The sequence below is a fragment of the Sinohyriopsis cumingii genome, chromosome 8, assembly GCF_028554795.1.
Source record: "Sinohyriopsis cumingii isolate HCF-2022 chromosome 8, ASM2855479v2, whole genome shotgun sequence".
Taxonomy (NCBI): domain Eukaryota; kingdom Metazoa; phylum Mollusca; class Bivalvia; order Unionida; family Unionidae; genus Sinohyriopsis; species Sinohyriopsis cumingii.
In genome coordinates, this window is record NC_142968.1 from 76,257,416 (window position 1) to 76,363,333 (window position 105,918).

At 35.5% G+C, this 105,918-nt stretch overlaps 2 protein-coding genes across 2 annotated transcripts; one reads left to right on the forward strand and one right to left on the reverse strand.

Annotated features, from left to right (window-relative positions):
* Positions 1–15,399: 15,399 nt before the first annotated feature.
* LOC149793898 (testis-expressed protein 9-like) lies at positions 15,400–56,419 on the reverse strand. The gene is made up of 12 exons (XM_089967844.1): positions 56,350–56,419; positions 53,867–54,011; positions 49,431–49,494; positions 44,543–44,610; positions 42,091–42,145; positions 39,846–39,928; positions 34,409–34,602; positions 31,514–31,596; positions 29,463–29,636; positions 28,883–29,017; positions 21,919–22,053; positions 15,400–18,428 (listed from the first exon to the last, which is right to left on the reverse strand). The coding sequence occupies exons 2-12, from the start codon at positions 53,980–53,982 to the stop codon at positions 18,354–18,356; spliced, it is 1,182 nt and encodes a 393-aa protein (XP_089823970.1). The 5' UTR covers positions 53,983–54,011; positions 56,350–56,419; the 3' UTR covers positions 15,400–18,353.
* An 8,824-nt stretch (positions 56,420–65,243) lies between these two features.
* LOC149793899 (uncharacterized) lies at positions 65,244–85,439 on the forward strand. The gene is made up of 9 exons (XM_089969058.1): positions 65,244–65,630; positions 68,664–68,697; positions 70,924–71,012; positions 74,015–74,143; positions 75,501–75,617; positions 76,709–76,793; positions 78,081–78,083; positions 78,185–78,389; positions 80,098–85,439. The coding sequence occupies exons 1-9, from the start codon at positions 65,458–65,460 to the stop codon at positions 85,437–85,439; spliced, it is 6,177 nt and encodes a 2,058-aa protein (XP_089825184.1). The 5' UTR covers positions 65,244–65,457.
* Positions 85,440–105,918: the final 20,479 nt, after the last annotated feature.

Here is a 105,918-nt window from a genome sequence, read left to right on the forward strand (position 1 = left end):
GAAGATATTTAATTCGTTCATGAAATGTTTTTGAGTTTTATTTTCCTTACCAACGATATTATCACTGTTCTTCGAACATCTGGCTTGATGTTGGTCTGCCCAAAACGTACCAATTTGGGAAGTATTACTACGAGTGCTATCTAGCCTCACACAGTGTGGTAATATAAGGGCCTAACATTATGTTGCTTTTAATATGTGACAGTTAAGGTCACCTAAGGTCAGCTCCAGGTTCCACACTCAGTTGCAGCCCTATGTTACTTCTGATAACGTTAGCATGAGAAACTAGCGTTTTCTCCGTTTTAGTCATTTGTAAGCTAGGCATTGAAGTAGTTAGACCAGACGTTTGTTTTGTGTTATTAAGCGAACTATACCATGGTGTCTGAAGTGAAACTTTTCGAATAACTTGGATTTTTACCATTAAGAAGTATATCTCCAAAACAATACTGAAATTTGGAACCACAAGTTTATGTGATAATTGTGACATGGAGAAACCAAATAGTAGTTATAGGAGATACTATAGGGTCAATGGAAATCAGTCAAAAAGGTCGTGGGAACTTTTAGGATCAATGCGGATTTAACATGCAGAATTTTAACATGGGTGGGGCTATATAGCGGAAAAAGGGAAAGTTTAACATATGTTGGGGCTGTATAGGGACAAGGGGAACTGAACATAGGAAATGTATAGCGACAATGGATTAGGACTATCTATAGACAAGGGGAATTCAACATGAGACTAAATAATGATGATAATAATAATAATAATAATAATAATAATAATGTGGACTTTGTATAGCGCCTAATCTTTAGAAGCTATAAGCGCTTTACAACATTAGACAACACCTATAACATAAAAAACATATATAATGATATGATTACAAAAAACAAACACCATGAAATTAGAAAACATAAAAAAACATGCTGAAATATTTAAGGTAGGAAACATTATTAGGTCTTTAAGTTTGTTCTTGCAGTCGAAATAAGTGAGTTTTAAGAGCACTCTTGAATGGGATCACCGTGTCTTTGTGTCTAAGTTCAATGGGCAATTCATTCCACGTTGTTGGGCCCTGGTATGCAAACGAACGTTGTCCATATGACTTCGTTTTCATAGTGGGAATAATGAGTATACGATTGTCAGAAGAGGAACATAAGTATCTTGCTGGTGTGTACACGTGGGTGAGGTCGGATAGGTATGTTTGACGGGAGTCCGTCAATGAAACGTAGCATAGAGAAAAAAATTTGTGTTTGATTCTGGATTGAATGGATAGCCAGTGTAGGGTAAAGAGCAGCGGACAGGTGTGCTCTGATCGTGCTACTCTAATTATGATCCGAGCAGCTGTGTTTTGAACTTTTTGAAGTTCCGGAGTAGATACTGAGATGAAGCAGACATAATTGAGTTATAATAGTCCAGTCTTGAAAGTACTAATGAATACACAAGTGTTTTAGTGGCATCAACTGAAATATATTTGCGACCGGAGCAGATGCGTCTCAGCTCAAGATATGTAGCCTCGCATATGTTCATGACATGTTGGTGCAATGTGAGAATACTGTCCAGAGTAACACATAGGTTTTGTGCTGACTGTGTGCATTTAATGTTGGTGTTGCTGATATTTATTGTTTGAGGTAAAGGATGTGAATGAGAGAGTCTTTGTGTTGTGACCAGAATGGCCTCAGTTTTATCATCATTCGTCTGCAGCTTGTTACATGTCATCCATGATTACACATCAGAAATGCACTTCTCTACACCTTGAATGGTAGCATCATTTTCAGTTGGGTGGCTAGATTTGTATATCTGGGTGTCATCAGCGTACAATTGGTGAGACACTGGATCATGATCTATGACACTTGAGAGAGGATGAGTGTATAGAATGAAGAGAACAGGTCCAGGAACAGACCCCTGTGGAACACCACAACATAGCTTAACTGGGATTGAGTGTATTCCATTTGCAGATACAATTTGTGTCCTGTTGACCAAGTAGGACTTGAACCACAGTAAGGTTGTATCATGAATGCCAAATACATGCTGGAGACGTTGAAGTAATATATCATGGTCTATTGGGTCAAATGCTGTAGACAAATCAAGGAGGATGAGTAATCTTTCCGCTATCCAAAGCAGAAAGAATGTCAATAACTACTTTTAGAAGGGTAGTTTCAGTACGGTGGCAAGGGCGATATGCAGAGTGTACATTGCTAAAAAGACTGTTTAAATTCAGATGAGACACAAGTTGGGATAGAACAACCTTTTCTAAGATTTTGATATGACTGGGAGATTAGAAACTGGACGGTAGTTCTTTAAATCGTTATGGTCTAGTGTTAGTTTCTTCAGCAGAGGCTTTACAATGGCAGTTTTGAAAAATGATGGAAATTCCCCAGATGAGAGAGCGGTATTAATAACATCAGTTAGTGAAGGCAATACTGGATCTAAGCACTCAAGCAGCAGTGATATTGGAATTGGATCAAGTTCACATGACTTTGGTGCACTCTTCATCAGGATTGTACGTACGAAATCCATAGAGACAAGTTCAAATGCTGCTAATGGTTGCCGCTGAAATTCTGTATTCCAATTGTATGGTGACGACGAGTCAACTGAAATTGTGTTGTCAAACTTATCTCTGATGGTTTGTACTTTGTCACGGAAGAAATTTGTAAACAGGCCCGGAAGATCGACTGGAGAGAAAGTAGTTGGAAGTCGTGTACATTTGTTCCTTGACATTAGCTTGTTAGTAATCTCGAAGAGCTCTTTGCAGCTGAAATTTTCCATGATTTTAGTAGTGTAGTGGGCTGATTTCGCTGCATGGACTATATCTGTGCCATTCTTCTTAGCGGCTTCGTAGATTTGCTTATGAATCGTGAGTCTGGTGGAAAGCCAAAGCCTCTCAGCTTTACAGCGGTCTCTTTTAGCAGTGCGAAGCTGGTCACTACCACTGCTATACCATGGAGAACACCTTGAATTGATACTCTGCACTTGGTAGCTGGGGCATGTTTGTCGAGCAATGAATGCAGGCAGTTATCGAGTTGTTCTGCTGTATGAGGTAAGCATGTTGTTAGGTTTGCTTGGATGTCATGCATTAGTTTGTTTCTATTTATCATATGGAGGTTTCTCTTAGTAGCAGATAAAGATGGAGGGTTAGGGACTGATACGTTAAGATGGCATATAATGTAGAGGTGACCTGATGCAAGTTCGTGGGATACCAGTGAGGACCGTAGAATGTTATGATCAGGTCTATGAAGAATCCAGTCTAAAATGTGACCATGTTTATGGGTGGGTTGGTTAACTGACTGTTTGAGGTTGAAACCATTAATGGAATCTAGGAGTTTTGATGCGTTTCGGTTTCCGGGACAGTCAAAGTGAAAGCTGAAATCTCCAAGAATAATCCGGTTGCCACCTATCTAACTTCCATACTCCAGGAGATTTGGAAACTGCTCCAAAAAGAGAGATTCAGTCAGCTTGTTTTTTTCTACTAGGAGGAGGGCGGTATAGGGAGAAAAAATGGACTGACCTTTGCTCCAGTGTGAGCGTGGTTTGGACTAGTTGAAACGATGTATGGTAGAAATTTAAAGTTGTGGTGCGGTTAAGAAGTTTGATCATGGAGTTCTTTGTGATGACAGCAATTCCACTCCGCGAGAGTGGCGGGGAAACGACTTGATTGAGTAACCAGTGGGTGTTAGATCCGGGCACTTGGGATTATCGCCTGATGTTTTTAGCCATGTTTCTGTCAGGAAAAAGACGTCGATATTCTGATCGTTGATAAAATTAACTGTTTCTGTGCGCTTTTCCGGTGGTCCTACTGATTGGGCATTGAATAATGCAATACGCAGAGGTATCTCTTGAATAGTTGACACAAAGGTTGACGATTTAATAGGGTTTTGAATTAGGTTATCTAAATTAACGGTCGAATTTTTAAATTGTTGAGCTGGAAAGGGCACAAGGGAGATAACTGGAATTATTCCTGTTCTACACCGGCCAGCTTTGAAACAACGTTTCTGTTTTTTGCTTATTTTTACATTTAAGTAATGATGTAGTCCCAGTTCGTTTAGTCTAGAGCACACTGTAGTGTGGAGAGCCAAGGAATGGTCATTTAAAGCAATTAATGAGGGTCCATCATAGCATAAACGGGTTGACTGGCGAGTAACACGTGATGGCGGTTTGTTCAACAACAAAGGAAGTTGTAGCAGTGGAGCAAGACAGCTGAGAAAAAGTCTAATTGTTCTCGTGTCCAAAACAAGGAGATGAAGAAGCATATACGAACTGAACTGCCAATGCATGATGAACATAACGTAGACGAAGACAGACAACAAGCACATATATCATGAAAACGGCATAAAATACGAAACAGCTGCTTCAAGCCATTTAAGCGATAACGGCCATCTTGTCTCCAGGGACAAGGGAAACATGGACATGGATGGACCTGTCTAGGAACAATGGAAAAGTTGTATAGGGGCTGTCTAGGGACATGAATTGTACAGGGTCATGCACAACAGAGACAGACATATACATGTACTTACGCAAGCCAGGGATTTATATATAAAGCATTGCCTAGACCTGAAATTAGGTTGGCGGTGTTCATAAATTTGCATAATTGCAATGATGATATAAATAGCTCTAATCAAGTAAAAGAACAACACCAGCAATGGATGTGACTAAAAGTAACGCTAAAATTGCGAAATTGTCCCAGAATTTAAAGAAGACTAAATGTATCCCCGAACATTAGGTTACATTGGGTTAGACTAACATGGATAAACCTAGCAAATATTTATAGTCTCAACTTGTGTGACGGTCGTGGATAAACACCCATGTATCTATTTATAGCTATAAACTGCTGAAATTGCTATGAAAAACTCACTATCTATGTATTGCTACAACTTGTGGTAAATTCCTTTGGAAAAACCCGCTATATATTTATAGAATCAACTTGCTGATATAAACTTGCCTTGAAAGCAACCAAACCTCATATAATTTCCATAATGCTGATAGTAATGGATGAATGTGTATTTCGACTTCTGTTAGATACTGTGTTCTTATCTAAGGGACAAAATGCCAATAACACACCGTTTAATATTTAAACAAATGAAATAAGATGTTCAGCAAGACAGAGAATAACCTGTACAGCTGTGTTTACAATAAATATACTTGTTATGTATATTTAATTTAATTATTTGTCTATTGGTTTTAAATTATTTTTAATTCCATTACATGCAACTGTAGTGTTTACTGGATCTGATATTGTCCAGAATAGAGATCAGTTCTAACTTTTTTTTATATTTTTGATGTGCACAACTAATAATTTAAGCATTGTATATAGTTGCTAACCTCGTTTTACAATCAGTGACAGTTTGGGTAAACAATATTTTATTATATTTTTTATTCTCCTTCTGTAAGTAAAACATTAATTTGAGTGTAGGTCATTTATGGACTTCCTGACATCAAACATGTGCTAATTGATAAACAAGCTTCTATTTTTCACAGAAGTATGAACTTTTAACCCCCATCAGGGAATCTGTTTTGCGTTGTAGTTAGTCTTATAACTGATGTTATGATAAGAAGTATCAGTCGTTCATTGACACATAAGACGTCCACTTGTTTTATTTTGTGTCCAGTTTGAGCCGAGTTTTTATTTTCATCAAATTATTAAAATTCAAGTAATTCTTTTCCCTGGAAATGCAAAAGTGCTCTGATAATTCTTGGACAAAGATATTTCCTGGAAAGTATACAAAATTCAAAAACTAGAATACTTTTTTCTGTGATTCAACAAGAGACTGTTGACACATCAGTACAACGTTGTCTATTACAGACCTCAGCGCCTTCCATTTAGGATTTTCAGATTGATTTGAACTGTGATTCACTAGGATCTTTCCGTTGATAGGACTAGTATTTTTAATTTTTTTTATTATTTTTGGATCTAATTCGCAATGCCATAAGTTACTTTTTCTTATTTTTGACTTAGTGTTTTAAGTAAGTACATTATTTGTAAAATTTTACAAAGCTTGTTGTCTTCACTCTTTTTTCTGTTACCTTTTTATAAAAGAACAGACTTGTAAAAAACTGAAAACCAGTAATAATCTTTGAGATATATAAAAAGCTGTAAAACATAAACAATTACTGTTCTAATGTCTGGTGGATAATACAACCTTGAGATGAATAGGAATAAAGTTAAACAGGGAATTTATGCAAATGTTGACGACATACAAAGTTGTATGCTGTATGTTTCAAACACAGCTCAAACGCTAACGTACCTACTAGTAAAATCATGCATGCGTATGTCGCCAATAAAAGTGTATTAGCCCTTGAATTATACTGTCGTCTAACATATCTAATGCTATTTGTAGATCTTTGAAACCCACAATTTATATAATTATTGTAATCAAATCAGCAAAACAAAAATATATCAATAGTAACTGTTATAGTTTGGTGAATATAAGGCAGTTCAAAATGTGCTAACATCGACTGTGACGCGGACAGTGTTAATTGCCATTTTCAGCATTTATAAATGGGTAAAAAACAAATTGAGCATCATCATAAACAATGAGGATAGGAATGTGAATACGTTTTTCTCGTTATGTCCATATATATTATTTACTTTTATACGACAAATAATGTATATTTGAGAAGACCTAGTAACCTGTTTAAATATTGATCAAGAGAAAATGCCAACGAAAACATGTAAAGCTGTTAAAAGCGTCTTTCGAAATTATGACCGTTTCGCCGATTTTAAATACTATGTTCGATATATAGGTTTTCGCTCTTTAAATATTTCTCTTAAAGTATGTCATATATCATCTCCACATTTTAGTTTTACGTTTTCATCCCCAAATGATTTCCATGAAATATATATCGCTGTGATGTTTATATCCGTAACTGTCTTTTATTATGATCGCATGTGTATAATATGCCAGCCATTGACCTTCGATTTAAGAAACAAGTATCTTCCGTATTAGAATGGATTCTAGCTGTATAAACTATAAATATATTGTTCGGTTAAGCATTCTTTTAATAAGTGGCGTGTTTTGTTATGTATGCATTCATTTAATTGTTACTGTAAGGAACGGAACTTTCATAATTGTAGTAAAGATATTTAGCAACTGTTTTATATTGGTTATTGAAATAAATTAAACATCCAGGGACTTCTTATGTCTTAAAAATTCAAAATTACAAACGGATGACAATCTTAAATAGGTACTTTAATTTTTGAGCAATTTACAAAGCTTCTTCGATGCAAATCAAATATGCGTATTTTACTGATACGTTTGGGGTAGACCTCATCAAAAGTTGGAAGTAGAAAACGTTTAATTTAATTGTCTTCGATGCCATTCGTCTGAAATTCCGCACAAACTTGCTAGACAATACGTACGTCATACAAAATTAGATAGACAGAACAATATGATACATTATCTCTGGATACAATACTACTAGCAATATTGTTCAGTCTTGGTCAAATTTAATTTCAATGACAATATAAGTAAGCCCTTCTTGATCAAAATGTAATACCGTTTAGTGGTCGTGATGAAAGCAGCAAATTGAGGTGTTTATATATATATTCATTAAACGGTTGTGAATTTACACTCAAGTGTTGATAGTCTTTTTGTGTGGATGAAATGGTGTAAAGTCTGCACTCAGGTGTTATAATAGTGTTTTGGTAGAGATTCATTAAATGGTTGGAATTTACACTCGAGTGTTAAAAACAATGTTCCGTAGGTATTCGTTAAATGGTGGTAATTAAAATGGGAAATTTATATTTACGTGTTAAAGCAATATTCTTTCTGTATTTATGAAAAGTTGGGAATTTACTCAAGTGTCAAAGCAATATTTGGTAGGCATTTATTAAATAGTGGGAATTGTTAGAGAAAACGAGTTCAAATGTTGATAAAGCTGCCACTTTCGCAAGTTCTGTAGTCATAGTATATCTTACGGTGCTGTCTGATAAGGATTTGTATGAGACTTGTTATACATAAAGCGCATATGAGCCAAAGGAAATCAATGTATAATGGATATGAAGTAATTAAGAAAACTTCAGTATTATTACTGCATAACATGTTTCATACTTTGGTGAGCTGTATTTTAAAACTTTTTTCTAAATATAGAAAATGGATCCAAGGAAATTCAATGCTTGCTCGTAAAAAAATTACGTATTTTATGAACCTGTGATGCATCGTTTCTCTGACACATTTTAATAACGACACCAGATGTTAATGTGTTCTTTTAATACGACAACATCAGACGTCCATGTGCCCTTTAAATAGATCAGCACTAGATTTTCTTCTTCTTCAGATCTGATATATCCTCGCGGTGTCGGTTTTGAGCCCTTAAGAAGAAATCGTAGAATAATTCGTAAGCAAAGTAAATTTTAATAACAGTTAATTTACACTTTGAATCATCATTATACCTGTACTAAAATTCAAAACTTAAAACTATTTATGGCTCTTGACATTTCTTTCTTGACAGTTTAGATCTCTCTGGATAGTTTCGTATTTTGACACCTCCCTAACTTTTAAGGTAGAAGGCACGAGCCAAATTATGATGAGTCTAGCATTTATAAATTCACACGGAAGCTAAATCTGTAATGTGGTTGACATTTACTTTGAGTTAGTCTTGAAAATGGATTGGCTTGTTTGGTGACTGCCTGTCACACTTAAACTAGCACTGCAGATCAAATGCATAACCTCGGGTGCAAATGAACAGCCGAGTTGGCTTACGTATTTACGTATGTCTGCTACAGAGGTAAGTATCTAAAAATTGAGACCGTTGAGTGGTGATGAAAATTATACTAATTTGTTATAGTACTAGTGAACTTTAAGCATGCATAAGGCTTGTACTGATTCTTTTAGCCGCCTTGTCACAGAATAATAATCAAAATAACTCTTTGCTGTCAAAAATGAAATGTTAAAAAGAGGGTTTGGTGGCAGTGTCGGTTCAGCATAAAAGCCACCACCATGACTGCCTCAGTCAAAATCTCACAAGCATGCTCTCTACAAAAATGATTACTTAGCTTTTATTTGCATCTTTAATGTAAAATTATTCTCATTTTTTCTGCAATAGGTCATTGTAGGACGAAAATTCAACAAAATAACGGTTTAGTGAGACCTTATTTACGAGTGCCACGTTCTGTTTTCCTGGTTTATAACATCATCTATTTCAGAGCGCTTGATCACAGCACCAGTTGCTGTTGTTGTGGGGTTAAACGCCATTTTTCAGCACGCGATAGGCTATGCATGGCGGCCAGTATTAATGGTGGAGGAAGAACCCAGGAAAACCAAGGGAAGAACCACCGACCCACGAGAAGCAACTGACAAGCTTTATCACATACCCACATTAGCCGAATCCTAGACTCGAAGCCACGCAGACAGAGGTGAGATGGCAGTGATCCGAAACGGAGAGCGCTTTAGACCACTAGGCCACTCGGGGCCCCCACAGCAGCAGTCGCTGCTATCGTAAATATGAGGAACAATTTTACGATCACAGGAAATAGCAACAATGGCGAATATAACAATAAATAATCTTAACATGAATCAGTATTTTCTTCTCCTTTACATCTGTGTATGTTTTTGTTAAAGCTTCCTTGTCATAACAACGATGCAGGTTTCCACCATTCTGAAAATCGTGCAAAACTGCGTGAAATGCATTTGTGACAGGGTTGAAAAGTTTAACAATTGGAACCCCAAAGTACATAATGGAAACTTCACATTGGAACATTTTTGACTGTCAAAGCGGATTTTATGGTACTTACATTTCATGCCTAACTCGTAATGTGGTGTACGTGCATTTCTTTCGAAAGTCAAATTCATAAATTAGTAATGACTACCGGTTCATCTCCCAACCTATATTTTCTCAAATACATAAATAATGACATTGATGATAATTCCCAATCCATATTATCAAGCAATATCTAAATAATGACATTGAAGATCGTTCCACAGCCTCCCTCAGCTGTATTGCATTAATTTGTGTTGAACGTCTTTTCCATCTAAAATATAAAATTGAATAGACACTCAATGTGCAGAATGTAGCTATTAAGGAAAGGAAGATATCTGAGGGACTTTTACTAGTAGATTGCCATTTATTTCCTGAGTGGAATTTGTGAGAGTGAATTTATATTATTTCTTGATTTGTATTGTTAGTGTATTTCATCACTGTTAGATAGATTCCCCAGGACAGGATGGTGATGAAGACTTTAATATTGTCCAGAAATGAATTTGGCATACGAGAATACATGGAATGTGTATCGTATATACACGTGGTAAAAACTATTTAAACTTTAAATAATGATATTAAAGTTGTTTATAAGCCATACGAACTCAAGAGTAATCACATTTGAAGACATCCATGAAAGATATTTATTGATTCTATGGTTAAAAATCATCTAAAACATTCAGAAATTCGTGATCTGTAATTCGATTGTATTTTTTTAAAAAAATTGTTGTAATTTAAGGAAGACATAAACTCTGTACGTCGATTTTACTAAATCGTGCATACTTTGGGCTGGTGAATGCCAGTGACATATATCTCACCCAGCTACTTTTTTGACGGTCTGGACACTCTGAAGGCCAATGCTCTTTCATCTTACAGATATAGCAAGTAACTTGGCTTTTATCTTGAAAGGAGAGTGAGTAGTCCGTCGGCTTGTCTGAAGAAACGTTCTGATGACCCCTCGCAAAGCTCTGATCAAACGTTCAATCTGTGTAGAGTCTTCCATCGTTCTGCTCGGTTTGAGAGTGAAATGAATAGTGGAAGGCAAGACACACACCCTTTATACAAGCTGGTCTGTCATGGATATAAAGTGACCCATGGTGTTTAACATGTGGTCATTTGACATTTTGAAGTCAAGATGAAACGATCGCATCAATTCGTGAAGAAAGAAGAACGTAAGAGGCAGAAACGTGATTTATCGCCTCGTACAATACCTGAAGTCTTGGCTCATATTCATGTCGGTGGTTTTGAAGATGATATGAGTGAACCAGATTCCAGACCCAGGAATTATACACCTAGTCAAAGTCCACCAGTATCACCCGCAAATTATTACCACATTCGAGAGACGGACAAGCTCTCCTCTAGAAGATTTAGAACTACGGCTTACACTTACAGGGTGAAGTTTAAGGATTTCAAGTCAGACGTACCACTGAATAAAGCAGAGGGCTTCATCACCGGGATGTGGGATTCTTTGTCAATCACACTGAAACAGCATTGTCAAGCCAAATAAGACGATCGCTTGAGACTTTCCACTCATCACGACAGCTTGAAATCCCCTGTTTTGATTGAGTTTAGCAACCCAGCAGAGCTGACACCTTCCAAAGTCATGTACAAGATACAACACGTGTAACAATCCAATGACCAATTTCCCATCACCGAAACAATCCAAAAAGGTGTAATTGGTGGACGACCTTCGTAGCATTAAGCGTAACCTCGTCCAAATTAAGAACCCTCAAGACCAGATGTGTTTAGCCCTGCCATCGTGGTGGGACGAACGTATGCCGACAAGAACGACACGTTAGAATGGAAAACTGTTCAAAAATCGGACCGAGCCAAACAACGAAGTGAAGCAGAACTCCTGTTACAACAAGCCGCCTGTCCAAAGACCCCCCCCCCCCCGTAGCAATCACGAAATGCAAAAATTGCAAGATGTCCTAGCTCCACGCTACACCTTAAAAGTGCACCCTTAAGAATTGAGCCGGCCTCTGTTGTTTCGAGGCAAAGATTATAAGGATGGAAAATACATTCACGTCTATTATCAGAATGAACATTTCGATGCCGTTACCAGTATCACTGCGTTCTTGGGATACATATATTACTTTGAGAAATGTGACTATGGCTCTAACAATCGAGAGCAACACAAACATTGTGGATCGAAATGCTCAGGATGTTTGGCCTCAACCCTGTCTGGACGAAGGACAAGAACGAGTGCATTGCTCTACTTGTGAGCGTACTTTTGTCAGCCCTGCCTCTTATCAACAACATTTGAAGACACAAGGTTCAAAGCAGAAATGTGATTGTCAACTGCTGGGATTGTGTTCTACGTGTGGACAAGGCATACCTACCAATAATGCCAAGGCACACGTATGTTCAGCAAAGAAACGATGTCACATTTGTCACAAATCGTGGAGTTGAAACAACAATGCTACATTAAAAAATACCAACACCAACAGGAAGATGATGACCACAAGAAGAAAGGGAATTTCATCTTTTTCGATTTCAGATGCATGCAAGAGACCAGCATTCACATTTATAATTTCTGAGGGGCTCAATGAGCTTGCGAGAAGTGCATCCAAGAACCTATCTTTAGTCATATCCTCACTGCAGCAAGATTCTCAGAGGACGTGAAAAAATCTTTCAAGGGCCTAACACGCTAGCCGAATTCGCTTAATGGATCTTAGACCCCATCGACGAGACGTGGAGCCAAGAGGATATCGAACGTTACGGAGATTGTCATCGCCATAACACGGTGATGGCTCACAATTTCTCCGGATACGATGGACAGTTTCTTCTCAGATACTATACGGAGCAAGGCACCGAACGTCCTAAAGTGACTTTGAATGGAGCCAAAATCATTTCCATGCAAGTGGGACAAGTACAGTTTAATGATTCGACGAGTTAATTGGCCATGCCTTTGAGCCGAATGCCTAAAACGTTTGGAATGACAGAAATAGCCAAAGGCTACTTTCCACACTTTTTCAATACCCAAGCCAATCAACATGCCGTTCTACCCCATTTGCCCGAGGCTCAAGATTACGATCCTAACAGCATGCGTACCGAACAACAAGAAACTTTCTACACTTGGTACCAGACCCACGCATCTGACTCCTTCAACTTTCAGGAAGAAATGTTAAAGTATTGTCGTTCAGACGTGGACATTTTCCGGCGTTGCTGTGGAAAATTTCAAGAACTGTTCATAAAACACGGAGGGGTCGATCCTTTGAAAGAAACTGATACCATTGCCAAAGCGTGTTCTTTAGTCTACAGCCAACGATTCATGCCTGAAAACACCCTGGCTGTCATCAGCCCTCAAACGACCAACTTTGTCAAACGTCAATGCTCGGTAAAAGCCCTACGCTGGTTGCATTACTTGTGCGACAAGGAAGATAAATGGATTCAACACGCTCGCAACGGAGGAGGCGAAAAGACCATCGGAACGTATTCGGTAGATGGTTGGGACTTAGAAAACCCCAAGATCGTGTACGAATTTAATGGTTGCTTATTTCACGGATGTTCCGTCTGTTACCCTCAGCGTGGCACTAAAAATGACTTTTTGCGATGAACCATGGAAGACTTGTACTAGGCCACTTGTCAGCGACGCTTGAAGTTAGAACAGCAAGGATACCAAGTAGTGGAAATGTGGGAAAACGCATCGTGGAAAGTTACAAATTGATGGACCCCCTGAACTCGAGGGATAGAGGACGGACAAATGCCACCTGTTTGCTGTACCACGCTGATGAAGAGAAAGGATAAGAAATAAAATACTTGGACGTGTATTCGCTGTATCCCTACGTGTGCAAATATTGTCACTTTCCTGCAGGGCACCCGCAATTGTTGACGGAACACATCGACCTGGACCACATTCAACAATACGAAGGCTTGATCAAGTGCAAAGTTTTGCCTCCCACGGACTTGTATCATCCCGTGTTACCTCACCATTGCCAATGCAAACTGATATTTCCCCTGTGCCGTACTTGTGCCGAAACGTGCAACCAAGACCAACCTTGTGGCCACACTCAGGAAGAACGCGCCTTGATGCGAAAGTGGGTCAGCGTGAAATTATTCAAAGCTCTGGACATGGGATACCAACTGTTAGAAGTGTACAAAATTTACCACTTTCCCAAGACGCAGAAATACCACAAGGGTGACCCAACTCAGAAAGGCATTTTCGCAGACTACGTGGATGCCTTTTTGAAACTGAAACAAGAAGCCAGTGCCTATTCTTCCTGGTGTCACCCTCCCCAAGGCCAAAATACATTCAAAGAGAAATACTGGTAACAAGAAGGCATCACTTTAGACTACATCGAGAAAAACGAAGGTAGGCGATCGTTTGCCAAAGTTATGCTAAATTGCTTGTAGGGCAAATTGGCACAACGGCCGTGTTTACCCAAGACGGAATATTTGACATAACCTTCCCGCTACTTCCAGATGATTCATGACACAACGATATACATAAAACACGTGGACGTCGTTCGTGAGGATTTGATTTTAGTCAATTACGAAGAAGATCTGGACTTTGTACAAGCCGACGAATTTGGAAATGTCATCATTGCGGCTTACGTGACAGCCCATGCTCGCTTAAAATTGTACGAAGCTTTAGAACTGTTAAGGGATCGCGTCGTGTACCTTTACACAGACAGTTGCATTTACATCGATCGCCCAGGTCAACATCACCCTAACATCGCAGGTGACCGTTTAGGAGCCTGGACAGACGAGCACCCCGACGAGAAGATTTTAAGTTTCGCTAGTGGTGGTTCTAAAAATTACGGCTACGAATACCGGGACAAACAAGGAGAAGTGCACGCCGAATGTAAAGTGAAAGGATTGATTCTGAATTATCGCACCAGTCGAGTGGTGAACATTTTCATGCGAGTGCGATTTCTAAACCACTTCACTTTGCCGTACGGTCACATTGATATTGGTCAGCATATAAAAAGGGACAAGTTCCAAGATCGATAGTTCATTGTGACTACCAAGACCAAGCGAACACAAAACAATTTCAGACAGGTACAATTCAAGTTTGGGGCATCTGAAGTGGAGTGTGATGCTGAGCCTTGCGATGTGAGCTATGCAGTAAAGCATCATGGGAACTTTGTTCCCACTACTACTACTTCCACTACACCTATCATGGAAAGTGATGATGTACGTGTTAAATCTGAGGGATGCGAAAGAGATGCCGCACTTTATCGTGGACACTTGACTGGTTTTCATTGTATATATCAACCTTCACGTCTCCCACCCTATGTTTTTTTATGTTTTCTAATTTCATGGTGTTTGTTTTTTGTAATCATATCATTATATATGTTTTTTATGTTATAGGTGTTGTCTAATGTTGTAAAGCGCTTATAGCTTCTAAAGATCAGGTGCTATGTAAAGTCATCATTATTATTATTTTTATTATTATTATTCCTGGAGATTAACACAGCTACTAGTATTTGATAAATCAAGGTTAATACTGTACTCTGGTAATTAAATATTAGCTTTTACATGTGTTTGTTTTATTTTTTTATTTTAACCTTTTGAAACAAGAATTATATATCATTTTATATTGTTTCAATGCACACATTCGATAAGGTATTCAGTAGCTGTAATTTTACACTCGCTGCCTTAAATTGATATGTGAGGTATGCAAGGATATAGAGAAAATAGAGAAAAAGCATAAGGTATTCAAACAATAGTAATACTGAAATTGAAACAAAAATTAATACAAAATAACAGTATATGGAAATTAAATTTAATACTTATTTAAATTGATGCTTCATTCAAGTACAACTGTTTTGAAACATTTAAATCCTTCTGAAAGCACATTTCATTTTATCCATGTATTTCTACTCCAGAAGAAAAACAATCCTGTAAAATATTATAAATAGTTCATGAAACACTATTATTAATGAAACACTATATATGTACACTAATTACAGCAGAGTATTAAAGATCACACTTCAAAGATTTTTGGACAAAGCCACTGTAACAACATTGTGTCAATCAAGTCTGGTGTTACTAAAAACTATTTTTAGGTAAAAAATCCCCAAATTGCTGAATTAAACAAGTCCAGCTGTCTCAAACCACTGATAATTAGGTCGATATTTCACTCACTGTTGTGTGAGCTGCAATTATCCATTCAGCATGAACTGGCTTGATTAATGAGGTTTGAAGTTTTACTAATACTGTGCACTGATTGTCACCAGTAACATCTTCTTTTTCCATAATGATGTCCATGACCTGTTTAGCATACCACTGGTGGAAGTTTGACTTTAATTCTTCTTTGTACTCTTTATCTACTGTCAAGCCTAGTGGTTGAAATCGGTCTGTACAAGAGACAGGCACAAACATTAACTGCTTAGTAAGCAAGCGCCTGTGCCATATTCGCAGCTTCTGACGGGTTAAGAAGTCCAAGAACTGGGGGGGGGGTCGAGGTTGAATTTTACCACTATTAAGCCACTGCATTAATACTGTGATAGTCAGAAAGTACTGATGGTACAACTTGATGGACAGTGGTTTAAGTAAGACATCATCCATATGTACTTTGATAACCTATTGGCCTAGTGTTGTTGGCTGCCTTGGCTTCCTTTGATGTTGAGCACTCAAATCAAAACATGGTGAAAGTGATTAATCTTGACAGGTGTTTTATTTGTGCTCATAGAGATGGAAGTATTGTTTTAGTATTGTTGGCTGCATCAGTTTCGACTAATGTTATTCACTTGGTTGAAAACAAAGTGCAAGTATGGAACTTGCCAGGTCTTTGATTTGTGCATGTACAGGTGTTAGTATTGTTTTAAATATTAAAGCAACCACCATTTGCATCTGCATAGTTTTATTCTTTCGTATTCTTTATTTTGGGCATTTGTAGAGGTTAAACCATGAAATTAAATACATACCAATATGCAAACTTTGACGGGCAAAACTGCAAATTTAAGTACCCACAAAAATTTCTTTTTATATACAAAACCATAAACATTTAGCCCAGCGAAAATAAATGTTACTACAGTATATATATATATATATATATATATATATATATATATATATATATATATATATATATATATTCATGGTATATTGAAGTACAACCATCATCATACCCATCCTTGTAGAATCCAAAAGAATGCAAGTTAAATGTGTCCTTATATATAATATATACCAGGAGTCAGTCATGGGTACATTTTCAAATTACAGAGCACTGGTTCTTAACCCATGGATCTCATCCAAAACTTGGTTGCCATGCTGTTTTGAGTGGATTGCCAAAATCAACCTTAATAATTTGAAATTCCCCACCCAAGGGGTTTTTGAACATTTGACAGTGGCAAAGCTAACACCAGAAACCTAATCTGGGTTGCTGCCCAAAATAGTTAAGAACTGCTGCTTTAGAGCTTGTAAGCTGTGGGAATGACTGCCAGTTGCCTGCTTAAATGTTTCTATCACGAAATGTTTTTGTAACAATGGATTGTTTTAAAATTGTCAAAAAACACTTTAAAATGATTTAACTTCATATAAAACAAGGACTAAATCTTTCATGAAAAAATCTGCATATATTTGGTTAGTGCCTGCACATCTACTTTCAGTGTTATATGACTATGGGCTGTAAATTTAATGCAGTTATTGCCAAGTACCCCAAAATAGTGGGATTCAGCAGGAAAAATTGCCCAGCAGTTGGTAGATTTCTAATTAATTATTAGGCTCTGATAGTAAACTTCACACAAAGTGAGGTGGGGGTTGGAGTGGAGACAAAAATTACTAATGATGTTAATGTTTAATGCAGGGCCCTGAGTGGCCGAGTGGTCTAAAGTGCTCACCGTTATGGATCACTGCCATCTCATCTCTGTCCATGTGAGTTCGAGTCTCGGATTCGGCTAATGTGGTTATATGAGAAAGCTTGCCAGTAGCTTCTCACTGGTCGGTGGTTCTTTCCGGGGTTGTCCCGGGATTTTCCTCCACCATTTATACTGGCCGCCATGTATAGCCTATTTTGTGCTAAAAAATGGCATTAAACCCTGCAACAAAAACAACAACAACAATGTTTAATGCAGTGTTCCCAGTGTAAACTATCAAATAACAAGAAAACATCTATCCCAGTGCATGGTCATTAACTTTACATCACATTAAAATGGGAACTGGAGAAGAAAATCTTTATTTATTTTCTCTTACATTTATGAAAATTACATGTTGCAGACAACCTTCTGGCTTGGTGCAATACTAGACTGTTCTTCATACAAGGACAAGATACTTACATGGAGCTGACTGTGGCATAACCAATCCTGAGCATTTGTACTGACTATACAAATATTTTATGGGGAAACACCCAAATAACACATACAGAAATTGTACCTCAAATGACTGCGGAGTTCTACAACTTCCAAATATTACAGTTAGAACTCAGTAAATTTAACTCATTATATCAGTTCAAATGACTCAATTATAATTTTTTTTGCCCTGACATTTTTAATCAATATTTTCCACATTAAAGATTATTCTGGTTTGAACAAATGTTTTCTTTTTGAAAACTGTCCCACATTTTCTGGTAGCATGGAGTTAACAGGGTAGCTGGCACTAATGTAAGGGCACATTATTTAATGGTTTTCCCTCTAGGGTATTCATTGTATCAAAAATAACATGATATTCTCCAATGTGGGAATTTTTTTTCTGGCCAAGTCCTAATGTAAACTCGGCAACATCATTAACTTCCCCATTCAAGTGCTTTTACAAATTCTTCTTCGGAAAATGAGAGCATCTTGGCAGCCTCTACATGCATCTGAAAAAATAAATAAAATACATAAAATTTTGAATATTTTTAGTGCTTTGGAAAACAACTGTTGAAAAAGTATTCACATGCAGTGAAACAACTCCACCTGCTGATAAAGCATAATGTTTCTGGGTCATTCCTTTTATATGTATAATTATTTTAAATATGCATGCATTATAATATATGTATAAACACGCATCTGTCCATAAGGTAGGTATAATTATGGATCCCATAACTTTATGTGGAACCTGTCTTGAAAGACCACCACTTCTGCAAAACATAATGGTCTCTAATGACAGGTGGTCTCTCATGACAGGTCATAACACTATATAATCAATAAATTGGTACATGGAGAACCTGGTCTCTTAAGACAGGTGGTCACTTGCTGCAGTGGTCTCTCAAGACAGGTTTTGCTGTACTTATATTAAAATAGGCAGTTAACTGAATTATCTAACAATGTATGAAAGACGGGTCATAGGAAGTTGAGAATGGTTTTTATATTATCTGTATGGTCTAAAGCTTGCACAAAATATATAAGATCTTAACTGATTGATTTCAGTGGTTCTTTCCGGGGTTTTCCCAGGTTCTTCCTCCACCACTAATACTGGCCACCATGTATAGCCTAACGTGTGCTAAAAAATGGCGTTAAGCTCTACTACAACAACAACAACAACCACTGATTGATTACAAACTTCTCTTTATTTCATTTATTTTGTTTCAAACTGTACACCAATTTCAATACATATGCACTTGAACACAAATTTCTGAGTATCGCCCTGGTGTCTGGATAATGTGATTGGGTAGGACATGATGCTACATGTCTGCGCAATGATGCCCCATAGCTTAGACATCACTACAAACTGCCACACTGCAGATATCGTAGCAATATGACTAGAGAATGTGAAAATTGTTAAAGCTGCATCAAAAATACAAGTCACTCACACACAATTATTGTTGGTTAATTTTTAACAAGGATTTTAATAATGACTTTCCATGAAAATTGATCAAAATCTGCCAAATAGGGGAAACAACTCTAGACATCAGCTACATGAACATCCTAACAGCAACATAAAACCCTGGTTGGCATTATGAAGAATCAAATAATTAAACAGATCTAAACATACAAATTTGTACAGTACTCTGTCTGCTTTTTATATCCCTGTCTCTGATACATTGGAACCTCAAGCCCATCCATCCATCCAACACACAATCTTGTGAACACAACTAACCCTGCACTTTTTGATGGCATGCCATGAACATTTGTAACGATTATCGTCATCACCTGAATATGTGCATATCCATAAATTACAGTGCAAAAAATTTGTAAAAGTTATTGCCCCTATTGACATGCAGGTGAATGTAAAGTATCTTATGAACTTGTTTATAAGTTGGATCCAAATGCAAACTGTATTCTGTGATGGCAGATCAGGATCAATTCTGTTTGCAGTTGGACTTGACTTACAGATAGTGTAGCCAAATGGTGTGATTGTAACTAATCTCCAAGTGTGTGAAAAAATGCAGTGATTACTTAGTAATATTATAGCCATGATCTAAAGATGTGTATATTGACAATTAACTGTGATTCTGCAATGTGTGTTAGAGTTACTGTCCTATTGTCTTGCAGCTGACTATGGTGGCACTCTACAGTTTTGTATTTTGCATAGGGTTAGGATTTTAAAGAAAAAGAATTTCCCTGGCTTTCCTCACTGGTTATAATGGCTATTTAAAAAAGACCTTGTATATTTTAGGTAAAATTCAAAGAACCTTTAATTCCCTTTATTTTGGTATATGATTGATGGGTGTAATATGGGTTATAGAGTATACAGCTTGGCCTTACTCCAGATGTGCACCTTTCAAAAAAGTGCTAGCTCCACTTGGTCACTTTCACTTCCTGAACTTCAGAGGTAAATTGTATAAAAAAAAAGAACCGGTAACTTGTTTTACATTTTATATATTTGGTAATTAATTTATTGGCCTTTCAGAAATTGGTATTGTCTAGTCTGGCAAAATTCATTTTCCCTATTTTAATAGCTGCTATGGATAGTGTACTTTAGACTATTTCAGGCTGATTTTTTAGCACAAGGGAGCATTCATTTTAGTTAGCAGTGTGTTTAAATCATGTACAATTTCCGAAAGTACAATATCCAAAGAAATATCATCCACATTACATTAATGTAGCATAGAGGTATGCCACCATTATCTCCATTGTGCATGTTTTCAATGCAAACAACTTCACCTTACATACATCACTCTCTCAAAAGTACATAATAACTGGTGAGCGCCCCCTACAGTATATGAGAGAACCAAGTGAATGCAACTAGTACTGCTGTTTTTGATGTACTGCTGTGAACTTTAATGCCTATTATAATAGTAATCATGTGAAGATGGACAAGTAAACAAATCAATGTCTTCCTATGATGTTCGATGGATGCTCAGTTGGCATAACATCAGACTTTTTAATCCAAGGAATTTATATTTGCCCATGTCTGCCCAAGTCAGCTGCCAGTGTGTCTTGGGAACGGAACATATCTTTTGTTTCCTTGGCAATGTACCCATTTAATATAAATGTCGGCATTTTGTTACTAAAAATATTCCCATTTAGATTCATAAGACACATGGTCATCAAAAGAGTATTTAATAAAGTGAACTTAAAAACTACAAAGACTCAAACATCTCAGTCTCTAATGATTTCATGAGACCCCGAGTGGCCAAGTGGTCTAAAGCGCTGTTCTTTAGGATCATTGCCATCTCACCTTTGTCTGCATGGGTTTGAGTCTCGGATTCAGCCAATGTGGGTATGTTAGAAAGCTTGCCAGTAGCTTCTTGTGGGTCAGTGGTTATTTCCGGGGTTTTCCCGGGTTCTTTCTCCACCATAAATACTGGCCGCCATGTATAGCCTATCGTGTGCTGAAAAATGGCGTTAAACCCTACAACAACAACAACAACAATGAATTCATGTATGTCATTAATTTAAAAGGGCCTGACAGATTTTGTTACCATGATATCAGATGATTTGCATACTGGCAAATTATATCAGATTATAAAACACAGGCCCTTAATATGAGACTGAATTTCCAGTGTAGGCCAATTCGAAACTACCGGTATCTTTTAAAGTAACACCATATGTGATTGGCTGAAACAAAATCTGTAAGTCAAGCTCAAGAGCTGTATACACCTTCCAGGCCTGGATCTGTGAATCTTGCTGCTGGGAGAATTTAAAATAAAACTGTTGTTATCTCCTCTGGTAATATGATACAACAGAAGGGCAATGCTTTTATTTATACAAGGGCCATGACTTTGTTAAGTTCTCTCTGAAAATAGTGGAAATCAAGTTTAACTTAGGTCTTCTTAAGTAAGATATTATACCAGCACTGGTTTCAAAATTATTAAGGAGAACCAGAACTGACATGATTTCATGTTATATGATGAGATGGAGACCGATTTTAACTCAGAAATGTAGTGGCAGTATACAAGACCAAAACAACACTAAGATGCTTACCTTTTGCCTTTTCAAAATGTCAATCAGTTTCAGCTGTTTCTTAAATCCAGCCATTAGTTCATTCTTCTGTTTCTCCAATCTTTTGTTTTCTGTTAACAACTGTTCCACTCTTTTCTTTTCCTGATCTGTAGTTTCCTGGAGAAACAAAATACCTCACTTGAGTGCTCATTTCAAACTAAATGTTTATGACTTAATTTGAATGATTTGCAAACATTGCCTAGCAAAACATTTTAATATTTCAAAGAAACTCATTAGTTTCATGACATAAAGGGCAATAACTCTGTCTAGAACTCTCCCAACTGAACAACGACATTGCCTGCCTCCAGGAGACCCGACTGACTGACAGCGGCACCATCTGGGAAGCCAATTACACATTCTTTTGGAGGGGAAGCCCTCGGATGAACCTAGGCAGCATGGTGTAGGCTTTGCCGTAAAGAACACGCTAATCGCCTTCATTGAACCTCCATCATCAGGTACTGAGAGAATCCTTGCCCTCCGGCTGTCAACATCCTTAGGCCTGGTCGACATCTTCAGCGTGTACACCCCAACCCTCTGCTCCACCCACAAGGAGAAAGACAAGTTTTATGAGGCTCTGGATCAGGCAATATCCAGTATCCCCAACAATGAAAGCCTTTATTTACTAGGAGACTTCAATGTTAGAGTGGGAGCTGACCATGAGGCCTGGTCCACCTGTCTCAGCTTTTACGGAAGGGGCAAGATCAATGAGAATGGTCAGCAACTGCTGGAGATGTGCTGCTCCCACAGCTTATGTGTGACCAACACTTTCTTCAAATGCAAGGAGATCCACCAGGTGTCATGGAGACACCCACGTTCATGCCACTGGCACCAGCTAGACCTCATCATCACCATGCGTGCAGTGTCCTCCTCACCCGGAGCTACCACAGTGCCGATTGCGACACAGACCATTCCCTCATGGCCAGCAAGGTGCGAATATTACCCAAGAAGCTGCACCACGCCAAGAAAAAAAGGTCACCCACGCATCAACACCTGCTGTGCAAGCAACCCAGAGAAAACACAGTAGTTCATCAGCAAACTGAACGAAGCCCTCACCAAAGTGATACATGATGACACCATTGACTCCAAGTGGTCCCATATCCGTGACTCTGTGTACAATTCAGCCATCACAGCTTACGGGAAGAGGGAGTGAAAGAATGTTGACTGGTATAAGGCAAACTGGGAGGAGATGGAGCCCATGACTGAGGCAAAGAGGAAAGCCCTCCTGGCATACAAGGCTGCACCTAGCCCCAGAACACTACAAGCCCTCAGGATTGCAAGGAACAATGCCCAGAAGACCGCCCGCTGCTGTGCCAACACCTACTGGCTGAACCTTTGCAACAGTATACAGACAGCTGCCGACACCGGGGATGCGAGAGGAATGTACGAGGGTATCAAAAAGGTGACAGGCCCCCCCCAGCTACAAGACTGCCCCCCTCCCTCAAGTTCAAGACAAGTGAAGTCAACACAGACCAGGGGAAACAACTGCAGCGATGGGTTGAGCACTATCTTGAGCTATATGCAACCCAAAACAATGTCACTGGAACTGCCCTGGACGCCATTCCAGACCTGCCTGTCATGGAGGAGCTAGACACACAGCCTACCCTGGAAGAGCTCGGAAAAGCCATTGATTGCCTTGCCTGTGGGAAGGCTCCTGGAAGCGACGGCATTCCGCCTGAAGTCCTCAAGAGTGGAAAACCAGCACTTTTCCAGCCCCTACACATACTCCTCTGCCTTTGCTGGGAACAGGGATACATCCCACAGGACATGTGTGACGCCAACATTGTCACTTTGTACAAAAACAAAAGAGACCGTAGTGACTGCAACAACTACCGGGGCATCTCCCTCCTCAGCATCATTGGAAAGGCTTTTGCCTGTGTTGCCTCGGCATGCTTGCAGATCCTAGCCTCCCATGTCTACCCAGAGTCCAGTGTGGATTTTGAGCCGGCAGGTCAACTGTAGACATGATCTTCTCACTACGTCAGGTGCAGGAGAAGTGTCGCGAGCAGCAGATGCCCTTCTACATTGCCTTCATAGACCTGATGAAGGTGTTTGACCTGGTTAGTAGGAGTGGACTCTTCAGACTCATGCAGAAGATTGGCTGCCCCCTTACGTCTGCTTGCTGTCATCATGGCGTTCTACGAGAACATGCACAGCACAGTGTGCTTCAATGGCGCAACATCTGAAGCATTCCCAGTCATCAGCGGAGTCAAACATGGCTGTGTCCTTGCGCCGACACTCTTTGCCATCTTCTTCTCCATGCTTCTCCAGTACGCATTCAAGGACTGCAGTGAGGGAGTGTACATCCATACCAGGGCTGACGGCAAGCTGTTCAACATTGCCCGTCTCCGTGCTAAGACTAAAGTCGCAAAGGTACTCATCCGTGAATTGCTCTTCGCTGACGATGCAGCCTTTACATCACACATGGAAGATGGACTTCAGCAGCTGGTATGCCGCCTCTCCCACGCTTGTAAGGAATTTGGACTGACCATCAGTTTGAAGAAAACGAACGTCATGGCGAAGGATGCAGATTCCCATCCCTCTGCCACCATCGATGGGTACAACTTGGAAGTTGTCAAGAACTTCACATACCTCGGGTCTAACATCTCCAGCTCACTCTCCACTGATTCTGAGGTGAACGGCAGCATTGCCAAGGCAGCAGCAGTGATGGCCAGACTTAACCAGAGAGTCTGGAACAACCCCAACCTCACTGAGAAGACCAAACTTCGTGTCTACCATGCTTGCATGCTCACCTCACTTCTCTACAGCAGCGAAACATGGACCACCTATGGAAGACATGAGAGGAAACTCAACAGCTTCCACCTGAGATGTCTGTGGCGCATTCTGCACATCCAGTGGCAGGACAAAGTACTCAACACAGAGGTTCTAGAACGCACCAACATGAACAGCATGTTTTCCATTCTCAGCAAGAGGCGCCTTCGCTGGCTTGGCCATGTCAAGAGAATGGACACAGGGTGCATTCCCAAGGACCTGTTATATGGGGAGTTAGCAGAAGGTGCACGACCAACTGGACAACCACATCTGCGCTACAAAGATGTTTGCAAGAAGGATATGAAGATGGCAAACATCAATGTCAACGACCCAGAGAGCTGTGCAAACAACCGTTCCAGCTGTCAGGCAGGGAGTTCAAAACGCGGAGGAAGAGAGAAAAATAAAACAAGCTGAAAAGAGAGCTAGAAAGAAGGATAAACAAAAGCTTACTCTGGAGCTACGCCATCGTCTCCCATAGAAGGACGGATGCCAAGAACTCTGTCTAAAATGAACAAAAAGGGTTAAATGCCTTATTCAGCATATTTGTGTCAAAGTAATTGGAATATCAAACAAGATCAATCCCAAGCAATTATTTGGCTCTAAAAGGCAGCCTATAATGAGAATATCTAAAGTCAATTAACAAATCCAATAACTCAAAAATGAAGTAAAGGAGCAAAAGAAACCCCACAACAGTCCATTAAAGGCATGTTCATGTGTATTAGTCAATGTTTATGCCAAACTGCATCAAGATATATTGAATGGATGACATGTATTAAGTACATTGCATGCAACACAGAATAGCGAAGATATGAAATTGATCTATAAGACCCATGAATCTGCTTAGTCAGCAGTGGTAATCCCCTGGAAAATCACATGTATGTGTATTTGGATATGTTGAATGGTTATTTAGCTACATTGGCAACAAGAAATAGTTAAAGACAAGATTCCAGATAGAGAAATAAACATGTCTGGTAACATTGCCAAAAATACAACTGAAAGATTAAACGCTTAAAAGACACATTATGCATAAAGCAGTGCATCTATTACAGGCAGGGATCATCATGGGCTTTGCCAGTGTTGCAAATTGCTATTTTTTTCTCCCTTATTGGCGACAAAACATACCATCTGGTGATTTTCTTTTGCTAACAACCTTTTCTGGCTATTTAATTTGTATGTACAATCACGGATTTGGAGTGGAGACATTCAAAGGGACCACGAAAGGAAGCCACAGACTTGGATGCATAATGCACTGGAATCTGTAACATAAACGAATTCTTTGTTCATATTGACAAACCCAGTTGTAGTCGGCTTTCTTTGATGAAGGGTGCATGCACTTTTGAAGTCGCCGCTAAAGAACAGCTTTGGAGAACCATTTCTTATTGTGGCGGCAACATCAAATAACTGTATTGCATGACTGAGACTGGTATTTTTTCCATTTGCTGAGTACATTTTCATAACAGTCGGTGCTTCAAAGGTAATCTGTTTCCTTTGAAATTTCAGCAATCTATTTTATCTGGGTACATTTTTAAAAGGAATTGGCCATCGTTTAGACTATATAGTTACTGTCCCTCCATGCCTACTGAATAAACCAATAAGAATTTTTTTTTTTACATTTGTGGTAGCAGCGTGATGCTGCCTTCTATGCATGCATCTGAAAATTAACAAAGGGTCAACGGATGATAGAGATGTAGGTGTTCTGATGACATGGATTATTACAGAAAATGTGAGTGTTCTGAACGATTTAATTCTGAGTGAAAAGAAGAGGAATTTTACTTACCATCCACACAAATGCCAGTCTTTGTAAATATATTAATTACTAGTGAGCGGCCGAAAATCCGATGAAAGACAGATTACGAGAGAATGCCTCGTCCAGTTGATCTCCGTTACCAGAAATGTCAACAACAAAAAAGCGGATATTTCACAACATACAGAACTCATGCTAGATGTCAGGATAAGCGGATTATGATATAACAATGCACTGTTTAGATGGTTTGTCAGTATAGACAAAGAATTTGTTTATGTAACAATAGATAAATTTCAGTGCATTTTATATCTAGTTTGCTGCTTCCTTTCATGGGGCCTCTGAATTTCTGCACTCCAAACCAATGGTTGTATATAAAAGTTAAAACAGCCAACAATGTCGCCAACAAATAAAAAAAGCCACATGGTATGTTTTGCAGCCAATAAGGAAAAACAACCCAAATTTGTGACATTGGCGAAGACCTACGCGATCCCAGAATAAACTTTTTATGCGTTTTTTTTCTTCTTCTTACTTTTTCGTGTACGAGAAAAATACTTTTTTTGTGTACGAGAAAAATACATATAAAATTTCAGGAGCCAAGCCACGATTGTCTTGCATTTTTTATACATACGGAATCTCTATCCCAAAATGATAAGCAACTTTTTACGTTTGTTTTCGTAGTTTTTAAGAAATTTTTTTGTGCACAAGAAAAATACATGTATATGAAATTTCGGGAGCCATGCCACGACCGCGTTATATACGAATTCGCATTATAACAGAGCGCGTTATAGCGGGGTCACACTGTATATGCATTTAACACTGCTTACTAAAAAACATATTTATTCCGAATTAGGTTTTTTTTGGGCTGATATGCTCTGTTTTTAATTTAATGATGGTAATAAATGCTGATATATACGGTACATTAATGCCAGGTGTTGACTCGTGTAAGTTTCATTGGTGGGAATGGATTTCCTAGTTTGCTTGTGGAGAAAAAATCTACAGCATTCAGTGATCATTAATGGGAATTAGGAAGCAATTCACTACAAGCAAAGCATGTAAAGCATGGCAAAAATAAATTTCTGAACTCCTAGTTGACGGCGATGTACTTTGTGAAGCTAGCCATAAAGGGGGATGCATTTAATTCCTGAATGCCATGAAACTGACAGTCGCATTATATGTCAGTTATCTAACATTTGCAAAGTACGATTATAGGGTTTTAGTATTAAAATGTTATTAACTAAAGTTCCTTACAAAACTATTACTTGGAAAATAATCTTAATATAGATTTGCTTAATACCTGATGTTTCTATTTAAAAAATGAGAGAGAGAGTGAGAGAGAGAGAGACTGTATATGTCAGGAAAGTAGAAATTTTACATTTGATAATGTATTTATTTCAGGTGACAATAGTCATACCTATGCACTAATGGTGGTGCGAGATGCAAAGCCCATGGAAGTAGTGAAAAAGAGTCATGTAATGATTTATTTTGTAATATTATGGCTGTATTGCTTGTTGTCAATAAAGTAATAACTATCCCATCTTTTTCAACTTTCATTGCCTATTACATTAAAACACTTGGAAAAATATTCGCTACTTGTTCTGGTAAGATTTTGTTAAAAATTGGCAACAAAATATTTAGGTTGGCAATCTTTTTGGCAACAACTTTTAAAAGCCAGGATCATCCCTGACAGGCATTAAATTTAAAAGTCATAAAGTTACAGTGGTCCCCTCTTGAACAGTGCCCTCCCTTCAACCAATGGCTGTCTGCTTTATATGGCCAAAATCCCTTGGAACAAAAGAATTTATATTAAAAAGACTGCTCAAGGATGGCCACCCATCTATACTACAGTGTATGTCAACATGGTAATTAGGCACATTTACTCTTCTTAATTTTAATATAAACTGGTGTTTTAAGTTGAAACAAAGTCTATTCAGTCCTGATTATTGAATGTTATGCACCTTTTATGTCATCAAGAAACTCCTAGATGAAAATTACTGAGTGCTATGGGCTTTTACAGTGGTGGCAAGGTACAAAATTGGGTCAAGAAATGAACACATCTGGTCTAATTGTCATGATATAGGGTAGTACAAATTTCTGCAATCAACACGCATAGTCTTCATTGCTAAAATCACAGTGTACAATATTCAATCAAGTACTCTATTGGATCAGACCTTTAGGTTGATAAAAAATGACCATGTACTATATCAAGCTTTGACATGTTTCTCAGGGCAAGTAAATAGTGACCTTCCAAAGGAATATGGATGTATGAGGATCTAAACAGAGTGAATAATCATCATTTGTAATGTCTTGCTGAGGTAAAAGCATTTAATGCATCTGGCATTTGAAAGTAAAATCATGAATTTAATACATGTAACATAATAATCTGTAACTTTTAATTACCATAACTTCTGATTAAATATCTCGTTTAAAGCTCACCTTTGATGTTGATTTGGCTTTCTGAACCTGATCCTTATATCGCTCTATTTCTTCCAGCGCCCGATTTAGCCGCACTTCAGTTGCATTCTGGCTGGTAAGCTGCTGCTTTTGGCTTCGGTTTATTTGGTCTAATTCCTATAAAAAGAGTTAAAAAAAGCAATACAGTACAAATTATGATTATTTAACTATTTAAGTATAGCAGCTCTCCCTTGATATAATGCTCTTCATGATAGATGAACTACCACGTTATAACAATGGAAAAAGTGTAATAATAATCAGGTCATACAAATTTTAATCTACAAGAGAACCTATCATTTAGACAAAATTCTTTTACTCTCATGTATATATCAGTTTTATTAATTTCTGAATTTCTGCGTGAAGTGTTTTATAGTATCAAACCAGCTTTAACTGCTACGTGTTTTTAGAACTGATGAAGACTACTAACCATATGAATAATATTGTTACAGTTTACAAATCTCAACAAATGCCTCCCTGAATAATTACATAAAAAGTTTTTAAAAATTTAGTTCAGTATGTACCCAACTGCAATTCTTCAAGGAATTCAGGTTTATTTCATTACCTTTCTGAGACCTGAAAGTTGATTTTCCAAACTGTCAGACTTTCCTTGAGCATCCTCTGCTATCTTCTTGAATTTCTCTATTTGATTTTGCTGAGTTGCATTTGTCCTGTAAAGTCTTCCTCTCTCATCCTCCATTTCCTTCAGCTTAGCTGTCAGTGTGGAGTTTTCTTCATCCTAGTTTGAATAAAAGATCGCACAGAAATGAGATTAAAATCTAATAAAAAATGGGAAATTTTCCATTAGTATTTCTCATGCATCCTTTGTAGAGTCTAATCTAATGCTGCTGCAAATATCAAGACAACCAAAAGATTTCATACATTGGCAGTACTTGATAATCATCATTTATTCAAAATTAACCAACTCCATCTGAGCTGGTGGATGTAGACAAGAACTGGTACACCTTTCCGCAGGTCAAGAGAGGTGGCAAATTAAGGCAGATCAGAGATTGATGAATTCTGAAGCTCCATCTACCTGCTAACAGCTGTCAGGCAATCACTATTTATAGCCTTCTGTAAATAATTCAGATGCATTTTCTAAGACATGTCTAATGGAGGTGAAAGTCATGGTGGCCAGTACTTAGTTTGCCAGACAGAATGGGTTTGGGTTTAAATCATACCCCTGGATATGCCAGGTCACTACTGTCAAGCACCCTTGAGCAAAGCACTTTACTCCAGTTGCCATGGCATTCAATAACCTACTTGTATTGCTATGCTATCAAAATCACCAAAGTGAAACAACTCTTTTCCAAAATTTGAAAAGATATCTGCACATTTTTGTGCTATATGTGATTTTTATTTGTTGTGTTAAGCTTGCCTGGCTTTAAAGTGTTATGGTTCAGCAACAATCATTCACCTTTGCCAGTTTTTAAAAAAAATAAAATAAGCAAATTGAAATTGTTACAAATCCATTATCTATTTCACTACATTTTGTGAAATTTTCATTTTAAAGAAAAAAATAACTCAAATAAGGTGGTAAAATGAAAATTTTGATTTGAAAATGCTATGCGAGTTAATGGTCAATGTTATCTCCATTGTCAACATTTCATGGTCAGTCTTGTTCATCTATTTCTTTTTATTACATTTCGTGGTCAGTCTTGTTCATCTATTTCTTTTTATTACATTTCATGGTCAGTCTTGTTCATCTATTTCTTTTTATTACATTTCATGGTCAGTCTTGTTCATCTATTTCTTTTTATTACATTTCGTGGTCAGTCTTGTTCATCTATTTCTTTTCATTACATTTTGTGGTCAGTCTTGTTCATCTTTTTCTTTTTATTACATTTCATGGTCAGTATTGTTCATCTATTTCTTTTTATTCCATTTCGTGGTCAGTATTGTTCATCTATTTCTTTTTATTACATTTCGTGGTCAGTATTGTTCATCTATTTCTTTTTATTACATTTCATGGTCAGTATTGTTCATCTATTTCTTTTTATTACATTTCATGGTCAGTATTTTCATCTATTTCTTTTTATTACATTTTGTGGTCAGTATTGTTCATCTATTTCTTTTTATTACATTTCGTGGTCAGTATTTTTCATCTATTTCTTTTTATTACAACGTCATTGATACATACTGGTTGGTCTACAGCATACATTTTATTCAATAAGACTTGAAATGTGAACTGGCTAATTAACAATGATTTCAAAACATTATGAGCCATTGAAAAAACCCAAAATATACATACCCTGGTCCCAAATGAAAAACATCTCCCTGTATTGTAATTAGTAATGCTTCTATCAGTTAACACACAAAACATCTGGACCTAGTTCAACGATCCACAGCACCAGCAAAGCTGTTGTTACCTTCTTTTAAATAATAATAATAATAATGAGGACTTTGTATAGCGCCCAATCTTTAGAAGCTCTAAGCGTTTTACAACATTAGACAACACTGAAAGATAAAAAACATATAATGATATGATTACAAAAACAAACACCATGAAATTAGAAAACATTAAAAAACATGCTGAGAATATTTAAGGTAGGAAACAAAGCAATTTGATCTAACTTTATTTCCTCATACAGTCCATATTGGAAGAAATATCCTCACCTTTCTGGCACATTCTTGTGCAAGTCTGTCTAACTCTTCCTGCATTACCCTCAACTTTGCCTTCAAAAACCTGATTGTTGCCTCTGTAAAAATGTTTTTCAAAATGATTAGATCAAAATTTTATCAAAAGACTATCTGAAAAGTTACTAATAGTTCCATAAACTTAAGACAGGTTTCAGATGATAAGTCAAAAGTGTCATTTCCAAGGCTGAAGCAATAACACCATGTACATAAAGCTCTAACTTTGAACATCTCTTTGCACCGGCTTAATTGTTATTTGTTTCTGCAATTCATACACATTTTTATTTCTAAATTTATGTCAAAGAAACAAATTTGCCCATTTTAATTCCAATAATTATAGTTATAGTGTGATTTGAGCCTGCAAAACATATATAATTTAATAATTAATATTATAGTAAATTTACTTGTCTTGAATTAAATATTTCAATTTGGGTTATACCCTCCAAATGCACTAAACTTTTTAAAAATGTTTACATCAAAGACCAGAGGATATTCTACAAAGTTCTTTGTTTAAAGATAACACTGGTCAACAGTGAAATCATTACTGACTTGAAAAGGCCCTAATCTGTAGTATTTTGGTGTGCCGAACACGAATATAACCGTGAAAAATTTGTATTGGCTCTCGTTTTGAAGATATTCATATACCTCATTTTCTATGTTTCACTGTGTAAATTTCTCCAGTAGGACTGCAGCAACATCCGGAATAATGATGTAACATTGCATAATACCATCATGCTCACATCATCCACAGTTGATTGCATCATTTTCTGATGCAATGCAATACTAATGCCATGCGGCTGCTGAAGTAAGTTGACGTCAGCAGTGTACTATACATGTGTAGGCCTATTATACTAATGCCAGGTGGCTGCTGAAGCTGACGTAAGCAGTGTACTATATAAAGCCCAATCAGATAGGTTCAGCATTTAAAATATTTTAGACGTTGTGCGAGACAGTTCAAGCTACTGTTACATAAAACTTATTATTTTATCCATTTACGTACAATAAAGAACAGTAATGCCTCGAAAGTGTGTTAATACCGCGGACAATTTTTGCTATATTTGTGGGGAAGTGACATTTGCCAACCAGAAGAAAAGTATCAATTCTCAAGTGAAGAAGGCATATCATCTTTACTTCGGATGCAAGGTTGGTGACCAAGACAAGCCTTGGGCTCCGCATATATGCTGTGCTACATGTACAACACAGCTTTCACAGTGGTTGAATTGCAAAAGGTCATCAATGCCGTTTGCAGTCCCAATGGTGTGGAGAGAGCCAAGCAACCACCTAAATGACTGTTACTTCTGCTTGGTTCCTCCTCTTTCCGGCGGAATAACGAAGCGAAAGAAGTCGAGAATAGTCTACCCAAACATTCTGTCTGCATTGAGACCAGTTCCACATGGTGAGGGACTTCCTATTCCAGAACCTCCAGCAGAATATTCTCTTGATTCATCTGACGAAGACAAAGGTGAGTCGACCTGTTCTTCTCCTGGTCCATCAGCATGCAGTGATCCAGATTTTCACTGTGGTGCATCATCAACCCCACACAGAATAACACAGGAAGAACTAAATGACCTGATTCGTGATTTGGACTTATCAAAGAACAAGGCAGAATTGCTAGGATCAAGACTCCAACAATTCTGTTCCGATATTGAGGGCCTCATGAATGCTTTAAAAATCACTCATGACCCACAAGAATGGAGACTATTTGTGGACTCTTCGAAACTGAGTCTCAAGGCTGTGCTTTTGCACAATGGAAACATTCTTCCATCTATTCCAGTAGCGTATGCTGTCCACATGAAAGAGACATACGATAACTTAAGGCAGCTACTGAATTCCATTGAGTATAACAAGTACAGCTGGCACCTCTGTGGTGATTTGAAGGTAGTTGCCCTTTTAATGGGACTGCAGCAAGGATATACAAAATACATGTGTTTCTTATGCGAGTGGGATAGCCGAGCAAGGGAAATGCACTACATGAGGAAGGAATGGACTCACAGGCAGAATGTAGCCATTGGAGAGAAGAATATCCAACACCCAGCTCTGGTTGAGGCTCAGAAAATCTTGCTACCACCCCTTCACATCAAACTAGGTTTGATGAAGAACTTCGTGAAAGCCATTGACCGGACTTTGCCAGCATTCCGATACCTGCATGAAAAATTCCCTCGACTCAGCGAAGCAAAGATTAAAGAGGGAGTTTTTGTGGGTCCTCAGATTCGAGAGCTTTTCAAAGATGACCGGTTCAACAACTTGCTGGAAGGTGACGCGAAACAAGCATGGAATGCTTTTCGCCTAGTTTCTACAAACTTCCTCGGAAATGTTAGGGCAGAAAACTATAAGGAACTAGTAGAAGACATGTTGATGAAGTATAAGAAACTTGGCTGCAATATGTCTCTAAAGATTCACTTCCTTCATTCCCATTTGGATTTCTTTCCTAGCAACTGTGGTATTGTTAGTGATGAACACGGCGAACGTTTTCATCAAGATATTGCAACAATGGAACAAAGATACCAGGGAAAATGGTCCACTACAATGCTGGCTGACTACTGCTGGACACTCCTCAGAGATGCTCCGGAACAGCTGTACAAGAGACAGGCGAAGAAATCTAAGATGTAGTCAATGACTTGATTTTTTATAGGTAGGCTATTACAGTTGACCTTTTACTATTGGAATGCATTTCGTTATGTAAACATTAATTTCTTGCAGATTACAAAAAAACTAGAGCCAATTTTGCAATTTGACTGTCATATTCGTTTTCAGCACATAAAAATTGATAAGAATTGACTAATTTTATTTCAGTAACATGACTTTTGTAAAAATTTGTTGTCCAGTGTATAATACAGAGAATGACAAGATTACATTTTCTAACACTCAACATACCGGCTCCCATATCTGTGGCTCCTTGAGGAAGCACATCATCATCTTGATCATCAGGGATATTTCCTTGTTCCAGCTGTCCCTCTATGTTGGTAATTGCATGCTGCAGGGAGAAATCTCTGAGTTCAGTAAGGAAGGCTTCATCAGGTACAGCAACGTCATCAGCAGCATTCAACTTTCCACTTTTTAATCTGGGTCTGTTGGAATAAAGGATCTTGCATGAGAACCTATTTCATGTGATCTCTATGAATGAATCTAACACGAGTTTGAAATCTATGAATGGAAAATAAATGTGTGCCTATTTCATGTGATTTCTATCAATGGATCTAACATAAGTTTGAAATCTATGAAGGGAAAATACATGTGTGCCTATTTCATGTGATTTCTATCAATGGATCTAACATAAGTTTGAAATGTATGAAGGGAAAATACATGTGTGCCTATTTCATGTGAAGCATATGAATGGATCTTTTACGAATGCCTATTTCATGTGAAATCTTTGAATATATGTTACATGAGTGCATACTTCATGTAAAACCTACGAATGAATCTTAAAAAAGTGCCTTTTTCATGTTAAAATCTATGTAAAACAATTTAAATGATTTTAATCTTTGGTAAGCTATGGCAACAAAAAAAATGAAACCATGAAGCTGGTTTCATACCAAATAAACTTAAAGCCATTTTCAATCCATATTTTTGTATCTATGATACAGAAGAGTAATAGGTGTTATCATGAGTGTCTACATGTCAAATTCAATAAGTTTATATATCGTTACATTTAGGCTCTTACAAAACGTAACAAGAAAAGAGTGAAGACAACAAGCTTTGTAAAATTTAACAAATAATTTATTTCCCTAGAAAAACTAGGTAGAAAGGAGAAAAAGAACTTACAGTTCTACAAAATCAAATCCAAAAATAATCCAAGAATTAAAAAATAGAAGTCCTAGTAATACAAAGTCCTAATCAGAGTTTAAATCACGATTAAATCCAAAATGGAAGGTGATGACATATGCCATGGCCAGCGTCACACTGATGTGTCAACAGTTATTTGTTGAATCACAGAAAATAATATTCCAGTGTTTGAATTCTGTGTAAATTTGATAACTGTCCTTGTCCAAGAATTAATTTAGAGCAAAATTATTTCCAGGGAAAAATAATCTCTTGGAATCCAAATAATTGGAAGAAAAATTAAAAATTCAACTAAAACTGGTTACAACAAAACACCTTTAAGTGTCAATGGTTTAAAGCCCAACTGCCCAAATTATCTATAGAAAACAGTTATACACTAATTTAAGATGCAAAACAAATTCCCAGATATGGGTCACATGGTCATATTTCTATAAAAAGACGGAAGCTTTTTTACATGCCTAACATTATGTACTCCCAGTACGGCCTTGATTTCACTTTATGAATCTTACACTGAGAAGGAATAAAAACAAAACAGTTTTAAAAATAGAACCTAACTGATTATCTGGAAAATGTCAAATCCAGTAAATAAGCTATTTTCTGACTTGACAAGTATTTGCGAAAATATGGGGAAAAAACAGCAAATCAGATACTATTTAACCATTGCCTAAAATTACCACATGTACAAGGATGTAGACAAATAAATAAACCACAAATTTGCAATCCTGTCAATGGACTGTTGTAATGAAGCTATATTAAAGTGAGTGATTACATTACGAAAACCTCTCCATCTAAACAGAGATGCACTCATATCTGTGTTGATTCTGTAGGAAAGAAGGGACTGCAACTTTTGATGGTGGGACTCCAATTTTTACCAAAATGGGAGTCCTGGATTCCTAGTTTTAAAATCCTAGCGAGACCTCTGGATAAATAAATCGCTTAATTGATAATAAAAAGAAAGAAACTAACCTTGTGTTGTTATCATTTATTCCTTTTTTCAACATGAGCATTAAATAATAAATTATTTCCACAAAATCTGAATAAGTAGCATAGGCTTCCATACTGTAGCGTGTATCAATTATGTCTGATAACAAAGACCACATTGTTCATTGACATGAACATTGAGAAACAATTGTCTCTGGTTTGAACATGTTATCCAACTGAAAACTGGAGCTAACAAAATCGCAAACAAGAGGGAAATAGTCAACCTATATCTTGAAGATGCCATTCACGCATGACACGGTGTTGGGTGCAAAATAACCAAGATTGAATTATATCGAGGTCTACTGTATGACAGTATCTCACAAATAAAAATCATTATTTGAAAATACATTCACTTGAATGCAAGTGACAATCTTTTCACCAGCATGGGTTATAAAAGTATCATTACTATTTACCTGCAGACATCAGTGCACCTTTGTATTAATTATTACTACAGATGCCAAGCACATAGAAGCCCTGGTGGTGAATAAACACAACTGGCAGCCAGCAGTAAACATCTTCTTTGAACTTACCAACAGGACATCAAAGACAAAGGTTATTTTTATTACAAAGCAAGCTGACCTTGAAAGCCAACTTTGGAATCATAAGCTGGAATTTGTTTAAAGGATATCAATAAAAAGGTTATTTTATTGCAAAGCAAGCTGACCTCAGAAGCCAACTATGGATTCTTTTAAGTGTGTCAATTTTTTATTTTTGAATATACAAAAACGGCCAAGATATGGAAGCTAACTTTGGTTCCTTTTCACCGTTATTCACAAAAATTTGAAAAAATGAAACAATGGAACAGTTTTTACAGTGACACAATATAGTGCTTCGTGCGCAAACATCAATGACCCAGCATCACCCAACAGATTTAGAGAAAATAAAATCATGTGATGAATTCGTGAAGGCCTGAAGAGAAACAGATCATTTTGCAGACACTCTATGATCATTAACATGGATGAAACTCAAGTGTACTTTGATCGCATTCCTGGACAGACTGACGATAAGATCAGGGTCAAAACTGTGAGAATTAGCAAGACTAGTGTAGATTTGAAAAAATCTGACTTTTGTCCTTGCAGTTTCCACTTCAGGTGATGTGTTGCCTCTAACAATTTTTCCCGGCATGAGAAAGCTAAAAGAATATTCATGTAACAAAAGAATGGATCATATGTGTGCAGGAGAAGGGTTGTGTTGATGAGACACTGCTGCAGTGGATTTAAGAGTTTTATCTCAAGTACACAGTTTGATATTTTTAAAATAAAATTTCAGTTGGAGTGCATTTTTTGACATGTAATTTTCAAATGATTTAAAAGGTATTCCACAATTTATGACTCGAAAAAAAACATGTGTCCTAGAACATAAAGTAAACAAAATATTACTTTTAAAATTAATTTATGGTGTCCCAACAAATATGGTGTTCCAACATATACGGTAAATACGGTATATTACCTTTCAGGTAAGAATTTGAAGTATCTATAGAACAAACACAAAAACAGACACACAGTCTATATCTTAAGCTGAATGATCTATGAAAGTTATTACCATATATATTCACTTATAAGTTTAGTCAAACTGTACAAACCAAGATCTGCCTTAGCATAACACAACAGGCAATCTGGGTCTATGCATCATCAGTTTGTTAGGAGTAATCAGCACAAAAAAACAAAACAGACCTTGATCTGTTGGCAAATTATGTGATGGTACATATGGGTTTGTACGGTCTGCAGTTGGATTCGACTTATAAGGAGTAAAGACAGCAATTTTAAGTTAACAGGACATGTTGAGGCTAATGATCAGGTAAACACTTCACTACTGCAGCTGCTGTTAGACATATATGCACCTTATTTCCCAAACATCACATACCATAACATTCATTACAGTGAATTATTGACTGACCTGATTTATTTGATCAAAACATTTCCATGTTTCTTTATTCAAGAGAACTTCTTCTACTACACTTATACAAATAATTCCAGTTATCATTTTTGATATGTTCTATTTTGTCTAACACCAGCTTAGAGTGTACTATATATGCTTACTTATAAGTCAAGTCAAACTACAAAGATCCTGATCTGTCATAACATAAGGCACCTGCAGATCAGGGTATATGGTCTATGTTGTTTGTTCTAGTGATTACCCTTAACAAACTGTATAGACCAAGATCCGTCACACATTATGCAACGGCAATTCTGGGTCAGAGCAGTTTTGCAGTTTACCTTCTTAAATTACTGTATTTTTGCTTCAACAATGTTTCAATCAATGTTTCAATCAGATGCCATTCAAGGTTATGGTCATTATACAATTGGCTGAAATTCTTGTTTCAAAGGATGGAAATGAGTAGAAAGTAAGCAACGCAAATGCTCAACATCCAAAGTATATTTCTTCAATAAAGAATCAATGTGACCTCCATCAACTGTTGTGCTAGGATTCTGCAGGGCTCAAAATTAGCAGTAGCCCACTAGCCTAAAGATAGTAAATTTCCAGTTGGAATAATAATTTTAATAGTATGATGGCTGAATGATGTTAAAGTTTTCTTGAAGCTAACAGTGCAAATCTCTGAGATTCAATTGCCTTTCTTGAGTTATAACACCAGTGATTTGAAATCTCATATTTTAAAATGAGACTCTTGAGCTTTTCTTTAATGAAAATTAGAACAACAGTGTGATCCTGCTCTAGCATGCTCCGCTATAACATGAATTTGGATATAACACGGTTACAGCATGGCTCCTGAAATTTCATATACTTGCTCTTTTCTCACACATGCAATTGTTTTCTTTTTGAAAGTATGAAAAGTCAAATGTAAAAATTTATTATCGTTTTTAGAGAAAAGATCACATATGAATGGCATGGCTCCTGCAGTTTCATATATTTCATTTCGTATATTTTTCTTGTACTCAAGAAAGTTTTTTCTTCTTAAAAGCATGAAAAATAACATGTAAAAAGTTTATTTAGGGATCACACTGGCTTCATCAAAGTTGCAAATTGCAAGTTATACTCCTTACTGAAAACAAAATATACCATCTGGTGATTTTATTTTTGTTTCCCAACATTATTGACTGTTTAAACTTGTATATACAATCTTGGGTTTACAGTGAAGAAATTCAAGGCATCACGAAAGCAAGCCACAAACTTGATAAAAAATGCACTGGAATTTATTGTTAGATAAGCAAAACCATCTCAACAGTGCATTGTTATCTCACATTCCGCTTATCCTGACATCTAGCCCGAGTACTGTATGCTGTGAGATCTCTGCATTCTTTTTTATTAACATTTCTGGTAGCAGAGATCAACCAGACAAGGCATGCATGAAGTTTATAACTTGTGTTCTATACTCAGATTCATGGATTTATTATCTACAAGTATAGTACTTAATGGATTATGGATTTTACTACATAAATGTAAGTTGTCAATATACAAGTGTTTTTCAGACTCGTTTGACTTCATTTAATCAAAGACTTTATGTTAATGTTGCAAGCGAGAAAGTAAAATGAATACTTATAAAAACAAGATTGATTATTTAATCCAGTAATGTAATTAGTTTAATCCTTACTTTGCTGATGCAGGTTTCTTTGTCTTGGACTGAGGTCTGCTCTGATTGGTTGTCTTGGTAGATGAAAGAGGTCTTGCTGACTTCTGTATAATATATATATATATATATATATATGCACACACACACAAATTATTGAAAATCAATTTTGGGAGTAAAATATGTTTTCTCTGGTAACACTTACCAAACCATAATACCAGAACATATTCCATGCTTAAAAAAAATAATGTTAACCACATCTTTAGACTTGTTTGAGCAGCAAAGTGCCAGAACATCCCCTTTTTAAAATGGATTCAAGAACATTTTACACTAGAAATGTGTTTCTTCTTGGAATACATCACTCAATCATCATATGTCAGGTCAGTAGGTAAGAGGTATGGCTGGCAAGATCTCTCCAACCGAAAACAGACTCATAAAGGCTAGGGACAGTACAGGTCAAATAATGGATGCAGATACTATGAAGCTGCTGAGTGACCCGAGTAATAATGTAGCAATAACGTAGTATGTAGTAATAATGTAGACTGTTGCACTGCTGATACAGGCCCTATCAGGCTGATTTAAGTCCAATGGCATAAAAGGTATTTAAGTTAAAAGCTAATGTTGTCTTGGACATGTCCATCCCATAGTTTTAATGATGTCACTGAGGGAAACATTGTGTTCAAATGCTGCACTAGTGTGCCAACTGTTCTGACTGCATGAGCTGATACGCACTGAAAATTGGAAAGACGATTAGACCCAGACAAATATTATTCATGACCAAAGTGACTTGCTAACAGAATTTCTATCTGCACTTAGCAGAGGCGTAGCTATGATATTTTGTGCCGGGGACGAACTATAAAATTGGCGCCCCAGCCCCCTCCCTGTTTAATCACATTTTTGAATATTACCCTTGTTTACTTATTATAATGTACCGTTGTAAGCCTCATTTTGGCGCCCCTGTACCTTGGCGCCCGGGGACATATGTACCCCCCTGCCCCCCCCCCCCAGCTACGCCTCTGGCACTTAGTGAATTGTGAAATTCCTATACTGCTGACATAAAAGATTCACTGACTTTGTAAAGATTTAAAGAATGATACACTATTATGATTTACAGCCTCTAAGTGTAAGAGTGTGTGGGATAAAAAAAACTTTTCCTTTTGTGAAACAGACATAAATGGTTTAAGTATTTCAAACACACTGATTCACATCAATGATGTAAAGTATGTACTGTTTTCCCCATGTATATCATGAACTTTGAAATGAATACCATGATCTGCTGTTGCAAAATACTAGCTGATATAAAAAATGTGTCAATGTTTTGGGTGGGTGGGTGTAATTATAAGTTTTAATGTAGCTTTATAATTTTTCATCATATCGCTACAATGTCTGCATCGTGGCAGTTTATAGTGATGTCTTACACTGGGGCATCATGCTGCTCACATGAACCATCATGTCCCACCAGTCACATTATCCTGACACCTGGCTGACTAGTCCCAACACTGACCTCATAATGTTGAGCACCAAGTGAGGTAGTTGCTAGCACCATTTTTTAAAGTCTTTAGTATGACTTGGCCAGGGTTTGAATCCGAGACCTCCTACATCCGAGGTATACAGGTATGACGAGACAAAGTGCAAAAAAGGACAAACATGAACAATGATACTGTTCATATTCACTTAAAAGTCCTGTCAAACTACAGACAACAAAGACCCTTGTCTGTCATAGCATAATGTATTGACAGATAAGATTCTATGTTGTTCATTTTACTTATTAGTTCTATAAAAAATGCATCGACTTACATCTGCTGGCTAGGTGCATTTTGTGATGGCAGGTATGGGTCTTTGTATTTTGCAGCAGAACCCGATTTATAAACAAGTATATATAGATATGGCATTTCATTTTTAAATCACTCGATAAAGACATTTGATAACCCATAGATCCCCATGTCATATGTACAATATGTGTAACAAAACCTGAGGTGGTTCTGAATAATAAACTGTAACATTCAGTGTAAACTCCATCATCAGTAGGCTAAAATACAGATAATGTTGTTGCCATGGATTCTCACTATAACACAATCCCTTATATAACATGGGTAACGTAACTCATCCTATTTATAAATGAAAGTTTTTTTTTTATAACATTTTATAACTTAAATGTTATTCACCTTTATGCATATCACGGACAGCATCATAGTGAAAGCACTGTTCCTTTGGACTGCTAAATACAATTTCCACTGTACATAAAATATTCAGATGCCATTTATGTTACCTTTGCAGTAGAGCCATTGTCTTCATTGGGTCCTGCAAGATCATCATCAAACTCTCTGAAAGTACATATGGCATGTTTACAAGGTGTTTTTACTTATTTAAAATGATGGACACATGATGCTGAGTATTTATATTAAGTGCTTTGGATAAATATTTATACTGTGGGCAATTTTCCCTCCCAAACTCACCCCAGTTTATAAGGCAACCTATCTGCTGTGAAAAGGTGAGTGGGTGCTTAAAAGGGGTATAAAATTATATTGTTTCCTGTGTTTGGCAAGGCAGCCTTTGATCAGGGTGTTGTTACCTTGGGAGGATACCTACTGCATATACTTGCAATACTGATTAACACTAATAAGAAAGTTAATCAAAATTGTAGTGCTGAATATTGTACATGTAACAATAATCACAATATTAATACAGTTCTCCCTTACTACAGAGCCATTCATTATAATACATATTTTTCTATAAGGTAGGTATGGTCATAAATCATAAATTATTATAAAATAGTTAAAATCAAATGCATAATTTATTTAATTGAAAGGCAGTCTCAAGATAAGGTAGTATAATCAATGACTATCATGGAGTGTTACTATGAGTACTGTATATTTCATTACAAGAGAGTATACTTCATGTCTATCATGTATACTGTTATAATGAGGGAGTACTGTGTCATGCATTTAATTGTATGGCAGTCTCACTATAAGGCAGTATATTCAATGACTACCATGGATAATGCTACAATGAGAACTGTATATTTCATTATAAGGCAGTATACTCAATATCTATCATGTATAGTGTTATAATGAGGGAGTAATGTATCATGTATTTCATTTTAAGGTAGTCTCACAACAATGCAGTATACTCAATGACTAAAATGGATAGCATTATAATGAGTACTGTATCAAGTTTTTCATAATAATGCAGCCTCACTCTAAGGCAGTATACCTTATGACTATCACGGATTGTGTTAAAATGAGCACTTTTTCGTATTTCATTGTAAGATGGCATCACTAAAAGACAGTATACTCCATGGCTACCATGGACAATGCTATGAGTACTGTATTGTGTATTTCATTTATAAGATGGTCTCACCATAAGGCAGTAGGCCCTATGACTTCCATGGAATGTGTTTATAATGAGGGAGTCCTTATAATTTACTTCATTATAAGGTGGTTATCACTATAAGGCAGTCTGGGTCTATGCAGGTTTTTTTTAGGAGCAAACAGTAGAACAAACAACATTATAAAACAGCAGATCAGGGTCTATGCTTCTTGCAGTTGAAGTATACATGTATATGGCAACAAAATGCATGTATGTGTGTGTGTGTGATTTGGATTTTTAACATAGCTTTAACATTTTTCAGTCATATCGCTACGATGTTTGCAGTGTGGCAGTTGATAGTGATGTCTAGCAATGGGGCATCATGCTGCAGATATGTAGCATGATGTCCCACCCAGTCACATTATCATGACATCAGGCCGACCAGTCCTAACACTGTTAGTACCATTTTTATAAGTCTTTGGTATGTCTAGGCCAGTGATCGAATCCACGACCTCCAGCATCCAAAACGGATGCTCTAACCACTAGACCACCAGAGCGGTGGCAACAAAATGCTACTTTAAATTGGCAAAGTTACATGAGCATGAACGGTAGGTCAATGTGATCTATGTTTGCCCATTATGAGTAGTAGCCTCCAAGTTGAACAGATCCATTGAGCTTTCATAACTGCACATACATCTGTGAGAGAAACTGAGCTAAATGAAAAACTTAATGAAATCACTGGAGTACAAGATGTAAGTTACCATCACTTACTTTTACCTGTGGTGAAATGTAACTTCCAAAATAAACACACCTGTAAAGTTTTATCATTTTACCTCAAAGAAAAGGAGGTAAGTTAATAGACTTAACATTTATTATCTATGCCAGAAACAATACACACAATAAACAATGTTCCTGGAGAATTTTTTTTATACCAGTTCACCTATGCTATGGAAATATTATTGAAAACTAACTAAAACATGGGCTAGTCAGTCATGGCTGGCCTTAAAGTAGAGCATAGAAGTATATAAATCTGTTAAAGGGCTACAACTCTTGTTAGATGTAGATAACTTCATGAAAGTCACAAAAGATGCAATCATCTGCATCTTCTGCAGGATTTCAAATGGTAAACCAACCCATGTCTGAAATACACTGAGCTACACGAGTACATATAAGGGAAATCAAGGACATCAAATTAATGGTCACTATCAAAAAAGAGTTAGTTGTCAGCACATGAAATCCTTATTTATGGCATTAAATAAAAATCAAGAAGCTTTGATAAGAAAATATTAAATGCTATTAAAATATATCAGCTTGGCAAATAGGAGACACTCTTATGAGAAAATTAATATCAGAGAGACAATGTGGCTTAACAGACTGACAGACCCATATAAAGAGGAAGTAACTCTGCTCACTTCAGGAATTCATCTGTATTGATGTTATCAAGTAGACGTGACTTCGACAAGATATTTTCCTGGTCCCTCTGCAATTATAACAATTTATTTTCAATAGTTACAAGTTTCCGGTACAACAGTCAGTATCTATGATAATTAAAAAATGAATAAATTAAAGTAACTTTTTACTGATGCCTATCATTAAAACATTTAGATAACCCATGTATAATCAAAGTTCTTTCTTGACCAGATGAATAATTCAATTACCAGTTTTTGAGTATAGGTAAAACATTCCTTTGTTTATGTTTCATCTTAAATTTTGCATTGTTTGGACAGGCTTTAAATAGAGACTGGTGTCAGGAAATTTTTCAAACTATAAAATTATAACAAATGTTTAAATTAAGGTGTCTGGAAAATTGGAGGGTCTGACTATTTGTGTTAATACAAAACACACACAAACACACACACACACAGACACACACAAGGTCTGAAATGGGAATTGGTCAGATTTCAAATGATTAAAAACTTTGCTGTTTCAACAAAATATATACTACAGAACAAAGGACCACAAGACTGCTCTGAACATATCATACCATCCATAATCATTTCACAGGAAGAGATCAGATGCATCAGTTTGGATGAGTCAGGTGGTTTGGGTACCCATCTAAATTGTGAGAGGTCCCTAGTTTTAGCCCAAGTCTTGCTGTGAATTTTCCTTTATGAAACAGGTCCCCAGTTGTCTACCCTGTTTACTGATGCATAACATCAATCAGAATATCCTTTGCCTTTTTGGGACACGAATAAAATAACTTTATTTGAAATGGAGACTTGGTGGTCTAATTATAAATTACAAATTAGTGAAGTTTTTGCAGGTAAACACCTAGTTAAATCTGCAAAGTTAATAAAACAATGGTGTGTGATGTGTTGACTATAACAATCAATAACATTTGAATTAATAATCTTTAAAATACCCACAATGTTAATTTTAAATGTTATACCTGCATTTTTTTCATGAAAAATAAATTAAACAAATATTTTGGTTTCAACAGAGTCAAATGGTGTTGATCTTACCTTTTAGTGACAACAAAGATATTGTGATGTTTAACAGGTTAATACATGTATGACCTAATAAAGACAACCACGAACTTGGGAATAGCTCAAAAGGCCACTATTTACATCTGGTATATTTTACTGGCAAGCAACAGAAAAGGCAGAGGATGCATTCTGATTTGCATAGCATGCACCAACCACAAACAGCACACAGACAGGATCTACCACTTTATAATGTGTCTGCAGACGAGGCTCTGTCCTGGGTATTACATTTAGGAGGGTTCTCTGATATTCTGCTGATGCATGCCCAATGGAGATCAAACTTTCCTAACCCTACCAAATATACCCCAAAATGAGCAATTTACATAAAACAAAGTACAAAAAACTTATTTTTAGCTTAATTACTCTAAATTGAAAACCTGTCTTGACAGACCACCTCCTATGGCCCAAAATAACAGTCTATCAAGAGAGCTGGTCTCTAATTGGGGTTATAAATTATATAACTAGATTCATGAAATACATATTGGGTCGAAGATAATGAGTGCTGTCACTAAGCTGTGACCTATCAAGTGATCAAGGCAAGTATTACTGAAGTACAAAATTTGTAAGACCCATGGAAGTAAAAACAATTATTGGCCATACTTCTAGAAAATGACTTAACATTCTGTTAATACAACTCCCTCAAATGTTTATAATTTTGAGCTGCACAGAAAATTAGTTTGAGATCTTGTAGACTGTGCAAAACCCAAAATTGAAAACAAAATGGGCAATCACTCCACTAATAATACTATAACCTTTTAAAATCTCATGTGAAGCAGACATCTGAAATTTAAACTCATATATGATTTTATCAATACAAAACTGCATACCAAACCTGGTTTATATATCACTATCCTTGATTAAGTTATACCATGGAAACCAAATATGTAATTGGACAATCAGTCAGGGGCCATAGCTCATGCAAACTGATATATTATAAATTATAAATTCATAACCTCGAGCCTGGACACAAACCAAGAAATAGGACAGGGGTCTATAAATTTTAACTGCTCTTGCTCAACATTTTTTCCCCTAAATTAATGTGGTGGCCATGTATTTGTGAAATTTAATATAGAAAGATTAAGAGGATGTAACAAAAACAAAGAAAAAATCAAATAATATACTTATTTATTAAATGTACAAAAAATGTGTCATTTTGATTCCAGATTTACATGTGCATTTGCTTCAGGTTATGCATTATCCTTCCATTCCCATTAGTTTCTTCTCAAATTATTTATCTACAAATATGATTTTTTTCTTCAGAAAACTATACACAAGAATTTCACCCAACAACTGTATTTTTATTCCACTCAATTGCTTTAAAAACATTCTTTTTTTAATGCACAACACTTGCATTTAATTGATGGGGATGTCCATTATGGTAATTTTTATTTGATCAGATACTCAAAAACATCCTGAAGGATGATAATAAATGTCACCTTTTGTTGCTAGTATATTTTTCTTTTGGTAATAGTTAGGGTCAAGACTACAGCTACACACATTTAGTTCTAATGGTGGACATATGCTGCCACACTACCACACAATATAGTGATAAAGCAGATAGTGTGTGGGCTAAGTCCTTTACAGACCTGGAATAGACCCTGAGGCTACCAATTCAATAACAGCAGGGTTTTGATAAGTCCAGTAGATAAACCACCCCTACAGGCTTGTGCTTTGTGACCTACACTGCAGTGAAACATAATTACCAAACAACTGTATATGATACTTCTGGACAATGAGAAATCAGGGATTATAGATACTCTACCTATGACACCTTACCTACATTACCCAAAACACCCTGTTAGCAAATGGTCATTTGACCTCATTTTGTTCACCATGCAAGGCAAATGCAAACTTAAGACATGTGAGAAATCCTGTTTGCTGATACTTTTCACAGTATAAAGATGAAGAATCTGGCACTTACAACTGGACTATAAAGAACTTGACCACTGTAAGTATTTATGACCACCCATAATTTCAATTTTAATAATGTTCAGTCCTTTATAAACAGCATTTTAAGCTGAACTACATCCCAAATAATTAGTTAAATTTAAAAAACAAGCCGTGTGCATAAAAATAAAACTAAAAAAAACACAAAAGTTTAGGAAATGAAAACTTTTCCTAATGTCATTCAATAATATATATTCTTATTCCATAATACAGATTTACATTCTGAAATGACATTGAAAGAACCTTCAGATGATTAGTGTACTACTGGAAATAAATGCTTCTCTACAAGACTAAAAGACAACAATGTTAAAAGAAATATATTAGTCTGATTGTTTGAGATACCAGTGTGCCACAAGTTTTTGATGCACATACAGTGATTCTGGAGAAAGTTTTTAAATTATATATTGTGAGATTAAGAAAACAGCATAAGAAAATTAATAAAGTTTAGTAAATGTTATTCACTGTAGTTAATTTCCTTTATTTCAGTACAATGTGCACTTTAAAGTTTAAATTTATGACAAAATTGATCATTACACTAATCTCCCTGATTTGGACTTGATCTCCCTGATTATGAACACTGATCTCCCTGATTTTGCCCCAGTAAACTTGGCATCTATGAAGGATGGCTACAAAGAGCTAATACTTGTAAATTATGTTATGGGATTCCAAAAAATGACATATTTTGAGTTTTGTCAATATAAATTATATTAAAGGATTGAAATCCAACCAATTCTCAGTTGGGTTATCTTGTGAAAGGTGTCCTAAATCTTATAAATTGTATCATGAACTGAAATCAAGGTTAGAAGGTGTCACAAATCCTGAAAATTATGTCATGAAATGAAATAAAAGTTAGTAGACATCACAAGTCCTGTAAATGGGTAAATTATGTCATGAAATGAAATAAAAGTTAGTAGATATCACAAGTCCTGTATATGTGTAAATTATGTCATCAAATGAAATCAATGTTAGAATGTGTCACAAGTCCAGTAAATTATGTCATCAAATGAAATCAATGTTAGAAGGTGTCACAAGCAATGTTCCCTCTAAGCAAATGGTAGATGTGCATGCTATGCATGCTGCACTGTGCAAGCATTATGGTGACTTGAGCAAAATTTATAGATCTTCATCGACTTCAACGCATGGGGATGTCTGAGCAGCTGTGTGGCTATGCACACGTGCAACTTAGAGGGAATGTTGGTCACAAGTCCTGTAAATTATGTCATGAAATGAAATCAAGGTTAGAAGGTGTCACATGTTCTGTAAATTTTGGCATGAAATGAATTCGAGGTTAGGTGTCACAATTTGGACCACTAAATTGTGTCATGAAAAGAAATCAAGGTGGCAGATGTCACAAGTCCTGTAAATTATGTCATGAAATGAAATTAAGGTTAGGTGTCAAACATCTTGTAAATTGTTATAAAATAAAATCAAGGTTAGGTGGTGTCACAAGTCCTGTAAATTACATCATGAAATGAAATCAAGGTTAGAAGATAACACAAATCCTGTAACTTATGTCATGAAATGAAATCAAGGTTAGAAGATAACACAAATCCTGTAACTTATGTCATGAAATGAAATCAAGGTTTGAAGATATCACAAGCCCTGTAAATTATGTCATGAAATGAAATCAAACTTGTTCAAGATCTCATCAATAAAAGTGCAAATTGTTTAAAATCCAACAATTCCCAGTTACCTTGCATAAATTTGATATGTGTACAGTTGTTGATTACTATAGGACTATGCCAACATCATAAAGCAGAGCCCTAATAGGTTTGCTACATGTTTCTAAAGGTCCTCCTGTTGCATCATGTTGCATGGCAACAGTAAAAATATCACATTTTCTACTCAATATTTCCAACATTAATCTTACCAAGACCTCCTCTGCTTCTTTCACAAGGTTAGCAGTTTTAGCTTCTAATTCTGCATTCAATTTTCTGCACAATGAAAAGAATGAATTTTAATGGAAATAATTTAAGTTAAATAAAATAATGACTTGTAAAAGAAATATTTTATATTCAGTACATTTACATTAGTTAAAAACATTTTATGTACATATTTTTCTAAAGAAGATGGCAGACATTTATAAATGACTAGTTAATTGCAAACTAATGGTGAATCAGATACCATTGCTAATACAATTACTAACAAAAATGAAACATGCAAGAAATTGGTCTAAATATCAGCTCTAACTAGGCTACAACTGCTGTTAACACAAATATCAAATACTGAACTAGTCTTTACATGTGATTTGTATTATGTGGTATTGTTTTGTACTGTGTGTTGCGCAGAATGTCGTGAGGTTTTTATGTTAGCAAAATGTGCCAACCAGGTTGTGTTACGTTGGACAGAACATGCTGATCAGATTTTTATGTTGGGCAAAATGTGTCTGTTGAGCAATTGTATTCTGTTTGGCAGAATGTGATGAGCAGTTGTGTTATGTTGGACAAAATGTACTGAACTATTTTCTGTCGGGTACAAAGTTTTGGATAAAATGTAAACTGCTGTTGGACATTCAGAAGCAGTTATAAGTCAATTCCATCAGGGACTAAAATTACACAGCAACATCTTCTCTGCCTCTTAAAAAATTGTCATGCCACAGAAGGTTGCTGTAACATGATATGTTATACATCACTGAGTGTTTTTATATTAACAATCAGATCTGTTCTAAAGACCATCTTTACACAGTGGTCACCTCATCAAAAGTGACCATTCTAATTTCCCCCCAGCATATCTCATACATAAATTTCATGTGCCGTGTGTGTAATGGCTACCTATTTTCAGTGGTCAGCAGCCAGGTGTTCTCTAACCAAAGAATGGTTTCCCTGCCTTAAGCAGTCACTAAAGCATATCTATAGTGACCATTCAGTCTATGCAAACCAAATTTTTGCTTCATAATGGAGACATTGTTTACAAAAAGGAATATTACGTGAATCAATGTTTCGACATTTCCAGAGGTCTCGCTACAATATTTTATTTAATTCATACAGTAAGGTAAGTAATCCAATTATCTTTCCCAATGTCTGTTTCTGGATGTAAGGATTTTGTTACTCAAAGTGCTGGCAAAAGTACATGTACCATTAAGGTCAGTATTATTAATGTTGACGGGGCCCCGAGATGCCGAGTGGTCTAAAGCGCTGTCTGTTACGGATCACTGCCATCTCACCTCTGTCTGCGTAGGTTCAAGTCTCGGATTTGGCCAATGTGGGTATGTGAGAAAGCTTGCCAGTAGCTTCTCGAGGGTCAGTGGTTCTTTCCGGGGATCTTCTGGGTTCTTCCTCCACTATTAATACTGGCCACCATGTATAGCCTATCGTGTGCTGAAAAATGGCGTTAAACCCTACAACAACAACAACAACTAAAAAATTAATGCTGACGTTTGAGGAAATGAGATCAACAATGTTTGGATAGAGTCCTGGGCTTCACACAGCGTTTTTTGTTCATGTTTTAAATGATTATGGCTGGACATAACTGACGAGATCATAACATCATAACATGGGTAGCATAGGCTAAATATATATTTTGACGAATGACACACACACAGAAATTAACCTTGAACAAAACAGGGTACCAGACAAAGGTAAAAAAGTCATGTGACAGTACATGCATCACATCCTTGGAAAGAATTTCATTCATTCTACAAAAGTTTCATCTGCATAATTAAATTGGAATAATGTACAATTAGCAACATAGGAATAAATTGTTACAAAACTTTAAGAAATCATCACCTATATAGAGAAATAATACTCCAGAAGGAAAAGTAAAAATATTTCGACTTCACAATGGAGAGAGTTCATTTGATGACAAATCTGTATGTTGAGAAGACTCAAATGAACAACATCATAACAGAAAAGGATAATATTCTATAGCAGTGTGAAAATAGAGTAAATGGAAAGAGAATTATTTTAAATACAAAATAATGTATGTACCAATATTTAAATAATGTTTTTGAATGGTTTTGCAATGCACATGCCAACAATACCCAACTCAGATTTTATGCCAAAGAATAAGAAAGAATAATTTATTTTACCTTAAATAAGTATGTTTTTAAGACAAGAACATTTCAATACTACAACTTGTAAATTAAGATTTTGTCTGCTTTAAGTTATATGTAGATTTCTTACTATATACACATACATACACCTCATAAATATAGTCCCCCTCTGGAAAGGTCACCCATCTTATACACCCACTTTCCTGGTATAGACGGGGTGGTCGTATAAGAGGGGGACCACTGTACACAACAAAATGTGGAGAGTAGGTTGTGTTCTGTTGGGCAGAATGTGCTGATCAGGATGCTTTTATACAGGGAAAAATGTGCTGAGTAGGTTGTGTTCTGTTGGGCAAATATGCTGATTAGGCAGGTTGCTTTTATTAAGGACAGAATGTGCTGAGTAGACTGTTCAGATTTGCAGAATGTGCTGATCAGGTTGTTTTTATACCACAATAAAATGTGCAGAGTAGGTTGTGATCTGTTGGCCAGAATGTGCTGATCAGGTTGCTTTTATACAGGGCAAATTGTGCTGAGTAGGTTGTATTCAGATTGTCAGAATAGGCTGAGTATGTTGTTTTTATTCAGGACAGAATGTGCTGAGTAGCTTATATTCAGGTTTGCAGAATGTGCTGATCAGGTTGTTTTTATACACAATAAAATGTGCAGAGTAGGTTGTGTTCTGTAGGGCAGAATGTTCAGAACATTATTGTTTTTATAAAGGACAGAATGTGCAGAGTAGGCAGTGTACTGTTGGGCAGAATGTGCTAGGCAGGCATGTTCTGTTCAGACTAGGTATCTTTAGGGAATTTATGTTCGACCTTTTCAGACAAGCTGAATAAGCTAAACAGTCTGTATTGTGTCTCCTGTTTCTTTGGGTGGAATGAATGTTTTAATGTCTTATTTTTAACTGTCTATGCAAGGATTATGAAGATATCCATTTCTGCTAAACAAAATATTGACCATCTCCATGAATATCAAGCATTTAATGAGAAATTTGAAATTAAAATTATCAAATTATGTGCATCATCAAAATATTGAAAATGAAATTTTGTATTCAAATTTTTAAATCTATTATCGATAATTTTTCTGAAGGCTTGAATCTCACTCTACACACATTTACTACATGAGCTCAGTCTTTATTAGTCCAGAATTTCAAACACCAAACCTGTTATACACAAGGCCAGCATGTGTAAGTGCTACAGTAAACATAGCACAGATTGGTGAGTATTTAAATCAGCCAGCCAATCCAAAATGACCTTGTCATGCCAATAAGACTTCAAAACTTGAATACACAAAAACCCCATGCTTCACATCACCTAAATCCAAGCAATAAAAGGAGAGACAGTACAGCCTGTGACTTCAAACCTATCTAAATACTGGATGTTTTCTTTGGCTGTCTGTCAAGGTAGTTTTATTTAACAGCATTGCTTTGTTGCACAAAATACACAAAAGGGTAATGAGCATTTCAATGTAGGAGTGGTTATCTCAATATGGATATGCACTAATAACAAAGTAGTATAACTAAAATCAGCTGACTAAAGGATACACAAAGTAACGGCATATCAATATCAACCATCTCCTTGATTATCCAGCACATATATGACCTTCAATAATATAAAATACTGGTGATTTTAAATGTTGAATATATCCCATAACCAAGAAAATAATCAATAATGAACATTGCTAATGCATGTCTTTCTTCATTTCATTCTATAAAAAGGCATGCACAAAAAAAGCAATGAAATATTCTGGTGACAATCATAGGTACTCTCAATGCCATTGTTTTCCAACTACAGGTTAGAGTTTTTGCACAACTTGTTTTATTTTTGCATCGTCCTTGGCCCTGCTTACATTTCATTTCTTGCAAATGAATGCAGAAATATGTAATATTTTGACATGCCTCCCTTTACTCAATCAAAGCAAAATTCACTAGGGTATTGTGATTTAAAGAAGTAGCATGGATAGTACTTCATCCTTGTTAAAACAGTAGCGATAACATCTCTGCTTCCACCGATAAAAATAGTAATAATAATAATAACACTAATAATAATGCAAATGAGAAGAAGATGAAGATGATAAAAAAGAAACAGAAGAATAAGAACATCAGCCCACCCATCCTTAACTTTAGCTGTCTTTGGTTACATATGGGATATGGTTCTATCTTCTTCATTTCTGATATACTACTATCACCATAATTGTTGTTGTTATTATTATTATTATTATTATTGCTTCTGCCTTCACTTATACACGTATGTCTACTGCTACAATTACAATAAGTATTTAGTACTACTACTATGACTACTAATTTGACAAACTTGTATTGTTCTTCTCTGGAGAGAAGGTCTGATGTGCCTGGCCGTGATTTATCAGCCACTTCATTGTTGTTCTTTCCACTTGCACTAGATTTCTTCCCTGACTGAGCTCGTGACATTTTTTCTAGTTTGATCTCTTTAGATGTATCTGAAACGAATATAGGACAGTCCTTACACTTGTGCCTTTTGTTGTACGAGATCAAAATGCTACCCTTATCTTCAATGCTACCCATATCTTCATATCATTCACAAATAAATTTAAGGTAATAATTGCATATGGCCTTGAAAAAACTCACTGTACCAAATTCAAAAATGACACCAGCACACATTAATAAGTACATGTCCCTCAATTTAGAAAAATTAGGAAAATAATATCATTTACAAAGTGCACATTTCTTGAGTTTGGCATGCCTCAAAAGTGGGAAGTAGCTGATGTACCCAACCTTGAAAATCTGATTTTCTTGTAACTTATTACTATGCATATCTGATTTTGTGATAGCACTTAATTTTATTGGATAAATCAGGATTTTTTTAAAAACAATATAACATACAATTTTCATTTACAACAGGATTAGCTCTCACAAAATTATTTTTACTAAAAATTTCATTGTCAACCAATCCTGGTCCTTCAACCTGTATTAACTCTAATTTTATGTTCACACATTTCTAGACTTGTTTCTATTTTCCGATATAAGGTTATACTATACAGTTTTGTACTCTGCAAAGGTTTTTTTTTTAAAGAAAGAAATCTCCATATTTTCTAACTGGTTATCATGGCTTTTTAAGTTTCATTCACCAACATTTCAGTTAGCTCGTATGCAATGGAAGCCAGGAAGAAAGTGTTTAGATAGTTTTGTTTCATTCAAGATACTTTTCATCCTTTTGACTGATTTCAGCATTCCTTGCTTCTGTTACATTCCAGGCAACTGAAATTTAGGCCATCTTAAAAACAAGTCCATTTGCTTCTGTGAGCATTTGAATTTATGTATCAGAGTAAGTAAACTCTTAAAACATTATGACTTTAACTGTAGAAAAGTGTTGATATGAGCTGCCAAGTGTTTGAGATATTAATGAAAATTCGACTTCTCCTTCTGATGTTAGTCCACATCAGAAAAGGCCACAAGGCGCTGTTATTGAGGTAGTAAGACTTATATATCAGGGTCGATATCTTACATTGTAGGACTACATGAAATATATATGACACACTCAGTGTTAAACTACATCAACATTCATTGATAAGACTGATTAAGTGTAAACCCGATGTGAATGTCATACAGTATGGTTCATCTGATGATGGTACAATGAAAACGCAGACTAACCTTTATTTACCCTAGTCATACATGTAAGACCTCAACGCTGATATTTATGTTGTCGGCATCAAGGTCTTACAGCCTAATTAATGGCGCTGTGTATCATGTTTTGATGTCGACTAATATCGTTACGAAAGTGACATTTTCAGGAATATTTCACACAACTGACAACTAAAATAATGACGCCTTTCTACAAAATAAAGTCATAATGTTTTAGTCAGACTTTACTTACTCTGATGTCTTTTCTTTAATAAATTCAAATTCTCACCAAAAAATGAACAAGTTTTCAAGTTTCATTGGCCAACATTTCAGTTGGCTGGAAAACCAGGAATGCCAAAATCGGGATAAGCTGAAATATTATTCTTTAATGAAACGAATAAAAATATATTATGCATATTGGAACTGTAAGCAATGGTTCATTTCGTTCAAGAAACATATCCACAACATGAACCTACTTCTGCATACCTTGATTACCATCACATTGCAACAAATTCAAATGTATTAAATGTCAACGGAACATAAAAATGCATCCATTTGCTAGTTTCATATTTTTATTCCACCAGGATAAAGACAGCACAGTAAGTATATTAATTACACATAAATTAGTGGAAGAGTGTTGATATAATAATAATAATAATAATAATAATAATGAGGACTTTGTATAGTGCCTAATCTTTAGAAGCTCTAAGCACTTTAAAACATCAGACAACACCTATAAGATAAAAAAAAAATATAATATAGGCTGCCAAGTGTGTGAGATGTTCCTGAAACTTTGATTACTCATTCTGATGTCAACGACATCAGAACATGCCATACAAGGCCATTAACTGGATAGTAAAACATAGCACTAAAACAAAAACATGTGCTATGTCTTACATTGTAGGACTATATTTACCCCTGCATTTTTAATGATTGGAAACCGACGTAAGCTTTTCATGATTATAAATAGTCATTGCAATTTTGGTACAAAAGTTTGTGATGACAATTAAGGTGCAGATTATTCGACAATCAGATATGAAAAGACTTCTGAAAAGTTATATAAGTATCAAATTTAATAACTGCATATAATATTTTATTTAAGACAAATAGAGGTCTATACCTGACCACGTTAGTAACGTGTGTTCGACACAAACTGTTACATGTGCCAAAGCAACAAACCTATATGACTAAGCATACTTTGTCTATAAAAGAAAGCTGCTAAATCGCTGCTGTACCTAGTTGCTAGAATGAGCACACTGAAAATTGAAAAATGTTTCATTGACGATTTGCATCAGTAAACAGTATTGTCGCAATATGAATCCAACTGAAATATTTCATTTTTATTAATTTTATTAATTAATTAAAATTATAAAATAAATTTGCACCGAAAATGGACATAAAAGATACACATAATGGATTAAAAGCTATTGTGTACATTTACCGCATCCGTAAATGGAATTAGAATGCTACGCATGCGCGTGCCTTCAAAAATGAGACATTTTTGTGGGAATCGGTTTAAAAGACCCACGTTGGTGATATGTTTTTAATGAGAATATAATAACGTCGAATCTTTTGGCGGAATAACCAATATAATATGAAGAATAAGAAAAAGAGAAGGTTATGTAAGCGAAGACAACCCTGATCTTTGCTCAAGATACGACTTAAGGTAGGTAATAAGTGGGTGTTTATTCTGCTTTCCAAGGTGACAGTTCTCAGCCATTATAAACATGACTCGAGCGACAGTTATCCCTGCTGCATTTTTTTAAATGGCATTTTGGATATGGATGCTTCTTTTTATGATAGTTACATTCATTTTCAGTAAAATAGAAATTAGAATAACTAAGTTTCATGCAGTTTGTAAATTCTTTTGTTATGTCAGTTATGACAGGTAACGGTACCTCGGAAGAATAACGGGTCCGACTCCAACTGTCAAGGTCACGTTGATCACTTATCTCTTACTCGATTTCCCATTTAATACGTCTTCTATTATATAATGTTGGTAAGTTTGTTTGTCGACTTTTCTATTTCGCATGATCGTAAATCAAGCTCTGTTGAAAATTGTATAGTAGCTTGGATTTTAACAGGTTGTCTCCCTTAGATCTATACTGTTATACCTGGCCTTTGTATAATAGATGTTTAAGTTAACTATGGTGGTCTGAATAATATAAAAACACTAGTTCTGTACGTGCTAAATTACCACCATAACATAATACAATTACTAAATATTTCAGCTGATGTGTACACAGGTAGGAAAAATACTGTAGATTTGATTTTTTTATATTTAAAACGTTTGAACATATATAAAATAATATAAGTCAAAATGTTAGTCCTACACTGTAAGACTTAGCCTTGAAATTTATGTTTGGGCATAAAGGTCTTACTACCTAAATGATGGTGCTGTGTAGCATGTTTTGAAGTTGACTTACATTGTAACGATAGTAAAAATTTTAGAAATATCTCACACACTTGGCAGCCAGTATCGTCCCTTTTCTGCAAACTAAAGTTATAATGTATTAGTCAGACTTTACTTACTCTGTTGTCTTTTTCCTAATAAACTCAAATTCTCATACTAGTAAATGGACCTGTTTTCAAGCTTTATTGGCCTACATTTCATTTGGCTGGAAAGTGATGGAAGCAGGGAATGCCAGAATCAGTGTTAAGTTGAAGTATTGTTCTTTAATGAAATGAATGCAGATATATTATGTCTATAATGCCTATTGAAACAGTAAGCAACATTTTGTTTCATTCAAGAAAAATATCCCAACATGAACCTATCTGAACATACTTCGGCATACCTCGACTACTGTCACATTTCAGCAACTTCAAAATGTATGTCATCTAAACATGAAGATGTGTCCATTTGCTAGTGTCTGATTTTGATTTCATCAGGATAAAGACAACACAATAAGTATATTAATTACACATAAATTTGTGGAATAGTGTCGATATGGACTGTCAAGTTTGTGGGATATTCCTGAAACTTTGACTACTTGTAGCGAAGTTAAAATTCCGGAATTGGCACTCAGAGATTTCCTTAACGACTAGCAATAGTTTCACCTTAACTTGCAATGAAATCACAGCATCAGTATTTGACTAATAAAACAATTTTTAAAAACTGTTTCAGCATTGATCATTTTGTTTGGCACCAAACAAAATGTTTCTACTTTTTAAAGAAAAGGAATCTCGTTTTGTTGTGCAAGAAGCAATCGCCCAAATGACCTGTTGGGGTAGCCATGTAGGTGCTTGTTGCATGTGCAGCTGGTGGGTGTGTCAAAAATGGTAATCACAGTCAGGAAAGTTGAATAGACCAGGGTAAAGCATAGAATATATGACCAGACAAACAAGCCCCCAAACAAATCACAACATTTTGACCAATTCTGGATCATTAGTTATCACAGTAGGATTCTCAACAGATATTTATCTTTTGATTTTGTCACATGGAATTGAAAATATATCCATTTTCAACACAACCTGTGCATTATTATGAGGTACATTGATTTTGGCTGGAGCATTGGTCATAATTACCCTTGATTCACATCTGGCATGATTACCTACTGAGCATACACTGTCCATAACAAATTGACTAATGGACATGTGCTCTACTACTTATACTTTAACAATCCCTGTGCAAAATCAATATGAACTGGTCAAGCCCAACTGGTCACTGATGTTACACCTAGGTGGGCATAGTTAGATCAATATTGTTTTGGGATTATGTTTGATGTTGATGATAGAGGTAAAAGGATTCAATTATGATTATATCGGATTAACTCTTGCATAAAAAAAATCAAGACTCTGCAGGGGTTAAGCTAGACTTGAATTTTAGGGAGAAGTGACTTTTCCTTTTGGACAGAACAGGGAGAAGTAAGCGCTGAACATGCAAAACTTGGAGCACAGCAAAAAACGCAATATATATGCTTGTGTTTGTTGTTTTCATTCTCTTATTTGAATCATGTCCTCTATTTCCCAGTATTCATATTTGCATTTAACATTGGTTTTAAGCAATACTTTATTTTCAGGTAGAAACTCTTCTGAGTTGTATCTGTATTATAAACATATTTGGTGTGTCTTAAAAACTATTGTTTTCATATGTAGTGTAGTTTGGCAATATGACATAAAGAGAGAACTACAGAAGCAATACATTGTAATGAATTTTAACTGAGTAACTAGATTACAGTACTGCAGCTGCAATTTAGTACAGATGCTTAATCAACTATCCATAATCAAGAATTTTTCTTTTCATTTTCTTAAAGTTAACTAAGAAATGGCACTTGAAAAGATTTTTAAACTTGTTTGAAGCAACCCCTGTACCATGTGCATAAAAGCAAACGCACTTTTATGTCAGATCATTCTGTTTATTCAAATTTCTTTGTTGCCAATAAAACTTTACCGTAACTGTTCATTGACAACACACTGAAGAATTAAAGTCATTACATGAAGGAACTGAATCCTTTTTTCAACCGAATCAACACAGTCAACAAGTAAGTGCATCTGCTTTGTTAAAGAGGGGTTTTCTTAATGTAACCACTGTCCTTATAGCTTTGTAATAACAGTCATTTGCTAGGATGCAAATATAAGGTTTTATTATTTGTCTATGTAGTTGTAGTAATATAGGCATTGGTTGCATAGTATTATCTTCACAGTTTTTTCTTCGTATTTTCACAAAAATTGGGTAACTCAGAATACAACCTTGACCATACAGCACCTCTCAAATTCCAAAACATGGCTTTGTCCCATATATTTATGACCTACATAATTGCATTTTAAAGCTAAATCTTCAATAATGTAATATTTAGATTCTGTTTTTTATGAATTGTACATTTTTCTCAATATATTTGCCCAGTGGTTTACAAAAAGAGATCAGATAAAGTGAACATTCCAGACACATTGATATCTGCCATTATTTCCCCATGACAGGTTTACTTACAGTTCCAAACTGATTTTTATGAAGAAAGTAATGTATACGCTATAGTTAAAATATTCATATTACTGAGACTAAAAGAAATAATTGCTATTACATGAGTTTGAGTTTTGAAGCACAAGTTTGTATGTTTATCATCAAAGGATATTTTGCAGAAATGGGGCAGTGATAGTCACTAACTTGCCGGTAAAGGGTTAATGGTGAATCAGCTATCAAAACACATGACTGTGATTGTGCAAGAGCTTGTTTGTGCAGTTGGTATCAACACCAGTTATTTGATGGCTTGAAGCCTACATTCTGCATTGAGCTATAACATAGCACTGGAACTAACCTGGCTAAGGCAAGCAAGCATCTTAGAAAGGATGGTCACTCAATATACCATTAAAAAATCACAGGACGAACTCTTGTTTGCTTTCCTAACAGAATCTACCTCATAAACTATTTTATAGTTACAATCTGTCACTTTTCAAAAATAAGAAATTGTTATTTTTTTAAGACAAAAAGTATCTATACTTTTTGTTATTCTCAGATTAGGGTAACCAGCGAAAACCAGTCTATTAGAGACCGGAAATGTAATACAGGTACAATGATGTGTCTCAATCAGGTTATGAATGCTGATATGTTGCACAAAAAACAGCAGATTGATTATGTAGAGTTAACTCATTCAGCCCAGCACTTTTATCAGTATCTCTGCTGCTATGCCCCAGAAGCACTAAACTGTGTCTAGCTGCTTGTGCCACCGAGTTTTATCTGTTTGTAAACATCATGCACATGCAATGACTCTTACCTTAATTTCTTTTATATCCAATTAAAATCCACAAAATTTTCACCAATTATTCCAAATGAATTTGTCTACACAGTGATGTATTTTTTTCTTCCTATTTGTCCAAGTCTTTCACAACTTATTTATACACTATTTACATAATTATGTGTAATGTTTATCTGAAAGAACATCATCACTGTCAGCATCCTCATCTTCTGATGATTTAATCTCAGAAACTTCTATGTCCGAATCTAAATCAGTGTATCCCATAGGGGTGCAAGACTGAGAGTAAAAACGCTCCTTGGTGTCAAAACTGGGGGTCAGACTGAGTAAAAAACAAACTTTGGCATCAAAACTGGGGGTCAAATTAAAACATTTGGGGGTCTCTGAAGCGCAGATGAGGGTAAAGGGAAACACTGCTAAATCTTGCAAAATATCTGACTGCTGAACTTATCTTTCCTCAGCTTACTCAATATTTTCTAGATCAAATCCGAGGAACTCCTCATTTTCACACTCATCAAAAATCACTCTTATGTATGCCATCATTTACGATTTTCATGAGCAGAACACGTGTAGTGAAACTGCTCTCAAACAGTAACCCTTGGCTTCTGAACAATTCAAATTTCCACAATTGAAAGTAAAATCACTTCTGATTGGTTTAATAGTTGTTTAGTTCTTGGAAAAAAACCATTTGTAACCAATCAGAGACGTTGTATGTAACACACATTCATCATGACTGCAGACAGGATCGACCATTGAATAAAGAAACCAGATCATGCCTACTGACGGGATTGGGGCCAAATGAGTGACCTTTGATAGTTTTCGTTGCTAAATTGTTCTCAGATTGCTTAAGATATTTATAGAGGAATATAGTGGAAGTTGATACATATTCTTGTTAATTTATGTCGTAATTCCAAAAGATAAGCTTTCTCTCAAAGCTAAAAAAAACAACCCCAAAAAATGGCTATGAAATATGAAACTTGGTAGTACATCTCGTGTCCAACTTGTTTTCTCATAGGATGAATCTGGCTTGAGGAATATTGAAAAGCAGTTAGTACTAATATTAATACTCCTACTTTGATATTGTTGCAATAACGTCACCCTGTTAGTAAGAGGGGTGGTTAATTGGATTTGGCTGGCATTATCTAGAGCGTGTCCTTTATCAATATTACAGCTGGTTGGAGTGGAAAAATAGAGTTTCAACAGAGAAATGAGCAAGAATATTGGGAAGAAATCATGCAATATGAACCCCCATAGACAAGAAAAATAACAAATTTAAGCAAAACAAATTAATAGCGGCAATTTCTAAATTATGTAAACAGAATTTAATAGCAGTGTCAAATTTGGATTTATTTCATCATTATAATGAGTAGTGAAAAAAGCGCAATGTCCTTGGCTGACTGCATCACCTTCCTCCCTTGACCATGTATCAATGTCTTCCTGTTTCCTCGAGCATTCCTATTTTCTATGCTTCAACCCTTCCTGGACTTCCTAGTCCTTTATTCTGAACTCATCACTATTTTTCGGACTTCCGTCTTTGGACCGTCCTGTCTCTCTCCAGAATGCTGTTACTTAATGCTGTTCTCTTTCAGAAATTGTGCATCCTAGCACTAAACCCTCTCTTTTCTTACAAGACAGCCACCTGGTCCCCATTTCTTGTTTGACAGGAAAGCACTACATTATTCTTTTTAGGCATCCTCGGAGTCAAACTACTCTCTGGATTTTTAGACTAAAGAATTTTGTCAAAGGTCGTCACTTTAAATTTACATTGCTTTAAAGTGTATGCCTTAATTTTCTCTGGCCAGTCGTAAGCAGCGGTTCCTAAATTTTTCCCAAGATAATCATTTTTTTAATAGGATCTTAGACAGCTTACAGTGCATATCAATTTCCCTTTGAAAATGATAATTTGACATGAGTTCCTATCAAGCAGTTATGGTTGATAGCTCAGATGTTAACTTTCTCAGGACAGCATAGCAATGCCCTGTTCAAATCTCACTCAGTCATAAATTCAAGCCTTTCAAGTTTTAATACTGACATGGGGGAGAAAAGAAGAACGGTCAAAGTGACCCTTTACAAAGACTTATCTGGCTTAAATTTGATAAAATTTAAATGCTCAATGCATTCAACTTTAAGGTTCGATATAATTCAGAATTTGCCACTTTACACAAATTATCTGAATAATACTATTGAAAGATATTGGTCCTAAACGTTAAAACCAGATAACATTGAATTTTCATTACATTATGAGACATGTACAAACCATAATATTTTTCACATGTATGAATTAATATGATGTTGATTGGCAGCATCCATAGGTCAACCGATTTCAGTTGAATGCTGGAATTTAAGATTTGCACGGTACAAAAGAGCTTCCTTTGCAACATGTGACAGGTAGATGCAAATAGGCAGAAGTAATTGGCCAAGTGGTCTAAAGCGCTTTCCGTTACGGATCACTGCCATCTCACCTCTGCCTGTGTGGGTTTGAGTCTCAGATTCAGCCAATGTCAGTATGTGAGAAAGCTTGCCAGTAGCTTCTCGTGAGTAGGTGGTTCTTTCCGGGGTTTTCCCAGATTCTTCCTCTACCATTAATACTGGCCACCATGTATAGCCTACTGTGTGCTGAAAAATGGCATTAAACACTACAACAACAACAAATTTACCAGAAGATGCTTGGCACTGGTAAAATACACATACTCAAGACTCAGTCTCAAGGATTGTCAACTAGAAAACAAGGCAAGTGATGCCTTAACAAGCAATGGCAGAAAACTTGTCCATGGTAAATAGGTAATCTATGGATCTGGTGAATAATTGATCTTAATATCATTGCTTGTTTTCTGAAGACAACTCTTTGATTGCACCACAGGTGTGGTGCAGTGGCAAGTGACAAGGTGTGTTCAGTTGCAACCTTTAAGGCCCCCCCGCCAAAATATGGGTTTCCAGTTGGCCGACTTCTTTTCCTCAAGGTTTAAATTTTTAAAAAAAAGATCAGTAAAGATATTTCCGGAAATTGATGTATGCATCTAATTGAGCTGGTTTAGCCCAGTACTTGAATTGCTTACTACATGATACATGTATACTTATCATTATAATATATATATAATGTTATAAAAATAGTACCTACCTACCATAATTTTAAAAACAGTGCAGTAGGAAAGTCTCATATTTTTTGTGTGGGTCTAATAGATTTCAGAAGCTGTATAGGAGTACAGAAATGTTAAAATTAAGTTGTCCACAGACAAGTAAATTAGAAAGTTTACCTGTCCATACAAAAGACCCACTTGTCCATATTTTCATAGTTAATAAGTATATTGTAAGACAGAACTGTTAAAATGTTAACTTTTTTAAGCTGCATCCTTTCAATGCACACATTAAACATATGTAATATGTAAAATATATTGGATATTTCAACTTGTCTTATTTATGGACTTTTGTAGTCATGGATCTACAGATGTAACAAGAATGCATTCTTGGTCTATAACTGATGTATCAGTACTGGCATCGGTTAGGATGAATATGAATTTAGCTCTCGATATTTTATCCTTGACATTTTTAAATAAAACGTCTGATATATTGTTGATGAAGTCTATCCATGCAGATTGGTGATCAGTTCAAAGTTCAAATCCATTTTTGATTTGAACCCCACAAAGAAAACTCAAGGTCTGAACAAGATTTTCTCAGCTTTTCATTGGCATATACTGTGTTAAAGAGCTTCTTGTAATGCTCAGTTTGGCTCACACTCTAAATCACCCACTTCAATTTCACAGATTTGGTCTTTTCATTATCAAATTTTAACACACATGTATTGCATTTTGCAGATTTTTGTAGTATTAACAGTGTCTTTCCTTGTGATAAGATGTCCTGCAAACAGTTCACTAGTTTTGTCTGCAGTTGAGGGTTATATCTTACACAATCCACACATCATGCATTTATTTACTAGAAATACCGTAAATTTTCTGGTCAGCGTTAGTAAATGTAGCTAAAAGTACCGATTTCAATTTAAATTATGTACATCGCGTGAAGTGAATTAGGAACCATTAGCTACATTTAATGATGTTGACCTACAAAGTTACTGAATTACTGATCGTATGTTATTTACTATGTTGTGCTGAAGGAACAATAATATACAAATCGAGAAAAATGGTCAGTCAGCCGACTGGAGATTGTCATATGTCTTTTGCTTAACCTATATAAGTATATACTGTGCATGAGGCATGTCCTTACTCTCAAGAACCTTCCCAAGAGGCTGAACGTTTAGGGTGGAGGTCAATAAAAGGGAAGCATGGGGAAACGCCTTTTAAGAACACAGAATTCTACTTGTTAATGAATTAGGAAAAAGTCGTATCTAAGAATCTATTTCATAAAATTATAATTAAAAAATATATTTTTCTTTTTTTCAGAAGAGTAAGTTGCAGTCAGTTTGTCAACTGCTAAAGAGCCAATTTATTCTCTTCATGACATTGAATCTTATTTGACTTCTTTTAACAATGTAGCTCTTTGGATATGAGAACATATACATTCGTAAAGATGCATCATTTCTCTATAATTGGAACTTAAGACAGTTTGGAATCTGAATTATGATTAAAGAAGCTGATCAGACTTCCGGTTGAAATTATATGCTGTAATGATTACCAATCTGCATCAGGAGAATGTGACTGTGCTAGAGTCTGTTCCTGAAATGAATATGATCAAAGAGGGATTTATGCACCAGTCCAATACACCCAAAATGTCTAGAGGAGCTGACTGCATAAAGAGTCGGTATAGCACAATAGAAGAGGGTCTTGAAACTTCAATTAGGTAAGTTGTGTACAAAAAGGTCCCTCACTGTATTGCATCTTAGTGGTTCTTCACTTACATGCCCTTCTTATAACATAAGGATCCCATTGAATTGGTAAAGTTTTAGCTCAGCTGGATGTAGGTCAAAACAGCATGCATCTATGTCATGAGTCGGCAACCTACCGCATGCATGCCAAAAGATGGCACATCTTTATGATCTAGAGGTTTTGTTTGGCACACAAAGGGCAGTCAAAAATCATATTTTAACAGTGTTATTCTCTGACTGGTGGCATGCGCTCATTTGTTTTGTAATTAATCCAGAAAAATGTGGCACGCTATGTAAAATAGTTTGCCGACTCCTGATGTATGTAATAGGTAATCATGTGTCAAACATCCTTCCACTTTCCATATTTGCTTTTTCTGACAATTCTCAAAAACAACTAGACTGCCATATATACTCACTTATAAGTCGAGGCAAACTGCAGACGACAAAGATCCTAATCTTCTGTAGCATATTTCACCTGCAGATTTGGGTCTGTATTGTTTGTTCTACTGACTACTCGTAACAGACTTTCAGACTGAGATCTGCAGGCACATTATTTGATGGCAGATAAGGGTCTGTGTTGTTTGTTCTACTGACCACTCCTAACAAACTTTCAGACTGAAATATGCATATATGGGATTGTGCAGTCTGCAGTGAGTCTCAACTTTTTGGTGACTGTATACAATAAATTCAACCAAATCGGACCCACTTTTTCAAAACACTTGACCAATTTCGACCAAGTTTGACAGGGCGTGCCCAAACATTCATACAGTTTCACTATCAATATGGCCACTGTTACTGGAATAAAAATGCCATTTAAAAACTGCTTAACAGATTTTTTTGTTGAAATTTGACCGTATCCAGGCAAATCTTTCAAGAGATACAAATGATGTTGGATCACTATCATATATGGTTTTTGTTGGTAAAAATTGAAGACCTACAAATTGGACATTTTTTGTTGGTATTTGATAAAAATCATTTTTATAAGTTTATAATGCCTGTATACAAAAATTCCTTTTGTCACATTTGGTAAATTCTGTACAGCATTTTTCTTATAAAGCTACTGAAAGGTTTTCTCAAAAGTCTCTGGAGAAATGCCAACCCATGGGAAGCTAATGGCAATCTTTCTCACATATCCAAGCGAATGCCTGAGAGCACTCTGCCACCAGGAGCCCTGCAATTTGTGTAGCCCAAATAAAAGTGGATTATGAATCTTTGGACATATTCCAGGTTGATTCCTAACCACTTAATTATTTTAGCCAATGAATGTATGAAATGATGACTTCTGCTTTGGAAACATTTGCCATAACTGCCTTGAACAAAAACTGGAGAAGTAAAATCAGAAAACTTTTAATATTTTAAACAAGGACTTCATCAGTTTATTAATTATCTGAAATGAAACTATGCATAGCAGATGTTTAAAGTGACTATTATTAACATAAATTATGAAATTTCTACACTTGACCCTGTTTTTGTCAACATTGCCCTGACCAAAGAGGCCAAGAAGTTACCATGTATTTCACCAAAATTCTGTCTGTTAACCCTTTACCTCATAGAGCAAAGTTACCCAGTGCAGCACGCTATAAATAGAACAACTTTTACCTATTCAACTTCCTACACATAGGCCAGCCTGTTAACTATTAAGCAATTTAGTGTATGTTATGTTTAACAGCAATTTTAACCATTTTACATTTTTGGTCTACATCATCAAGTCATCTGAATTTGATAATTTAAAAAACTAATTGCTGCGTACATCAATATCAGAGCCTTTACCTTATTTAATCTTTCATAGTTGTGATTCTACTCGTGAAAACTTTGTAAGTACTGAATTAAATCCATGACCTTCATTTTGGAGAGTGGAGATTTTGACCCAGTTTCAATAGCAGATATTGACCAGAACATAAACAGTGACCACATGATCTTACATAATTGTAATTCGCAGAAATGAATGTAGTATTTAATAGGGGTTTTCCCCCAAAGTGGCGCTATGAAAACCGGCTTAAAATGGCTGATGTTTACAGCAGACATCAAAAGGCGCTTCCATGAAAATGGAGTAGGGATGTCAGAAAGTCACTTCCATGCGAATGGAGTATAGGTATCCAAAGGCATTTGCATGAGGTAAAGGGTTAAGGAAAGCCCTGTTTATGTATATTTTGCCTGTTTGTCACATTTTAATGTTGCATGACACAATTAACATTTTTTAAGATATTTTGTTTTTGACATTCAATTTTTTAAAGAATTTTGTTGTTTTTGTCAATCTTAAGCAAGTCATTCACTTTCTCTCAGATTGTCTCCCCATAAGCTGTAATACTGTTCAACTGACCCTCTTTAAGACCTCTATTTGGCAAATGGACGATATGTAAATTTATCTGCATATAAATATATCTACTTATATACAGATTTTATACAAGTAAACAAGTTTACCAAATTTTCATTTGCAACTTAACAGCTGTTTTGGCAACAGTGGAAAGGTGCTTCTTATACATACAGCAACCGTTATTATTGTGGGTCGTTGTTTGAATGAAGAAAAAAAATGTTTACCATAGAGTGACTTTTCCATGCATCCTCTAGTCTCCATGGCAGGCTAGTAGGTCAATATTTGAATCATCGTATCCATTGAAAGAGGTTTTTTAACGGTTTGCCAACTGACGATAAGAAAAAATATATAGCATAATAAGTTAAGCGGCAAGGATTTTCATTAAGTCACAAAAAAGTTTAAAGGCAATGTCACTTGTAACATGTATCATGTGCGAAGCTCAGGAAGGAACACTAAATTTGCTGCTGCTTTTAAAATGAATTCTGTCATGACTAAGTCTGTAGCCATAGGATTTCAGAAAGATTTCTTTATATAACATAAAATTATAAAGCCTTATTGTCCATTATTGAATACACAACATTTTTTGCCTTTCATGTGAATAGACATTTTTAATGCTGTAATAAGTACATGTACCAGATGCTATTAATCTTTGTGGAATACAATGTTTTATATTTCATTCTGCATTTTGTTTCAGCAATGATTCAAGTAATCGAATTATGAGGATATTGGTATGTATTATTTTGTAGTGCAACCCTCTTAACTGCTTGAAAATTTCAGCTATAACATTGTCATATGCGAGTCATTTAACGTAACATGTGTATTCACTTATAAGTTAAATCCAACTGCAAACTGCACATACCCAAGTCTGTCGTGTAAAGTGATGGCAGATCTGATTCTATGCAGTTTGTTAGGACTAATCAGTAGAACCTGATCTGTGATGGCATATCAAGTTCTGTGTTCTTTGCAGTCGGACATTTAAACAAATACACATGGTAATTTATGATAATAACAAAGAATTGTATATTAGAAGATAAGAAATTATGTTATAAAAGTGATACACTAATAGCACATTTACATGTATTTCTTTAAAGTAAGTACTTGATATGGGGCACGGGGTCCATTGGAATTTTGATTTTTTTGGGTAAATAAACTGAATGTTTCAGAATAAAAAAAAAAATGAAGGCATGGGTGTTATAGCAATAAGTACATCACTTTTTTGTAATGCCATAAAGCATTCTATTTGTATTGTCGCAAAGCATGCTGATTCATCATTAATGAGTTCCATGGTGGAACTTAATCATTTCACATTTTCCATCTTGGACAAGGTATAATAATTGTCATGGATTGTCGATGTCTTGGCTTGTTGATAGATTAAATCATAGCAATATAATTTAGGTAATGGTGGATGTCCACTACGTTGTGTGGAGCTTACCTGTCTGCTCAGGTACAGTGAACATCGCCAAATGTTCTTTCTAAGTTGTACACAGTGCTGTTTAATATTAAAAGAAATGCCACTAAAATGCATTCACATGAATTGCAGTAGATGAAACATACATTTCTGAGCAAAGAATCCTGTGACTGTTTAGAGGCTTCAAGAAACATACAAAATATCATTCCAAGTGTATTTTTAAAGCCAAGTTTTATCACACGCATACGCTAGTAGTGCATGGAGTAGAAATTAAATGACTTAAATCAGAATCGAAGCATGTAATGAGAATAACGTCCTGGAAAACAAGGGCTCAAAATACATGAATGAAAGAACATTAGATAACAGTGGTCAGTCAGGAAGGTGTTGAGCTTCAGTGCAATTTTTTTAGAACTAATGTTTCAAAACAAAATTCAGTATGAATTTTTTCTCTCTTTTCATTGTGAAAATAAAAACAAATTTGAACTTGTAACATGGACTGAGAAATACATGTAACATTTTTGCATAAAATTGGTTTAAAGTAGTACTATACAACTTGGAAATAGTATTGAAATAAAAGAAAAGGTGACATTAAATAACCATTACACAGAGCACTTTTATGAAATATCATTTTCTGAGAAAAAACATCAAAGTTTACTCTTGATGATGAACGGTTTAAATTTCCACATTTGCAGACTGGTAGATTTGCAGTGGTGAAAAGATGTCCAAGAAATTTAAAACTTCTTTCTTTTTCTTCTTCTACATTACATGCATTTGTCTATTGATGTCCCTAGCTAGGCCACTTATAAATACCACAAGGAATTTTACTACTGTCGAGTTTGTACAGATAAAGGTATGAAAATGACACTAGCCATTGTCAGATTTAGAATGTCAGGTTTCTCCTATTTGTTTAGTAAGTAGATTCTTGGATTGAATACAATAAAATCAGTGATGTGGTTGCCATAAAATCCACTATGGCCACAATAAAATCAGTGATGGACTGTAGCACTCGACTGAGTAAATTTCCAATAGATTTAAGAAAAATCTGCCAAAATGATTGGACATCCACTACTCATACAGGACACTTAATCCCTTTCACCTGCATCCACTGGATTGAGTGGACAGTCCATACTCCACCATGTTTATACTGTACACTCCAGAGAGGCATAAGTTGTATAATTTCTCATATATCAGTCATGGTGAATACAGATTTTTAAAAATTCTTTTTCATGTTTTCATGTTGCAGTGCATGGAGACAATAAAGATTTTGTTTGTATCTGGACATACCTATAGCTCTTCAGTTAGATTTTTTTTAAGATCAAAATTGGGAAAATGTACATTTTAATTTACAATACATATATTGCTTATTTATTTTTCTTCAAAATGTCATTAATTTTTCCAATAAAATTTAATTATAAATGAATTGTAAAATAATTATATTCTGGAGATAGGAATAGGATTGATTGTTATTCACACCTTTCTGATTTAGGGATTATAATTATTGGGGCCAAAGTGAAACTTGTGTAAATCAGATGTAATGTTTTTACAGAATGAAATCAAGGGCCTGTCAGATGTGGAGAAGCTGCTTCTCTACCTGAAACTACCCACTGGGGCTGCCTCCGATGATACACTTCGCCAGTAAGTTTTTGTGGGGGCAAAAACATTGAATGTTTATGAAAAAAATATTTACCAGAGACCACTTGTATGTTATGATGTTGTCCATCCATAGTCTATCAGTTAATATTTCAATTTCCATCATCAGACTTTTTAAACAGTTGGAATCTTTGCCCAAGTTTATGTCAGGACTTAATAGTGTGTTATTTGCCATGGTCAGGTCCCTGCATCATGGCCGGGGTTGCAGTCTGACAGTTTCATTCTTTGACCTGCAGCGTTGTCCAGAATATGCCATTGAAGCACTGAAGATATTTTAATGAAACTTCAACAAGGTACAGTCGACTCTTTACAGTAATCAGTTTGGTTGCAAATGATTTCAGCATAATATCAAGCTTGTTTTTGTATCAATGTAGGCATTTTTCAGCATGAGTTACCTTTCTCAACACTCTGCATAAAACATGTGAAAATAAAAGAAAAAAGAAGAGAAACAAGAAAGATGACTTAGTTCTAATTAATTTTCTCAAACAGGATTTCTCATTGTCATTGCTGTCTAAACTACATTATACTTTTATAAATGTACTGTCTACTTGTGCAACACTGACATTCCTGTTTCATGGTTGCAGCAACTTAGACTTGTAATTTTTATTTGAACCAGCTACTTATCAAGCTATTTTGAAGGGTGGTTACTTGTTCAACAATGTGCTGATACTCCTGGCAGCTTTCCGTCCTGACTAAAAATATTATTATAAAATTAAAATAAAGACAGAGATCAAACTAGCGTATAATTTATATTTTTTAGGTTCTCACTTGGTTGTAAACTTTATTTGCAATCTCAGTAAAATTATATATCAAAACTATTCTTTGTTCTGTTTCTTTTTGTTTTGTTTAAATATGCTACTCTTGTACATGTTTTCTAAAAGTTCTTGTCTTAGATGTATGATGTTCTTATCAGAGTTATCCTTTTTGGTTAGAGAGGCATCCCCCTTTTTGCACATACACCAGTCAAATTAAAATAATGGTGAAGGTAAATAGAAGTCATAGTTATAAGTCCTTAAAATGTGATGGCTTCTAAATAGGTTGGGAAGATTAGTTCAGCTCTTATTGCAGTATGTATTGAAAGTAAAATTACTCTGACCCATACTAGTTCACTACAAAATATTATTTAGACATGGCAACAACTGCAGTGAAAATATGGTAATTACTTGGAAAAATAAAATCTCAGCCAATATAAATATTTAAAAACCTGGGAGGACCACAGAAATCCAGGCTGTAATAAGAGTCATCATGCTTATGATTGCATGAGGTTTGTACTACTTCATAAACTTTGTGTCTAACCTGATTTTACTTGGAAAAGGGGCTAACATTGTCAGAATGTTCGTTCATGTTTATTGTGAGTGAAACCTGTGGTTGGCTGGGGGTTTATTATTGTAATTTTGATAAGATTTTGATAGCTTTTGTGAATTGACCTTGCATGATCAGTATCTTGGTTGTGTATGGTTATGAGTGAGATAATGACGTGATCTTTTCATCTGTTGTGCAGAGTTAGTCGGCATTTTGGAACCTGTATTTTTCAACCAGATCTTGATAAAAAATTAAATATTAGCAAGATGTTGGATCAGTTTGGTTATGAAAAAGTCGGTATATATTAATATGGTAATTTTTTTAATGTATGATTAGTAACACTTTCAATCACCCAAGAGACTGAAAACCGATCAGATTTGTTCCACCTTCGTAAATAAGTTTATCTTGTCATTATTACAGACAGGGTCTATAATGAGTGAGAACTGCTCTTATTAATGAGATACCATGCATGTGATTGGCTGAACTTGTTAAATCTCAAAACTATCGCACTTCTGTCTGCGTGGGTTCGAGTTGCGGATTCAGCCAGTGTAGGTATGCAAGAAAGGTTAGCCAGCAGCTTCTTGTGGGTTGGTGGTTCTTTCTGGGTTTTCCTGGGTTTTTCCTCCACCATTAATAATGGCCACCATGTATAGCCTATCGTGTGCTCAAAAATGGCGTTAAACCCAACAACAACAACCTCTTGAAAAAAAGATACTATATTATCAAATTTCTGTCGAACTTCATAAATGGGTTTATATCAAGATATTTGATATGTTCTGTTAAGAACAAGATCCTGCATATTAATACCTTTGTCTTTACAAATAATTTTTTACCAGGATATAGTAAAACCTATAAAATCAACATGATATGAAGTTTATAAGGTAGTTTATTTAGATTGTATTTATACAATACTTGATAAGTTGACTGTGAAATTGTCATCTGTAAGTTATATAAGCAAGTGCATAGTTTCAGGCCATTTGAGCCTCTTGTTTCAGTCTTATTTATGATGTCCCATTGTTAAATATTTGTTGCATGTAAAAATACTAGACCAATGCGGAAAAGGAAGCTTTCAGCATCTGACCTCACCCTTTTTTACACACCAGCAAGATACTTACGCCCCGCTTCTGACAATCGTATACTCATTATTCCCACTATGAAAACGAAGTCATATGGAGAAAATTCTTTTGCATACCAGGGCCCAGCAACGTGGAATGAATTGCCCACTGAGATTAGACACAAGGACACAGTGATCTCATTCAAGAGTGCTTGTAAAACTCACTTATTTCAACTGCAAGAATAAACTTAAAGACCTAATAATGTTCCCTACCTTAAATATTTTCAGCATGTTTTTTTTTATTTTTAATTTGATGGTGTTTTTTTTGGTAATAATAACGTTATATATGTTTTATGTTATAATTGTTGTCTAATGTTGTAAAGTGCTTAGAGCTTCTAAAGATTAGGCGCTGTACAAAGTCCTCATTATTATTATTATTATTTAGACATCGGTTATACCAATGTTTACAGATGTCACTGAATAAGCCTTGGTCTTCTTTGATTTAAACTATTAACATTGCAAAAGAATTTTATTTGACTGATTTTTGTTTTCCAAAATATGCTACCTTCTTCCTACTTCTTTCCTAGTGAAATCCAGGATCCAATCTGATGTTCATTTTGTATGTTTTCAGAACGCCACCATCATGTGTTCAAGGATCTAACCGGTTGGAACAGGCCCAGGCATTCACCTGGATCAAATCACACCTTGAGGAGGACCCTGATATCTGCTTGCCCAAACAGGAGGTCTACGATGACTACAGGTTATTATGCAGAAAGACATTAATTTCTTTCAGATTAAAAAGCTGTATATCATATTCAGCATAATAACCTCAAAAATTATTTTATAAACTTTATGAGGTTCAAGTTTATAGACACATATTTGACAATTACTTCATAGGATCTCCATAATGTGCATTGGAAACCTGTTCCTTGCATTCCTTATATTAATATATAGAGATTTTACTCCAGTTTGGAAATCCTTATCCAACTCTCTTCCTCACACTTGATCTTTTATTGGGGACTGTTGTCTTATTATCTTATTATTTATTCTTATATTGGTCAAAGGAAGTCTATTTGTATGTAAGCAAGTAGTGGTTGTTAACAAGCTTGAGGAATTAATGAAAAGAATTCCATAAAAAGGCTGACTTAGCTGAAAATTAGACACAAATATATGACCAAATTTAATATAAAGAGTTTAGGGTAGGGGCATTCAATTTTATACAAATTCTGTCAATTTGCCATCAAGTATGACCAAATAATGAGAAATAGAAGAAACTTTTAATGACTTTTTCACACATATTCAATGGAATTTTCTAAATTTGACTTGTAACAGATGACATGATTGATTTTTATTTTTACAAATGATTTCATTTCTCACTTAAACATTACTGCCACTGCTAATATTACATAATTCTTTAAAACACTTAAAAGTGCAAAATTGTATCAAATTTGACAGCATTCTGCCATAAAAAGCTTTCAGATTTATTCAGGTATGATGCTGATTTACCATCAGACATAATCACTTACTAAAATTGGAAAAATAATTTCCAAGTGTTCTCAAAACACACTCAGTAGAAGATGACCGAATTTGGCTGACCACATCATGGCAGGAAGTGCTTTGAAGTTAAAACTTTTGTATAATTGATATCAGTCTGCCATCAGATATGACTTCTCTTATTAAAAATACAAAACTTTAAAATAGGTTATAAAAGCAGTTTTACTGAATTTAACCAAATTCAACAGAAATCATTATAACCTGAAGGTCATTCTGATCCATACAATTGCCAGTCTACCATCAGATCTGGCTGGCATGTACTAGAATTTAAAAAAAGAGACTTTTATCAAGAAAGCATCCTGGCATTAGGATTCATCATTTTTGGACAAATCATGCTGATGTGCCGTCAAATACAGATGAATATACAACAAAATCAAGAAGCCTTCAGATGCTTGTTTTCATAATACACTATATGCAAGGTGAGTGATCTGAGTCCCACTTGGTCCTCTTGTTCTTTTTTACAGACCTAAAACTTTCCAATAGGTTATGTTTGCATGAATAAACCCAGGAATGTTAATGACACATTCAGGTTGTAATTACTGTTTTCTTGGTTATTCTTTCAGGCTGTATTGTGAAAATCATTACCTTCGTCCGTTATGCACTGCAGACTTTGGCAAAGTCATGAAATGTGTCTTCCCTAATGTAAAGCCGCGACGTCTTGGGCAGAGAGGGCAGTCAAGATATCCTTTTTGTTAAACACCACACTGTAATCTATCATGTATATTTTTAGAGGAAAAAATAGTGTTTTCGGGGTGAAGTTGTTTTTCTTTTTCTTGTGCTAATACTTTTTTATCTTATTGAGCTAGACTGCCTTATATGCATCTTTTCTCATAAGCATTCATTTTGGATAGAGTTATGCCTCCTGACAGTTATTTTCAAATGAGATGTTACTTGTTTTCTGGCATACTGTAGTATAATTTATTTTTGTGGGGTTCAATTTTTGTTGTTCAAGCACTTAAGTAGGTTTGCCTATCAAAGTTTGCATATTAGTAGGTGTTTAATTTCATGGTTTAACCACTACAAATACCCGGGGCAAAAAATAAAGAATAGAAAATAAAAAAACCTTGCTGATGTATATGGAGTCACAGTACTACTAATTGTAAGAGCACAATCATATAAAAACCCTAACAGGTTCAATACATTCTCCATGCTATCGTCTGAGTGAATAACATAAGTGGAAGCTGGATCAACCAGCATTACTAAAACAAGACTACCACTCCAATGAGTACCGGTCAAGATTGGTCACTTACAGCATGTTTTCATCTGAGTACTCAACATCAGTGGAAGCCAGTACCACCAAAGATGCTAACTAAAGTGAATGACATTGGAATCACTCAATGTGTCTGTCTCGTGTACTCAACCACTAGATCTGACAGTAACTAAAGACTACAAAGAAGAATTAAATTCACATTTATTCAGGTGGTATCAGGGTTAGAAGTGGAGTTTTATTTTGACCTTAGAGACTTAAAAGCCTAAACAACTGAAGGAAACCTAAGTTTTTTAAAACCCCTAAAAATAGGGAAAAAATGACAAATGGCTCTACCCGAACCCCACAAAAAATGCTTTTTTTGCATTAGGCTGGCCTAGCAGTTGCGAAAGCATTCATACATGCAAATTATGCAGACTAAAGACCTACAATATACTTACTGATTTTATTCTTTGATCCTGTCAGTAGGGTCAACTGGCTTCATTCTTTGAATGGTTTGTTAGGTTGATTTTACAATGTGTGCTTGACAGTTCTGTTTTGGAAATTATCCTTGACAGTGTTCACATACTGCTATGGTGGTCTAAGAAAGAAACTGGATGTTGACAGACCTATGCTTCCTGAGTTGGAACTTCAGACACCCAAACCAGAGGTAAGGTTACCTACTCCGTTGTTTTCCAAATGTAACAAAGTTATATTAACAATTTTCATTCTATTGTAGTCCATGCCACATAGTTTAATTTATATAATTTCAAGTATAAAATTGGACCTTGCTTCACTCTACATCAACACTTGAACTGTCAGAATGTCAGTTTCATATATTTTCAAAATAATGTATGGATAGTCAGAGCATACATTTTTTTGTAATGGTGAATCAAGATTTGGCATGTACTCATTCCCATACAAGTACTTGTGACACAATTGTTTAGTGCCTTGGTATGACATGAATAGCTAAACTTACAAAGCAAAGCACTCTAGCCAAGCTCAGATAAACTTTTTTAAGATTTGGTATCATTCTTTACTGGGTTAATAATATACCATGGTAGGAGCTTACAATGTCTGTGACCTAATAGATGTTAATTCATGTGATTTTATGTAGTGGCATGGCCGAGAAGCACTACATGACTTCATTACAAAATGATGTCATTTGTCACATCATGTAAACTGCTATAGTGCACACAACATTCTATTGACCATTTTATACTTGGTTGAACTTGTGGTGGTGTTGCATGGGTGTAGTTCAGTGACATGCTAGTTTGTTATTGACTGTACTTCACTTCTCAGGTGTAAACTGCACAAAACTCCAGAGACACAAGTGGAATTCACATAGCCAAGTATTGGATTACCTTGAATAGTCAGTGATATTTCTTGAGAGACTGATAGCATGTGGTATCTCCATTGGGTTCTAATTGCTGAGTCTTAATATTGCCACAGTGTGGTGTATCTTGGACTGACCCCACCTCTAACAGGTGGATATTACACAATGAAACAGGGTTTAAATCAGTGGCATTTACACAGGCATGAGTTGAAAATGATCAATACACAATGTTTATACTGTATTTACTGATGTATAGCATCATGTCCAGACTCCACATGATAGACTTTGACCATTGAGAATGCAATAAATTGACCAGTAGTGTGGTAAATTAACATACAACTACATTTCAATTTAGAAAACCTTTCTTATAAAAAAAAACGTATTAAGTAACTTCTTCCGATTAGTTTAGGAAGATATTAAGGATCAACTGTACCAATGCAACATCTCTAATTTCATTGCTCTTGAAAAAAATGTGCACTTAATGGCCCACTGTGAGGTTTTTCCAGTGTTTAGCAATAAATGTAATGATTGTTCTAGTGTTCATTATCTGACAATATTCTTTTGAACTGGGCTAGAATATTATGTACCATTTAGACTTTTCTACTTGATCTGTACTGATAGATAGTAGGTTTGTATAGTACAATGCTAACATTAAACTCAGGAAATTAAATATACAAATATATACTCATTGTTCTTTGACAGAAATATTTTTGTTTTATGTGCAGGATGAAACAAAAGAAGGAGATGAGGTTTTTTCTGCTGCATGCCAACTAGTGTGTGAGTGGGCATACAAGCTGCTGAACAAAACATTCAGTGGTATTAGAGATCTGGCTGAATTCCTCTTGACTAACTTGTATGTCAACAGCAAATCTGTGGCAGCTTTCACTTTGATTGCTGCAATGCAAGATGCAGGACACCAGGGTCTAAAAAGTAGGCATAACATCTATTTAAATTCAACATTTTTTTTTCATTGTGTATGACTATATTTGTGTATGCCTGTTTCATTTAGAATTCAAATAGAGTAGAATTGACCTCACTGGTTACCTTCCTGTAATGCATTTGAATCATGTAATTGTAATTGCCTTAGTCTATAGAAAACATTAATCTGATATGTACAGTTTGTGGTACAGAAATTGATGCCTGTTGTATGCCTGCAGTGCACCAGGTAACTATCAGGCACGAGTAGGCTTAAAAACGTGAGTGGACATTTCAGAATTTAGGTTGCCAAAACCTGACAATTTTGTTGATAAGGTTAGTTTTAATAGCTTACCAATGTTTGTCTGACACTGTCAACAGTCATCTACTTCAATTTCAGGCCAAGATTCACTATTTTTGAAGTTCTCCAAACTGATGTCTCTGCACCTTGCCATGTTTTAAATTCACTGATAAAGGGTCATAACCTTCATTTTTTTTGTAATGAAAATTTATATTAATAAAGCCATAGCCATATTTGCATGTATGGAAGTGGAACTGGCATTAATGTTACTAATTTGCCAACTCAGTTATGGGTACTTTTCTGTATTTTTAAATCCATGACATAAGTTGTGTGTGTGTGTGTGCATATTAAGGTTTTAATCTTTTCATTTTTTTCTACTCTTTAACTTCAGGGATATTAGAGATTAAGGGATACAACTTGGTAATATGTTAAATTTTTCTGTTACGTTTTCCTTTCCACTCTATAATTTTATAGTCATGTGAGATCAAGGAATGAAACAGTATAAGTATGAATATTCTCTAATCTATGTCGTGTACCACATTGTGAATCATGTTTTCAATGTTTTGGACCATATTTCAAGGTCATTGTCACAGGTCAATATGTTTTGTTTCGGTTACATTTGCTATTTTGCTTTGTAACTTAAGAGCTGTTTAAGATAAATGGATCAAGCTTGATATATAATGTCATGTGAAGACAGGTTATATCACATGTTTGAGGTCCTGTTAAGTTCAAGGTCATTGATCAATATTTTAAAGTTTCTGCATTAAATCACAAGAAGCAGTTTGAGATGCAGGGATGAACCGTAGGACATCTTTATCTTTGAGGTTAAGGTAACAGATATAACAAAATGTAAATCCTGGGGGCCCCGAGTGGCCGAGTGGTCTAAAGCGCTCACCGTTACGGATCACTGACATCTCACCTCTGTCTGCGTGGGTTCGAGTCCAAGGCTCGGCTAGCATGGGTACGTGGGAAAGCCTGCCAGTAGCTTCTCGTGGGTCGGTGGTTCTTTCCTGGGTGTTCCAGTGTTCTTCCTCCACCAGTTATACTAGCCGCCATGTATAGCCTATCTTGTGCTGAAAAATGGCGTTAAACCCTAGAACAACAACAACATGTAAATCCTGCCCAGTAACTTTACAGCTAAATCTAAAAGACAGTTGTGAGATTTTATTATTGTGAACTTCTGTGACCTCAGCATATTAGAAAGGGAATGGGGGTGCCAAAAATGAAATGAATTTGCTTCCTTGTTAACAAGTTGACTAGTTCTTTTCATCATAATTAGTTTTCCATTAATCAAAGATTACTTTTTGCATTAAATTATAAAATGTGAACTTGATAATTTTTTTTAGTTTTGAGTAGTTTTGTCAAGACAATTATGTATTGGGTCAGGTTCGGAATCTAAATTTCATGTATCTTCTATTTCAGCCTCTGCATTATTTGCGACATCAAGCAATGACAAACACAGAGAAACTCAGATCCAGCTCCAAAGGAAGCTCCAAGAGCGAGAGTTGATGAAGGAACAGAAAAGGCGTCTTCAGCTGCAGAAGGAGGAAGTGGAGCAAGAGTTAAGGCAAGCACAGGAAAGAAGTCAATCCCGACTACAAGTTTATGATCGAACTACTCCAGTCAAAACATCCATCTTCCAGCGTTACCAAGAAGGTACTCAAGAACCAGCTCCAATGTACAGAACGCCAGTATTAGAAAATGAAAGAGAAAGTAAGAATTTAATTCAACAGTCTCCTGGTAATGCTAAGACTGCTCATTTTGTTCCTGTTCTGGCCTTATCCAGTCAAAGTGCTACCAGCAATACCAGTGCTGCTAAAACCTTAGAGAGCTCAATGACACGTAACAACCAAACTAAGTCAAATGTTGGTGGTAATGAGCTTCTAAGGAGGTTACGAAATCAAATCGTTGATGGGAAAGGGAGGACAGAGAAAAGCCAGTGCTTTCCTTTTGATGTTGCAAATGAAAGATCAAATAACAAAACAGTAAAGGAAAATAAGAATAATAAATGTTCCATTGAAGAGGAAAGAGATTTGATTGGAGAGTCATCTCAGTCAGTGCTTGGAAGCTCAGGGGAATTTAAGCCTCAAAATACAGATCATATGGATGGGAGTCAAGAATCATCCGATAATGACATTGCTGTGTTTGCTAAGGGAAATTCTGACTGTAAACGTGATGGGGAAGATTTCTCAGATATGGAGGTAGATAAGTTGGATTTACTGGATGAATTGAACAAAGTAGGACAGACCAGTTCACACACTGCATCAGAATGTTCAAATCAGATGATTGAAACAGTGAATTATGTTGATAACACTTTTAATAAAGCAAATACAGATCCGTTTCACTTGGACAGTTATGGAGATAAAGAAAACAATAACTGTGCTCAACAGTCTTGCTCAGATTTAGTAGATACAGAAATGACAGAAAAAGCATTGAAAGAAGGTAATGAAGGTGATAACAAAACTGACTCCAGGTGGGATGTAAAACCAAATGAACTGAAATTAGTTCCCTCAAATATAGGTTCAGCGGGGACTTTGTATACACCACATCCAGCTGCTGCCTGCAGAAGTGCTTTTGTACCTTTTTCTCAAGTACAACCACGAAAAGAAGGTATCAGTGTGAACCAGAATGTCAGCATCACCAAAGAACCCAACCAGGCAATAAATTATAAGACTGCTTTGCAGCATAGTAACCCTGTTGCCAGTGAGGGTTTACTGAGTTGTGCACAATCCATGTACCCAAATTCCATTCCAGTCATTATTCCTTCATATAATTTACAAAAATCCATATCAAGCAATTCCACTCAAGTTGATGCCGTCCCAGTTTCAAATTGCTCACCCCTTGTGATACCTGCAACCAGAGGCATAGCAACGTTAGAAATAAATCCTGTCCAAGATAGAACTTCCTCTCATGTCCAGATCCAATCTGAAATCAATGGGACTTCAGTTCCTTATCAGGTTACTTCCCCCCAGTCATCCAGTGCTCAGTCAGTTCATTCACCCTCATCAATTCAGTCATCACCAATTTCATCCCGAAATGTGAAGAGTCGATTTACTCCCATCCGTCCAAAGGCATCACCATCAAAAACTGTCTCAAGCATGCTGAAAGAAAACAGAGGAAGCACTACTGAAAATCCTGCCTATGACAAAAGGCCAGTAGCCACTATACTGAAAGAAAAGCGGGCAAGAGAAGCAGTCAAAGCAGAATCTTTAGCTAAGTTGAATCTTCCAGTGACACAATTTTCTCAAAGTTTGTTGACAACTCCACCTACCCAAGGAAGCAGTTTTCAGGCAATCCCAGACGTAATCCATATACCAACCAAAGAGGTTGTCATAATTTTGAATTCCAATCCTGCTACTAACACATTTTCAGTTCCACAGGCAACAGGTATTGCATCAGTGGTAAAACATGAAGCCAAGACCAACAGTGCTGTAAGGGTCAAATCCAGTAGCAGTTCTCCTAAAATGTCCCAGAGCTATGATAAAATGGAGATTGAAGAATCACCCAAAGTTCAGAGTGGTGTTCGCAGTAAGCAAAGGAAAGATCAAACAATTTCAAATGCTACAGAGCCAATGGAATTGCAACAAATGGATGATCCTCAGCATAGGATGGCTACATTGAATGCCACATCACCATTTCAGTCAGAGAGTGCTTGGTCTTTTGGTCAAGAATCCCCTGTCAAATCAGCCAGAGTGATGCTCATGACAAGTTCAAGTGAGGACATTGAGGATATTCAGTTAGGCAGGGAGACATCTCTTAAGCTTGCTAGAGTTGGAGACTCACCTTTGGATGCCCGTCCGCAAAGTGTGTGCTCACTTGGTCGGGAAACTCCAACAGACCTGAGCAGACCAGATAGTGTCTGCTCATTTGGTAGAGAAACTCCATCTGGTGGCAGGAAAAGAAAGTCCAGTGATATATCTCTGCGTCAGAATTTTAAACGACTTAATTCAACCGGTGAAAATGATGAATTGGTCGATTTTGAGTTTTCACATCACAATCATTCTAAAGGACAAAAAGATGATGAATTCCAAAGAAGAACTCAGTCTTGCACTATGGAACTTGACTTAAGTCTGCTAAAGGATAGTGGGCCAGAGAAAGAATTTCATGTTCTACACAGTCCAGATATTTCCAGCCTTGAAAGAGATGCATTGAAAGATTCAACCCATATAACTCCATATCCTCTTCCTATAACAAGACAAGAGCAGTTGCAAAGAAGTTCAGTTGGTGTCTGTGTCAAGTCGCTAAGGAACTCTCAACAGCAATTGATGAAACAAAAGGATGACTTGGATAAAAGAATGAAAAACTTCATGCAAAAAGAAATCCAGGGAAATAATGGGAAAATGAATATGGACAAAGACACTAGAGGTACATCAATGGACATTGTTGGCAGGTCTACAAAAGATGGTAGTAATTCTACACCGGAAGGTTTGGTATCCGTTCATTTTGAAGAACAGTGTGTACGGATTGTGGATGAAACACTGCAAAATATTCACTCAGTACATGGTCAGAAAGGTACAGTGGAAGGGAATTCTGAGGTGCGTTCTGTTAACAGAGAGGAAGAATATCATCTTGATGCCTTGGAATCAGATCTGCCACAGGATGTTGCAGATTTCATCACAGAGACCCTTGAAAAGCAGAGACACAGTCTAGCTTTTACTGAGAAACAGACACTGTCTGACCTTGTTATTGGTGTGGAAAATGAAATTGAGATAATAGTGGAACAGGAAAATAGTCTTATGTCAAGTGTATGTAAATCATCTGGTAAGGTGGCAGACGAGGATGTTTTCACTGTGCCAGATCCTCTACCTCCCGGCCAGAGAGTTAAAGATGTTGTCACATTAAAGCAAAGCCCAGTCAAGAAAGATTCAGGAAAGATTTTATATACAGGCCACCATAGGAGCTACTCTTTACCAAATTTCACTCCATTTGTGGAGGCTGCTTCACATTCCGTTCCACGTTCATCATCCATATCACCACAGTTGGGTTCAGAGGCAAGTCCAATGCGAGATTCGTCTGCATCTCCCTTACCACATACTACCTCACCTGTGAAGCTTTTTCTTAAGGAACAGCCAAAAACCATTCCAGTACCATCTGGAAGTCCACATCATGGACAAAGTGTTTTCTTCCAAAACCCAGTAGAGATGCATGGGAAACCAAGTCCATTTTTTGTCAAGAGTTCATCACATTCCACATTGACCCAGAACAAAGTGCCTGAAGAACATCTTAAAAGTACACCCCTGCCATATTTGGCAAGTATTCAGCATTCTCTACAGAAACCCAAAGACGTGTCCCAGGATAAGCTGCTCCGTAAAACTGTTTCCTGTAGTCCTGTCTTGAACAGGCAAAGCAGCCGCGAGAATTCCATGGAGAGACTCAATTCGCAGACTCCTTTCTCAGATCCAGGATACCACAGTATTGATACAAGTCCTGTCATGAATTCCACCCCTGTGTCTGTACTGATGGAGGCAGATAGTTCTTTAGTGTCTTCAAACACAGGTATTCAGTCAACAGACTTGGCTAATATGAACACAAATCCTACCATTCAGTCAGGATCTCTTCACCATTCACCCCAGTCAAGTTGTACTCATCCTCAAATTTTGATCACTAGTAATAGACTATCAGCATCTTTGGGAAGTCCGATCGACCCAGTCAGTTCAAGTGCCTTTATGCCAATTCAAGCCACATCACTGAATTCAGTAGGATATGTGACACCCATTAAGCCATTGGTCACAGTAGCTAATAGCAATTCTTTAAACTCAGAAGACAGTCACCTCAGTCAAAGCCCACATACTGGGGGAGAGTCAGCAATGAATATACCAGTTGGCAACCCTCCACCATATGAAGCTGCAGTGAGATCACTTCGGAAAGATGTACAAGCTGTTGATTCAAATACAATACAAGGTAACCCCGTAACGAAACAGCTGAAAGTACAGGTCTCTCCAGTCAGGGATCCTCAAAGAAAGGCTCGTGTAATGAGGGAAAAACCTGGAGTGAGTATGGCAAATTTGAATGCTAGAAATGATAATAGCATTTCAGGAAACCCTCAAGACATTGGTGAGCAGAGAGAAGAATCATCCGCTTTATTGACATCACCGTTGTCAGAAGCTTATCCTTTCTCATTCAAGTTGGCTCAGTTGTCCACCAAGTCTTCTGATGACAAGTCACAAAGCATAGCCAGACCAACAGGCCTTTTGGCCACAATGAATGTTTCCACTGTTCATGGTCATTCCAAAGAGATTCCTGCCAAGAAGGCTTCATTGCATAATCAGTCTGAACAGAAGTCTATGAGTTTGCTACATAGTGGCATGGTGGGAACATACCCAAAAGAAGTAGGTTCAAATGCATTGAATAAGGAGTCTTTTGCACAGGCAGTAGCACACATATCAACAGAAAAATCTCAGTTTAAACGAGCAGTTTCTTTAACTTTTTCCCCACAATCATCCAGCAATATCCCACTATCAAATTCCATTTATTCAAATATTGAGTTGCCAGATGCTCGATTCATGGGAAATTCACCCAATGTGGATATAAGTAGTGCTTTAACAGCAGTGGCGAGTTCCTCCAATACAGATATGCTATTCTCAAAGCAAGAATATTCTGCAAAAAGGAATTTGCAGTTTAGATTAGATGAAGACGAGCTAAGGACAACGTTGGATGACCTGCGGTCATTGGATGGACAGTACTTTCAGCAAGGTGAATTCAGTCCATGTCTTAGAGAAGAGGTTATGAATGAAGACTTGGATCTAACAGGATTAGGTGTATAGATTCCTATATATTAATTGCATGGTAATGTTATACAGTGTGTACTTGAAGTTTTATAACTGTACCATCATAGAAAGAGACATTTTAAAATATTTGATGAAAAGAGATTGTCTTTAGTTTTGGAGGTTATAATACTGCATTTGGAAGATAAATAGTTGTTTTTAAATTAATATTTATGCCTTTTGTTAGTGCAGTTTTTGGGGGAATTATACATTTCTGCTTCTCTTTTTGCATGGAATATTTTATATATTAATATATTTGTATTCCTTCTTTCGTTTTGAAAAATGTATGAACCTAGGGCTTCATATGTGTTATAAATTAACCCCCATGGGTTCTTTGACAAACCTTAAATCATTTATTAAGTTCAAAATATAATTTTAATGTTATTTCTTCTAAAGGTTTAAAAGGTAAATCTTTGTTAAGTTAACTGTAATTTCAGATAATCTTAACATGATTCAAAGTTTTAAAGCTAAGGAAAAAATGTATGCTTACATTTGAACTAAATAAACAAAGATTGGCAGTTTAAATAACTTATTGGAATTTAGCCTTTAAAAAGAAGTGCTTTTACTGATAATCTATTTAATCAAGTGTGTGTGATCAGTTTATTATGTTGGTCTTTTGCTCAGATGTATCTTTCCTTGACAATTGGTGGCTAACTTTTGTATTACCTTAAAACAAGATTGTTTATGCAAGACACTTTAAATTGTTAATTTTAAATATTTCACATTTTGATTTTTTTAAATGGTGTATTTTCTATGAATTTTGATCCTAATTTTGGCCAGGAAATTGTCATTCATACATGTTTACTGTTTTTTACATATATTTAAAGACATTTAAATATATTGGTGCTTTGACTAGTTTTGGAGTTCAAATGGAACGTTCAGTTTTTTTTCATCACAATATGCAAATTTTGCATAGCATGAAATCCATAGTTTTCAGAGACTTTTACATGAATAAATCGGCTTTACGACAGATTTTACAAACCAGTAGTAGGATATTCCATTTTGCAATGTAAAATTGGAATTTTTAAATATTGCCTTTAATTAGAAAAATAAAAGTATATAGGCTAGTCAAATGACCCTTCTGTTAACCCTTCAAGATGATTTTTTTAATGCATATAAGGGTACATACTATTTGAACAGTTCATGCATTATTTGCCTATCATCGGAAGGAATTCGTCTCTTTCACATCCAGCATGTACAGTGCATACATTATTTTTATTTATATATATATTATTATGTGGACTAATTGCTGCTGATAATAGTGCTAACAAAAGGTCAAAAGAACGGGTCATATCGGTTGAACACTGTGCTAATGAAATTTCTAAAGGACAGTGGTTGAACTATAACGACTAAATGTCAGTGTTACGCCATTGCAGAATACCTGCTTTTTGGAAATAGCATCTGATTGATATTGAGAGCCGGTTGAAGTAGATGGCTTGCCACAGGAAGTCCCCACATCAGCCCTTTGCACAAACTCATAGTCCCAGCCCTGAACAGTTGTACATGCCAGAATACATTATATATTTTATAAATGATGTGCCTTGCAGGTAATGTGCCATAATAAAGCTTTAATTTTTAAACCTAAAATAGATCCACTTCTGTTTGTCGCCATGGCAAAACAGTGCACTGCTTTATTACTTATTATGTCACTCCAATCCTGACCTTGAATCAGAGGTCATTACCCAGAACTTATATATTGGTATGTCTTTGTGTTATTTAACCTTTCATCCCCCTCTCACTGATTTTGCTCAGATGACGATATTGGTTATTCATGTCCTGTTTCTGAATCCATCTGACCCCATAGCTTCTTAGGCAGTAAAGGTTTTACACCACACATCTTTTTGAATTATTTCAGAACTGTATCAGAAAAGATAGAGAAAGAACATTAGAAAAAGAACAATAATCAACAATAAGTAGGGAAATGTGTATTGTTTGTTTTTATTACCCTGCTTTGATGCTCCAAGGGGTTGGTGTGAGGAGTCTTGGATTGCATTGAAATTTGGAAAATTTGAGCCAGCCTGTATCCCAACAGGAAGTCTCTTGCAGAATTTTTAAACTTTCATAAGCAGGGCTAAGATTTGGAAGTTGCAGATATCTCAGGAGTCTCCATTTTAATGTCCATGACTTCATGATTTAGTGACATTCTGTTGTTTTAATATTTAATTTATATTGGGGTCAGAGTGAAGAACACATTGTATGGAATATGTAGGGCTATTTAAGAACTTTAAACCCTACCACCAAAGTATAATCAGCAGGGAACAAATAGCAAGTTATGTTTATTTTTCCTTTAACCTTGGGGTCACATGGAAATTCCAAAACTTTACTGCAGATGTATAGCAAATTACCTGGTGTGCTTGACTTTTGTTATCATGAATAGAAAAAAATGTATTCACATTTGCAACAAATGTAACTTCTGGATGGATATACATATGGATCTGTGTATGGCCACAAACTAATTATATTGCTTTTTTTCTCTCCAAAAAGCTGGTATAAAAAGACCTTTTTAATAATGTACTAATGCAAGTGTTCATGCTTTATACCAGTTCTTTTTTAAGACCAATATAATCAATTATCAAAATACAGTTTTACTGGATGAATACTTTTGACTAATCAGTGCAGAAAGAAGGGTACATTAGCTATAAAGGCCCAAAACACAATGGAGTCAAAATTCCACACTTGGGTCCAAGAGTTGAAACTTTCATGACCACTGTAAATTCCACAACTATCATATCTATTTTTTAAGCCTGAGATGGCACAGTCTATGAGAGTTTCAAAATGTGTTAGAAAGTTGTCATACTTTATCATTGTTTTGTATGTATACTATGATCAGAAGACATACACGTTGATCTCATAAAATATTTATCATATGAAATGTCATTTATGTAAATTTTTATAAATTCATTTCATAATTTTCATGATAGTTGTGTGTAATACCATGTCATCATGTCACATAAATGTAACACCAGAGTCAGCGTAATTAATTATTGTTGAACTATTTAATGTTGTGGCAGTATTTGAAGAAAAATGCATTTGATTTATTTGATACATAGATTTATAACACAAAAATTATTGAACTTGCTTCATAACAAGTGTTTGTGTTAGGTGCCACTGTTTACTGTAAACTTTGAAAAAATTAACAAAGTTTCAGAATATAACTTGCTGTATAGTTCTTCAAACATCTGTTTTTAGCTCACATGGTTGTAAGGGAAAATATGCTAATGTACGGCCCTGTGTCTTTCATGCCTCATCTCTGTCAACAATTGCTTTTTTCAGCTTCTCAAGAACATATGATGAATTTAAACCAGATTTGACAGGAATGGTAATGTTTCTACAGATCATGTCAATCTGCCAACAAGCATGATCACCTCTACACAACAAATCTTTAAATTTGACCAGATTTTATTTTGGCATGAAAAACTTCACATCATTTGCAAATGATGTGAAACCAACATAAAATATTGACATCATCAATAAAAATGGAAGAACCATTAAACAGTTTCTGAAATGCTGGTCAACAAAGTATTCTTGCATCATGAATTTGAAAGTTTATAATGGTGATGACTATCCACTATCAAATATGAATGCCATCACAAAAATATAAATTTTTTAAACAACTTCTTTTCAAAATTGCTCAAGAGAATTCAGCCAAATTTGACAAAGAATCCAGGCATGATTGACTTTTAAATTCTTACAAATAATTGTGATCTGGTTTAAGTACAGCTAAAAGTGCAAAATCTTTAAACAACATCATACCGGCAATCACTCTTTAAAATTTAACCAAATTTGTAAGAAAGCATCCTGGAATAAAGGGATTTGCAAATGATGCCAATCTGCCATCAGGAATGGCTGATGTTACTACAAACAGATAAATGTTTAAGAACTTCTTTTCAAAAAGTGTTAATTACAATTTGACCATGTTTGATAGAGAACATTCTGCATGAAGACCTTTCAGATTTATGCAGATGACGCAGGCATCAAATATGGCAGTCATTAATAAAAATAGAAAACATTTAAGCAATTGTATCTCATTTTAAAAGTAGTCAACAAAATTTTATGAAATTTGACATAAAATATGTAGTCATCTAGGCATGTCAGTATTGAACATATGGTGCTGATAAGCAGTCAGATGTGCATGATCAGTCCAAGAAAGTTTCTTTTTCATAATACTTGCAATGAACAGCACAAGGAAAAATTTCTACAGAAAGTGTCATACCAACTGGGATTCCTTGACTAGCTGCTTTTGCATTTGGTGCATAGGCAGATCTCTGCCAGGTGATCAGTCTCAGGCCCACTTGGTGAACTTGTTTTTCTCTAATGTGTGGTTCATCAAATTTGTTGTAAAATATTTCCTCAATTGCATCTTATGTTTGACCCACATTGACACATTTAAGATGGGAACAGTTGTATTTGTTGTATGAAAACTGCTGTGGTGTTCAGTGTTCCTTCTAACATTTTCAAGGTAAATGATTTGGATTTTTCGGTGTGTTTACTTTTTGAATACTAACATACTTTCATCACAGATATAAATTAAGAGACAGTAAGTTGCCATTTATGACAGTACAATTTTGTTTGTTGGTTCTTCAGATATGTTATTTTGTATAGCAGCCTTGAAAATTGGTACACCAAAAATATTAATGAAATCACATAACATTATTCCCTCATTATAACACCGTTCATGGGTGTCATTTATTGCACCACCTTACAGGGAGACTGTCTAATTATGAAGATTGAAATACATATAATTTTTACTACTAAATAATGAAATGGACTCTATGACCATATGGGTCTTTTAACAGGAACTGTGTTTTTAAAACAAAATTGTCTTAGTGAGGGAGTTTTTGCATACTGTATAAGCCAAAATTTGTTTGGAAAATTTTAATTAGAAAAAAAGGATCTTGAATTAAGCAGGCATTAGCAAAGCTAATGTGTATTGATTAAACATTTAGTAAAACTGCTGTATCTATTTTTAAAATCAAAGCAACTTTTTAATGAAATGTTCAAAATTAGTATAGTTTAGGAGACATTGATAATGGACTATTTGAGAAATTCTCGATGCTTGTATTGTTATAATAAATCATTCAAACTCACAGGATGCCACAAAGCAAACAACATCATGAATTGCTCAGCCTTTACTTGGCTAAATAGGATTATTTGCCAGATTTTGTAACTCCATTGCAATTTACAGGCATACAAACTTTTAATACAAGTACTAGTACTTAGTGTATGTTTAATTTTGGCGTACGATTTTTTTCTGTCATGTATGGAATATATTTTGTTTTCTTTGTACATTTCAAACCATTACTGTTGTTTGTTGCAACTTTGCACAGTTTGTGGTCCATTGCAGTTCATTTATGTGCTTATCAAACATAATGTCGCAAAACAATACTGGTCGACAGCAGTCTGTTCAAACAAATGAAGATACTGTTAAATTCACTGGACATCTGACAATATAAAATGAGACCGCTACGATTCATGATGAACTTGTTACATTAATTTGTGTGCTGATGATAAAGTTTCTGTTGAATAGATCATTCATGTATAGTTTTGAACATACCTACTTGGTAGGTCCTTTGTTTTGTATATTTATCGGTCCTTTTTGTGTATGTTGTAGGTCCTCATTTTTGTAAATATTTGAGATTATTTCTATACAAAGCTGTCAGAAATGCTGTTTTGTATGATGATTTATCACTTGATCTAAAATATTATAGGATGGGGAATCAAACAAATATGGTGAAACGAAAAGTATAATTTTAAACTGAAGATTAAGTCATTACTACACATGAAAGAAAGGCCTTCAATGTTTAATGATTTTTTATATACATGCCAAAAGCTGAGTGTATAATTGTATCATTCAGTCCACGTTTAATCATATGATTCTGTCCATATGTTTGTACATCCATGCATTTGTTTTATTTTTTATATCTGCACCATAACTGACTGATTGACATCAGCTTCCTTTACCAAAATTATGGCTGGCATATTCATGGAGTAAGGAAGAAACCTATATAGAGGTTGAGGTCTGAGTGTCATGGTAAATCTAACAAGAACATAATGGTCTCTGCACATTAAGTTTAGTTCAAGACTGTTTAAGGTAATTGAGACCCACCTTTCATTAATATCCCAAGTCAACTATGCATTATTCATTCCTTCATAGACGACTATTAAACAGAAGGCGGGTATATTATGTACCTTTCACCAGTTGTATTTACAGAATATTGACCACCTTTAACCTTTTCCAGAAATTATTATATTGTTGGTACCTAGTATGTAATGTAATGATGTTTCTGTTTGCTTCAAACTTCTTTAAACTTGTCATATTTTGGCATTAGAACATTTTTGCTAAATTGTGCAAATCAGCATGTTAATGACAAAAGTTTAGCAAATAGCATAAGCTTTTAAGTACATTATTGAAATAGATTTGGCAGAAAATATTTTTGCGAATATAGCTTCTTTACCAAATTCCCAAAATTCATGTGCTTACTAAATACTTTTTAATATATGTTAGTCGAACAGATATTGTTCAAAATGGAAATGGAGAAAATATATTAAAACTGTAAGAATATATTAATAATTGGTTTCATTTTAATCCTTTTACTGCAAATTTATTGATATAAAAAATTAATAATTTTCATAGGTAACTAAAATTATTCAGAATGTTAGTTAGAATTTAGTCTCCTGTACCAAAAGAAGACAATAAAAGAAAATGAATGATAATTTTGATGGTGTATGAAAATCAGAATGTAAGAGAGATCCATGTGGTTTTATGATGAAGCATTCCTCAAATACACAGGCATGCCTTGTTAAAATAAAATCCTCTTGCATTTGATCACAATGCTTTGTAGTTGTAACTTGAGGTGGAAATGTGTATTTATTCTATGATGTCATGTGAATAAATTATTAATTATCTTTAATTATCTTTTATAAAATATTTATTGGAATATATATTCATGACTAATTTATATTGTGGATATATTTAATGAAGAATGTGATGCATTGCTTGAGTACATAATAATTTGCTCTGGTCGAAAAATGGTTTAGATGCTTTTGTATTCAGAAGCACTTTTTTGCTAGTATCCAAAGCCTGGTTAAAGCATTTTTTTTATGGTTGTATTTTTAACTGGCATAAAATATAATTGTTATTGTAAAATGAGTACAAATATATTGAACATGCACTCAAAAGATAACACTGTGATAATTACATTAATCCATCCATCCATCCTTGATAAAAAAAGCAACTTGTTTCTTTTCTAAGCCCATCATAATTAATACTACTTTCTTGTTTCAGATTCCAAGGGAACTTTTTTTTTAAAACTCAGTGGAATATTTGTAATTCTTTAAACTCATGCAGCAGGTACAAAAATTCAAACAAAATGCATCTAATATATACTTAACCACACTTCTAAACTTCTGAGTTGGGACAAATCCCCCAAAACAGGTTAGCCATTTGCCTGGGGAAATTATAAGTCATACATGTGATCTTTCTCTTTGACCTACTTGATGATGTTTTTAATATAACTATATGTTAGATATATCATAAAATGTCCTCAGGACAAAATAGATTTTTACATATAGGAAAGTGATTTTTGAAAAGCCATTTGCTTATGGCTAATGCATGATTAAATTGTTTCTGGAGCACTTTGGTAAATTTGGGGTGGGGGAAGGAGAAGAGCAAACAAGAACTTTTTAAGGATAGGCACTAAGTGGTCATATCAGGCTTTGGGTTAGATTTTGCTTGTTAGTATGTATTTAAGTTTTCATATTTTAAACTTTTAATACCATTTGGATTGGAATTTAATATTATTTTAACATTCTATGTTCAAATTAAATCATTTAGTTTAATCTTGTAAAAATCAAATTACTGTAGGCCCATAACTCATGAAGAAACCAGCCATATTGTGTAACTAAAATTGTATTGCACTCTTATGTACATAGCAGTGGCATATGGTGTTACTTCTGTCCATATATTAGTCTCTCCATTTGTCCATTCAACCTTGGGAATGTCCATCACAAGAATTTATATAAAATATTTACAGATAGGTGAGTCAGTCATGCTTTGATGGGGGTAAGTGTATGGTTCCTGGTAAGTACATGACTGCATTAGTTCAAAATGCAAGATCCCTGTGGCCAGCATTCTATACTTAAGTCTCCATGTGTTCTTCTTAAAAAGTTAGTTTCTCGCAATTTGTTCCCTTCATTGAAACACAAACCTTTGTATGCTGAAAATTCTTGGTAATTGCAGCATCCTTCTGCCAAATATAAGTCTCACTGATGAACATTTCATGGCTTTATGCTTGTTTCTTGTGTTTTTTTAAATATTGTATGCAGTCTGTTTTCTTTGGTTTATGCACCATTTTGTTGAAAGAAAGTCATCTGACAAAAAGAATGGTTATTTAATGTACAAGAAAATGTCTTTAAGAAATAATACATATACACCAGAAATCGCTATGAATTTGCACATATTTATTGTAGCTGATGTAGGATCAACTGGAATATTTTTACTTTTGCTTTGTTCATTTTTGCAGATTTAAGTTATTGGTGATTTTGATCATACACGGAAGGTTAGCATAGTCATCATGGTGGCCATGTGCTTTTCCATCCATATATCCGTCCTCACAAAAGTTTAATCTCGGTCTTAGTTTTTCTTTTGCTTTTTCTCTTCCATTTTATCCAGCCTTCTTGGTATTAAGAATATAGTTTAAATATGCTTATATCTTTATCTAGATTTGAAAAACAAATGCCGTCATTATTGAACCTCAGGGCAAGGCCTGACATGCAGACAATGGCCAGTTTCTTGTGTTGCTTCTGTCTTGAATTTTTTATTTATTTTTGTGCAGCTGTAATAATTTTTATTAACATATTTGAATTGCAGAGAGATAATGAAATTTTTTTCAATAATTTATTAGATTTGTTGGGGAAGGGGGGAAAAATTGCATGTAACATGAAGCATGATTCAAATTTTTTTAAAATGGATTTGGTGATAATTAATCCAATTCGAAAAATGATTCATGTGACATTGTGCATGATTCAGAATTAAGGTCTAAAAATGATGGATATAATTTTTCGTGTAATAAACTGTGTAAAACTAATACTGTAGAAATAAAACTGACAAAATCAGACAAATAGCAAGCTTTTCAGCACTTTGAAAACTGATTGAAGTGACATTTCTATTGGGTATACTAGAGTGTATTAGAAAACAGATTACTCTTTTGGTGGTCAAATTAAAAACACCTGTATTTGTCCTTTTCAATTTTTTCATTTATGAGAGGCCCTTACACCTCGACAAATAGTCAACTATATATACTCACTTAAGATGAGTCCCACATCAAACTGCACAGACCCCAATATGCCATTGCATAATGTGCCAACAGATCTGAGCCTGTGCAGTTTGTTAGGAGTAATCAGTAGAACAAACAAAATAGACCCTGGTGTGCAGGTGCTTCATGCTATTGCAGATCTGGATCTTAGTTGTTTGCAGTTTGACTTATAAGCAAGTAAATATACTTGTATTAAATGTGTCTGTATTTATGGTTGATGGGCATGTCCTTATCAGTATTATAGTTCAGTATTTTGCACAGTAAAAAAGTAGCAGGGGCATTTGTATTTCAGGAACACATTCTTAATTTCTTTTTCTTTTTCTTTCTTTATCAAGTAGAATACTTTAATTTAAAGACTTGCAGTTAGTGATCTATCTGAGGACTTAAAAGACTTGTGGTAGTTGGTTTGTTTGAGGACTTTATATAGCAATATTTCACAGAGAGCACACATTTTTCATTTTAAATCTCCATTAAGAATAACAAATTGAATATTAAATTGGTTTTTCTTTGTGAAAAGGATCAGTTTCTGTTTGTACCAGATTTTTAATACCATAGCAATTTTCTTATGTTGGATAGTACCAAATACCATCTGACAATGAATTTTTGCCCTACCATTCATGTTAGCAAAGAATGTGTTGACTTTGTTTCCCATGCTTGGATTATTATTCAGTTTTGACAGTGGCAATATATATTTGGTCGTTCTGCATAGTATAAAATATTGCTCCAGACATTGTGCACGTTTCTAAATCTGCAAACAATTTTTTTTTTTTCAGTTAATGTATATATGGGTGTAAAATTTGGGTCCAACTATAAACGACATCAAGCCTAATCTGATATTACATAAGGCTATAGACCCAGATTGATCAGCACATTATGCAATGTTAGATCATGGTCTGTGTTTGTTCTACTGATAACTTCTAAGAAAATGCATAGACCCAGATTGATCAGCACGTTATGCAATGTTAGATCATGGTCTGTGTTTGTTCTACTGATAACTTCTAAGAAAATGCATAGACCCAGATTGATCAGCACATTATGCAATGTTAGATCATGGTCTGTGTTTGTTCTACTGATAACTTCTAAGAAAATGCATAGACCCAGATTGATCAGCGCAATGTTGGATCATGGTCTGTGTTTGTTCTACTGATAACTTCTAAGAAAATGCATAGACCCAGATTGATCAGCACAATGTTGGATCATGGTCTGTGTTTGTTCTACTGATAACTTCTAAGAAAATACATAGACCCAGATTGATCAGCACAATGTTGGATCATGGTGTATGCAGTTTGCAGTTGGATCTGACTTGGATGCAATCAAATGCAGTAAAAACAATAAAAATAAATTGGATGTAATTTTCTGAAAATGCAACGAGTTCCAGTAGATTCCGATGCCTGTAGAGTGAAAGTAACATCAGCCACTCAGTTACTAGTGTAACACATTCTTGTGTCTCCCACTGCAGAAACTCAAGGTACGAGAACAAAATTATCCACTTTTCGACTTTTTGAACATCTACTGCATATGAAGAAAAAAAAGTATTTAGTAATTATGTTCTTTATAGACACACATCATTTAATCAGGTAAATATGTACATTTAATCATTAATCAATATATATGTCTATATGCTGGTGATTGGGAAGAAAATTTAAAGTGAATTGGAGTTTTACTTTCATCTGTTTCTGGAAATTTCACTAGCTCACATGGCCATAATGGCAGGTGTACGGTATGGCCCTGCATCTGTGTTATCTGTCAGTCAACAAATGCTGTTTTCAGCTACTAATAAAAACTGGACCAACTGCAACCTGACTTCAGAGTGAGTAGAAAGTTTATTTATACATATGATGCCAGTCCATCGTCAAAATATGTAAACCGTTACAAAATGAAAAATCTTTATACAGCTCCAAAAGCGGCTAAACAGAATTTGAAAAATATTTGAAAGCAAGCATACTAGTATGAATGCCTTTGAAGTTTGTACATAACGATTCAGATTGACCATCAAATACAGCCACCATTAATAAAAATGTAACAAAAATTCAAACTTGATGAAACCGCTGAACAGAATTTTTGAAAATTTCACACAGCATCATGGTATGAATGTCTTTCAGGTTTTTACAAATGTAGCCAAACTGTCATCAGATTTGGTCACCATTGCTAAAAATAGATTACTATTTGATATTAAAAAAACTGGAACAGAATCTGACCAAATTTGACAGAAAGTATCAAGACTTTTATATTATATTTAAACAGTCTGCCAACAGAGATTTTGCCACCATTATTAATAAAACGAGAAACCCTTTAAATGGATTTATCTATAAAAAAAATTGATCTGCTCATTGGAACCAAATTTGACAAAATATCAGGGCATAAATTTCTTTCAAAATGACAGATGTATCATCAAATATTTAAGATGACACAAATATAGGGAAAATGTAAACACTTGTTTTTGTAACCTATGCAGTTAGTAGAGAGGGATGAAATTTCTTAAGAAAACGTCATACTAACTAGATTCCTTGACCAAATAAATGCTCTTGCATTTGGCTATGAGGTTGATGACAGCCAGGCGAGTGATCTCAACCCCTCTTTGGCCACTTGTTAAGGACTAATAAATCTGCATAGGATTACCTTTCATTTGAAACCATGTTATTTTGCAACAGAATCTGGAAAGAATTAGAACAGGTTTTTTCAAATTTAAAAACCGATGAAACTTTTGTATTTTTTTCTCCCTCTCCTGCATTAAAAGTTCAAATAAGAGGACATTAATATTCATTAAATTTCTTGATTGGATGCATCCGCTATTAGACTTGACTAGCTTATGGTTTGCTCCTGGTGATGTCATGAAGTGTCTGTTTAATTGTGCTGGAATACACAAATAAAACAGATGTGCAAAAGAAACATTGAATCTATGATTATAGCACCAATCATTGATTCATAGAAAATCATGAAAGACTTGACAGAAATTCTTCACATCATGTTATCACATTGCTTAACCTTGCGATGGAGACTTGATATCTTTGTGAAGTTAAAATGAATGAAAAAGTATACTTTTGTTAGGTACTAGTTACAGAGTTGTGAACTTTCACAAAGGTGAAATATTCTTTCCAATCATTGTAATTTAACTTGAGAAGAATGTGAAAGATAAGAGCTTGTTTGCAGAATGTGTTGGGTTATAATGTTTTTGTGCATGTGTTGCTTCCTAGATTTAATGTTTTGAATATGTAGATTATTTATAAACACTAGAATAGTGTACCTTTCATAGTCACTAATTTATTATCATTATTTATTATACCAGAAATATTTGTGAATTTAACTCAGATTCTTTCAAGGTTTTTAAATATATTAAATGTACCTTATCTCTTGAAAAGCAGTGTATACTGTTAGGCACTGAAAGAAGAATGCCTTCTTTTATCACACTAGCATGAATAAGCATAATTTTTATTTTGATGTTTTCAAAAAGATTCTAGTTGTATTTGTTATTCTCTCCAACAGAAGCTGTCAATTTTTTATTATAGATTTTTTTAAAATTTATTTTCTTTTCATTTTATTTAATCTTTTATAACCTGCTCTTCCATTAAAAGTATTTGCTAAGAATTACTGAACTTAGGAGTTGAAGGGTTATGATTAAACGAAAGTTTGAGTCATAATGTAAATCAGATATCTTTTTGGGAGATTTAATTGTGTACTTGTTAGAATGAATAATTTCCATATTGCTGAGAATTTGCTTGCATCATAATTTGGATCTCTTCATTCAACAAAAGTTAGGGTATTAAATGTTAATAATACATATAGACAAGGAAAACTTGAAAATGTACTTAAATGTGCAAGTCAGAAAAAATTAAATGCAGACATTCCATATATTCAGGAACAAAGATTATTCAGTGCAAACTTAATTGAATGGGCAATCCGATCATGTAATATCTTTGTAAATTGAATAGTTATTTTGGAGTTGCCATTGTAGTTAATTTACAGGGAATCGTAATTTACTGCTAGCAAGCAATGTCTAATATAATCATAACATCACAGCACAGGCAGGAAACTGACAGCCATTATTTCTACAGCTTACAAAGACTATGCCTTGTTTTAAATGTAAACAGACAACTTTAACAGATATTTCTACAAATTTAGAAGAGTGGAAATTATTGTACAAAAAGCAAAATCGTGTATTCTTCTCAGTTTGTTTAGCATCAAAAACTGAAATGAAAGTGAATCATTACAGAGACCAGCAGTCTGTGTTTGTTTATCATTTGAACTGGATGATATCAGATCAACAAAACAAATCGCTCTTGATCAGTGGACTGCATCTTGATATGTTTGATTGCATAAAACTCTGCTTATTCACAGTTATCACTGTAAAATAGTTGTGACAAAGAAAAAGATAAAAAAAATTCAGAATTATGTTTTGTGATTTTTCTCATAATTGTGTATAGATTTATTGCAAATTCATTTTCATTTTCTACACTAATTAAGTATAATTGTAACATTTAATGGAGTTAGTTTATTTTTAAGTATTAACTTTGGATGGTTTTAACATGGACATGCTTTTCATATCATACATGGTTTTAACAAAGGCATGATAACTGATATCACAGTGTTAACATACATGGTTTTAACAAAGGCATGATAACTGATATCACACAGTGTTAACATATTCATATCATGTTATCAATAAAATGCATCTTCCTGTGACATACTGCTTGAGGGAAGAACAAAACTTATTCAGATATACATCCAGACCTTGCTTTCAAAATCAAGCATTTATTATTCGTGCATTTTAGTGCATAATGGTTGCAGTATTTAATATATCTCTATCTGTTACCTGGTAAACAGGATTTTTGCAACAGAAAGTCAGACATTTTGTGAGGATGGTTCCGTTTGTCTTCATGACCTTGAAATAATTAACCTAAATTAATAACTAGAACAAAGGTTCTTCTTGAGACCAGCATTAATGCATTTGTAGCATCCAAGGAACTTTAACCTAAAACTAATAGCTTTCATCTCTATGTCTATTTATTTTTCTTCAAAGTATAAAATGTATACCCTGACCCAATAATTAAATTTTATTTCCAAAATTTAGTTTAATTTTCTTTCCCAACATAGGTAAAACCCGTTATAATGTGATGCTCAGGGTCCAAAGAATAACATCGCAATATAAGCAGGATCAAGTTAAATGTTTTTTTTTCGAAAAACTTCCCCATATAAAATGTGCATTGAAATTTCAATATCATCAGTTTTAACTAACTTCTTGATTATATCTGCCATTGCATTATAAGTGGAATCGCATTATAACGAATTGCGTTATAACTGGTTTTACCTGTATTTGAAGGGATACAATGAATAAATACATTTTAAGTTTAATTTTCTAACTCCACTGAAGAATTATGAATCTGGTGATGGTCTTTTGTAAAACCATGTATTGCTGCGAAATGCCTATCACTAAATTCATGAAACCATCTTTTTTATACTCCTTTTTTCATGAGATTCCTGTGTAAGCTTCTGATATTTACTCTTGTCAAAAAATGAACGATTCCATCCATTTTCAGTGTGATCACTGAAGCTGTATTCCAGTCTTTGAAAGGGATCTGATGAATTCATCACTGATGAACTATCAGATACTGTAACCATTGTTTGCAATCTGTGCACTTTAATTGTTCTGTAATGTTTAAAATTTACTTGCCACAAAGTGTTCAAAACACATATTGGTCAATTTGTATTAAATTTAAGCAAATTAATCATCATAGCATAGTCAGGAGGTAACCATAGTGATTATAGTAACACATTTGTAAAAATACTATTCATGCTATTTATTTCTTAAGTGCTTTCCTGTGTGATTTGAATTTTTGACTTTTATAGTAAAATGATCTCAGCTTTCAGTTTTCTGTTGTTTCTTTTTAGTTCATCAAAGACATTGTCCATCACCCACCCATCAATACATCCAATCTTCCTCTTTGTATTTCCTTACAATCTTGTCAGTTAGATCATATAAAAGAATCTTGTAAAGCTTGAATCTGGGCAAAAATTAATGTGTATAACTCGAGTTATATTACATCTAAATAGTTTGAGTGAATGCCACTCTAGGTTCTTAAATTGGAGAAAAGTGTTATATTTAACATCCATTTATCAGGAAAATAAATAATGGAAATAATTCAAAATAGCACACAAATCAAGATACTGTTGTGTTTTTGTGTTGGACCAAACAAAACCTACATTGATGTGAGTGGGTGACAAAAATAACAAATTAGAGAGAGGAAAAAATCAATGGACTTTAACATATAAGACTTAAATTCATGGTGCAAATGATGCTTTTTTTCCCTTCTAACTGATGCTTCACTTAAATCTGTCTGGACCATGTACCTGCCAACCTACCTACCTAATTTTCATTTTCAGTGCAACCAGAACAGGTTTTTTTTATTTGCCATAATTTATCTCTTACATTTCAGTATCCACTCATATTTTAAAAGAAAAATAAATTTAGATTACATGTACATTTTTTTTCAATTTAAAACTAAATTGAAATGGACATAGAAAACTGGCACTCTTTGATTATCATTAGAAATATCAGTACATGTGGTCAGCCTGTTTATACAGAAATATCAGTACATGTGGTCAGCCTGTTTATGCAGCTTTAAGTTCTATCCATCAAAAACAACTTGCACATTGAATATAGGCTACAAAAGGAATATGAATTTGATACTGTGATAGTTCCTTCTGTGAAATTGTATAGGTACAGAGGTAATTCTTAATTAACTTAATTCACTTTTGTTCAAAGGATGAATGGGCCATATTGTCTGTTTTTGTGTACCCATCTTGTGGCATTATTAGTGTGTTAGCATTTGCTGGTATTGCCCTTTACTTTATAATGGTTGGAGAGGTTTCCACGACACTTTACTTGTGTAGATATCATGACTTAAGTGTTATGTACCTGTGCCAGGTACCCTGCCTCAAGTTATAGGTTGCAGCAATACAGTTCTAATTCTTTGACTTGTGTCATTGTCCATAGTTTCATGTTTGAACAAATGAATAAACTTTAATGAAATTTAGAGTGGTATATCGTGTATGTTGCATACCATAACCATGCACCCTGCCTCAAGGTTAAGGTCACAGCAGTGGAACCATTGCACATGTATAGGGTTTAACCGAATGTTGGCACAATACTGGTTTTATACTACTGATTAAAAGTTGTTTTTAAAAAAATGTAAATGTAAACACCAGCAATAATCTAATTCAGAGACTGATTGTGTCATTGACCACAGTGTAACTTTTGAACCATTTAAAATATTTAAATGAAACCTTACCTAGTTATAACACCCCTGCATAGAAATCAAATTCAGTTAAAAGGAAAATGTAATTTTCTTGTCTGCTGTATAAATTTTCAACCACTAAATATAGTTTTAAATTAATTAAATTTGTACTGAGTTATACACCATGACTATAGTGTCCTGTATCATAGTCATGACCCTTGTTGCATGGTCAAGGTCAGCAAGGAAAATTATGAATCTGTCCTCCATACATGTATCAGTGTATCTTGCGTTTTAAACCAATGCAGATTACAAATACAAAATGAAACTAATCTTAAAGTTACCTTGAACTGACAAAGTCTTGGGTATTCACAACTATATACCTGTTCAATGTCAAGGTAATAACAATGGTACAGCATGTATCTCATTAGAACATTTGCTTATCCAAGCTGTTACATGTTAACCTTAAAGAAATGTTATCCAGGTCCAGACCTCATCATATAATAGACAAGTTCAAAGCTCAGGTCTTTGGGAAGGGAAACCTTGCAAGACAGGCATATAATGTGTTGTTTGCAGTATTGTCAGGACCAACAAGATGGGGGGGAGGGGGGAACCTGTCAGTGGGCCCAGGCTGAACAACACTTTAATTTTATAAAATAATTTTTTTATTTTAAACAAGAATTAAGAGAGGAATGGGTGTTTCTTACCCTTGGGCCCGTGATCACTCTCTATGGCCCTGAGTATTGTTTTTCAGAAGTGTTCAGTTTGGGTGGGGGTTGGGTCTCTTATTAGTTGCAATGAATGAAACCTAAATCGGAATCATATATATATATATGTGTTTGTGTGTGTGTATATGTGATTCAGGCTATACAGCTTGGTATATAACGCTGAATACAGCATAGTTTGGAGTCGGCAGTGAACAGAGCATTAGCAATACATATTATTAATGGAACTAGTGAAGGCTGTTATTCCCACTCAAGCCTTGAATGCACTGATGGGTCTCAGCCTCTTAGTAGCAACAGGATGGAGCCTCAGAGTGCAGGATAAATGCTCTACTCTCTTTCTGATTTGGGAAAGCAACAACTTAGAAGAAAAAAAAAGAAATTTACAAACTAAGACTTTGAGGCAGAAAAGTGCTGCACCAGAGGAAGCGTAACACACAGACTCAGCCAGCTAGCAGCCAACCTACCACGCTCCCTCAACAAGTCAAACCCTTGCAATCAGATGGGCCATTTACATCAACTATAATGGGCCAGGCCGATAACTCTGACTGCCCAGGACCCACAGACCACATTCCAGCCCAAAAATCTAAGGAGAAAGAGACATTTGCCACCACTGTTTCAAAGTCTCCTAAGAGTACAACTACACCACTGCCACCACCAAAGAATAGGATGCCACCTAGAACAAGTACGCCTATTCCCACTACCAGATTCCAGCAGGTAATACCAGAACAGGTTTTACAAGACATTAAACTGATCCTGCAATCACCACAAAGACCGAGTATTATCTTGCCGAATAAAACTTTCCAAATCGCCACCGGTGAAGGGTTAGCAGGGGGAACAGTAGCAGCACACAAGGACAGCGATCTGGACATCAAAAGGCTGAATGCACTGGGACTTCAAATGGTACCTGCTGACATCAGGTTAGCTAATTTTTTTATTAGATCAACTGCTTTCATAGCTTGCAGGTCACTAAAGGTCAAGAAACCCACATCACAGCAATGGCATAGCGGAAGACTCATCCAGCTGAAACGATTCAATACTGCATGCACAAAACACTACTAGACGCTGTAGAATTCCTTTGTGAATTCCATGGGTACATGGCATTCCCATCAAGAAAGTGGAAAAAAACTTGGATGGTGGAGGAAATTTGCGAGGAAGAGAATAGTCGTGGCACCATCCCGTCTGGGGAAAAATAACAGCCCTTTTCTAGGGCTACCAAACTGCCTCTTATTTAAAGGGAACCATTTTGGCTTGGTTTCCCAATTCGATAAAACCTCAATACTGACAAGATCCTTTTGATTTCCTGCTTAAAAATTAAAACTTTTTTTTACCTAATAGTGACTTAACTTTTTATATGTCGCTGAGATATTTAGCAAATTAAAATTCTTAGGGCAATTATTATGTACACTATATACCAGTATTATTGGATTTGTTAGGAGATAGAAAAATTATAAGACTTATTTGGATTTGACTCAATTCCACAGGTGGCTCACACAATATTGGTTTTGTTATGGCCGTTTTAATAACTGGACTAACATTTGATTAAGTATGGGCTAGTGTTCAGTGACACTCATGCGGACATTCGTACATGAGCGGAGATATGGAATGATTTCCATCCGCCAAATAACAGGTGTCCCGATGTGACGTCATAGTCGCCGACCAATCGCTACTGGCGTTACATACTGGTACTGCATTGGTTGACACCTGGCCTGTAGTGTTCAAGTCTGTTTTTACATGAGTGCGTGTTGTTGGGTTCTATTCCCACTATGTCATCCCTCCAATCAGGCCGTTTGGGACCTATATAAACCCACGGCCTAAGGCTAAATTAACAGTGATCTTTGATCATATAAATGCCTGGGGAATGAGGCCCCGAGGATCAATTAACAGGCCGCTGTGCGACAATTAACTTGAGGTACATACACCTAATGTCAGGGCCGGCGCTACCATATAGGCAAACTAGGCAGCCGCCTAGGGCGCTGATTTCAGGGTGCGTAGAATCTAACCTTGCCTAGGGCGCCATATAGTCTGGCCGGGTCTGGCGCCGGCCCTGCCCAATGTGCGCATACCTCATTAATTCAAATATCTGATATAGCACTGTTCGGTGTGCGACGCAGTCGGCGAAAAGAGAGAGATGAAAGCCAGGCTGAATGATCATTCATGTTATTAGTGGAGCAACAATACAAAAAAAAAAAAAAACGAGTAAAAAAAGTCACATTAATACGTAATCTTATTCTTAATTGTGTAGCTGAGAGCTGCATGTCTATTTTCGAATCAGCCTCGTTATAAACGGCTGAAAAGCCAGGATTTTGAGTAGATTTGATTTTTCAAAATAAACAATGATTTATATTTGTCAGTGAAATCATTTTAATTAGGTTGTTCATATCGATGTAAAGGAATACTGATAAATCCCGATTTTGTATGATAACGTCACAGTATTTTGGTTAATGAATTCAATGGCAATATGGAACGAATGACACGATGCCTGCCATAACATTGGCTAGCGTTCCATTCAAAGTTTGAGTAAAGGACTATGGGCTGAAGGCTGGTTGTAGATCGGTTTTGTTTTAAGATTCGTCAGTTACTGATAAATGTTTCACGTTGGGTAAAAATGAATATGATCGATCTTTGACTGATGCCAAGATCGTAATTCAAATTTGGGTTGATCAGTTTGTAATTATAAGACAAGGCTGTATCGTGTTTAATTATTTTTTTGGGAAAGATTAACTGACATAAAGATTCACGATTCATTAATTTATTACAAAAAGACAAACAGAGAGAGAGAGAGAGAGAGAGAGAGAGAGAGAGAGAGCATACCAATATATATGAAAAATATTGTTATTTCTACAAAACAAATATTAAGTATTATTATCATTTACAAAAATCGCCAACAAACTATCCCTACCAATATGAGTCAGATTCCACATTTTCTGACCGGTTTTGTACATTAGAGATAACATAAGAATTACTCAGTGAGGATTATAAAACAATAGATTGCAAATTAAAATTGTAATGTGTTATTTTCGATGTTTTCACACAAAAAGTAATGCATTCGCGAATTCTTTTACCATTTACTTTCCCTTTAAAAAAATAAAAAATGTTCATGATTTTATTTTCCGATAGAAATTAATTTTTCATTAAGCTTGTACAGGGAACAGGAAAGCTCCGTTGTCGCGAAGAAGTCAGTCTTCCACAAGATTACATTACTGGTCGCTCG

Coding starts and splice junctions, on each gene's coding strand:
- LOC149793898 (XM_089967844.1), bottom strand. CDS start 53,982: ATGTCACGAGCTCAGTCAGGGAAGAAATCTAGTGCAAGTGGAAAGAAC. Junction 44,611..49,430: donor AAGAAGCAGAGGAGGTCTTG/GTAAGATTAATG, acceptor TTATAATTGCAG/AGGGACCAGGAAAATATCTT. Junction 34,603..39,845: donor AAGAAACCTGCATCAGCAAA/GTAAGGATTAAA, acceptor TTATTCCAACAG/ACCCAGATTAAAAAGTGGAA.
- LOC149793899 (XM_089969058.1), top strand. CDS start 65,458: ATGATTACCAATCTGCATCAGGAGAATGTGACTGTGCTAGAGTCTGTT. Junction 71,013..74,014: donor TCCGATGATACACTTCGCCA/GTAAGTTTTTGT, acceptor GTATGTTTTCAG/AACGCCACCATCATGTGTTC. Junction 78,390..80,097: donor AGGACACCAGGGTCTAAAAA/GTAGGCATAACA, acceptor CTTCTATTTCAG/CCTCTGCATTATTTGCGACA.